Genomic DNA, 126995 nt, shown 5'->3' on the forward strand with positions numbered 1-126995 from the left:
TTTAACCACATGATATTCTGCACCCAGGCTGATTGTAGTTTATTCCTGTAGGTTTAATCTGTGGCGGTTGTAGATGGGATGTACCAGGGGAGCCAAGGTGAAACCAGTGTGTTTTTAATGGAGGCACAGAACAGAAGGATAGTATTAAACAAATAAAATAAAATAAACTAGAGCAATCATTTTGTATATTAAGTTTGCCACAAAGCCTGATTTAACAAATGCAAACTGTGACCTTATCTTAAAATGGTTGAAGCTTAAAGCTAAATGTAACTTCTAGAAAATGTTTAAAGTAAATGTGAAAGGCAATACATTAAATTGGTTTCAGTCTCTTCTGTCAGAAAATATCATTACAAGAAATTAACTTGTGTTCATAATGTGAAAGCTTACAAGTGGGCTACTTAGAATATTAAGTTCACTGTTCAGGACATATTTAGTCTCTGTATCTCCACAGTTGCTTCAGAGAACATTTGTTCCTTACAGACGTCTCATACAACTCTGTTTGGGAACGTCCCCAGTTCAATCCAATAAAGCCCTGGTCCTGTTCCGTGTAACCAGCTGTGGACGTGGACTCGTAAACACACTCCCTGAGAACAATAGGTCTGTAGACTCTGAAAACAGAGTCCTCCGGCTGTTTGCTCGTGACCAGGACAACCGGGTGCACCACGTGGGGCCCACCTGCGTCAGAAGCCTCCATATCCTGGCATGCCGCAACACCAACATCTTCATATAGAAGAATTTGTATTTGATTAATGGTTAATGTAACACTGGAGGAATACCAGACACACCTTAATATTTGAGCAGTAGGCTGTCATCTCAGAGAACCATGATTGCCTCTCAGTCAGGGCGTGCTTGGCCGTATGGAAGCAGGATTTTAGGAAGCCATCATTTCCCCCGTTTAACAGATTCCTTTGGCTTTTTGCCAGCGAGGGCCTGCAGCTTATTCCCATTTCCTTAAGTCCTACAGGCTTGTGTTCACAGTCTGCTCGCCTTGGAGACAGAAAACTTAACTGTGGTCTTCAGCAAAAGGGAGGAGGAATCTTCTTAGAAATTATTATGCTTTTCACCATGATGAGCTTTACTGGACAAGCTTGTTAGCTCTCTGGGGGAAAAAAGCAGAATGACCTGTTGGTAGAATAAAAGATGGTACAACAGTAAAAAGAAATCTTTATCTTATATATATAAAAAAATGCAATTGAGCCATAAAAGGGGTGTTTTTGATGTAAAATGCAGAGTGATAAATGATTGCTATATTCGAGTCATATTGTGTTGATAAGATACTAGTGGTCAACTATAGCAAAACAAAAACGAGCAAAAATGAGGTGATAATAAAAACTGCATGTTGAATCAAGGCTGAGTGCAGCATAACCATCGTTCTTGGGAAAAAGTATGTTTGCATTTCTGGTAGATGCATTATTTTCTCTATTATACAGAAAAAATGTCAATTCTAATCCAAAATCTAAGTGTATTTCATTTGTCAAGAACAACCACTTTTAGAGAATCACATGAAGGCCTCGTCACATACTGACTCACATGCTAGTTTTATTTTACCAAAATAGTTCCGTTTTATTAACAAGATCAGAGACTTATGGTGCTTTAACAAAAAGCCGCTGTTTATGTATTTATGCATCCACTGTCTGTAAGGTTGTTAGCCAGCTTTTATATTTTAACTACATTTTTCCTGTGTTTTTTTATTTTTCTAACTTGAGAATGTACTGTATGTTCTAAAGGGCTCAATTGGATTTAAGCATATCAGGTACAGTGGCAGGTTTTCAAAATGGTCTTCCCAGCCAAAGGTCAGCTGAAAGGCAGTCCACTACCCTGCAACTACCAGCAAAAACCCCTCCAACTTTCAGCCACTGGCCTTCTACTGGGCGTGCATATTTTTTCACTCTAACTCAACCATTTTTACTGATTTACAGGGTCTGACCAGGAAGTGATGCTTTTCTTTAGATATTAATGTCCAGAAATAAGGACAGAATATTTTAGTGCAAAGCTTGATGTTTAAGAAAGGAATTGTGGGGGACCAGCCAAGTACCAGACAAGTGGAGAAATTTTGAATGGCTACTACTGTAAGTCATATTTGTGTAACACTTCCAGATATTTTGGTCTATAGGCCCTGAGAGGCAAGATGGATCAGCATAACCAAACAATTTATTCAACTAAACTCAAAAAAACAACAACAGGACAGCAGTCTGAGTTTCCACTCTGTCCGAGTGATGTCTTTGGGCAAGACACTTTATGTCTGCTGGTGGTCAGATGGCCCTCTGATGGAGGTTGGTATTATTAAAGATCAGTAAGTTGGACCTTTTTCAGGTTAATACTGACTCAAAAATAGCTCCTAAAACTTATTAAAAGATTTTCAAGCAGAGCAAAGCCACTTCACATGCAATAAACTAGACCCAGTCATTCATAGACACTCTTTACCCAACTTGGCTGAAAAACTAGATATTGGTCCCAAACGACGATAACAGAGGGCCCACATGAAATACTGAAGTTTGAGGTTGTAACAAAGGAAATGTCCCTTGGCATTGGAGACTTTAATATCATCCCAAACTTTCCCAAAATCCAGGAAAAAACCTGATAAATCATCTCTTTATGTCAAACGCTGTGTTCTTGTTGGTTGTAACATCTGCTCTCATATGCCAAATTATTTGAAAATGCAACAACAACTGAACCTAAATGTAGAAACGATTTCATCCATCCCAATCTGAGGTTTGCAACATTTTCTGAAAAGTCATCAGAGCAGTTGAAGGGGCATACAAACAACAACTCTGTCCTCATTTTGAGGAGTTGAACATCCTTCTCTTTCCTCTGGTCCATTCATACGCTTATGATAATCTATGTCTGGAAGCAAAACATGATGCTGCATTGGTAATTATTGTCTCTGCTTGTCTCATTAACTGGATATCCTGTTGTCCCATTTGGATCCAGCTGGTTGAGAGAAGGACAGTGGTCAATTGCCAGTCTCTCCTTTTGCATCAAAATTTAATAAAACCCCTCATCAGTCTGGAGCATGTTCCCGTCTGCCTTTCATTTATATGAATTCCTTGCATACCAAAAGTAATTGAGGATGGAGTTGCTGAGTGCCAGCTGAGCATTGCAGAAGTCTTCTCCAAAAGAGATAGAGCGCCACCGTGTGTAAATGAGCTGTAATAGCTTCTATTGGCTGTACAGGTTAGGGTGTAGGGGAAAGGGTGTGTAAGGGTGTGATATGTGTGACTCATTCCCTCGCAGCTTAAAACAGCTGAACAGGCAAGAAAAGGCAAACTCTTCAAGAACTCACTGAAGAACATGGAGACAGACAAGAAGAACCCTGTTCTGAGAGAGGGGTTCCTGGTGAAGAGGGTAAGAAAGTTGCCATATTATTATTAGTATTATTATAAAAGTTTATTCTAAATGATTTACCTGAATCTGAAGTAACAAAGGTGTTTTAAAAATATTTCTTTATGTATACCTAGGGCCACATCGTTCACAACTGGAAGGCCCGCTGGTTTGTTCTGACCCCCGATAAGTTGCTGTACTACAGATATGAAGGAGGGAAACGGGATTCATGTCAGAGAGGGAAAGTCCTGCTGAAGGACTGTGTGATAACCTGTCCTTTCCTGGAGCATGAAAACCGGCCGGTGAGTTATTCAGGAATGAGAACGCCTTTACATTTTGATTATTTCAGACAGGAAAGTATTAAATAAATGAATAATTTAGTACAGCTCCAATGGGATTAACTTAAAAGGAGGTAGAAATAACAGGAAAAACAGAGTTTATGGTGTATGCTGCTGTTTCTTGTCTTTGTCTTTTAATTTCACTTTTATGTTTTGCATTCCTGGAATGGAACTTGAACCGTTAAAGAACTGATAGTGTAATATAGATAATTCTGTTAACCCAGCTCTATGATGATGCCCTTTAAGGACCTTCTTGCCCTCTGTGGTACCTTGCAGCCCTGAATGTTTTTTATTGATCAATTTATACTAAAATCGATCTGATCAAAAGAATAAGGGCAACAATCCTGTAATGTCTACTGGATAAAGTAAACGTGGACAAAAACATTTCTACTCCACGTTTAACACTGCCGTTGTGGAATAATAACAGTAAGCAGATATTTTTTTTTACCATAAAATTCCTGCGGTTTCGTCGAATGCCAGATAAAGTGGCTGAATGATTCTCTGTCTATAGCATCAAGTAACAAAAAAGATGTGTGCAACAATGCCATTCATCTGCCCTGTCAGCATAAATTTAGGATTAAGGTATATTTATATATTTAAAAAAAGTTTTATGAGAGTGAATTTTTGGCCCCACCTGCTGCACCTTTAACAATGATAACACCGATTGCTGCAGGGCTGCTGTTTTGTCCAAACCTGACCTTCACCATCTGCCAAAGCTTGAAGAACAGCTCTTAATCTGCCCTCACTATGCTTGTGGTTTCTTTCACCAGCTCGTGTTCAAACTCCAGACCAAACATGGTGTTGAACACTTTTTGGAGGCTTGTTCCAGAGAGGAGAGGGACGAGTGGGCCGCTGATATCACAGCTGCCATAGACAAGCTACAGGCGACTGATGGCGGGAAGCTAATGAAGCAGAAAGATCTGCCTGAATCTCGCTTACACAACATCAATCTGAGGTACAATTTTTTTATACATTTCATGTTGTTTGTTTGAGGTGTCTTCCACTGTCTTGTTCCCTGAAGCCCTTTTACATCAATGTCTTTTACAGTGAAGTGTTGGACTCCATGTATGACGTCCACAGTGGAATCAAGTTAAGCAATCATGTGGAGCAGGGAAGCACCTACAGCAACTGCTTCTCAGGTGATTGGTTGTTTTATTTCTGACATTTAAAGCTCTAACCTAGTCTGGGTTTATAAGTTAGGAGAAGAGAGCAGACAATTCAGTTTTTTTAAGGCTGATTCCCACAGCAATTATGGTTCATTCATTTTTTTATTCAAACTTTATTAAGGACTCTAGACATTCAATAACAAGTAGAGCGGAATGCATGTTTTCTCTACATCTGGAAGAATAATACAGGAAATTTTGAGTATAGTATCGTGGAAAAAGTTATCACTGATCAAGAAAATGGCAACAATGAAGTCAGAGGGTATTAACTAAATGCTTTAACCGCTCTTGAAAACAGATGAAAGCATGAGGATGAACTGAAGGCCTGCTTTGGAACCAAATAAAAAGATCCAGAAAGGACTGTGAAGTGCTAAACGTGACAGACCATTGCTACCAAGAAGAAAACAGCCAAACAATTTGTAATATTGACCAAAACATGCACTTTTGCATGTAGAGCATTATGAGCCTAAGCACCACAACAAAGTTTGTGTCTCAGACGTTTTTGCAGTTTTTTAGAATTGCCCTTCCTTCCTTCCTTCCTTCCTTCCTTCCTTCCTTCCTTCCTTCCTTCCTTCCTTCCTTCCTTCCTTCCTTCCTTCCTTCCTTCCTTCCTTCCTTCCTTCCTTCCTTCCTTCCTTCCTTCCTTCCTTCCTTCCTTCCTTCCACCAGGTTTCTGGGTCTCTCCCAAGTTGGGTGCCAACTGAAAAAACAGAAATGTCACAGAAAAGACAAAAATACAGCAGAGCCTTCTGTCCACAGGTGTTGTTAACAGGTGCTTGGGGTTAACACAGTGGGTCAACCAACCCTGGACTTTAAGGGCTTTGTTTGGGCTAAGTTTGGACAAGGTGAAAAGGTCACATTTTGAGCCGTTCTCTCTTTTTTTAGGCTAGCCACTGGATAGAGACAAGGACTGGCAAACCTTAAAATGCTTAAAAAAGAGAGAGGGACATCCAGCGTTTGTAAGGATCCCTTTCCAATCTGTAATGTCCTTGCAGGTTCAGCAGTGGTAGACTGGCTGGTGTTCATGCAGCTCGTGCTGACACGTGGGGAGGCTGTGACCCTGTCCTCAGCTTTGCTCGAAGAGGGCCTTCTGCGGACCGTAGGACTGAAGAGTGTAGAGGCCTTTCGCACTGCCGGCCTCAGTGAGCAGTTCATGGACGACTCCACTGCTCTCTATAGCTTTGTATGTTTCTCTGAGTTTTAGTTTTGCTAGCAATCAATTCATCTTTTCAGAGCTGGGCTTCATCTGTGCTACTTTCCAGTCTGACAGCTTAAAGAAGAGAGGAAGCGTTAAGGCAGAGAAGTCGCTGTCTGCTGTGGAGCTTAGTGGTAAAGTCATAAAAAGAGGATATCTGCTTAAACAGGTAAACATTTGTCATATTTAAAAAGTCCTGCATTCAAATGTAGTGATCATAAACCATAAATATTGGATATGACACATTTTTTACAGTTGTAGAATAGGATTAAATTGGCCTTCCTTAGTAGGCTTACAAATATGATTTTATTTTGCAATCAGTTTTTACTCAGTCACTCAAACTTTAGAATTTCAGGCTGCAAAACAATAGGAGAATAGGTAGAAGTTTATAGTAAATGCATGATAGAATCCAATATGGCTTCCATGCATGTTACTACAAATTATTTGCTGTTTTGAAAAAATATGTCAGAAGAACTAGTTTTTACAGCGAAAATAAAAGTTTTAAGTTTGGCTAATAGAATTTAGCTCAATAATTTACACACCCACTAAATGAATTACAATGATTTCAAGCAAACAACTAAATAAAACATATAAGTTTAGAATATATGTTGAATGTTAATGAAAATATGTTTAAAAACTAGTTAACAGCTGTTATTTTTCAATGTGTATTTTTACTTGACAAGCAGCCATAATTGGTACAAGTTCTAATGTAATTAATGTTGACTGTAAATAATCATATTCATACAGTTTTTTAAAACTGGGATTTGGAATTGTTGGGTTTGCTGCTATTCCAAGATATAGACATCATGCTTGTTTCCTGTTGTAAAAACATTGCTGATGGTGAATAAGATTTTCAATTCAGCTTGTAGTTAAGACACAATGCCCTTTGAATCTCAGAGGTCTTCAACAGGCTTGTGTTTGAACTTCTGGTTAATCTTTAACTGCAGGGACACAGAAGGAAGAACTGGAAGGTGCGACTGTTTGTGCTGCGTTCAGAGCCTGCTTTCCTACATTATTATGACCCCACCAAGGTGAGCGCTCACAGGAAGACAACAGAACCAGATCATGCTCAAAGTCTGAATATATGACAAGCTGATCGGAGTGGATGTAAATGAAATTAAACTATCTCTGTTTGCTTTTGTTATTTATTCATTCTCTTTAAGTTATGTGTTTGAAGCCGGTATTACTCATAGTGAGCATCATCATCCTCATCATCTTCTGCCCTTTATGTCTGACTCAGTCTCTTTCATTCTTTATCACTTGTCAGGATGACATCAGCCCTGCTGGCGGCTTCACCCTGCGAGGGTGTCTGATATCCTCTTTGGATGATAATGGAGTTCCCTCAGGTTGGTCATTTAATAAAGACTATAGTTTACCTTAACTTAGTTTAGCTGTACAGAAAACCTTGAATTAAAAAAAGGATATATAAAAAATGAAAACATAACTAAATATATTAAAAAAACAAACAAACAAATCTAAATTGTACCCATCATCTGTCCCTCCGTCCTCCGTCCGTCCCTCTTGTTCCACTTATCTGTCAGGGTCAAGGTGGGCCATCATAACAAACAAATGTTAGAAACGCATTTAACTAGACCTTACGCCCAAAAATTAAGATAAAAATTTGCACCTCTAACATAATAAATTGATGTTAAAAACAGACTGATGCTGACACAGATGGTTATTAATAATATAATTTAAAGTTTTTAGAAAAAGAAAAACTTCAGCTCTTCAGATAACTTCAGACTGTTTGGGAGGTGATTCCAAATACATCCATGAAGCTGAAGTGCAAATGAAACCTGAAGAGATTCTAATCAGCTTCACCTGGATCACCTGCGATGTGCCATGTTCAAAGTTCCCACCAATCAGCATCGGAACCGCATCCATTATGAAGTTAATCATCATCAAAGATCTCCTTCATAAGCTCATTGTCCAGCTCTTCTCCTGCATACCAGAGGAACTTCTACCCTCCTCCACCCCATTTCCTCCTTTATTATCAGGCTATTCTCAGTCTCATTCATTCTCTGGGTCGGGGGGACTACTCTACGTAATTCTTTTCCTGAACTATTCATCAGAGCTCATGTCAATTTGCAGTATCAAGTCTGCAGCCGGGTTTATAGCCCCTAAAAACTTATTTCATTCATGGCAATAGAAATCATTTTAATCGCAACTTTTCTTTAAGTGAGTCTCTCTGGGTTAAATTGGCTTTAAATGAAAAAGCTGTGAGTGCAAAGGCAGAGGATCTTTTCATGGTGGTGCAGGACGTTCCAGTTGTTTGTTCAGAAAAGAGATAACTGCATTTTCGAAAACAGTTGGAGTAATAATTTTATTAAAGATTCTTACATTTTTATATTATATTGAATTGTCCAAACTAAATATACTGTACTTACTGAGGACATAGCAGTGATGATAGTTAAGGTATTTTTTATTCTTTTTAGATATTTAAGCTACTGTACATTTTACCAAATATATACTTTGTTTTTCCTTCAAAGCTTGACTTTCTATAAAGAAAAAAAATGTTTATGATTAAACGTCCCGACGTTCATCTAGTTGCCCCATATTTCAGCTGGTAAATAACATTATCTGCCTAAGGAATGAGTGTTTTGCCCGTAAAATAAGATGATAGATGTTATGCACTTGAAATAAGATAATGGAGCTTGTTTAAATTTTCTAAACATAAATAAAAATTGTTGTTCTTACCTGTTCAAATAATGTAAATATCCTTATATTAAGCAATATTGACTTACTTATATTAACATTTTTGCAGTGCATGGGGAAAACCTGCAAATTCACACAGAAAAGCTGAGATTCAAACCCATAACTTCTTCACATGTTGCACACCCGTAAACGGCTGCTCCGCTATACAGCCCTGAATGCGTATTTGTGTTAAATAAAAATATTCCTATTCAACACAAAAACATTTATTAAATATTTGCATGTATAACCATTTTATGACATATTCTTGGGTCAAAATTACATTGTTGAGCAAAGCTACCAGTATGTTATGCTTCTTCTTTAGCAGAATGCTAATGGGAGAGAAACCTGTGTCTGATTGGAGAAAAAAAAAAGCATTAAAACAACCTACCACAATAAGGTCCAATTTAGACCTTCTGGGTGTTAATTTGAGCCTAATATTTATTTTTCTCAGGGTATATATTTTGTCATAAGGTTTTAGCTTACGGTATTTATCTTATCTATTTAGCTTATCTATTTTATTTTTGTGTGTTTTATTTTTTATATGTGAAATAACAGTGATGTACCAGTGATACAATCTGCTTTTCTTACACAGGTGTAAAAGGCAACATTCAGGGCAACTTGTTCAAAATCATCACTAAGTCAGACACTCATTACTTCATCCAGGCTCCGACTCACCAGCAGAAGATGGACTGGATAGACGCAATCAGAGAACAGTCGTAAAACTGTTCTTCTCAGAGCAGTTTCAATATTCAACACATCAGCAAGGAGGAACATCTTCATTGTTCTGTCAATGCACTTTCACTATTAGATCAGCACACACTTTAGAGGTGGTCACCTTTCTATTAGTTTGTGTTTAACATGTCATGATCTCATGATTTTGTATGAATCTTTAATCTTTTTTTTCAAATGAAGCTATTTATTCATTTCTCTTTTGCCTTTTTTTTATTTTGTATTAAAAAAATGCAATGATGTTTTGATAAAATAATTTTCATTTTCTGACTATATTTTTGCAGCTGTAGGTGTTTGTATATTTCTTTTTATGTTAAATGAATGAACAAATTATGTTATTTATTGAAAAAGCTCTGTGTTCTGTCATTCTTAATGAGTGTGTAACATTTGATTTAAAACAAATTTTTTAGTTAGTTTTTAGTAATTTTTTTTGCATCAGAAAAATAAAATAAAATAAGAAACAGAAATAGGTAGTTAAGCTAGAAAAACAAAATTATTTCTAGTAGGTATACACAACTTTAAATCAGACTATTAAGCTAGTTTGTTTCCCTCGTAAAATCATTCGATCAGCATTTTACCTGCTAAGGAGTTGCATGTTTATTTCAAAGACTGTGATTCAGCTGAGGTTAAAAATGATAATGAGTAAGGGGATTTAACTGATGGGGAAAGAGGCCTGGTTGTTGTTGTCAACAGGCTAGTCTGAGAACTGAAGTAACCTCTGATCTGCTTGGACTGTTGGTACAAAAGCAAATCTTGGGTTTATAAAGGCAAAGGAACAGAATGAAAGGATAGACTGGAGAAAGGTGGTAACAGTGATGTGGTTGAGGTGGTTTAAACAGTGTCTTTCAAAATTGACTCTGTATTGTCCAGTGGCCATCAGATCTCGGAGAAAAAGAGCACCTTTGGTAGAGAAACAAATAATTAAGGTGATTGTGATGTATAAAGGGGATCAAACCTGGTATTATGAATGTGTACCTACGGTGGCAGACATTCAAAACAACCCTTCCCAATCAAAAGCGAGCCGAATGGCGGCGTACTCCCCTGCAACTCCCAGCAAATTCCCCTCAAACTTCCAGCCACTGAAGAGACCCCCTCCATCTCCTGGGTCTGCATATATTTTTACTCTGACTCCACCCTTTCACTGAATTACAGGGTCTGACCAGGAGGCTTCTCTTTAGATCTTAATGTCCACAAATCATGACAGAATATTTTAGTACAAAGATGGATGTACTCGTACTCGTCGTCTCCCGCTTTATCCGGAACCGGGAAGATGGATGTTTAAAAATGAATTGTTGGGGACCAGCCAAGGGCCCATCAATGAAAGAATGGCTACTAATGTATAGACTTTGAAGACTATATTTAGTTATTTGACAATAAACCACTTTCTGTCTTTTTAGGGTTCTTCTCGTGTTTTAATTAGTTTAGTTTTAAGAAGTCATAACTTGTATTCTACTTACACAGTCATAAATATGTCTTTAAATTCACATTTAATCCTTTTTAGGATCTGATCTGATTTTCTGATTGAGCTCATTTGTATGGAATATGATTAAGGCCAATACAAAAAACAAAGAAACAAAATACTCAAAACACTTAATAAAACAAAAAAGGCTATTAATCTCTGACTGTAATCTCAGAATTTTTAGCATACTTTCATAATTTCAACTAATTCTGAGTTTAATCAGAAATTCTGACTTTGATCTCAGAATTTTGACAGAAATCCGAGATCAAAGACAAAAATTTAATTTAACCTTGACCTTAGGCATAAAGCTCTTTAATTCCTTCTGGGGATTGAAAACCAAACCTAAGTCATACCCATAAATTCAATTGTGTTGAATAAACTGGTTCATATCCAAACCTGTACTGTAGTTTACAGTAGAAGAAGCTCTGCTTGGTTCCTGAATTTCAATCATTGTTTTTAGATGAACAAAACTTATTTACCGTAATCAAATTCCTTTACATGTATATCTATACTTGTTTTACCGCAGTGGTTTGAGGGTTCAGGAAATAGAGGTTAAATATTTTTATATTTTATGCTGAGCAGTTCTTAAAAAGTCTGCTAGTTTGTCTTGGTGACAGTCCTTGCATTTGGTGTTTCATCTGTTGCTTCTAGCTTGAGCAAAGACTCTCTCAGCGAAGAGGAATTGCAGAAACAAGCATAGACTTGAAATGAAGCTGCAAGTATTTGTTGTTCTCGTCAAACTTACAGCTTCAGGGGCTTGGAAAAATCACAGACACAGACAGGCACTCCCACTGAGCCAGCTGAGATCTGCCCTTATCTGGGTGACTCAAACTGAGCTGGCCTTGATCCAGTCTGGCTCTGTTTCTATCAGAAGTGGCACAACACCTGAGTCATATCTTGGATTTAATACCAAGTCTTAAAAGCTGGCATTAGGGGCAGCAGAGGAAAAGATAACAAGTATGATTTTATTGCATGGGTATAATTCAGAAATTAGGAAACATCCAAGAAAACGTTGCCAGAAAAATTTTAACTGAGCAAATATGTGGATGAAAGCTGCTCAAAATAACAGCAATAAAATATATAAATGTGAAAATGTCTCCATAGAAAAATAAATCATTTACTTGAATTAAACAAAGTGATTATGCTAATAGTTTATAACTTATTCACTGATGGAAATGAATAAAAGTGGGGGGTTTATAAGGCAGTACGGAGGAGGATTAGGCCATTAACAAAAAAAGGCCACCCAGAAAACAAAAAAAGGCTATTGATTTTTTGCTTAATCTCATAATTCTGACCACTTGTGATATTCCTACTTTTTCAAAGTTATAATCCTTGGCTTTGCTGATAGAGTCCTAAGTAATTTGACTCTTAATTCTGAAATCAAAAGTCAGAATTTTCAGAATAAAGTCAGAATATGGAGATTAAAGTCAGAATTCTAAGAATGAAGTCAGAAATCTGATATTAGTTAGAACTCTGAGAATAAAGTCTGAAGTCTGAAATTAGTGAGATGTCTGAGATTAAAGTCAAAGTTATGGTAATGGAGTCAGAAGTCTGAGAATAAAGGCAGAAGCCTGAGGTTTAAGTCAGAATTCAGTTCATAAAGGGAATTCTGAGAATAAAATTGGAAGTCAGAGAATAAAGCTGGAATTCGGAGAATAAAGTCTGAATTCTGAGATTAAAGCCAGAATTATGAAATTAAAGTCAGAATTCTGAAAATTGTCAGAATTCTGACAGCAAAACATAATTTTGAGAATAAAGTCAGAATTCTGAGAATGAAGTAACTTCTGAGACCAAAATCTGAATTCTGAGAATAAAGTCAGAATTCTGAGAATGAAGTAACTTCTGAGATCAAAATCTGAATTCTGAGAATAAAGTCAGAATTACTAAATTAAAGTCAGGATTCTGAGAATAAAGTTGGATTTGAGTTTTAAGCGAGAATTCTAAGAAAAAAGTCAGAATTCAATAACCTTTTTTTGTGGCTGTTTTTTAATGGCCCTAACCCTCTTCTATAGTTCCTACATTCTGTTTAAAAACAGATCGTCTTTCAACAAGAATGGTACCAAAAAACCCACTGGCTTGATCTCTAAACCTTCATCCATTAACAACTGAAACATTTTTATGCAGCTGGATAACAAATTTGATAAATTTTGAATCTGGAATAGAAATCATGGCAGTTTCATTGCATGCATATACGGAACCAAAAGCTGTTGGGAGCATTTCAAGTTTTTTCTTCCTTTTTTTAAACACGTGGCATTTATTTTAAATGCCACTGTGTGTGAAATAATGAAACCTTTTGAAACAGAGTAATCAACATACAGTGCTGCTTCTTTGAGGACATGCGCTAATAAAGCCAATCTAAGTTATTTTCACACTATCACACCTGTTGCCGCATTTAACTGGGCACAAAATCACAAACTTTACAATGTTTTTTCACTTGATAAGAGCTTTCAAAGGTTCATTCCAGAAACGTCTTAGATAGGATTCTGAAACCCCCCCTTTTTTTTATGCAGCTATTTTTCTCATTCAAAGAGCAGACCCTAGATCTCGCTCCTAATGATTCAAAACAATTCAAAATAACATTCCTGTTTGTTTTTTTTTAAGACATGTGATTGCTGCCTCTTTCATTCAGCATCTTCAAATCCCCAGTCAGGTAATCTTAGCGAAGGCACTTTGTCTCAACGTAGGATTACGAGGCTGGTGCAACTTTGTTGGCGAAATAAAAACACCAAAACATTCCTGATGATGGCGACTCAAAAATAAGTTCTAATCTAATGGTGGTACCGTCCCCGGGTAGAGCAGGCCCTCAGTTCAGCTTCCTGTCAGTGAGAGCCTGGTGCTAGGCAACCTTGGTGAGCTGTAGGTCCCCAAAGACTCTTAAGGCGGTGAGGGAGGCGAGCTTGGAGACCCGGTGGGTGAAGCCACACAGAGGCTGGCCGTCCACCAGGATACGAAACTGCTGGTGTTCACAGACGATCTCCATCTGATGGGAAAATGATAGGAAAATGCTTCATATCCTGCTTATCCAGTAAAAGCTTTTAACCTCCACCTAAAACACTAAAATAACTTTTTTAATTGTGTGTTTTGGCTTATTAAAAAAGCATTAGACTGAAATCAGCTTAGTCAAACTTTTTATACCGTAGGTTTTAATTCATTGGTGCTAAGTAAAATTAGTCTAAAATTTTTTTATAGATTCATATGTTTTAGAAACAAGAACTGACGTAAAGAAAATTGTAAAAAGAACATCTGAAAAGTGTGCTATTCCTTTATATTAAGCTCTGACAAGTCAATATTTTGCAGAAACATCTTTGCAGTAGCTACAATTTAAGCTTCAAGTCTTTGGGGTTATGTCTCCCCCAGCCTGTCTCAGCTGAATAACATTTCTTTGTGCTTCCTCTCGGCAGAATTGCTTAAGACACCTCAGACTGGATCGAGAGAATTTGTGAACATTTTTAAATCTGGCAGCAGAATCTGATTTTCATTTTTTTCCCCCTCTGGGTTTATGTTTAGGGGCTGTTAACCTCCACTTTAATCTTAAGTCTTTTGCTGCTGTATTTAGCTTCACTCCTCTCTTTCTCCAAATTAGATACATCCTCACATTGATTACTGTGGAAAACTTTAAACTAGATCTCTTATGATTTTTGTCTTGCTATTCTGTAAAGGGCAGACAGATGAAGCTACTGATTAATAATGACTGATTCTCCCACCTGAGCTTTGTGTTGCTGCAGCTCCTCCAGGCCTGCCATGGGCCCCCTGCCTTATTCTCTTTTTTTTTTTATTTCATTTTAGCTCAACTATTTTCTTTCCAAGTCTACCAACCCAGTTTTGGTTGCTTTGCTGTTCAGTGATACTCTTATATTTTGGCAGAATGAACAGAGTTCTGTATTCTATTGTTAATCCTAATCTGCCTGCTCTATCCTATAAGCTTCATGATGCTTTTTCAACCTTCTGTAACAAGCGTCTTAGTCCTGCATTTATGTAGTAGACAAAATATATACCCTTAGTTACTTTGTGTCATTTTCATTCAGTATGAATACAATCTCTGCTAAATGGGTGACTTTCGGAGACTTAATGGATTTTTTTTTTAAGGGTATCAGAGTAAAAGGAACCGAATACAAATGCTCCATACCAAATTATTTATTATTAGTTGGTCACTCAGATAAAGTCCCAATAATATGTATTTAAAGTTTTCTTGTGTAATTAAATTTATACTTCTGTATAAATATATATATGTTTATCTATCCTAAAGGGGAAATTATGACACCTGTTGCCATGGTAGCAATATGCCCACTTGCACTTAATGAAGGTTTACATGCTGAATGTGCAAAATTAAAGCTGCCTCTAAGTCTCTCAGGACAAGAGCAATCAATAAATTGACTCTCATTCTTTCTTGTGTCATTTTAAGAAGTGATTTTAGCCGCCATGTTTTACAACAAATACCTTAAACGCTTCTCCAGGTGCAAAGGGAAAGAAGGAGAGGGTGTTTTCACATGGACCCCATTTTCCAGCCAAGCGGGCGTTACGTTGGACGGCCTTATCCATGAAGGTGACCTTTAGCTGTAGGCCCACGTCCGCTTCTGCGTCTTCCCCTTGAGGCTTGCAGGACAGAGTCACCTCAATGCTGTGTCAGCACACAGACACACACTCACATTAGGGAAGCATAAATACTGTATGGTGCAACATACACACCTAAAAAAAAAACAAAAAAACACTATAGATTCTTCAACCTTTGATTATGTTTTCCTAATAGGTTTCCAATGGAGCAATGACATCTGCTGGGCATTATTTGAAATGTAGTAATTAAGTATGTTATGGTTTAAGAAGTCATCTTCCTGAGTCTCATTGATTTTATCCCAAAATTATATATATATTTTCAGTAGAGAAAGATTTGTTGGTTGTTCTTAACAAAGAAATAGCAAAATATTTAATAATTAATGTAAATGAATTTAAATGTTTAATTATAATACTCCACATGAAGACATAACTGCTGTTTCTATTGGGTAAATATAATAATACAAAGTAACTTGTTTGACCTACAATACGATAGGATCTTGATTAACATTTGCTGAAATATTTATTAGAGAACTGAGTGCATTTATTACTGTATGTGCATTTTGCATATACATTTCAGAAAATCTGCATTTGATAAAGATACAGCAGTGTATGTAAGGTTTTCTTTAAATTAAATATTGCTTTATTTGTTTATTCTTAAATACAAAAATGTAAGTCCTGCGATGGACTGGCAACCTGACCAGGGTGTACAACGCTTCTCGCCTGTAGACAGCTGGAGATAAGCACCAACACCCCTCGCGACCCCAGCTGGGATGGGTGGACGGACCAAAATTCTGCGTAATCTAATCTGTTTGAATCTCTTGGTAAAATGAAAAAGTCAGATTTTGTGTACATAATTCGGTAATGTTAACACTATATTATACTCTGATTTATCCATATTTAACTGATTTCAATATTGTATAGGCAAGTAAATTTTCGAAATATTTAAGGAAAGTATAATTGTTACAAAAGTCTTTTGTTAACTTGGCAACATTCTCTAATAATGACGCTTCAAATGCACCCCACCACTGTTAAATATTGACGATATTAGCATTACTCAATCATGTCCTTTTGCTCATAGGATAAAGCTTGTCAAATCACCACATAGCTTTAGTAATTAAGTTGTTAAAAAATGTCAAGTTCATTCTTATAGAACCAGACAAGTAATAACTTGTCATCTTCCTATATGTAAAAAAAAAAATCTCAAGATCAATGTTCGCTTAGATATCATGGAGCAGAAGTATGGAATGAGAATGGAGATTGCTTGTACTTATCATAGATATCTAACAACAAAAAATTCTGAAATTTATTTTGCCTTTAACGTTTTAAGACTGAACTACATTTAGTATAGTATAATACAAATATTATGTTCGTTGAAGAAATACTGTATCTTTTTAGAACTGAAATTAAACTAAACTTAAACTGTTGCTAATTATAGGAACTACAAGTGTTTTTAATTTGTAATGTCATGCTCAATTGGAAATATAACATGGTCTTATGGCAAAAGCGATATATTTCTTTTAGGGGAAAGAAGATAGGTTTTGTCTCTTAATGTGAGCTATAAAAGAAAATTGGATTAATTTGTGTGTGGCTCTTTATATAAGCATGCTTAGATTTCTATCACACATTTTCACAATTTTGTTTGAATTGCGCATATATATATATAAACCCCCAAAGAGTCTGCAGCCCACCAGACAGATGTGAACAACTGAAGAATGTCCACAGTGATTAAGAGTTCATGGGATTTGCATCTCTCCCACGCACACTCACTTACCCTTATCAGGAAAATTGTTAGCATTACAAATAAATTGCCCAAAACATCTGGGTGACATCCAGCCATGCAATAAAAAAGGGGTTTCCTGCAGGGGCGTCTCTAGGTTTAAGAAACAAGGGTGGCTCAGCCCCTAGAAGATAATGCGCGCGCAATGCGCGCGCCAAATTTTTTCAGTGCACCTGCTAAGGCGTTGTCTAAGACAAGGGTGTAACTTTGTGTTGAAAGTTGGTGGGGACGGCTCATAAGGAAAGGGAGCTACCTGCGTGACGCCTTTTTTTTTTGTTGGAAAGGATAAAGCCAAAAAAATGCGAATAACATTTATCAATTTAATGCTTACAGTTGAAAACATAACTGTTACAATATTCACTTATATATTTTGTGCAAAAAATATCAAATAAATCTAAACACACAGTACAAATCAAAGAAATCAAATAAATATATCAATTTTGTAGAACATTTATTGACAGTCAATTTTGGGTCACTTTTTAAAATTAATTTACTTTTAAACCAGGACTTGGACAAGATCTTATGGGACCTTAAGCAGAATATGATTAAGCAACTCCGTCTTTCTGTCAAGAACATCCACCAGCAGGGTATCCAGGGGGGGATTTACCATTAGGCAATAATAGGCAGTTGCCTAGGGCCCCAAGTTCGGGGGCCCCATAAAACTCTGTTTCCATGTATGGTTAATACAACTAATCCTTATTTGTGCACATTAATTATGTTTTTGATAAAAATCCTTTGGCTAAAATGCCATCAGAACGCTGATAAATAGAGAGAAAAAAGGGACAAAACCTAGAACAAATAATGGATGTCTATTCTATTAACATTTCACTATCTGTAGAATGGGTCTGTTTTATGGGTTTTCTTCTCAGGGGGCCCCCTGCCTGTCTTTGCCTAGGGCCCCAAATTTCCTAAATCCGCCCCTGAGGGTATCAATACTGATTTGATAGAATCTGGGAGAGCGGACTATGTTCAACCATCCATTTTCTTTAACCTTATCCCTCAGTGGGATCAGGAGGTGATGGTGCATATCTCTAGCCACGTTCTGGGTGAGAGGTGGGATCACCCTGGACAGGTCACCAGTCTGTCGCAGTATGTTCAACCAGCTTAAAAGTAATCGGTAATCAGATTTATTATTTGCACTTTTACTAAGTGAACTTTCTAACTCCCTTAAATCTGAAATTCCAATGCCAAAATTGTTTAAATCTTTTATCTTTGGACCCCCTGCAGAGTGACGTCACACCTGCAGGATCCTATCCTTACCTTCCTGCTAGATTGCAAAAAGCAGCTTGCTCATGAGTTGTCAACATAACACGCTAAATCTTAAATGTACGTGTACATATAAAAGAAAAAGGGGCGCAGTGCTTGCTACTGAATGGCAACACTATCAAAGTCAGGAAAAAGTTTTAAGTAAAGCCGGGATTAAAATAGTAGCTACAAGAAGCTTCAAATAAAAGGTGTTCTCTATGTTCAACCTAAGCACCAACTCCGATAGACCATCAGTAGAGCAGGTGTTTAAATTAATCAATCACTGCTGCGAAAGCTTATAGCAGTGAAAGCTAATATACCACAGCCATCACTTAATAAACGCAAAATAAACAACCCTCTAAAAACGGAAAACTGTAATGGACTGAAAGTCCTGTTTTTTATGTGGGAAATTATTTGCGTGTGTTTTAGTATAATTCTGATATATTGGCGCTGTTGTCTGTTTCTATGGCAACGATACTGAATGTAGTGTAGCTTAGAGACCTGCATGGGTCGAGTTTTACCAACCCGCACCCGCCCGAACCCGTTAGAATGACTACCGAACCCGACCCGTCACCCGCGGATATCTTCAATTCAAATGTTATGGGGAGAGGTTGGAGGGGGGTGATGGGGAGAAAGCGAGAGGCAACAGATTCTTTTTTCTGAGTTTTTTGTCGGGGTTTGTGGACGGTGAGCAGCGGGGAGAACTTTTTTTATTTTCTTTCTGAGGAGCGGCATGAATGGGGTTTTAATCAGATATACAGCACCGAAAGCAAAATACGTGTACAAAATATTGTTGGGGACATGTCCACACCAGTCCTTAAGGAAGTTACGCCTATGATTGTTCAGATTAACTTGTCTTCTTTATGGCTTTTATTCGGTGCTTTACTGCATTTGTTTTGGGAAAATATGAGGAAAAAATAAATACAGAAAAAAAAAATATTTCTTTTAAAATCGCAAAATAATTATAGGGTGGCTAATGCCAAAGAAAGGGTGACTGAAGCCACCCTTAAATAGGTCTAACGACGCTTATGGTTTCCTGTATGCTTCTGCAGACCAGTCACGTCTTATATTAATTGTCATGAAATAGTTTGTATGAACAAACCTTTTGGGCTTTTTATCAACAATTCCCATGACGACCAGTTTCATTGAAGGCCGCATCCCACCTTTAATCTCTCCGATGTACTCCCCCTGGAAAAACAATAGATATAAATTGATAAGATTGTCTAGTTATTATTATGTCATTTAACAGCTGTCAGGGGGCTAAATGCAGGTTCGTAGGTAAACACCCAGCTGTGTTCATTTTCAACCACTTTCACTGTGCAGCACAGACAGGAACAATAGCTTCTTTGATCCAGATAAAAAAAAATATATAGAGTGACTCAACCGATCTGACTGTTTCAATCACTTAGATTAGTTGAATGACGCTATTAACGCTTAGAAGCCTGTTTCGCAAATTCAAGCAGAAATGATGTTACATACATTTTCTTTCTTGTCCTGGTCATCCATTCCACTCAGGGCGTGATGCGGTGTGGAAGCTGGCGGGGCGGTGATACCAACTGAGCTCCGACCGACTCTGCCTCCAGCTGGCAAATCCCGCCTGTTGCCATGGAGACTGCCTCCCCGATTGGTGGTGATGCTGGAAGGTAGAGGCTGACATGATGCGTTAGCAAGTCTTCCATTTTGCGAGTGGCAAGGATGCAAGATGGGTATTCTGTATTAAAAAGACTCAAGTTTAGGTTTAAAATGTTTTTTATAGTGTTTTTTTTTCTTTTCGCCATTATTAATATTATTAATGGTGATCAGTAAAAACAGTGCCCGAGGCAGTCATACAAAATGTGTACGACTGCCTTTAATTTGTCTTCATTAAAAGAAACAATAATAATGATATTAATAATAATAATAATACTATATTCAAAAATGTTTAATTTATAATTATAATTACAATAATAACAATGTTTAAACATATGTTTTTATATTTTTCCGATAACACTTGAATGCAACAACCTTCATCCAATCAGCGGCCGAGAATCAGCTGATGTTTGTCACATGACCTCCGTTATGCAGCTAGCGTAGCAGCTTGAGAGGAAGCTGTGCCTCGTACACAAAATACCTTGGTTTTCCTCAAAGAAATGAGTAAGTCGCTTTATTCTTGCTCTACTGGAAAACGTCTAAATGTGTTATGTGTGAGCAGAGACGCAGAACAACTCACTTTTACAGAAGAAAGGTCGCTAATCTAAGTTCAACCAGCAACATGAGGAGCTAATATTAGGTATGGCTGGGTGGGGGTCAGCTGTCAAATCAAATAACAAAAAAAAGTTCAGTCTTAATAATTTTAATTAAATACCTAAACCTTTGTTTTCTAAACAGACTGTCTCAATTTCCTGCCTTTGATGTTTTGGTTTGATTTCAATGATAAAGTATGAGGGTTTTAGTTTTTTGTATAAGTAGACCATTAGAATGATTGTTGATTTTTGTTAAATATTATAAAACGTAACATTTTTAGTCAGAGGACATGAAGGCTTCTAATAAAAAGTAAAAAAAAAAAAGTAATCTGACTGTAAAAATAAAGTACTTCTATATTAGAAGACAAATAAAAGTCAACACTAATTAAAAACGAACATTTTTAACAAATTAGAATTAAATAACTTTAGGGCCTTATAGAAGGATTCATACTATTTTTACTTTTAACATTTTGTTACTCCAACAAACTTCAGTCTATTTCATGAGGATTTTATCTTAAACAAACGTTGTTCAGTAAACAGTGTGTGGAAGACCATGCAACAGAGAATAGTTGGGAGGCTCCCAACAGGTTCACCATAGAGGTGTATTCACATTCTTTACTTAAGTAAAAGTATAAATGCATCTATTTAAAAAAAAAAAAGTAAAGTACTGATTGATATCTTTTACTTAAGTCAAAGTAAAATAGGTACAATTCTATACACCAAAATTGTTTTATTTGAATCTTTTTGTTCACTATTTTGGTAAAGAGACCATGAAAAAACTACTGACTGAAATTTCAGATAAAAGACTGAGCTAAACATCCTGCCTGATCAGCTGACTTTTAAAGCTCTGGTATCCACAGCATTAAACTTGCAAATAGCATTAACATTGAATTGGAATAATCAACATGTATGTTTAAAATCTAATAAAGGGGGAATGGATGGGGAATCTGTTTCTTCTCATAACCTGATCCATCATCTGCAATGTTTTCCAATCCCTTGTCTTCATCCATGTGTTTTTCTATTAATAAAGTGGGATGTAATTGGGTAGATTTTTTTGTGCTTTTGGCTTTCCCTGTTTTGTTGCAGTTGTTGTATCAATATTCATGAAATTAACAAGCTAGGTGTTAGAAAGTAAGGAGAAAAAAAGCTCACATATTTCTTCAAATGTAGGAAGTTAAAGTCCTCAAAAAAAAAACATAAGTAAAGTACATATACTGGAAACAACTAACAGAGTACAGATATGTATTTGATATCTCTGGAGGAGCTGCTGACATTCACAGCTCAGGTGGTTCAGAGGAGACCAAAACAGAGCCGGGTGATATGGACTTAAACTCCTACAACAATATTTTGTGATAATCAATTAATTAATTGTGATAATAATAAAAAGCAGAATAAAAACACTTTTTACTACTTCGTCAATGTCATTCTTAAGTCTCTGACTCCATGCCCCTCCTAACATAGCCCCACAATCAGGAATACTGCTCTCGAAAAAATATCTAAGTTTAAAACAGGCTTCTTCAGTTTACCTGTTGCATAAAGAATTATAATCTATTTAACTTTGAACTTTGTCTTTGAATTTGTCAACCCCTCATACGAAAAAAGGAAAGATGAAATTAAATGTCCTGACAATTCATCCAATTTCTGTTTGTTTTTAAATTGAATTTATTCCAATTCATCATTTGGACAATAAAAAAAAATCGAATAAAAATAAGATTCTTATCATGATTTATCAGGATAGTTATTAATCAATGTGATAAATGACCACCAACAATGAAACCTTTGTGGCTCATTATGTTTGCATATTCTTGTGCACTTCTGTAAACAAATTTCCTGCCTGCTTTCATACAATTAATTCAAATAGTTTCATTACTTGTTGAAATATTTCTGAATACAGATTTGAGAACCGTTTGATTTTATTCATTCAGTTTTAGTAACTATCTAATTGCACTGCTTTAATTTAGCTTAGACTGATAAAGTTGTGAAATACCTTTGTTTCTTTTTTAAACTCAGGTGTTAAAAGCTCCATAGTGCTGCTTGGTTTCTTTTCGGAGCCGTGACTGCAGAGTAGAGGCCTTTTTCAGCAGAGGCCACCATGCATCCCTTTGGCCGTGAAGCTGACGTTTCTCTTCAAGACCTCTTTGAGTATTTCAAGAGTTGCCTGCAGCACGGAGAATGGCAGCTGGCCAGCGCCTGTGTTTCACAGCTGGCCAACTCACCAGAAGGACTTTCTGGAAAAGTGCGAGAGATAATCAAAGCTATAATCTGCCATCCTTACAATTTAAAGTGAGTACTGATATTTAAACACACTACAAGATAAGACATCTTCTGTTTCCAATCAAAATGCATCAGCAGAATATTTTTTATTGTTTTTTTTTTTTTTTTGCTTAATGACATTATGAGAAAACCTACCTGTTAGTACAGGAGTGGGGGGCGTCATGCTGTGGGGTATTTCTCAGCTGAAGGGACCAGGAGACTTGTTAAAGCCAAAAATAGTCTTCCAAATTGACAATATCATGAAATTATTTCCAAAGTATCTTGAAGACAAGAGAGTCGACATTTCGATGCAGCTTTTTACTGAGTAAGAAAATCCAAAATGTTAAACTCTCCCTTTTTTAGGTAGTCTTAAATGGCCTAAAGTTTAGTTTACTCCAATTTAATGTTAGTTACTGAAGGTTATGTCTTTTATTCTATAGGTTATAAAACCATATCTGTTTCTGCTTCTATGCATGTCAGAAATACTGATATCCTTTTTTTTTGCTGAACTCTAAACAACGGTTTCGTAGATGGGCTTCTGTCGGCACTCCACACAAACTGGCTTGGTTTTGGCTGCAGGTCTTAGAGAAATGGACTCAGGATCAGGTGAATATGTGAAGCTCTTCCTGAAAAAGTACTCTGGGGAGCTTAGAAACATTTAATGGTTGCATTTTTTTGCCTTTTAAACACTAAAATGTTTGGGCTATACCTGGAAACTTGGACTGCTCCTCATCGATGTAATTTTATTCTTCAGGTTCCTTCTCACATCAAACATGAGCTGGAATTTCTACTCCTTCTTGAGGAACTGGGGTCAGAGGGCATCCCAGAGACTGTTCTCAAGGTTTGCTTATTTACTGCTGTTTGTGCAAGAAAAAAGGAAATAAAGAAATAATCAAACTATAAAAATACATACCTAATTATCTGTGCCTTGTTTTTTTGACAGGAATTGCACCAGGCTTTCTTGGCATTGCAGTCTGACCAAAGGCCGGCCCTTGCTGCTGTTGAGTCTTGCCTTCAAACCCTCCTGGAGAAGAAGAAACCAAGACTTGCTCACACTTTGGCACATTTCCTGCAGGTAGAGTCAGACCTCAGGGCTCTTGCTAGCAATAAAATGGTAGAGTAGCTAGATTAGCAGTCTGCATAGAATTTATAACACAGGATGTTTGATCATCAGTGATCTAAACCATGAAAGGAATGCAAGATTATTCTTTTTAGGACAATTGGGAATGGCAACCTAGCGGTTAGGGCATAGAGCTTGGAATCCTGAGGTTGTGAGTTTGAAACATACTCCCACAGACTGCCACTCTGACTCTCTGAGCAAGACCCTTAACCCCCGATTGCTCCCTGGGCGCCCCACGATGGCAGCCCACTGCTCCCCTAGGGGATGAGTTAGACACAGAGGCAAATTTCTCCAATGTGAGATCAGTAAATTTCAGTTATTATTTTTTATTATTTTTGAGGAGTAGAGTTTGCCTTTTAGTGCTAAAATAGTATAAAGAAGATATTAGGTGTTTGTTACAGTTTTCGCTCAAACGATCACCTGATGTTAAACGTGATTATTCTTAAATCTCAAATATTACATTGTAGGACAGGCGTCCTTTAAATGTTGGGTTACAGGATTCACGCCCTTCAGAGAATAGCCCCAAACTTCAGGGTAGTTAATACGATAGATTAACAGATAGCTGGATTTTCAGCCGCTCTTTGTTTTTGTTTTTTTCTGGATGCTCTTTCTGATGAAACAGGGATCCAAACCTGGATCTTCTGTGTCTCAGATGCATACTTAGCCTGTTACTTTGCAGAGGGAAGCTCATAAACCAACAGTAGTTCATGACTTTTGAGTGAAAGAAGAAAAGATGTGTTAGTCCACAACCATTCGCCAAATAAAACATGGACCATGTATTATTATTAAGCTTCCCTTTAATCTAAAATGGGTATTAGTACAATAGTTTAAATAAAGCAAACTGATAAGATATATGGGGGTTCATGTTTTCCTTTTAGTATGAGATGCTAAAAAAGAGAGGCTCTCATGGGTGAAAAAAAGGGACTAAAACTGAAAGCATTTCATTCTTATTTTAGAATAGTTCATAACTATTTAGTCTAGTCTTAGTCTCTTTTTAATAATGTTATTCTGTTCTTTTAGTCAAACCCTTTTCTCAAATCGGCCCAGTTTGTCATCTGTGAACTGTCACCCACAGTGAATTTCTCCACTGTGAGCTCAATGAAGTCCATCTTATCTTACAGGATCCATCGAGCACTGAAGGCCAAACACTGCAGCATAAATTTATAAAATACTTGATGGGGAAGCTTGGAAAACCAGAGAGGAGAGCAGAGAATGTGGAGCAGTGGGTGGAGGAGGTTTACTCCGTCCTGGCTCTCATACCATGCTCCAATAAAGGTGATCCACACCTGGAGGCGCTGTGCGAGGCGCTGTGGTCGGCCAGAGGAGGTCCGCTGAAAGAAGAGAGGATCCTCAGCTGCTTGCTTCGACCTCGCTGTGACACTCTGGTCTCAGTGTACTGCTCCACCGCCGTGAGGCTGCAGAGAGACCGCCTTCTGAGAAATGCACCGGACACACAGGGTAGGATTTCAGAACTTTAACATTTTTTATTAAGAAGCATTATTTAGCAAATAAAGGGTAATAAAGCCAAATAACTCTAAATTAATAGTCTGGCATCATGGTCTATAAACAGTTTAACTCAATAAATAATAAATTATCTACATTCCCATTCCCATAATCAGCCTTGTTTTTTTTTATTGAGCCTTTACTTCAGCTTATTGTTTCCTTTTCCTGCTAATTTTTTGCTAAGTAATGGCACAATCATGTTTAAAAGGACTTGATTAAATTAGACTCGCAGGATATTCTATAACTCAATCAGGAGCTCAAATTTTTATGATTACCATAGTTCACTCAAGTCCCATGATCTTTGGTCAGGCAATATAAATTTTTTCCTTGTTTGTAAAAAAGACATTTTAATTGAATTCCATTTGAAAATAAATTATATTGAAACACAGCTATGACTAAATCCAGTGGAGTCGTTCTAATAAAGTTTCTGGTGGGGAGCTGAGACTGGTCCACTTTCTATCCTTATTCCTCTGGATCTGAGTGCAGCCTTCAATACGATTCCCCTGTAACAGTAGGGGTGCCTCAGGGCTCTGTCCTGTGACCCATACTTTTTATCATCTATCTTCCTTCAATTGGCAGTATCTTTCCAAATTAAATATCAATTTTTGTAGTTCTTCTTAAAAGTCAAATTCCTTCCTAACCCCCTGCTTATCTGAATTAAAAATTATGCTTTGCCTCCAACTTTTTCAAGAGCCGTAGTAACAACACTGCAATCTATTTATCTCCCCATAGCGAAGGTAATAACTAAGGTGCAAAAGCTGTTGGATTCAGTTCACATGAAAATCAAATCTTTCCTAAATGTTTTTTTTAATGGACAAATTAAATTGAAAATGCTCTGTTTGATCATTAGAGGCATTCTGTATTTGTTTAAAGACATTACTGGGAAGATGAATAAAATAAATCTGTTATGCAATAAAAGGCTGTGGCAACACAGTTTGTAAAATACCTATGTTAGTTTAAAATGTCCAAAAAAGTCTGCAGAGTGGGCGGAAATAAACATTTTTGATATGTGCCTGTGTTGCTTCAAATAACTACACGTTACCTCGAATAAATGTTTCGAAAACTGCAACCATAACATTTTATAATGTGCTGATTCCTGATTAATAGTCGCACATATGAAGTTGACATTAAGTCTTCACGTATATACAACTTTTTCGTGTTCTTTCCCCATAAAACCATAAACATTTGTGTTTTTATTAGTATTTTATCCAATAGAACCAGAAAAAGTAGTGCTTACTTTTGAAATGGGAAGAAAAGGAGAGAAGTTTCCAAACTTTTTTTTACAAATAAAAATCATAGTCTTGTGTGGTCATGCATTCAGCCAACTTTACTCTGAGACCCACATTCAGACCCTGCTTTGAATTTTATTGTTCCATGACTTTGGCTGGTGCGATCAATGCCGATCCTTTCTCACTGTGTCGCATATATATATATATAAAGGAAAAACGCAAGTTTTGTTTTTACACGTTCAGTTCTGAATGTGTTGCCACACTTTGCATTGCAGACAGGGACTTGATTTACAAGCCACTTATTTTAGGTCTGGACTTAGAAAACAGCTGCATCATAGCTATTAGTCAGAATATGTGATTTAGTCATTCCTCCACTTGAGTTTTCAAGTCACTTATTTTGAGCAACCAGATTCAAGAAAACCCCACATAACTCTATAAATCAGTTCCCTTTCTGATGTTTTTGTGTGGTTAAGTAAGCTAAGGAAGACTTGATTGCATAAAAAGTAATAAAAAAACAACTATTTTTGCCAACGATGAACACAAAACCCTGATCACTTTGCAAATCATTCCACATTTTCCTGTTAAAGAAAAAAAAGTAGACGCAATTTGCAAAGTCAAATGTGTTGAAATGATGCTAATGATTTTGTACAAACAGAATAAAGAAAATAAATACAAATGGTATCTTGAAGCATGAGGATTTACACAAAGGTACAAAGGATAAGAAAAAATAAGAAACTTTACAGAATAAATTTATAAGTGCTGAACAGTTAAGAAAGAAAAAACCCAGACCATAGTAATTCCCCTTCTATGCATTATCAGCATAGTAGGGGAATTACAAAAATGAAATCTATACATGAATATTTGGTATACAAAAATTATAAACCCTAAATCGTAGCTAAAACACAAACACAAAAAAAGCACAGTGTTGATGAAGCCTGACTGTTTTTATGTTAATAAGATAAAAGATAATTATTGCTTTAAAATAGGTTGCCATTCATAGCGTTGGGGGAAGAAATGTTGACTTAATCTTTTTCCCCTTTTCTAATTACACTTCTGCTTCTTCAGCCTCACAGCTTTACCACATTTCGACTGCTGTCAGTAAAACTGATGGCTGCAGCTGTCTTTTGTTTCTTCTCTTTTCTAATTTGGTGGGGGGGTTGTCTGCTGCTTAACCACATATTTGAGCAGAATAAACAAAGTCAGACAGCACAATACAAACGGATTCAATAGCCTTAGATTTTTGTCTGTTATGCTTTCATTACAATTTTCAGTTGTTATTTAGCAAAAAGAAACAAACTTGTGATTCTTTTTTCAATCTAAATTGTTATTTTATTTTGAGGGAGTCGTGTTTGGCCCCATGGTTTATTGTGTTTGTGGCCTTAAACGCTCTCTTCTCCAGAATTCTCTGTGGCAGGACTTCAATGTGGTGTGGAAAAGTGCTTACCTCTAGCTCGCATGCGTGGATCTGCACGCCAGCTGCAACTCACTCTACTAGAGATGTCAAACTCAGTTTAAGAATATTACTGCTACTTAAAGGCCTGGGGTGTGAAAAAAATATTTTTAAATGTAACTTGAAGAAAAATATAGTTTCTCTGCAATTTCTTTTTACTTTTTTTTTTTGCTATTATATTACAAATGCAATCCATCCCTATAATAGATCAGCAAAAGATGGAATTTCCAGGTGAAAGAAAAACTAAACCAAATTTTTGTATATTCAGCTGCCCTGAGTGTCTTAAAGAAAGTAACTATTTGCATTTATAGAACTGATCCACTTCAAATTAGCTGTGATTAACCTTCCTTTTCCTGCTCAGTCAAAGCATCTTCACAGCATGAGACTGCCACCACCATGTCTCACAGCTAAGATTGCATTTTCAGGGATTTGTGCAGTGTTCCTTTACTGCAATTGTGTTTGTGATATAGTTGCCATCTGCTCTGAATGTCTTTGGATCATCTTAATATTTGATTTTTCAGTACTGTAATAATTTTGATCGTTTTTCAGAACCTGTCTATTGAGTCCCTGGTTCTTTAAGCTGTTTTTTGTTTTGTTTAGTAATGCATCTTAGAGACCCCCTGGAGTTAAGTACATATTAATTCAGTTTATTTGTTTTGAGCCAGTTCAAAACTAACAAGTCCAAGTATATACTCTCTTCAAAATAATCAAACAGAGAGATTCAAAGTTGTCTTAATTTTAATTTGATTCACTCAAGTGCATTAAAGATGGTTAGTGTTGATGGGAAGATATGTGCTGCAAAATAATCCAGATAGAAACCATATTAAAGGGACCAAAACACTTCTGGCTTTGGTAGAAGCTCATTTTCCTGCTAGATTGCTACCCTGAAAATACACCCAGAGAGTTTTTTTTAATCAAAAAAATTGGTTAAATGCTGTTGCTATGTACAGTTTAGTGATAAGACATACCTTTTCTCAATGGTGCTACTTTTAAATAGCAGTCAAGGATTTTGTTTGTGTTTTCATTTTTTTGTTTTTACCATATCTACCGGTCCTAATGGTAAAAGTGGGATCCATTTCGTGGAGACAGAGGAAGAGCATTAGATTTCCTCTCATGCGGCCAGCTCTTTGTTTCTGCAGAGAAATCATTTATTTGTTTGCATAAACATTACCTGAGTTCAGAGGCTCATGAAATGTGCAGATCGATACGACTGCTCTACGTATGCATGGAAGAAAACGCTTCCTGTTCTTGGGTGTCTCAAAGTTTACAGGACATCTACTGGAAAGCATTTTTATGTGGTGGAGCCATTTTAGATAGAAAATCTGCTGAATTTATTTGAAAGATAAACCTTATTTGCATCTGGGCTCAGAGAAAACAAAAGATGGGTTGATTTAAGTACCATAAAGTGAATGTGGGCCAGTGAAGTTTCTTCAGTGTAAAGTTTTGATCTTTATTCGATCAAATCAAAAATGTTTGCTTTGGTTCATATGTAAAAGTGTTATCATTACAGAAAATGAAACGTATGTAATCGCAATGGAAGCATGGCATGTTTTCTTTTTTTTTTTTTCTAAAAAGAAAAAAGATACATATAATTATTTTTATTTTTTTCTATCCCCCTTTTTTAGTGGACCTACCAGAAGCTGAGAAGCTTGCCCTCAGTCTGTGTTGCTATAACGACCGTCGTTCTGCTTGGAGGACCATCTTTTTTGAGTGCCTTAGTAGTGGGAAGCATTTTCTCGAGCAGGTTTTGGTGAGTTTACTCCTGAAAAAAGAAATCTACAGCCAGATTTGTTTTTTTTTACCAGCTTCATCATGATTAAGTTGAAAAATACAATCCGGTGTCATAATATCAGACCGTTGTGATCTGTAGGTCAGTGGACTGGACCTGATGAAACATGAAGATTTTAGTGGATTGAAAGTTTTACTGCAGCTGGAGTTTCGGCCGCTGTCTCGCCTGCTGCTGCTGCTGGGATGGACGCAGTGTCGCAGCCTCAACTCTGCTCAGACCTTTGTTAACATCCTCCACAAAGAGCAGGTTTGTTCACACTGCTACTAATACTGAATAAATACTAAATAAATTTCTATACTTTTTTTTTTTGTAATAGGGCAACCTTTACTTTTTTCTTATAACCTGGTCTCTTTTATGTATAAACACAGAATCAGATTTTATTCCTACTACTGCTACATGTTGCATTAGTAGGAATATTTTTTTACTTTGTTTCATAAAATAATAAAATCACAAATTATAGAAGTAAAAGTTATAGTAGCAGCAAATAAATAATAGCCTAATAAATGTAATTTCACATTCAGCTGTTTATAAAGATGAACCGGCTTAGTGTCATGTACCGTAAATACAATTATGTATAGAATTACCTATTAATTTATCCAATATGAGAATAATTATGAACACTGAGCTAAAACTTAGAGCAGAGAGGTTTTAAGCGGCTGCCCTATAAGAATAAAAAAGTTTAAAGTTTTTTTTTCTGAATTGGGGAAACATATCCTGTCTGTGCGGATCATAGAAAACCCGTCTGATCAAAGCAAAAAAGCAAAACGTCCCATTGAGCATCGAGCTACGTTGCCAACAGGTGCATCTTCACCTGTGTGCATGTCTCATGGCAGGGAGGTCCCAAACCTATAGCGTATGCTACCAAGACTCATACATGGGGTGAGTTTAAATTTATGGGCTGCGTCTTCCAAGAGTTTTGGCTGTGAATTCAAACAGGTCTAGCATTCTGTGTCTTTCTCTGCGGTACGCTCTGTCACTTAATATCCGTGAGAGTTGACACACAAAGCGGGAAAAGAATGAATACCGAACTTTTCAAAACTGTTTTCTTTTTAATTTTTCTTTTTTTTTATTGTAAAGTGAACAAAGACTACTACACTCATGTGAATACAGAGTGGAATAAAGGTGACAACCACTGGGAGAATGAACAAATAAAAGCAAATGTAATGATATTAACCTTAGTCAGTGAAATAACCTGCTCCTGTCATTTTGCACATCTCTGATGTTGCTATTTTCAAAAATCCATTACTGTAAAAATGTCCATAGCTGCATATTGGTTATTTTTTCTCCAGGTGCACAGTTTTTATATTGTTAAAAACTATTTTCAGTATAGTATTTTATTGTTTATCTTTTTAACTCTTCACTATTACTGTATGTTTTTCTTATACATTTTTCTAAGGTCCACATCTGTGGGGTGGAAAGATAACTGAATCTAAACAATGTATTTATAAAAAAATATATCTGCAAAATCTCTATTTTCAACAAGAAAAAATTCTTAGTTAAGCAAATTGTGCAAAATAGCAAAACATTTTAAAAACTTTAAAAATTAAAATATCTGATTTATAGGCCCCACACTACAGATCTATTAGAATCTGTCCTTAAATTACAGCCAATCCCATGTACACAGTAACAGATTACTGTAAATCAAATATTACCTGCCACATATCTGACACAATAACCATTAAAACACCTATTTTTATTAATTTCAGATGGAACTATTCACTTAACTATTCATACTTCTATCATATTAAACTGAACTTCCAATATTCACCACTGTTTGGCGGCAAGTACCTTTTTCCTTTGATCAAGGAGCAGCCGACTTGCTTGGTCTCGATGAATCCTGGAATAAACAAGGATAGAAAGGATACATCGGACCCATCCTTCAAATCGGCCAAAAAGCTGGAAGCATTTGTAGGCCGCATAACAAGGAATCTTGAAATCTTACCAGACCTCGGCGCAGAGCTATGACGTAATCGGCCTCTGAATCTGACCCTCAGAGGACACATCCCATAAATTCAAACGCAGACATGATTTGGGCCACAACATATTCTCCTTCATGTTTTATTAATTCTTTGTGCACCTTTAGTGGTCTTTAATGGGCTTTACAAGGACATTTTGAGCAACCATCATGAAAGGTCACTATTTGATTGAACAAAATCATCCAAATAAACTCAGCTTATAAATGAAGTAATTATTGGACTGATTTGATAGCATTTTCTTTTGGAGCATTTTGGATTAAAGAGCAGATTGTTTAGCAGAACAGCTTATTTTCTTTATTAAAATGCTGGCAACTTGCATGTGTCCAGTATTCAGCAGACTGATATATTCACTCCTAAAGAGGAGGTACTATAAGAGCCCAAAATTGAATAAATAAAAGGAATGTGTATGCACTTAATTTCTTCTCTTTTTTTATATTAAATATATTATGGCAACAAGCTAAATATAGGAACCAAATCAATGGATTGTATATGTTGATAACAGTGCAGAGGTGGCCTTGCTGTTTGCTTTTATACTGCTGGGCCAGCAGGGGGCAGGCGTATGCTGAAGGCAGCTGCATGATGACATGAGGCTGCACTTTTAGATGCACAAAAATAATCCCGAAATACAGAAATGCTGAAGCCAAAATCTAATTCTAGTGCCAAGGTGCAATCATAAACGGTGGGGAGTCTTTCAACATGTGTAGAACAAAATATTGATGACATTTTCAATTGTCATAATTTTTAGGATGAAAATTGGGGATTATCTTTAGATAGTCCTTAAAAGTGTTGACTGTTAGGTGGCGTTTTACAACATTACATCATAAGTGAGATGATTGGAGCTGCTTTAGCCAGCTGACCAGAAGTGCATAAAAACAAGTTGCTTAACTAGCTTCCAATACAAACTAGGTTCTAAGAACATTGATATTTTCATTTTGGCTGAATTGCTTTGAGAGTCTTTTGTTTATTCTTTAACTTCTAATTTCTTCAGGGTTCAGCCAATGACTCGGTTCTTCAGCATTTCTGTAATCTGTTGTCATCTCAACTTGGGGTTCTAGAGTGGTGCAAGATCAACAATCCGTAAGAACACTTTTCCTTTTCTTTTTTTTTTTGGTCAGTGTTTCAAAGACAATTTTTTTTTTTTTTTTTTTTACATTCTTAGTTTAAGTCTGGGTCTGTGTGTGCAGGGGGGTATCCATGGAAGCGCTGCAAGCACAACTACAGACTCTGGACAATCATTCAGCTCTTTATATTCTGCACTCCTTGACTCCTTTGGCTGAGTATGAAGAGCACAGGATACTAGATCTACTACAGCAACTGCCAAATTCACCCGAAACAGGTTAATAGTGTGCATTTTCCCAGTTAGTCCCTTGAAAATCTCATGGTGTGAAATATTAAAGCTTTCCTTTGGTTCCTTGTTTTGATTTCTTTCAGAAAACGCGGTCAGTCAAAGTTCTGGTGTGCAGAGGAACATTGTTTTGTTTCAGGGATTCTGTGCCATGAAGTATGCAATCTATGCTCTGTGTGTGAACTTCCATAAATACTCCAATTGTGCCGAGTGTGAGTCTAAGCAGCATCACCAAGGAGCTGAAACGGACACAAACAGAACTTCAGCTTCCTCAGAAGGTAGGAGCTGTAGATTGATCACAGTTTTGGAAATAGAAATTCTCGTTGCTGGTTTCAGATCCATTTGAAACACGATCATCTGTGATATCACTTAAAGATGTCGGTTTCTCTTTCCCAGGTTGCCATTATATGTTTCAGCACTATTTATCAGAGTGTCAGTTGTACCTGGAGACTGTGCCTGCCATGTTCCGCCTGGAGCTCCTGGAGAATATCTTCTCCCTTCTCTTTCTATCCACCTCTGACTTTGTCCAACACTTACAAAAAGACTCCAGCTCCAACCCAAACACGGGTCATGAGACTCAATCCGAAAGCTTGTCGAGACCAACAGAAACAAATGCGGAGGCGAGAAAATCCAGCTCAGATGAGGCTGAAAGCAGCAGCCAGGAAAGCCCTAAGCCTCGTCTTTGTTTAGCAGCAGCTCATGGTGGACACTTGGACCTAAGCCACTGCCTTCATGGCTGCAGAGGGTTTCTGGTAGATGTCACTGCCATGGAGGGTTTTTTAAAGCTGCTAAAAGAAGGATTGGAGGGCATGTGTGTGGTGGGTCAGCAGAAAGGACAGGAAGAGGGAAGAGCGCTGCCTCGGGAGGCTGAGGCAGTGGCGAGTCTGGGCTGTTCTGTAACGGCCGAGACGTTTGGAGCCCGCCTGCAGAGGTTATCTAAACGCACCGCAGAGGCCCAGTGGAGGCTGCAAATCATCACCAGCAACCAGACCACTACAGATGGTGAGAAATAATCAGCTGTATTTTCCATGGGAATCACAAAGTGGTTTATGTTCAACATCCAACTGTGTCCATGTGCCTAAGAGCTCACAGTTTAAACTAATTGTGGATTAATTAATGGTTGCTATTCTTGCAGGTTCAGAAAGTCCCATTCAGATGTCAACATATAGTTCTACTGCTGCTACTCTGGGATGCAGCAAAAGGTCAAGTGTGAGGAAGAGGAGGAAACCGGCGAGGCAACCTGCCGAGAGGCAAACTTCTGCAGAGAAACATAACGGAGAAGTTAGCACAAGTGCATCAGGTGACTGAGAACAAATATTTTAGATCCCAATGAATTACCAGAACCAAAGATTCAGGGAATTAAACTTTAAGTGACCAAAAATAGATTTCTTTAGTTAGCATTTAGAAATGCTCCATTAAAATCCAGTTTAAAACCCTTTTGAAGTGATGGGGAGATGGATTAAGCTGAGGAAATAACAGCTAAAGTGTTAGACCAGTTAACAATGGAGCAGATATAGAGGTCCTCGTTCCATTGATAGGACTGTTGGTGGTTGGGTTTGTAGTGGCAGTATGGGGCTGTTTTCTTTAGCAGGGACATGGAAGCTTGTTAGAGTGGAGAATAAAGTCCCAAAGGAAAAGCTGCAGATCACTTTAGCGTGATAGGAGTTCAGGACAGCAACCTAAAAAACAGAAAGGTTAAATTAAAGCATCCTCTCTTATGAGAATGGCCCAGTAAAATAAGCTTGACACCATAATTCAACCAAGAAGTTCTGCAAAGTTGTCTCAGAAACATGTCAGAAGTTAGGAAGGTGTAGTTACACTTGAAGCTGGTTCTAAAAAGTATTGATTCAAGGAGATGGGATTTCTGCGAATCAGAAAAACATTTTTTTTAATCCACTTCACACTGACGCACATCTGTGAATTGGTGTGACATAAAATCCAACTAAATATCTAAATACATTAAGAGAGTCTTAAACAGTTTATGAAGCACTTTACAAGTAAGTCCAGCTAAATTTGCTTGCAGCATGTCATTTTCTTTTTGTACAAGACCTAAAAATGTATTACATTTAAATGTTAATTGAATGTGCTATATTTCATTAATAAATCCTATTTTTCTGTGTTTTTGGAGGCTGCTTGTAAAAATGGGTAATAGCTTTTCATCTTTATGTACCAGATGGTGGTGGGGTGCCCCTGGCAGGGTGTGCGGAGCTGGAGCTTTGTCCGTGTGGAGGTTCTCACAGCTGGTTGGTTCCTGCCATGTTGTCTCCTCCAGAATCTCTGCTGATTTCCTGCATCCGTCGGGGAAACTTCATGCAGGCACATCAGGTCTCTAGTCATCTGTGAAACAATTAATTGCAGATCTATTTTGCTAAATAGTTTTGTCTCTGCTGCTATAGTAAGGGCCTGATGGCTAATTTCTGGTTTTGCAAATTAGAGCTTTCTTTGATTCTTTCCAGGTGTCTTTAGTTTTTGACCTGGAGGGGGCTACCTGTTGTGGAGAGCTGGCCTTCATGGAGCGCTATAAAGAAGTTCTGGTGGAGTTGGTCCAAGTGGAGCAGAAGATGGAAAGCCAGTCTATGTCTTCCTCATCGTCTTCCTCTGAGGGCTTGGGTTTAGCCGCGGCTCCAGGTGCAGGGAGAAGTCGGCTGGGCAGCAGTGGTCGCTCAACGTTGCAGGCTATCGGTAGTGCCGCCGCAGCAGGTTAGATGTTTATTTGCATTTTTATTTTTATTTTTTTTGCATTTGTCACATTAACTACATTTTAATGCTTTTCTTCTGTTTCCCTTCAGGAGTTGCTTTTTATTCCATCTCAGACATTGCAGACCGCCTCCTCAGCACCCCTGCTCATCCGCTGTCCTGCCTGGAGGAAGGATACTGGATGAGCTTCTGCTCCTCTGACACCTCCACCCTTCTGTACAAACTGCTTGAGGAGCTCAGCCCAGCAGCCATGGCTGCTTTCGACCTAGCTTGTTGCCACTGCCAGCTCTGGAAAACATCTCGGCAGCTTCTGGACACTGCGGAGCGCAGGCTCACCAGCAGCCTTGAAGCGCGGGGTATGAACTTTATTGAATTTGTTTAGTGTGTTATGTAACATAAGAGGTGCATTTATATATAGTTAAAATTGGTGTGTTTTTCTATTATTTAACAATTTTTCTGTGCTTCCCAAGGAGTAAGAACTGACTGTAAAGTGCCTCATTCAGAAGGGATCTGTGGATTTCCAATGGTGTTGCAGCAGATCAACAAGATTCTGAATCATTCAGCCACTCATAAGCCTTCCATCAAAACAGGTGAATAGAGAAACTTAACATTTAATACTGATGCAGTAAGACTCACTAAGTCCTATTTTACATCTGATACCAAAGCATACATCATTCAATATCCATCTAAGCCAGGCTACCACAAAGTCTTATTAGAGTTTCTCTATTAAATCAGTGGCCAGAGCTTTGTAACTTTGAGATGCTACATGTACGGCATGTTTGTACTAATGCTCCAGAATTCAGCTACTACACAAATGTTGCAGCAATGATCAAATTCTAAAATTACTTTTAGAATTTTTTTAAATTTTTATTGGTATGCTATGCAGGCTCTTTGTCTGCACCATTGAATATTTGATCTTCCAAGAGGCAGAATATTTGAATTGGTTCCTGCCTGACATCAATTCCTATGGATTCACCTAATAATTATTAGTGTATTTGGATGCAGTTGTAAAACATTATATTTCATATCTGCACAAGTACAGTTGATTCTTAAGAAATAAGAAACTAAGTAAAATTAAGATGACACATCAAAGGAACATTAAAAGGAAAGGATCCATTAAAAAAATTGAAAATATCAAGGTTCCTTTTTTTATATAATTAGATCCATTCAGCTGATTTCAGAACTCAAATAGAAATCTGTGTGAAAAGATCTTTATTAATAATGTGTTGGTTGGTCTGTTTTGCTTGCAGAGTCAGTCGGGGAGGACCAGGTGTTTTCCTTCCCATTTGGTTGCTGCATTCAGGAAGTGCTGCTCTCCTGCCACCCAACACTGAGTGAGGAGAGCATTGCGGCCCGACTTAGTCTAACCCAACGTCTGGAGAACCCGCTACAAATTCTGAGCGCTGCTGTCGATCCGACTGGTTTGTTTCCATCAATTGAACACATTGTTTTTATTAATGCCAGGTTAGATCGACCTATTCCTGTTCTGTGTCTGACTGTATGCGTTATTCAACAGAGGGCAGCGTGGACAGCAGTATTTTGACACTGCTGGTTGAACAGGCGAGTCTGAAGCAGTCGGAGCTGGATGCTAACCCTGTTCGTTCCAGCATGAAGCAGCTCCTTCGTTCTCTGGACCAGCTTTGCCCCTTTGAGCCAGAAGGAGCCCTTGAAAGGCCAGATTATGTTCGCAGTTTCCTCGACTACATCAACACACTGGCCTCTGTGTTGGTGCGAAGCCTCTCTTCAGAAGGTACCATTATCTGTCTCTTCCTTCTGCCAGCTGGATCAGTTGTTTGTTTTTTATTATCTCTGCTTATTGTCCTTCCTTAGACCAAAGAAGTCAAGTGAAGCTTGGGAACCCCCTCCTGGTTTTGCGCCAAACTCCGTTTCAACTTGTCTCCCACCTTCTGTTTGACAGACAGGTCTCTCCTGACAGGTACACATATTAAATCTTGTTCTGGTATTTTAGCTGAACTTAAATCCCACCAATCAGAGCAATCAGTAAGGCCTTTATTTAAAGGGAAAATATGGTTAGAAGTTTCTCTAATTGCTCTTGCAAAATATATAATCTTCAGTCAAACTGAATGGAGAGCATCTGTAATTGTTATACTGTATTTAGCAGCACTCTGCCTTTCTGTCCTTTCTAATTAGGTCTCCAGTAAGTCAGGGGTCTGCAACTTGTGCCTCTGTGGACCCTCTACCATACAAAAAATATTTTATTCATTGTTTTATTAAAGTAATTTTCTTTATTCAGAAAAACAGAACTTTTTTATTTAGGTCTGTAAAACTATCTTGTAAATTCTGAAAAATTTAAAAACATTTGGCATTTCTGGGTAATTTATTACAGATTTTCTGTTCACTACATATGTCTGGTTGTACAAATGAGGTTTTTCAGGAACAAACATATCACACCAATAATGTAGACAAAACTCAAACATAACGCATTTATTCTTATAGAGTTAAAAACTAGAAAATTTGAACTGACTGTTGTTTAATAAAATGGGAACATATGTCTCCTATATCAGATATTTAACTATAAGAAATAGTTGTGTTTTATTTTAAGGTTATGTTATAGTTGCAGCTCTAAACGACATTTATTTACAGTAGCTATGCTCAGGGTGAAATGGCTTTTTGCCGGAGCCTCCCTAACTCCTAATGAAGATCATCCCTTTAGCATAATGCTGTTACTGTGTGTTATGGTAACAGATCTTTTTTTGATACCCTTTTTCATAATTGTTTTTTTTAAGGTATCAGAATAAAGAGGTTAAAATACCAACACAGTAAACATTTTGTGTTAAAATGTGAAACTATTAGGAAGGATGATGTTTTTTAATACTCGCTGCTGTTTTACAGTTGTTTAATTTCATTGTTTCTGTTTCTATTTAATCTCCAGAGTTCTGTCGGTTCTGCAGCAGGAGGGGCTTCGGCTGAGCATCCAGCAGGTCATTGTTCAGAGATGCTGCGAGGCTCTGCCTTTGTGGAGCTCCTGTCCGGCTGCTGAAGGAGACTCTGATCAGGGGAAGAAAGCTGATGTAGCCTTCAGTGTTGACAGTTTATCTGTGCTGCTTCAAACACACGCTCAGGGTTATAGCAACGCGCTGGGAATGACCGAACCTCTGTCTGATGTCAGCTCTGAGTCCGAAGCCTCAGCGGACGACCCCTTCTCTTCCCCAATTAACCTTTCCACATCACCACCATCTCAGTCCTCCATCTCTTCATCCTCCTCAACCTCATCGTCCTCAAACACCTTTCTCCTCACCGCTTCAGCCCTGTCTTTCCTTAAATCTCGCTCTCCTATTCTTGCCGCTCTGGCATGTTTAAGCGCGTGTAAAGGAGAAATGACACGTACAAAATCATCTGGGTTATCTGGATATTTCCGCAGCGGCAAGAAGGAGGTTGTCCTCGACAGTGAGCAGATTTCTCGAGAGGCGGACGGCCTCCTGAGGGAATTTCCGATTCTGAGGGCTTACCTCCAGACTATGGTGGAACCTGTGCTGGGGATCGCATTAGGCGAGGAGGAGGAAGGGCCTGCTGGGCTGGGAGGTGCTATCTGTGGGAAACCGCTCATCGGTCTCCTGCTCTGTGGGCCTCAAGAAGAGGCGACTCAGGCACTGGCTGCCGAGGCCTTTAAAAATGCTCTGGTGTCTAAAAACGTGGAGCGAGCCCTCAGTCTGCTGGAGCTGTACGGGCAGGGAGGCAGCCAGCAGAAGGAGCTCACAGACCACCTACTTGTCTGCGCTGCTTTAGAAGGTGAGGAGTCAAAACATGTAAATAACATGGTTTTAAGGCTTAAAGTGATGGAGATGCTGCATAGTGACTGTGAGAGACCAGGATGATTCACTGTCTTGCTGACGGGGATTTTCAGATTTCCAGTTTGGATTAAAAGTGTTTTAAGTTCATTCTTCCAATTTAAATTTTTATGAATATAAAGCATAAAATGGTCGTAATTGAATCTGCTTCAAAGCTTATGTTTCTACCTTGTAACTCTATTCAAACTCAAAAAGTTAGTTACTTCTATTTCTGGATGTTTTTAATGAAATGCAATGGAGAGAAAAAAATCTTCATCCTGTTTTTGTTCCAGTTGTTTTAGTGATAATCTGTTTTAGTGATATCGCTATTGTTACTTAAAAGGCATCAAACCTGAAGTGGTGTAGTTCTGGTTGCTGTGCAGCATTATAGATTGATTTTATTGACTTGTTAGTAAGAAAGCCCTCAGATTCAAACTGATATATTCCCCAAATGAAATGTTGAAATGTAAATGAGCTCTTTATTTTTATAATTCTATTTGATAACAGAGTCCGAAGGTGTTGGTCAGCTGTTCCGGGTGCAAGACGCTGACCTGCGAGCTCGCGTTGTTCTCCAGGCTCTTGAGCGGTGGCCTCTGTCAGACTGTCTGGAGCTGATTGACTTTTGCCTTAATGACCTAAACACACAAAGCTCTCTGAGAACAGACCTTGAGCTAAGGAGGACAGAATTAGGCATCTACCAATGGGTAAGGCTACTCTGATATGCATTATTTTAAACAGTGATTAAAGCAAAGAACTGTTTCTGCTTTGTTGCCTTTTAAGTCTTATCTTTGTCTTATCCCATCGTAGATGATGACCTTGCGGCCCTCCTTACCTTGGAAAACTTGGCAGGAGCTGAGGACGGAATCCAAAACTAACCCTGAGTCAATGCTGTCGATGATCCTCGAGGCAAAAGTGGGTACAAGGTTTTAATTAGAGAAACAAACACTGCTTAAAACTATACAACTGTAAGGATTTGGCATTTTAAAAATACAGAAATTAACCAGTTTTTTTCTGTTTTTACAGGAATTTTCTCTTTGTAAGCAGTGGATTGAACTCTTTCCCGTCTCTGAGCAGCTGAAGCGGCAGATGCAGGCTGAGCATCTGCTATATCTGCTGGAAATGGAACAGATGGATGAAGCTCTTCAGGTTAGAACCATTACAGTAAACCTCCAACAATCAAACTGGAGTCTCTACATCGGATAAGTTACCAATGCTTGGTAGGATTTGCATATATTATACTTTCAATGTACTGGAAGCTTATTTGTAGGTGACAACTCATCTTGGAAAGAGCAACTGTCTTTAAAAAATCTGCTCCATGGTTAACGTTAACTAAACTAGGCAAAATGACAAAAACTAGTATAAAAAAATGTTTATTAACTAAAATCAAAATGAACAGTAAACCTAGCAAAAAAAACAAACAAAAGCTAACCGAAACTGTTGTAAGAAGAAAGCGATTTGTAATTAACTGAATTTTAAGAGACAACATTCTTAGTTTACGTTTTATCATAATGCATTAAAGGTGCAGTTGGAGATGTTGGAAAAAAGGTTCCAGCAAGTTATATTTTTGAACATACACAACCATGCCTCTCCCTTCAGACCACCCCTCGAAGCCACGTCTTCAAAACACATGAACGTGCATGCTGTCTGCATCGCGTCACTGATCTCAGAACTGGCAGGGAGACAGGCAGCACTGATGATGCAGAGCACTATGATAACTCCTCTGAAACGGTTTATTAACGCCTAAATTTACTTAAACTGGCGGCAAAACATGTTCACTTTTATTATTCTGGTGCCTGTAGTTTGGATTACATACGTGAAAAAAACGCCTTCCAGCCGCAGCGGCAAACCGCAAGGAGGCGTCCGGGCCAGAGGATGCTGTTGAATTGGATTCCTAGTGACAGCGCACCACCTGTGTACATGGGTCTGACAGAAATATTTGAGGGCAGGATGGTAGTCTGGATAAACTGACTGCACTGACGATGTTTTCAGGTGGACTTACTCACTTCAAAATAGATTCAAACTACTTTTTACCCACTGATCACAACAATTATAGCTGCCATTGTTACAGGCAAAGAAAGGATGGGATAGCTCCACCCAACACGCATCAGACCCACTTTTCCACCGCGTAGCTAGGGGCAGCAAAGATGCGTCAGCCGTGAGTCAGAATTAAACTTGTACAAGCATAAAAAAATGAAGCAGCATGCATGTTTTTGCTGCTCTTGCTGCTTTTAATTGTGGATAGGGTGACCAGACGTCCTCTTTTTCCTGGACATGTCCTACTTTTCATACCTCAAAAATGTCCTGGGGGAATTTCAAAATCATCCGGGATTTTAGTCGACTACAGTGCAACAGAACCGAGCCGTAAGCTCCGTGGCTGGTCGGGGTAGGGGACGGAGCGACCAAACCTGACCTGGTAACAGTAGCCCGGACACCAGCGGCCCCGTGCTTCCCTCCTCCTGCCTTGCTGGGGTCTAATTTGTGGTTTCTGTTCTAGTCTTTTTGTTGTTGTACCACATTATATTAGCATTTGGCAGCTACAGCAGTAAGGTCATTTGTGTTGCTGAAGAGGTCGGTCCTTATCTGAGATAAGTTTAAATATTGTTTTCATATTACATAAAAAAAGAGTAAAAAACTAACCTGAAACTAAGCTTTGTCAAAGAAGAAAACTAAACTATCTGGCAAATGCTATAAACAAATCAAACCAGCAGTCAAAACTGAATAACAGTAAAAACCAATGAAAATTTCAAAACAATTTAAACATTGATCGTCTTCACTTTGTTTAGAAAGTAGAATCCTTGGGTTATACATACAAACTTTCCCAAAGGACTGACCTAATGAGACAATTTCATACAGCATTGGTGGTTTCTAAAAATGAGTTTAGAATATTCTTTCTCCAGGAAATAGATTTTTTTTACCAACTGAACTGATTTGGACTTTCTAAAGAAGGCCTACACAAAGTCCTGATCTGAACCCTGCTTTAACTAAACCAAAGGTTTCTTAGAAGTTCCAAAATTGAGCCTGCATGTATAAATTTTACCCCATGTGGATTAAAGGTCTATTCCCGATAAATTCCACCCTGGAAAAAAAAAAAAAGAACAAATGATTACTATGTCTCTAATTTGTCCCTTTAGCTACTTGAAGGCATCCCAGATGTTGCGGTGGGCCTCGATGTTTGTGAGCACGCCCTGGATCGGCGTCCTGGATTGGCCGCTTGCCACTTCCTGGCTGACTACCTTACTCTTCATTTCCAGAGACAGGTGTCTCCAGCGCGTCGTCGGCATATCCATGCCCTTCACCTGGGCTCTAAGGTTGGTCGGTTTCTTGACCTTTCAGAAATGATCCATTCAATAAAAAACATATCTGGTAAACATGTAAAAGATGACATGAAAGTTAAATTTAACGCTAAAAGTTAAGAAAAAATCAGAATTAGGTTTGGTTTTATTTAACCAGTGTAACATTTATTTTCAGAACAGATATTAGCTGTTTTTAACTAAATCATTGGCGGCCATTTTGGTGAGATTTAGCCATGGCTTTTGGAGCCACTAATCTGCTTAGTTTTAAATCGCCTGGTGATTCAAACAGATCCTGAATTCATGCACATCTCACATCTCATGCCTTTAGGAGAGAATCAGGCCCACAGCATCACACATCCTCTGTTCTTAACACTCGACATGAGGGTTTGTAACTGAAAACTGGACACAGTTCCAGTTAAGGTCCGAATAGAGTTCGGTGAGGTCAATGGCAAATGTTGGCTTGTTGAGGAAATGTAAGGGTTGCCATGGAGGTGTTTTTTTATTTTTTATTTTTTTGTTGACATCCTCTACATTCTGCTCACTGTGCGTGAGTTACAGGATAAAATCTCCGTCCAGCTTATTTAGCGAGTGGTTAAATAAAACAGATCTATGCGTCATACTTCAAACCAAGTTATTAAAACAAAATGAAGTTTAGTTATTTTAAAGCTTTTGTACATCACCAGTGTGCAGTTCATTTTCCCAGGCCTGTGCATGCATGCCTGTTTGCATATAACACAGGAAACCTAACTGGTTCCTATAATGCACGCGCTCCTGTGAGGTAATTTTCTTTGAAAAACAACACACCCAGTTTACCATGACGAAGGGAGTCATAGCTTTAAGATTACATGTTCCTGAACTCATCTGTTTTTAAAGTTTCACAATTTCAAAGGAAACAAACTGTCCCTATCATGTGTTATCTGCAAGTTTGAAATGTTTGGTTTTCATAGTCTGAATTCTTCTCGATGGCTTATTTCCTGTTCAGCCCTGTTGTTTTCTGTTACGTTTACAATGCATGGATATGTTTCTTCCTCCAGGTACTCCTGACTCTCCCCCCAGCCTCCAGGCAGGAGTATTTCTCCCTGCTTTCAGAACCGCTGCTGATGCTGGAGCAGCTGTTGATGAATCTGAAGGTAGAGTGGGCAGAGGTGGCGGTGAAAACCCTAAAGAGTCTGCTGGTTGGTCAGGAGGCTGGCTTCACCGCAGAAGACATAGATAAGCTTCTAGCAGAATATGCCTCCAAAGCTCTCGACTTCTCATGTGCCCCCAAAGAGAGGTCTCGTTCAGGTTGGGGCTGCAGTTTTTTGTTTTGTTTTTCTAATTAGGGTTAAATCCCAGTCTACACTGCATTTAAGCAACAAAAAACACGTCTTTTTAATTTCCAGACTCTGTGATCAGCCTTCAGGATGCGCTGCTGCAGTGCCCTGCTCAAGAGCTCAGTTCTCAGTCGTTCACCCGAATTGACTCTCCATCTTCTTCCTCAAGTAAGAAAAGCGATCAACTGGTTTCTTTTTGGTCCATGTTCTCTTCAGCTTTACTTCCCTTCTTTTCTATTGCAGACAGCAACCCTACGCACACCCTGTCTGCTAGCGGCTCGGAAAGGGAAAAGGATCGAGGATCATCGGAGCGGCGCCAGCGTTCATCTGCCAAGTTCCAGCCTCCGGACCAGCCCCCGGCCCAGAAGGACTGGGTCCCAGACACCAAGCACGGCACGTGCATGGTCTGCCGGCGGGAGCGGTTCACCATGGTCAGTGGTCAGAACAACAGAACCCAAGAGGAGGAAAATTAATGGATCCAGATTAGCTGCAGATTTTATTTTGGCTGAGAAATAGGAAGTTATCAGTGTTGTCAAATGAATTAAATCCTTTATTTTATTTGGATTAACCAAATAAAAACAAAGGACTTATATCTGATAGAAATATTGGTGTAAATATTCCATATCTTTCTGGCAACTAGAGGAATTCACCTGAATATTTCTGCTGTCTCTGTATCTTTCTGTCTGCAGTTCAACAGACGGCATCACTGCCGGCGATGTGGCCGCCTGGTTTGCAGCACATGCTCAGAGCATAAGATGCTGGTGGATGGATGTCCAGGAGAGGAAGTCAGAGTCTGTGACCAGTGTTACGTCTACTTTCACCCAGCGTGAGTTCCTCTTTATAGATGGCTATTTGAGCTATAATATAGGCAACTAATGAATCAAAAATCTATTTTTTTATCAACTTTATATGCAAAGTGCTTGTCGAGTTCAAGCAATCAGCATATATGCAACATAAACTCACTGATAGGGTTAATAATAATAACCCCGTATTGTCCTAGAAATGAAAACCAAACAAAGCAATTAGCTTTCCTGCAGGAAAGGAGAGATGCCAGACCCACTGAGGAGTCTGTGGTCAACTCTACCAGAACCTCTCTTTCCTGCTGCTTTTATTATCAGACTTCAAAAAGAATAACAGGAGTGGTCAGAAGTTATCAGGAAGAGTCAGAAGTTATCAGTCACCTACGGCAGAATAGCTGGATAATAAAAGGCCCTGAGAGATATATTTGCTCTCCCCATTTAGAACACTTAACCCATTTAGGCCTAAAACGCCTGGAAAAAACACCTTAAAAACCTATGGCCGATTTTAAAAAATACCCCTAAAACCTGAAGTTTTTCTGTAAATTCAGCAACTGTGTCAACGCCTTAATTATTGATATCTCAGCTTCTGTAGCAGATAGAACTCAAAATATATTTTATCTTTGAAATTCTTCCAAAAAAAAAAATGTGAAAAGCAGTAATCAAAAAAAAAAAAAAATTCAACCTTTTATTTTTTCCATATGTGATCATGTCTTCATTGAGAATGTGCAATATAAAACGTTTTCAAAATAAAGAACAAACATTACATAAATAACTATCTGATGATTACTTATTAACAGTATTATTATGCATAATAATGCATATGTCTGTGTTATAAATTGCATACAACCTACCTCCAGATGGCCACAAATCTGTCCCGGGACATATTTTGGGGGAACTGCGTCCTGAAGAGAGGTTTACATACACAGCCCAATAAATGTCTTCATCTCCGTCACAGTCACGGGTGACCACTTTGCCATCTTTGCTCTTGTTGGAGTTTGGTTTGTTTGGTCACTGTACCTATTCGTCTCGGTAACTAGATGCATCCAAAGTTCTTCATTAAAAATATGCTCAAATGCCTGCAGCGGTGTGGCGTCTGCAGGCAAATCAACTTTCACTCCAGGTGTGCGGTTGAAAACACTCCGTGCATTGCGCTGGTAGTTCGATTGGTTCAGCGCGTTCAAAGTCATCATTTCATCTATACCGTCATCAAAGCCGACACACTCCTCAAAATCACTGCCTTCCGACAACTCTTCTCTGTCAAACTCCTCCATGTTTGCTTGAAAAAAACTTCTTTCTTCTTGCTTGACTTATATGCTCTCCCGGCGTCAATGGTAGAATGACGCAACAGCACCCCCGGCTTGAATGGTAGAAATGCGGTAATGCTTTCCCGGCCTAAATGGGTTAAACATTCCCGGCGGGCCAGAGGTCTGTAACTTAAAAAATAAAAATGATAACAGATACATTTTTCTAAGACTCATTAAGATCTCTGACCTCTGATCAGGGCTTCTGTGAGGAACAGGTTTGATCACTTGTAAATCAACATTCTTACTTTTTTTTTTTTTTTGCAGTTCTGAGGATGAATCCGATTCTGCTGAAAGTAAGTTGACCCTCTCTACCTTATATGTTTATTTGATAACCGTTGGTGCTTTTTTGTTGTGTTGGTTTTTCCTCAGGGTAAGTTTTTGAAATGAAAGCGTTCTGTGAAAGCTCACTTACAGAGTTCTGTCTGACTTTTGTGTTTCGATGCAGTTATCGGAAGCCCAGTCGTCTCTCAGGAAGCTCTGGATGGGATGCTGCATCTACCTGAAGTGGTCCACCGACAGTTCAGTCTGAGCACAGACCCCGCTGAGAACCAGCTGCTGCGGACTGGCTTCTACTATGAGCAGGTTCAAATTTGCACAGCTGAGTTTTCCTTGTTCGTCGACATGACTTGAAGAAGTATTCACACCCATTGGGTTCCAAAAACAATCTTTAAAGTTCTTTATCGAGCTTTTAATTGCGTCAGTATTTCCAACCTTTCAAAACAGGCAGATGTTTTCCCCTCCCAAGTCGGTGATTCGTAGAAGCACCTTTCACTGCGATTATTGCTGCAAGTCTTAACATAGGCAGGAATGTTTGCCCTCTCTGCTTTCCACAGCAGCACAGGCTCAGTCAAACTAGTTGAGATGTTTTTTAAAACTGTAAAAAAAAAAAAAATCTCCCAATTATGAAATCCTGATTTGATGTCATAATCAGGCTTGTTTTCCAGGTACCAACAAAATGTTTCCTAACTACCAAAACTGAGAGCTCCAAATGGAAGTACAACTATGTGCATAAAAGTGATTTTTCCATCATTGGTCCCTTTTTGATGATGTGTTTGTCATCTTTAAAGCGTTTAAAGTGTCAGATACTTTGTCAGTTTTTTTAACTCAACGTCTGTTCTGCTTACATCTCCAGGCTCCCAGCGCACACCTCTGTGTGGCCATTTTGTCTCTGCACAGCGACCAAGCTGCCTGCGGCCACCAGCTCATCAACCACTGCCGCTCTCTGTCCCGTAAACTAACCAACCCAGAGGTGGACGCCTGCCTGCTCACTGACATCATGCGGCGGCTACTTTTCAGCGCCAAGTTGATGTTCGTTAAAGTCGGTCAGAGCCACAACCTGGCTTTATGCGACAGGTAGGACCTGATCTTCGCTCACTATTTGAGCCAGTCTACATTTGTTTGGTTGTTTTGTTTCACTCCGATATGAGAGGGAGAATAAAGTTTTAGAAAGTTGTGATGTTATAAGGCAACGCATCAATGTTGGATGCAGAATAAAAGCATTATTATGGAGTTTATGCATTTTTAACATTTGATTTTTATGAGCTGTTGGGTAAGAGGGGAAGAAGAATGTGACTAAAGGTCTGATATGAAGAACTTTCTGAGAAATAACCCAACATCCGATGATTTCCAAAGCTGTTACTCATCGTATGAGCTGGGGGAGTGGCTGCCTAGTGGTTAGGACATAGGGCACTCCTGAGGTTTTGAGTTCAAAACCCACTCCCTCAGACTGCCACTCTGGGTCCCCGAGCAAATGCCCTTAACCCTACACTGCTCCCTGTATGCCGCACAATGGCAGCCCACTGCTCCCCAAGGATATGGGTTAAATGCAGAGAGTAAATTTTGTTGTGCTTTACCTTTGACAGTGTAATGCAAATAAAAACGCTGGAGGAAAAAATGCATACGGGAAGACAACACTTAAAGCTACAGTGTGTAATAATTACAGGGATATACAGTCAGAAATGTAATATATTATACATAACTATGTTATTTATCATCATCTACGAGCTCAGCCTCTTAACCTTAATATTTGCGTTGCCTTAGAATTCGTTATTTATAATTACATAGGAGCGGGTCTCGCAGCCATGGAGGCAGACATCTTTGCGCTACGGCAGCGCAGAGCCAACAAACTGGCGATTGCGAGATCGCCCATTACGCTCGAAAGTAACTACGGCAAGTTGAGAGAGATGAACTGAGACGGTACTGAAATCTATACCCTACACAGACTAATGAAATACTATCTGTAAAATTATCTATGTAAACAAACCTCATCACTTGAGAAGGTAGGTGATGCGGACGTCGTGGAAGACATTTCCTCCCGTAACGCTCGCCGTACTGTTGGGGGGGAGAAGCGGTGGGGGGGAGATGTTCATGTTGCTGCGGTCTGCAGTCTGTACGTTAGATGTCGCTGAAAATTACACACTGTAGCTTTAATGACAGGATGTGATTCGTAAAGTTTTTACTTAATCTTTAGCACTGCCTACTTCACAGCAACCCTAAAGGAAGTGCAGAGCCAGTCAGAGATTTCACACTCCTCTTCATATCAGTTTATGGATTCCTCTAACTCCTTCAGACAGGAATTAAGTGTACATGTTTTTAGTTTAGATTTTATTAAATACAAAATTGTACTTTAATATTTAAGTGCACTTCTGCTTATCTTTCATGTCTTCTACAGAGGAACCACATGTTTTTTTTATAGCCATAAAGATCTATCTAGCTTTTTTTTAATGGATATTTGGACATAAAATCCTCCAAAAGGAAACGAAAGGTCCACAAACTGACCAGACATTTAACTAAAATCATACAGATACACACGGCTGGATTACAGAATCCAAACAACCTGAATGCTTCCTCCTAAATTTCTGAGTTGTTAGATTCATGCTTTCCTGTTTCTTTAATCCTTATATATATATATTGTAGCAGTCACTGATAGGCTCATTGTTGATCCTAAGAGTGATTAGGATCAGTTTATCAAGCTATGTTGATCAGCCATGACAGGATGGACAGCTGGATCATTTTGATCAAATACATTTTTATGTCACTAGAGTTCTATCATCATTCCTGCCTAAAACCAGAAGAGATTATTTCCTAATTATGTGAAATCCTCACCATCACTGTTTGTCTCTTGGTTCTCTGTTTTAATGTTTAGCTTCCTCTTCATTCTTCATGTTTACAGTTACATCAGTAAAGTAGATGTGCTCAAGATTTTGGTGACGGCCAATTACAAATATATTCCCTCTCTGGACGACATCCTGGAGACGGCTGCCGTCACACGTCTGCGCAATCAGCTGCTGGAGGCAGAGCACTACCAGCTAGCCGTGGAGGTCAGGCTTTTTAGGTTATTCACTTTTAGGATAAGTTTTGTGAAAAGGGAAGAGCCTATGTGGTTCTGATGCCTCTGGTTGTTTGGTTACATTGCTAGGTGTCGACGAAGAGCGGCCTGGATCCTGGTGGTGTATGGCAGGCGTGGGCTCTGGCATCTCTGAAGGCTGGGAACCTTTCAGGAGCGAGGGAGAAGTTTGGCCGCTGCCTCAAGGCTCCGGTGGACCAAAACCAGCTCAAACTGGAGCCCCCGTTGCTGCAGGAGGTCGTCCATCACCTTGAGACAACTGGACGGCCCGCCAACGCCAAGGTGAACAGAGAAACCTTTGTATTTTCACCCATCCTCCATTCGTTTGACATGTTTAGACTTCAGGATTTTCCCTATTCTTATTGCTCATTTTAGGTTGATCAATAAAACAGGTTGAACTAGAATCATTGATTGCTTAAAAGAAACACAGTTTACTACTGATATGTGATAAAATACTACTCAGTTCTCAATCAGCTCTGAGCATTTTTCCGCATTGTTGTAGAAATCCGTTTCTGTCTCAATTCAAAACAATCATGAAAAACATAACTTCTGGAAAAGGTTGTCCGACTGTTTTATAAACTCAAAGTTTTGGTTTGAATTTGGTAAACTTGATATTTCAGCTCTTCTTTCTTAAACTGATTTCGATCAAAGTGGAAACCTTTTGTCTCCTTCCTCAGTCTTATGGTGAAGACATTATGGCGTCGCTTCGAGAGCTGGAGGACGCTCTAAACGAGGTAGTTCCTGCAGAGCGACAAGAGGTACCCATTCAGAACAGCTACCTCTTCCAAGAGTGCCTTTATTATTTGAAGACATATGGCCCTCACCTCGCCGTCATCAGCTTCTACATGCGCCATAACTGTGAAACTGAGGCCCTGAATTATCTTCTAGGGAAGGTAAGACTCTTTGTTTATGGATTGTTTTCCATTTCTTCAGTGTTCTATTGTTAAACTATTTGTTTTTACCCTCAGGAGTGTCCTGACGAGGTGTTTCTAGAGGGGGTGCTGCAACCCTGTTTGGAAAGAGGAAACTTCAGCATGCTGCAAGGTATTATGGTAAAACTGGACCCCAGCCTAGACTCGTGCAGCCGCTATCTAATTGCTGCATGCCAGTTCCTGCAGCGGAAAGGATACTATCACTGCTTATACCAGCTGCAGAAGTTCATGACGGTAGGATCTGCTTTGATATATTTTTTTCTTTTTTTTATTGCAGTTATCTATTTTATTTTTTTTTTTTATCATTTACAGAAACATTTGCATACAAATTTAGCCTAAAGTGCTTAAATATATGAAAGCATAACCCCAGAATTAACAAAATCACTTTGGTTGTTGATGCTGTTTAGAGTTTTATATCCCCTGTGGTCAGCTAATTTCATAGAGATGTTTGTATACTAATAGTTTGGGTCATGAATCGACTCTGGTAGCTTTTTTGAGTCATTTTTGGAAGCCCAGTGTTAATGTATTCACGTGTAACAATAGCTTTTTTTTTGATTACGCTAAAAATGCCATTTTAGCTCAGTTAAAAAACTCTAATATTAGCTGAGCAGCACACCTATATCTATGCTTCTTTACGTTTCCTCCTCTCCAACTTATAACTAACTTATCCAGCATCTGCTGCACCAAGTACTAGATTGTCTTGTAGAAACATAATTTCCACCAAAAGCATTGATATTTAGTTATGTTGGACAATTCTTATTTTGAAAAGTCTTCTTAGTAATCTTAGTTTGCAAAAATGAATAACATTCAGTATTTGGATTTGCAAAACTGGTTATTCCACTTCTCAGTAATACTGTACTGTGTCATTGCCATTAGAGAAAATCCTCTTTAAGTGGTATGAAGGCCTTATATAAGGCCTTTACAGCTATTAATAATTGTTGTTTTTTATGAATAAAAGAGATACTTTTTAGTAAATTATCTTTTCATAATTTACAAATAGTTTGACCTGGGAAAAAGCTAAAAAAAAAGAAGCTAAATGTAGTTTTCACAACATTGCGTCTTGGATGGACGGATAGAGTTTGCTAATTAATTTGTTCATTACATTTTCGATAACAGAATTGTATTTAGGTGACGGTAAAATAACACCCCTTTAGCTGTGAATAGACCATATTGAAAGATATTTTTTTTTCTGTGAATGGCACATTTTAGAGTTTGTATAATTCAGTTAGCGTATCAATTTCCCAAATCAGTTTACTGTTTATGTAATAGTTGATTAATAGCTTTTAGCCCTAATTCAAATGTCTACTAAAACCTTCATCCTGTTTTATTAAGTATAATTCATTCAGATAAGACATTCTTTGTTATCCTTTGTCACATAGAGGCAGATTCCTGTTTTTTAACTACTGTCTAAGAAAGACATCTAGATTCTACAATCACTGTTAACTTTGAAGTTAAAATCTGTTTCTTTCTGTACAGGACCACGTCCGCGCTGCCATGACCTGCATTCGCTTCTTCACTGTTGGAGCAAGCTCGTACATACAGCTGGGAGAGCAGCAGGTACTTCCAGATTCTTTTATTTTCTGCTGACAGATTTGTTCAAGTTAAACTCGTGGCTGACTTTTTACCTGAACTCTTGCTCAGCGCTGGTTGGCTAGAGCTAAAGAGCACCTGAAGACATACCTGCAGGAGCAGCAAAGCCGAGGTGCAGGAAGGAGAAAACCATCCGTCACCTCCTTTAGAAAGACCATGTCATCCAGTGATGTGTCCAGGTATCTGCTGTCAGTCCTCAGACGTTTTAAATCCCTTTGTTTTGAAACATAAAAATATCTGTTTAAATTTGTTTTTGTTTAGGCACATGAATACAATCGAGCTCCAGCTGGAGGTGACCCGTTTCCTGCATCGCTGTGAGACGGCGTCGTCCTCCGGTGCCCCGGCGGCCATCAAACCGCACTCTAAGTCTTCCAATTCACCACCAACACTGTTTGGTGGAAGCCCTATGAAGATTGAGGTCGCCTGCAAGGTAAAGCCAGATGTGATTCACGCATCTAAGGTGAAAAAAATATGTTTATTAAATCATTGCTTGTTTTGTACTTGTTGTTTTGCAGGTGATGCTTGGAGGAAAAAACATTGAAGAAGGGTTTGGCATTGCTTACAGAGTCATACAGGTATGGTTTTATAAGAGCTGAGGACGTAGCTTAATTTTTACTTGATGTTTTTTTTAATCTTTGTTCAGTTTCACCCTTTCTTTTTCTCTTATGTTCTCTTAGGACTTTCAGCTGGAGGCCCAGGCCGTCTACACCCGAGCAGGTCACAGACTTGTCCGACAGAGGCAGTATGGAGCTGTGAAGCAGCTCCTGAAATGCGTCTGCGAGTCAGGCACGGCCACCAGGCATGACTGCGACGCCCTCATCCTCAGCTGTGTCTCTATTGCAGATAAGGGACCTGCAGATGTAAGTATCAGGAAATAAAGGAAGCAAAATTTGAAATGTAAGAAAAGAAAACAATTTTCCTTTTGGAATAGGATGATTTATGTTTAAAATACAAAACAAATAATTATTATTTTAGTATAAGTCCATAATATCTACTGATATCCCATCTCATTCCATTGACATGTTTTACATTTCAGGACAAACTGACATGTTCGGATTGCTTTTTATGTTTTGGTTTAGGCCAAGGAACTGGAAACCCTCATCTTGGAGATAAAGAGCACAGAAACAAAGGTAGACTGATACTGACTCTGCCATGATTTATCCTTCACATTCAGTCATATTAAATTCAAAAACTCAACAGAAAAGCTGTTCAATTGTGATGGAACCATTCAGGACTCTTTTTTTTTTTTTTTTTTTTTTTTTTTTTTTTTGTGTGCAGATCAAAGCCTACCTGCTGTGCAGTAAACTGAGGCCAGCGTACCTGCTGGCTGTAAAGCTTGACCCTGGCCGGGCGGGCCCATTGGTCCAGGACGTCCTGCAAGCAGCTGAAGGAGCACAGGACTCTGTGATGCAGAACATCTGTCGCCAGTGGCTCTCCGAACACAGCAAGTCCCCTCAGCAACGTCAGAGCCGGCCCACTGCAAGGTAAGGGGCATAGCTGGAGTAGCAACAGAAAACTGGACTTGAAGAGAAAGGAGCCTCTGAAGAAGTTCAGGTGAATTAACACAGTATTGGACAATAAAGGATTTGCACACTTTGCGTTTGAAACACAGCAACAGTATCCCCCTACCTGCTTATTTCTATCTCCAAAAAGTGGAAAACTGCTGCAGTTATGCCTTAAAACCAATTCTCCACCACCACCAACCACAGCTGTGAAGAATCCACCCAAAGATACTGGTACACTGTGATCAGAGAACCTGATACTGTCCTAATCTGCAAGTTTTCCCCGGAGCTAAATATGAAAATTGCACAAAGTGCAAAGACTCTATTTAAAACCCTGACGCTGCATCAGCTGAACTCATTGCCACTTGATGACTTGGGCTTCCACAGACAACATGGTGTAGATTTGTGTTAAACAGGAAGAACTTTCATTTAATATAACCTGAGTTTCCCAGCAACCCAAAGAGAACCCGTCTGTGCATCAGGTTGACATTATGCAGTCCTTTTCCTTTCTAACACCAACATAACTGACACAGATTTCTGACTTTGTCTCTTTTGTTTAATTTACTGACAATTCACACATAATCGTAGCAACTTTTTTTTAGATAACTAAAACAACCCAGTTTTATTTCACAAAAGCGTCTGCTAGTGAGTTAGCAAAAACATCACACTGACTCAAAGTTTAAGAGGTCATTAGTATAGACCCTGCTTTCACTGAAGTCCATCCTTCGCAAAAGCTGTGAATCACCACTGTGCTTTATGGCAGTTTTGGAAAGACGTCACCACTTTACAGCATAAAAAAGGAAAAAATAAAAAGCACTATGAGGGTACCGAACTGAAACACACACTAATTTATGTTGATGTGTTTGTCTTCTACCTCAGCCTAAAGGGAAAAGACTCCTCTGATAAATGTTACCTGTTTATTGCCCTTATTGTCTCTGCTTTGTTTTTTTTTTATTATAATGTTTTTGGTAAAAGTGTTACAAACCCAACAACCAACTTTGCTTTTTTGACGTTTCTATCCCAGTGTTTACCTGTACAGAACATGTTTAAACCAATTTTCAGTACATTTATAAAGGAAAATGCAGGTATTTGATGAAGCTATTAGGTTATAAGGAGTTAATATACCTGTAGCAGATCCCACTCCCCATTTAGATTGATGTGGAGGCGAAGGTTAACCTGGGGGCAAATTATACCATTTTAAAACATCTTCATCTCCAAAACCTTGTAGTAAAACAATGTTTTATAAACCTTTAAACTCTTTCCAGGTTTGTATTTAAACTTTTGTTTACATAGGCAGGAAGTGGTGCATCATCCATGATCTTCCTCTTGGAAACATACACTAAAACAGAGAATGTAGTTTTTTTTTTTCCCCATTCAAAATAACCAACTAATGTAGAAGTAAACATATGTAAAAAGTAAAAAGTAAAAAATATAAACAGTATTTTTTTTTTTGTTTTTTTTTTTTTATGTTGACTTTGAATATAAATGCTTTGATTTTTACTCACTGTTTCGAACAGGAAGATAAATTGTGATGCACCGCCTCGAACAACTCTCAACATCTCTGTTTTTCACCACAAAATGTAAACATTAGTAGAGGTAAATGTTTCTAAAACAACATTAAAGGGATAGCTCAACTTTCTTAGTTGAGGCTTCATAAAATTACCTGTAATGTAGTAGAAGGAGGTCACACTGCAATATTACCAGAGTTTAAAAGTTGGCATCTTCACATTAGACCTTTTTTTGTTGACTCCTTTCATTTGCGTCTGATGAAGCTGTCAGGTTTATAAATCTGTACAAATTAAATCAATATTGCAGTAGTAATGGAAGTTTTTTGGTCAAGAGAGGACATAACAACTCAACAGTATCTTGTAAAAATGTAGATTTTACAGCTCCTCACTTTGAAGAATCAGAACCATCTCGGTCCAGGTCCCCCCCCCCCCAGGTTAGCCATTAGCTCCTGCTTCTGGTACCGACACATCTGGAGATGTAGGGTACTAACTGCTTATAACCTCTTACCAGGACCCCACTTAAAAAATAAATCTCTAATTCTAACATTTCAGGGCATTTAAGGTTTTATTAATTGAACGTATAAATTTCAGGTGGGATGCAAAAAGGGATCCACTTTTTTATGAGATCAGAAATGTTCTTGCTCATTTTAAGTCATTGTGTTTTCTTTGTCCTCACTGGAAACACTGTCAGAGTCTGTCTGTAAAATCTGTTAATGATGTGATGTAAAAATTCTAAAACAAAGTCATTAATCTGAATTTAAACCTATATCTCTGCTGCTACCTTTCCAGCTATGACTTCCAAGCACTCGGCTAGATGGGGACATTTTAGTTGCCTCTTTGCCTTGTGTCTCTGCTGCACTAAGCAGATCTGATGACAGATCTTCCTGTGATTATTATTGAACTAATTAAAGCATTTTTAGAAGTGAAATCCACCATAACCTTGAATTACTTTAACTGTTGTGTCCCATCACTGCCGCACTTTATATCTTTAAAATTATTCGGGAAAATTGTAATGCATATAATCCAGCAACTGCTAAAAAAAATGCAGGGATAAATGATTTTGAAATGTTTGTCAATTGTAAAAATAAAAGTAAAATGATCAATACCAAGATATTACTGGTGTTTGTGTTTTTTAATTCATAGGAGAATTTAAAGATGCCACACACTCAAGACTAAATAAAATATTTTAACTCCAATTTATTTCCAAATTTGCCATTGGGTTATATTTCCAAGGATTCAATTTCAGATTGTTACCAGGGGCTGCTGTAGCTTTCTGGGTGCTCAGAGTTGTGAGCATCTCACCATTCAACAACTTTTCACAAATAATCCAAATGGCTAAGGTGTCATACTAACACAAGTATGGAAGATTTTTCCTGCTGTCGTTCTATAAGCAGCAAAGGTTGCTAGGCGACAATCGACGAAGAAGAAGGAAGTTAACTAGAGGAGAAATATCTGTGCAGAAAGCATTTGATCTGAGAGGAGAAACGGATTTGATGGAGAAGGGAATATATCTGAGAGAAAGCAGAATTATTTAATGTGAGCATTACAAGTTTTGAATGCAAGTAGAGGAAATCCTGCTCACTAAAAGAAAAGGTGTGCTCTTGGTTTTTGGTAGGAAAAAATCCTCCGTGCACAGGTTCCTATTCCAGCAGCGTGATCCTGGATGAATGAAGGCAATGGACTATATGCCCAACTCCACCTCTTCCTGAACCTCAGCCAGCTTATTTGTTTCCTGTCTTTCATTACTGGACAAACTTATTAATCCAGGTATTTCTGGCTAATGTTGTCATGGTTACTGAGGTCAGACACACCTGGATTAATCAGTTTGTCCAGTAATGAAAGAAAGGAAACGAAGAGGCTGGCTGAAGTTCAAGAACTAGTGGAGTTTGGCATTGCGGAATCAGGGTTTTATGTTTTTGCAATGTGAAAGTGACTTGTCGCATGTATGGAACCAACTTTTCTGTATGAGATGCCACAAAAGCAAAGACAGAAAAACCTTTGTTGTAATGTTTCAGTTTATTTACATAAAATGTAAACATTCAACTCTTACTATGAATGTTGTTTTAGTAAAAGGCATGTCCGACTTGTATAAAACACAGAATGTAAACTCTAGGCAGCTATGCATGGGAATGCTGAGAAAGAAAAGGAGAGATCTTTGAATAGCTGTGCTTCCAGCCGGTAAACTACAAAAGGAAACCTCTGGAGACACACAGACAGAACATTAATGTCATTCAGCTCTCAAATATGGCTCACACTTGCTCTGATAAATGGTAGAATATAATCCCTGCTTCAAAGTTTTTAAATTTTTAAGAAAGTTGGCACAAGAGTTAAATAGTTTAACTGCAAATTCTGAAGAAATTAACAATATAAAATGTTAAATAAAAGGATGCTGGTCTTTTACCCTGCATTGACACCTAGTTGTATGTCACGGCATTAGAAAAAGATCAAGTTTAAGTTTTTGCGTTACTCTGTATTCACATTATGTTATGAAAATAGTCTGAAAATATGAACTGTTGATAAAGTTGACTGGTTCAAATTTAAGGAGCTGCAGCAGAGCACCGAAATAACAAACTTATTGCGTCTTAATGCACACAAAAAAAATCACATTGTTTTACACAATAAAGAAAAGGCTAAAAACCGAAAGGAAACAAATTAAATGAGTGAGAACAGAAGTGCGATGGACTCCAAGGAAGCCTGAGAAATGTGAGCAGTACAGAGGGGACTCAATCCCAGTCGATGCCAAGAAGCTCACAGCTGACGTCCCAAAGTTTGCTGGCCGTCTCCTTGCTCCTTCCCTGGGGAGCAACGAAGGCGGGGGTGCAGTCACTGAAACCAGAGGAGGAGAAAAGGACCGGTTATTATGTAAGAGCTAACAACTAGCTTCTGTTACCTTGTTGATTGTCTTTGTAAACCACTTAAATATAGGTAAAGAACGTCCTAAAGATCACTGATCTGAGCAGAATGGTGCAAACAGGACTTTTTATTCTGACATAAAAATCTAAACTGTTTATGTTCATCCTAAAACTCTGATTACCACATTAGTTTAACAAATAATCCATCTGATAAAACTAATTTTAGATTTCTTGTTTTATTATCTTTGGTACTATATACACTCTTTTTATATTGTCTGTTGTATTTTTATCTTTAATGGCCCCGTGCTTTAACTCTGCCCTTTGTACTCTATATAAGCTACTGGAACCAGAATTTCCCTGAAGGAGTAATACCAAGGGATAAATAAAGTTGAGTCTAAGTCCAAGTCTAATTCTTTATGATGATGTGTGTCATTTAATTTGGATTCAACCTAATGAGGAGAATATAGTTTGAAATGTTACAGTTTTGTAAAAGAACATGAGAGCTCTGAATAAACTTTTTTATATGTGAGATGGCAATTTTTTTTGTTAAACTGTAATTAGCTCCATATCATCTAACTTTGATGGCTTTCTGTTTGATTTTCCAACTGGCACTGGAACTTTTAGCCACTAGGGGCGCTAGACCAATAATGTCCTGATTTGGAGCCTCTAAAGAGCAGCTGTATGGAAGCAAATCGTTACCATATTTCAAATGAAAAATCATTTCCAGAAATACTTTTTTCATTTTAAGAATGTGGCTGCATTGTTTGACTAATAAATTAAATAAGTAATCAATAATCCTGTTTGCATTTTCTTCTTTAACACTGCTCATTCTTTTACTTAATTAAAATGAAAAAAAAAAAGACATTTGAGATTTACTTTTCAAAATGTACCCCAACAAAAAAGTCTGCACAGCGCATTAAATACACACCAAGTTCTGTTTACTGATAGAAAAAATAATTTAGAGCAGCAATAAGTAACATTGCTGCCTTAACATATCTTCTTCTAAGCCCCTGTGATGGTAATCTAAGGGTTGATGAGACAATTGAGGGTTCTGTCATCTCCCCCTTCCATCTCTGGTTGGAAAACCAAACTTTCTGTCTAATGACCCTAATGGTGGTCTGATGATTGATTTTATTCCTCTTACAGTGGATACATTTACTTGTTACATCAGCTCAACTAGTCAAAGAAGGAGAATGTGCCAAAGGAAGAAAAAGGTGCATGGGATATATACAGTATATACACTGTGTCCTCATATGAGCTTTTTTCATACATAATTATATATATATATATATATATATATATTTTTTTTTTTTTTTAGGTTGATGACATGGAGGAGCCAGCAAAAGAAGGGTTGTAGCTGTGACTACTATTTTCAAAATGCCCTATATGGGGAGCACAACTAAAAAATACTTGGTGCTACTTTAACATATTTCAAACTAAGCTCATAATTGGATCAATAATTGCCCAGTGTTGCTTGAAACAGAAAATATGTTGTTTTTAACATTTTTACCACAGCTCATCCTTAACCTTCAAGCTAGCTACCTGAAAAGACAGCCCGACTAATTAACCCAACAAGTAGAGGGTTTTATACCAATCCAAACAATTAAAAGTATTTATTTCCCATCTATATTATTAAACAGTAAATTATGTTGTCAGATGATCCACAGTTGAATGTCTTCCTCAGTGGTACCAAACATCAAAAGTCCAAATAGGTGGTTTATTTCTGCAATATGCTTAAAGATATCTGTTTACTGTCACTTCCTGGTATAAGTCAGGACTAATATGGTCCCGGATGGAGAGAGCAGACTCATTAATGAAAAAAACAAACAAATCTTAATTATATTACATTTTTAAAATGACTCGGTCAGGCTTATTAACTAAATTAAAAACTGTTTAGATGTTTTAAATTAGTTTTTTTAATTTTATTGTTTAAATAGTTAAACCTTACTATTAGAAGGATTTTATGCATTGATTCCTTTTTAGTGACTGCTGCTGTATGGAAATGATTCACCCCCCTGAACACAATTCCTTAGACATGCCTGATGCGATGAGTCAAGGGCTTCATCAGTTGCATCAGGTGGGCTTAAAATTAAAACATCTACAGAGATTTCTGGAGCCCATTATAACTTAAATCACAGCTTTTTAATGACTCAATGCCAAGTTTTAAAATTCCATATTAATATCAAGAAAAGCTCTTAAATGTAAAATAAACTGGACTTTAGCTTAGCTGCGGTTCTGATGCACAGAGAATTTTCTCTATCTTTAGTTTCTCATCAGACCCTGATTAAGAAGCTGCATTCTTTAATAATAAAGGAGATGTGAACATTTTACTAAAAGGCTTTTATGGTATTATGTGGACATTTCTGTGCATCTGCTTCACTTTATAAATGATTTATTAAGAACGCAGCAGAATACGATCCCACTGGTATTTTCTTTTTAAATTTTGATTTAGTCGACTTTGTTTCTTAGCCTTTTCTTTTTTACCTGAAGTGTTTCCCAGATACTGAGTGCAGCTCCTCTGCTACAGCACAGTAAATGCTGGTCTGAGCTCCTTCCTGAGGCGTTTTCAGGAACATGGAGAAGACTGTGAACAGAATCATCATGAGGGTCGAGTGTCTGGTCAGGTCTGAGTTCACCGTGCCGGGATGGACCGAGTTCACAGTCACACCGGTCCCTAAGAAAGCAAAATGACCACAGCAGAGATCTTTATATTAGTTATAGTCAAAGACCCGAGCATGCTCTGTTTATATTACCTTAATGAGAATTGAAAATATATAAATAGGCACTAAAATTACACAATTTCAATAACTTATATTAATTATATGTTGACCTTTACAAATATTTTCCCCATAGAAAGAAAAGCCATAAATGTTCAAAGTGGCTGACTTCTACCCGTTACATTTAGCTTTTTAATATCTTCTTATGTTTTAATAAAATTCACGTTAAGTTTGATAAGCTTTGGATCTGGTAGTTGTGCTAAAAGATAATCAAGTTGCATTACTTTTTCCAACTGATCCACACTAAATGAAAACAATTGACTTTTTTTTTTTTTTTTTTTTACTGTGACTTTTAAATAACAGAGAAATGACTCTGAATTATCTCCCTATCTGACACAACTGTAAACATCAGGACCTAACCCCCCATACAGGAGAAGTAGGCAATCACCTGTAGCCCCCCCAGGCTTTTTGTTAAAACAGATTTTTTTTTAATTACTATTCAAATGTTTATACTTTTAAGTGTTTTTGCTGCATTTATTGCCACATTCTTTTTTTTCTGTTCCTAACAGCAGATCATCTGTCCACTCTCCCATGTGTTGTTTGGTTTTTTGTTAACTGTGGTGTGTACCTTTTAGCCTGTGGGCCAGTTCTCTGGCAAAAAGCACATTGGCCAGTTTGCTCTGACAGTATGCTAATCCACTGTTGTAGCTGCCCTGACTGTGAAGGTCATGGAAACGGATCCAGCCAAAGTTGTGAGCCAGAGATGAGACCACCACAATGCGGGCCGGTGCGCTGCGCCTCAGCAGTCCGATCAGGAGGTACGTCAGCAGGAAGTGACCTGGCAAAACACGAGACCCATACCAACAACAGGTGTTGATTCCTAACAGTTCACATCTCCATCGTTGGTTTGAATGTTGAAGCACTGCTTTGTTGCTAAATTATGATGAGGGAAAGGATAAGGCAGAACTAGGAAAATAGAGTGGAAAAGAAAAACTAGGTTTACAATAATTTAATCAAAATTGACTAAGAACCTCCAGCAGGGCTTCATCAGATGGATACGGCCCATTTCAGACCAGCCACTGAGCCAACTGCACTTGTACAGGTGGAATTAGATTAACCCAAGCTATAGTTCCTATAAAACCTGAATGCTAATATTCTATAAGGTAAAGCCAACTACCTATTCACCATTCAAGGCTAGAGGTTGTGGTTTACTTTAATAAAAATCAACAGGGTCAGAATAAGTAGCAGAGCTTCTTTTAACTTGAAACCCCAGCACTTAAAGAAAAAAAGAGGGGAAAGTTCCTTTTTTGAGCCTTTAGCAGTGTTGGCATCATGATGTGAAAATAACCAGATCCTTTGTTCAGTAAAAAAAAAAAAATCAAAGCAGTTATTCTTTAAGTGCTAAAATACATTAAAATGTAATTTAAATCATCACAATGCTGCAGTCAATCCACTTATACTGACAAAAAAAATCACAAAAAAAAGTGGTGCTGAATAAACCAGGAGTGCATAACATATCTACTGGTGCTAGTAAGACCTAGTCAGGGCAAAAGTAGGCTTCACTCTTCTCTTCCATATCTTCTTTGCTGATTCTGAGCATACAGCTCTGGATGGTTTAAATGTGATAAAAAAAATAAAAACAAATCCAGTTACAGCAACTTTAATGGACAAATTTACCTTTAATTTGTTCACTAATATAGATTTTAGAAAGAGTTGAACTGAAAGTAAAGCATACATACCATTTTATGTTTACAATGACTTAAATACTACACATGAACCTGTAAAGGTTTTTAATAGCGACGCCGATTTTAGTATCAGTGTAACTGATCTCTGATATGCTTTTCTCTTCTTCCACTTACACATAAAAAATGAAACAATAATTACAAAAGCCACACAAGTCCAAATTTAAAAAAGTAATAAAAACATGTCTTCAATAAAACAAAACATTAAAAATAGACGGCAAATGGAGGGAGTGACAACGGATGCATTTCGTGTTATCATGGCAGTTAAATGCAATAATGAATTAAATTAATGCATGTATCGTCCATTGACAATGCAAGAAAAAAATATTTTATATGTCTTAGGCCTCACAAGTCAACATCTTTTCCTGCACAGGAATTGGGCTAACATGCTCAGCTGGGAACAACAGACCGTGTTGTAAAATGTTTTATTCATCATTTTGTGCAGGATTAATAAAAATAACTTCTTCATAACAGGAACAAACGGCTTGAAAGAGGACATGAACGAGTTTTTGATGAAAAGATGTGTTTGGAAAGCTCTCATGAATAGAATAAAAGCATTTAGGATCTTACTATTCGACTTGAATAGACAAAAAAAAAGCATTCTATTCGTTTTTTTTCTTTTTCCGAGTTTAAAAGTAACTTTGGTCAGAATGAAAAGAAATTCAGATTAAGGTTTTTGTAAATATCCAAAAATACTTTGATCTCTTCATTCTTCACTTTGACTACTTTTAGAAATATTAAATCCAAACATAATTACTATAAACCTTTTTAATTAATAAAAATATATTTATTATTACAAAACAAATCCTATGAACACTTTATCCAGATCAAAAATATAGGCGTAGTCTGCATAATTTCTTCAAAGAAGGGAGACAGAGGGATTTATTTAACCCCTTAGCTCCCATCCCTCCTGGGAGGAGCTGAAAGCCACACCTCCTGTGCCTGTTGACTGACACTACTTTTCAAAATAATATGCTAATTTGTTACTGCAATGGGCTCATGTCTGATTCTTTAGCTGTGGAGGTCAGAGGAAGGACTACACTAAGATAATGCACTACTGTCTGGATCACAGTATTACAGTGTGAAATCTGTAGCAGCCCATTAGAAAGACTCACACTCAGGGACAACTGGAACTTAAAACATAGACAGAAATAAACAATTATTATGGAAGACTTTCAGGCAAGTAAAAAGTTAATATTAGGGATGCAGGTTACCAATTAATAAATTAATCGTAAGTTGAATGATGTTAATACTAATTAATTGATAAGAAGCCATCTATTTTTAGGAACATTACCTTTCCATATCATGACGGGGTAAATATTATTTTTACAATATGCTAAATAAAATTACATTATTTATTATATTTTAACTATTTATATACTTAAAAAAGTTTCCTTGCACAATAACAAAACAGGAATCTATTAGGTTGGGAAAAAAAGATCAATAAAATAAATGAAACGCAATTCCCAAGGTGCAAAGATGTAAAACTATATTACAGGGTTTGTCGCTCTGATCTACTGTCAGACTATAGCCCCTTTTACACTACCCTTTTGAAACCATAGCGAAATCGGTCTGAGCATGATAACCCAGATAACTTTTGTGTGTAAATGGCACGCAAAACTTAACCGGACCGTGCAAGACACAACCGAACTGCGCTAAACTGGTACTAGTTCATGGGTAGGGCTCGGCGCGGTTCAGTTCTGGCTCAGTTCTCAGACACCAAAGAGCGCAGGAGCAGGCCGCGTCATTTCCTTAGTCAGCCTCCGTAATCATGAAATTTCAGACAGTCATAAAAATCTAGCTTCCCTACTGTGCCACACAATTACAAGTGATGATTCTGCTTAGCAGTGTGATGAACCTCAACTCCTGTCTTTGTTTCCTGCGTCTGTGAACCCCGTATCCACTTCCCAAAAGCCGACTGTCAAGTAAATTCACCAAAGGCTGCCTTCCTTGCCTGACTCACCACAAACAACGAAATACTGCATCATAATGATAACAAAACATAACTTCCTGAATGATACGGGCACTGCCATGTTGGTTTGCTTGTTTACCTCTAGAGAGCAGTAGTACCGTAGATCGCCACTAGGAGGCGAGGAGCCATGCTAGTGGGGTGTATAAGCGATCATAAGAAACCAAGCTCAGCACGGTTAACTTATCTAATGAAGTGGATGCTAACAGTGATATAGCTCTGTGATTAGCATTATCCCATATTTAGTGCTGGGAGAGAGTTTGTGCTATTAGCAGTACTTTTAAATGGGTTGTTCAGAGGAATGGTAAAACTTGCCGCTATGAAGAGCATTCGCTCACAAAACCCTTTTTCAAACTTACATGCTTTTTGCTAGCATATCTTTTTCATGTGAAAAAACATTTGTAACGCCCTCCATCTTTTTATCATCAAATCCCAAATTTTCTAGCACAACAGAAAAGTTACGCTGCTCTGCCACACAGCATGGCTAAATACAGAGACGGGAAGTAACGAAGTACAAATACTTCATTACTGTACTCAAGTAGATTTTTCTGATATTTTTACTTTACTTTACTACTTATTTTTATGGCGACTTTTTACTTCTACTCCTTACATTTTTACACAAATATCTGTACTTTCTACTCCTTACATTTTAAAAATTGGCTCGTTACTTTAGTTTTGAATCATTTCAATGGAGTTACCATTATTATTTTTCACGTCATCAATACCAAATTCTGTCTAATTGGATGGGAATCTACGTTGCATTTGACGCACCACTACAAGATGAATTGATTCGGCGGTATTCATTGGCGGCAAATCATTGCAGCTTGGTGGCGGTGGCGTTAGCATAGTAGCATGGACGACGAGATGATTGAAAATGAACACAACGGAGATCTAGTCCTATTGGCAGACATCCATTTAAAATGTAGGCAACGGCATGAACAAAGTGGTTTCTACTTTTACTTTTATACTTTAAGTAAATTTACAAGCCTGTACTTTGTTACTTTTACTTGAGTAAAGAAGTTTAATCAGTACTTCCACTTTTACCAGAGTATTTTTTAACACAAGTATCTGTACTTTTACTCAAGTACGGAAAGTGAGTACTTTTGCCATCTCTGGCTAAATATGAGCTATTTAGGTAATAATTTCAGGAGTTTATCAACTTTTCATATTTACAAACAGAGACGACTAAAGTTAATTTTACATCTTTGTAAACCATTAAACAGGATAAAGAATCCCGAACTAGACTGGATTGATTCACGTTTCTGCTCAAGCGTTAATATGCTACAGTTTTTCTTCTGTTGCAATGCCAGTAAGCCTATAGTAAAGAATGAACAGCAGCGCCCTCTAGTGAATGGCAGTACCACTACAACACTTAAAGAAATTCCTTTCAAGCTGATGTTATCATTAAAACAGATGGAACACATTTTAATCTAATAAACCATTAATCAACAACTATTTTTTAAGTTTATTATTCTTTTAAATCCCTAGTTAATGTCTTAATTCAATGAAAATAACTAGAAATGCATCGATCAGAGTTACTGGCCTATTTCTAAACTCCATTTTGGCCAATTTGGATTTCTTGATAATCAGTAAAAAAATAAGACATCATACAATCATTTAAATACTATCACTGCTTGTGTGTTTTTTTTCATGTTTTAAAGATACTTGGCTTGCTTAGAAAAGGCTGCTTTTGTTTGAAAACATCAAAAAAAGAAAAATTCAACAGCTCTCTGCTGAAAATCGAACAAACTCTCCTTAAAAAGATGTTGAGATGCAAACAAAAACATTTTTACAAATCTTTTTTTAGGGCAGAAGGACCTACCTAAATGGTTAACTCCAATATGCATCTCAAAGCCATCCATGGTTTTGGTGTACGGGCACATCATCACTCCAGCATTGTTGATCAGTATATGGAGATGGTTGACCTCTGTTTGAAACAAAGCATGTGTAAATGACAGTAAATTCAAACTGGTTGTGAACTCTGAGACCCACTGATTCACTCGCCTCTCAGGAGTTTCTGTGCAAATGCTCGTATGGAGCAGGTGTCTGCCAAATCGAGCTCTCGTACTTCCACCTTGGCTTCAGGATATGCCACTCGTATGCTGGCAGCCGCCTCTTCGCCCTTTTCAACGTCTCGGCACGCCATAATCACACGAGCGCCTGAGATGTTAACAAAAGAATTAGAACTAAATTTAAAAAAAAAAGGAATCAGATTTAATAACCAGCCTTAAAAGGGGAGGGGATTAGGGAAATGTCAAACTTAAACTGAAATCATATATATTTGGTAGCCTAGTCAGTGACCACCAAACCCCCCTAAAGCTGAACATGACAAGCTGTTCAAAATCTAATCCGGGGCATAAAGCTAATTGGTATAAACCAGCTGCCTGGCTTGAATACATGCTGTTACATAAGAAACACAGCTGGTTTCCAATATGCCGACATAATAGGAAAGAAACGTGAAATTAGCAAACATAACTGGTCTACGTCCGTGTATCTAAAGTGACATACCAGGCAGAGAAAGCATGAATTTAGAAAGAGCTACAGGGATCCACAGCCCAGGCCAGAGAATCCGTTAATACAGGAGCTATTATTCAATGGCAAGAAAACTATCGTTGAAAGGAAGCTATAGGAAATACTTTTCACAAATGTAGCGGACAGTAGGAGATGAGTGAAGAAAAAAAAAAAAAGACAGCCGTGGAGGAAAAGGTGTAGCTGCTTTTAGATCATCAATATATATCCATCCCCATTTCTGACTTGTGATAAACTAAAAGGGCTCAACAGAGAAAGGTATAGTGGAGGATGTTCTTTTTCCGGGTGGATCATCAAAATAAGTGGTCCTTGTAATTGTCAATCATTCTGGTGATCCGTTTATCTAAGGCCGCCCTACGTGCTCGTCCCCATTTTCACTTATCGGTGGTGAGTCTGACATATTGGAAAATGTGCAAATCTTCTTTTGGAAAGTAAGCTTGTATGAGTGATGCAACATTTTTTATGTGCATTTTGTTTTTTAAGTGGAGAGGGCTAGTCTTCAAAAATGTGTGAAAACCCTTCACTATAGATTTAAGTAGTTCTACAGATATTACACCCCTGATCCACCTTACGAGTTAGTTATAACCACTGTTAACTGTTTTTTAAGATCTCAGAATATGGAGTGATTTTTCTGCCAAAACTTTGTGTACAAAAATCAAGTCAAGTTGCGTTTCCCCGTCAGATACTGGTTTCCCCTGCATCTCTGCTATGGCAAGCCAAGAATGCCACTATTCGCATCTAATTCACCGCGCAAGCGACAGGAAACGTGCATGCTCGCTAAAGGTAACAGCCGCCCTGTGCTCGCGCCACTGGGGAACTACGGAGAGCATGAACGATCAAATGTTAGCCTATATGGAGAAAGGAGGAAATCAGGAAGCATGGATGGAAAGATAGATAGCAGCTTGACGTAACACCGGCACATTTCAGTTGTTTTGTATGGCGCCTCCTGCTGTCAGTTATTCAGAATGACAATTCTCCATGTATCACGTGACTTTTGGCAGAAACTTACCGCAGAGTGTGAATAACTGTCTCGTACGCGAGGAGAGGCTGTTTGTATGTGAGCATATTTTCAGTGCGATGTTAGTGTGCGGTTTGTAAAACAAATTTTTGTGTGTGTGCAACATTTAAGGACAGTTTTTAAAAAAAAAAGTTTTATTTGTGTATGACATTAGAGGAGAGTTTCTAACACAAGTTTTATTTGGGAACAATATGATTTATTTGAGTGCAACATGTTTATTTGGGAGTGATAAGATTTGTTTGTGTGAAACATGCTTTATGCATTTGCAACATGCATTTTTGTACACAACGTTTTGGCAGAAAAATCGCTCCATTTCAGAAGGAGCCAGCAGCAGAAGCTAAGACGTGTGAGAAAAGACAGCCCTTGTCGCTTACGTGTCTTCATTAAACAAAGCCTAACCCTATCATCTAAAAGTACAAACTGATCAGAAATGCATAGTAGTGTATATTATCCAAAGTTATGGACTATAAAGGGCTTTGAAGCATGCACATGGTTTAAAATGACCCAGTCTATTTACTATGACTAATGTGCAAGGAGATTCAATTATAATAGTTCAGAAGATAAAATAGTGGTTCTTATGTGACAAAATATTGCATTTCTACTTTTCCCAATGATGGCAATGCCAACCTCGCATTGCCAGGTCCAGGGCAGTCTCCTTCCCAATTCCTGAGTTGGCCCCAGTGATGAGCACCGTCTTCCCATCCAGACGAGCCGTGGATCTGCAAACAGCTCCTGCTGCATATCTTCTGTGTAGACGGAGACAGTTGGGTAAGATAATGCAGACAGAGCAATTTAATTTAAAGCACTAATTAAGTCCATGTTCCTCCATCCTAACCTCATTAGGATTGAACATTTAAGCTCGCAGGGTTAATTATTTATAGGAAAACATGGCATAAGCGTGACCCACGCCACCGTGCAGGACCGCCTCATAACCAATAGTGTGATGAAGTTATGCATGCAAATATAGCCCCTCCCACGCTCTACCTCCTGATTGGCCGAGCCGCTCAGACGGAAGACCGCCGGATCATTTACGTGCAAATACTCAAAGTCTCCATCAATTTGTTTTATTGATTTCCACATTCCTTCGTTATGTACTAAACTTAGAAACGCATCCATAAAAAAATGCGACTGGAATACAACTCTGCCATAGAAATAAGCTAAAAGGTTGATATTATCTTTGCAAATGGGCAATGTGGTACCAATTAAAGCAATATCTGATGATCCAAAGCATAATCGGCCCGAGATGTGGATTCATACCAGAATATAACTACTTACCGTATATGTGGAGCGAATAAAATCACCAACAGCGTCACCACCCCGAGCCCCAGGATTATTAATAAGACGAACATATCTACCAGGATGTCTCTTCCAGAAAGATGCGGATGAGGTGTGTAGGCAGCAGAACAGCTGATGTCAAAGCAGAACGGGGCGCAAGGCACATAAGGGTGGGAGGGGGGGCAGACTTGCAGTTCGAATGGAATCATGGGATTGTAGTTTTTAAGGTCAACCCCAAAAATACATCATGGCCCTATGTATTTATCATAACAGGAGATAATAAAACGGGGTGGAGGTAAAAGGCATAACATGAAGAAAAATTATATAGAAATACAGGGGAAAAATGACTTATTGACTAAATAAAATCAATTCAAAGGGAAAAAAACTTTGCACCTATGTTAATATTAAAATAAAAGCCTGTCAATTTTTAATAATATTTATTGTAAGAAACATAAAACGTTATTCGTTTTTTAAATAATTTTTTTGGAATTTAGAGGATGTCTGTACCAAGACAAAGGGTTAAATTAAAAAAATAACTACGGCCTTTTATGTTTTATTAGTGGCGATCACATTAATAAATTGTTATTATAATATGGATTAAAAATGGAGGTTTCGGGGTTTCATCTTTAGATCATTTCAAAATGTAATTATCCTATTTATTTTAAATAAGTAATGTTAAGATGTAGGCTAAATTCCTTTAAGCGCACATATTTTTTTTTTTTAACTACATTTCCTGGAGAATTCCAATAAGCTGTCCACGATAATGCCTGTTTAAAACTATGGCATCAGCGCTTTCTTAGTGGTATTCAGAAATATTTGATAATGAATATATGCATGAATTTACCTTTAAGATAAGAATCTAAATTCATTCAAATTCCATATACATCTAAAGAACATTTAAATTTTTTAATAGAAGTTTAAGGCGCTAAAAGACACGAGGACCTTCATGCGGAAGTCTCGGGGTTCTTATTATTACCAAAGCAGAACTAGCATATTTTCCTAAACTTCTAAACCTAATTGTTATTTTTCTCTTTGAAAAAAGAAAAAAGTTTATTGATTCTGACAGCCTACTGATTAGTTGAATATGTCGTCGGAGGAATTTGAGAAGTTGCACGAGATGTACAGGTCGCTGTATGATGAGCTGAAGCTAATACCAGACAGAGCCCTGAAAAGCCACGGAGGTAAACAGTGTGAACACCCTACATATGAGCAATAAAGGCAGTCTGTGCTGTGAATAATGGATCTGTGCTGTCTCAAATACAGAGGAGAGGAAGAGGCTTGTGAGGACATTTGATGAGAGGCAGGGGGAGGCCGAGGAAGTGGTGAGTTACTCAGTTTGTTTACTTTTTAAATCTTCAACTCGGAACAAAAAAATAATAATTTAACAGTTAGGAAACTCGTCTTTATTATTATTATATATATATTTTTTTTTTGGAAAATTTATTTTATGACAATCGATCAGGTTACAATCTATAACTTTAACGTATTTCATGAGATTTAAATTGATAGAAAAACTCAAAGTAAAGTAGAGAGACTGGAAGCATTGTTTTCGAAATATTTCAACCTATCCATTCTCCTTATAAATTTGGCTCAAGCCCAGCCAGACTGGACCCTGCTTCCCAGAATGTTTTAACTGGATTATAGTCAGAAATATGTCTAGGCCATATTTATATACAAGTAGAGCTTGATCAAAGTCATAGTTTCATGAGGAACCTCCCAAGTCTTAAGTCATTTATGTCCACCAAGAGTTTTTCTCCCAGGATGGCGCTGTGTTGGAGCCAATTTCATCCACTGCAAACAACTATGTTGGAGCTCTGTATTCTTTATTTCTTCATCCATTTGAATTGTGTTAATTTCTAAATATATATTTTTTGCGTTATTTACAGAGTTTATTTGCAGGTTAATAATTGTTTTTATTTATCTTTGGTTTATTGTTTTTCTTATTTTATTTTTGTAATGGTTGAGGTAGGACGGGAAGTGATGTGGATCAGTCCACTTTCTATAAGTGTAGGGGCCAGGGAAAGGACCAGCAGGCAGTTTGGGTTCTATGGTTTTTACCAGTGCAAGACAGGTTAGAAAAAAGAAAAGTTTTTACTCTTTAATTGTTGGTAAAAATAGAAAATAAACCATCCAGAACCATCATCAAGACTGGACATTGAAACTTCTTTTGCCTGCGTATAGAAACTTGACCCCAGTGCCTTATTAGTGGCTTAATTGGAACTTTAATTGGATGTTTGGCCTGGCACACAATCACAACTACATATTTGCATGTAATATTTTTGAGAAAATGATGTTTCCTGTTCCAAACATAAAGGTTTGTTTGTATTTCACCATTCTTTTGTTCCCGTTTTTTCCACAAACCTGTAACATATAAATGTTAACAAACAATATCCTAAAGTCTCCTGAGAGGGATGGGACTAATATAAGGATTAATTAAGGAAAAGTAAGTGGTTTGGAAAATATGCGTTCAGTGCAACAATTTCACATTATTCTCACGTTTTAGACTAAATTTGGATTAATCCTTATTTCTTCCACCATTGTTGCATTTATATTGAGTTGGCTGGGTGGATATAAAAAAAAATTTGTTTTCAGGTTTTAAGTATAGAATGTATAGAAATGTATAGAAAACCTTGCTTCCTGTCTGTCCACCTAACAGTCATGCAGTACTTGGTGTTGATCTATCATATTAACCCTATTAAAATGCAATGCTGTATACACACTTTACATGGGAATTTTAGTTCTTTAGTTTTAGTTCTTCTTCTTCGCTTCACTCTTTCTGGGAATCACTGTGTTTTCTATTCTTTCGATTCTATCTGCAGTTACAAGGAATGGAAGAGGAGCTGCGTGGTGCCCCTTCTTCATACAGAAATGCAATGGGTGCCAAGCTGCGCCTTTACCGCAGAGATCTCGGCAAGTTGCAGAGGGACATGAAAAACTCTACACCTGGGTTCAGCACCTCCTCTCAAACAGTACAGGGAAGCCATCAGAGCGTTTATTCATCACAAAATCAACAAAGTGTGAGTAATAGGTAGAATACGTCCCATATTACTTTTGAAATCCTTTGATTCTGTCATTACTTTCAGTGTTGTTGTTTTTTTAAGACTTTTCCCCAAAATTAAAGCATGTATTTGATTATGTTACTTTTATCTACCTCTGCAGACACACTTGCAGTCCCAGAGAACTCTTCTACTCCAGGGAACAGAGTACCTGAACAATGCCAGCCAGAGTATTGAGCGCAGTCAGCGCATCGCTGCAGAGACGGATCAGATCGGCACAGATATCACTGAGGAGCTGGGGGAGCAGAGGGAGCAGCTGGACCGAACCAGATACAGAGTGAGTTGAAACCATGCCCTTTGTGGGTGGCATTGAGCTGGTCTGTGGGGAAAATATTATGTGCCCTCATTCACATTATAGCGGATAAGTGGAACTTCTTGTGTCTTCTTTAAGTCTAGATTTATGCATGTTATATAAAATATTTTTTGTTTTGTTCTTTGTATAGCTGGAAAATACAGGAGAGAACCTGAGCAAAAGCAGAAAAGTTCTTCGTGCCATGTCACGACGGTGAGTATCACAAAATTAACATATAACAACACAACTGATTATAAACAATAAAATTCTTAATATAGATTTTTTTATTTTATTTAGTTCCCTCCTTTTTTATACTGAAGAATGTTTCCTGGAAATTTGAACAACTTGTCTGTGATGTCTTTTTTTCCCCCTTGGTATTAATAATTTGTGAAACAAGGGCCCATTTTTCTTTTTCGCTCTTCAAAGTGGGAAAGAGAAATGTACCTGCCATTCAGAAAGAGATGTGTTTTGATTTTTCTAAGTCAGAAAATGGCTGAAAAATATCGACTTGTTTAATCCTGCACATACCGACAGTCAGAGCATTAAAAAGAATAAAAAATGAACTTGAAACAAAACTCTTGCTATTAACAAACACAGGAGGCATGTTTTTAGGTGTAATATAAAGAATATTTATTAAGTAGGGTAGAGAGTCAGTGATTCTTTTGGTATATTTCTTTTTTTAAAGGTCCTTTTAGAGGCTGTGGCATTATGGTAGACTCAAAAAAATCAAAGTAAGGTTTTCATTGGGACTATTAAAAAGACAATTAGCAAAAATATATGTCCAGACCTGCTTAGACATGGTTCTTCAGAAAAAGAGAGCTCTGTTCTATGGCCATCAGTCGCCAGACCCACTTCTAGACAAAATTACTTACTTTGATAACTGCTAACTGTTGACATACATCTACCATGAATTCTAATACAGGTAGAGAGCTTTATGAAAGGGGAAAAAAAACAAACTAAAAATATATTTTTGAACTAATATCAATGCCCATTTTGATGATGATAATACAGTTTATAACGTAAAGGTGCTTCTTCATTATTACTGTAAAAGCTCTGTACTGAAACTTTACTGTGTCACCACCTGGATTTATCCCAGCAAATGGGTACACGCCTCACATTGTATTATTACTTATGGGCCATTATGTTTCAGCTGGAAAAAACTTTTACAACTAGGGCTGGGTAAAAAAATCGATTTAATCGATTTTCTAATCGATTCCTTTACATTTTTGCAGAACCGATGTCTAGGGAATGAGATCGATTAGTTTTATAGTGACGCACGTGACGTCCACAATCAAATAAGCAGGAAAGATTCACTCAAGCAGGAAAGATGCACTCCTTCAAGTCAGACAGCTGCAAGTATAGCCAAGAGGTTGACTGAAGACATTAATAAATGGGGACTGACCAGCAAACACCCTGTAGTTGTTACAGACAACTCCGCAAATATGGTTTGTGTCACATCTGTTTGCTGGAGGCTTCACTTTTTCACTTTTCACAAACAAGTTTGTGATGTTCACATCTCAAGCTTAAACTGTCTGATTTACAAGTTTGCACTTTGTGTTTAATGTGACAGGAAAAAATAAAATACATGAGTATTTTGAAACACAGTTTAGCCACTTTTATTATTGTAAAAACAGATCAAAATTAATCGATTTAGAACTGTATGAATCAAAATCGAATCGATTCAGGACTTTGGCGAAAATACCCCGTCCTATTTACAACCCTGGCTCATGCAGTGAGTTGCTTCTCATTTCTTAAACAACCGTGTTGAACGACACATCCCATGGAAAAGATGTCAGTTTGTTTCAGAGGGATGAAACCATTGGAAATCATAGGTTAGGAACTGTCCAACACATTATTAGAAACCGTAAGGATGGTGGGGACCCATTGTCTTTGAATGAAAAAAAAAAGTGGCTGAAAAAATTTTTTCTGAATAATTGTGGTCGGGGATCACATTGAGATTTAGTGAAATCAAGTTGAAGAAAAACGAAATCTGGGCTATGTTCCATAATGAAAGTAAGATGATTTACATACGCTTGATGTAAGGAGAAATCAGCAGATTGGGACTGAACAGCTGTGTAGTCTTAAGAAAACCACAGACCAGTGATGCTAACTGGTTTGCGCTGTGGAGCAATGGAAGGAGGTCAGCGGTCTGATGAGTCCAGATTGACTCTGTTCCAGAACGATGGGGACATCAGGGTTAGGAGAGGCAGGTGAAGCAAAGTACCCGCATGCCTAGTGCCAACTGTATAAGGCTGTGGGGTCATTGATATGATGTAGGGTTGCTGCAGTTGGTCAGGTCTATGTTCAGCAATTGTATGTGCTCAAAGAACCAGGCATAATTTTCACGCCTGGATTGACTATTCAAACTTTAACCCCATTGAGAATCTTTGGGATGTGTCATTGCAAGAGCCTAGTGAAGAATGAATGCAACACTGGGAAGAAAGTTTGCCGAAACAATTCAACAGCGAATACGTGTCGTAATCAAAGCTAAATGTTTTCCAACAAATTATAGAAGTGTTTGGCTTTTTTTTTTTTTGGTCTGGCAGTATAAATTATAATACTGTTTTGTGTGGAATGACTCTAACTAAATAAGTTTAAACTAATGACAAAACTAGTATTTTTCCTTTCTCAGTCACTTTAATTTGTAATTGATTATTATATCAGTCTTACAATCAGTAATTTTCCAAATTTACTTTAATCCAAATGATGATAAAAAGTTAACTGTGATGCAATAAAAGAAAAATATAGTTATGGAGACTCAGGTTTTCTACGTCTATATTTAACCGGTTAACTCGTTATGCAGCTGGAAAAATATTCTGAGTGAAGCTAATTGTTTGGTTGTTTATTCTTTCCAAAGCACCAAACAATTTGAACATGGCAATGTTGTCCTCTCTTGGATCTGTTTTGGATGTGGTTGAATACTTTTGTAGATGTTCATTAATGTTGCAGCCAGAGTTTTTTTATATTTCTTTTCTGTCTTATAGGTTGATGACAAACAAGCTGTTGTTGGGTGTCATCATTTTAATGGAACTAGCCATTCTGGGCGCTGTGATTTACCTGAAGTTCTTCCGAAAAAAATGAAGAAGACATCATCTCCATACAGGGCGAGCTCTGAATCAAGAGCAAAGCCTTGGGGACTTTCTACCACTTTCCTTTTCAGCTATCCAGTGGCAATAATCCTCTGTTGTTCCTGTCACTGCATTGATGCAGTGACCTTTTTCTAGTATAGGGTTTATGTTCATGAGTTAGTGGGACAAGGATGGCAAATAACTAACGCTGTTAATGGACCAGAACCACAGAAATGCTCTAAACTTGCATTTGAAATCTTTAAGCTGCTTGTTGATGCCTGTGATGTCCTGCACGATGATGAAGAAAAGGAGGAGGATGATCTGGATATGTAAGCCACAAATGATGAAAATGAATATTAACATAGAAACCATGAACTGACACCAGCTGAATCTGTTTTGTAGCATTGACCTGAATGTGAACTCTGGAAAGAAATCCTGCTTTATTCTTTGATCAAATACACATCTAATCACTGTACTCTCAGGAGCCCTTATTTAAAAGTATTAATGTTAATAAAACAGTTTGAGCTCAGATTGTGTTGCTTCAAATGTTTCCACTGGAAAGGTTTTTAAAAAAACACCCATTCTCTGTTGATTCACACTCTTGGACATCTCTGGGAGACGCAGCATTTGTTGCTATGGAATTTCTTCTCAAATACGCCTTGATAAGGCTATTTCTGGTGTTCCCTTAGTGAAGTGGCACATCTGTCAGACTGTTTTTATTCAGCCTTTCCGTCAAGTCTTCCTTCCTAGAAACACGCTAAAAAACAAAAAAAAAAAGCTTGTTTTTTTTCTTTGAGAACATTTCAACTGAAAAAAATGCGTTTTTTTTTTTTTGTTTTTTTTTTTTTTTTCATTTATTTGCTGCACTAAATTTAATACATTTCCCTCAAGAATCACTCTTAAAATTAGTTTAAATCTTTAAAGTTCTGATGGGAACTTTTTCAATTTAACAATTGTTAGAAATAAATTCAAGGTATTGATGTATGTAGAGCGACGACTGACACAATGCAATAAATATATTCCTCGTGAAGCAGAAATGTTGAGGATACAGTAAAGGAAAACCAGATGGAAGTTGTCCTATTTTGCTTAGTGGGAAACAGCTGATAAAACGTCAGGATTTCTATGGAGACAAATCTAGTCCCGCCTCTTTGATGGATATTTGACAGTTTAAATTAATTGATGCTGTTTTAGGGACAGATTTATTTATAATTTCACATACATAAATAGATTCTGTATTTTTTCCAGTTTTAATAAATTAATGACACATTTAATAATGTATTCTATTGTGGCATCCTTCACCCTCCATATTTATGTTGCACCATTGCATAATTCTTTCACTCCATATTTTGCTAATCATAGTTCTTAAAAATAATCTTTCTAGAGAATGGGGGGGAAACAATTTGAGGTATGAGGGAGTTTATCGTTTTAAAATGTCAATCTTATGATCTGCTTAGAAAGAAGAAAGGCAACCATAAAACTTCCAAATGCAGATGGATCTTTGCTCCACAACCTTTTTCAGCTTGAGATCCTCTCTGGATTCCAGACAGCATGTCGCTCAGTCTCCTCCATCGTATTGTGATACACAACAAAAGAAACCTAATAACACCTGAAGACATGATGGTCGTGTTTTAAAACCTCACACCTGACTGTTAGTGCTGCAGGCTTTCCAATGTGATCCAACAAAAGCTGCTGTTTCATTCCCAAGCTAGACGCAGCATGCTAGAAGTCCTAGCGACGTAGCCTCAGGGGATAAGATCTCTCACTCAGAAACTTTTTAGATTAAAAAGCAGATTCATGAAAGTAAAATCATCATAATCTTGGAGGAAAGTTCATAAAAAATATCAATATAGCTGAAGAGCTAAAAACAAGGCAATCAGTGGCTCAACAACCGGTTGGGTTCTTTGCCAGGCTTAAACATTGCTATCATAGTATGATCCTACTCAGAATAGCTTGTTTGGCAAGAGAGACATCGCTGGAAGCAAGAGTCCAGAATTTTATCAGTTTTCCAGGTTTGGATTTCCAAAAAAGTGTTCCCTGGTTCAATGCCAAAATTATAAATATCAGAGTTATTAGTGAATGGATTGTTCTAACTTGCCATCCTCTCTTGCTTTCATCTGTTATAATACATTTGAAACCTAGGAACAAAAAACTGACTGAAAACTTTGGGAATCTGAGACCAGAAGGATATAAAACACATTTTAAAAATACAAGAATATCATGTGTTTTAGCTGAAGCTATTGCTAATATAATATCTCTTCTTGATTTAAAGGAGTGATTTCATCAGAACTCAATTAGTGTTGCACCAATACCGATACCAGTATCAGGCGGGGCCCCGATCCAGCACTAAAATGATGGTATCAGTATAGAGTCCCAACAAATAGGGCATCAATCCCATTTTGAGAGCCAAAAGTTTATTCAACTATTGTCACCAATTCCAGGTAGGCCATGAAAAGTTCTGCTGGATTCACTTTCTTTTAGTCTTTTTCCTGCTTCACAAAGGTAGGCAGCAGCTTGAAAAATCCATGATGGCAATTATTTTACATCCAAGTAGTATGCAGTTCTTCATATATACACACACGCATCAATTTCAAACAGATGGCATCAGTATTGGGGCAAAAAAAATACATTTTCATCGCAACACTACTAACAGTAAATCACCTGTAATGAAATGAACTCATTAATTTATGATAAGTAGAGTTAATTGTTTTTATGAATTAATATGCTTTTCAAATTGTTGAGCATGGTAGAGTCATCCTAGCCTCTGATGCTAGTTAAAGAGGAAGTCCAGCCATGATTCCAGAAATTAAGCAAAGGAGAAAATAGGACACACATACAAACAAACATTTATTCACATTCATGGAAGACCAAAATAAGATCTCTTTGTAGCAATGAAAATAGTCATTCAATTTGAAACTCGAGGACAGAGCAGTAAACCAGTACAGGTCTGATGAAAATACAGTAAATATTATTTTTTTTTAGCATTCCTACAAAAAGTTTTGATAAGGGATGTGTTATATATTTAAAGTGCTTGTACTGGTAATTGTAAAGTTTAAAATAAATGTAAACTCAGAAAACAGTAACCACAGCTGGTCCAAAAGTGAAGAGTGGCTTAACTACAGTAGCTGTAGACTATATGGTCTGACCAGAAAGCAATAAAGGTCCACATTAGACCGCAAACTTCAAAGTCTTACTTTTTCTTGCCTCTAAGGCAGGTACGTCCCTTTTTTTTTTCTCTTTTTCAAACACACATCATAAAAATCAAATAAATTAGTATTGCTTTTACTATGAGCAGTAGTTTACTCATAAAGTCTGTCCATTATGCTGCAGGCTTTCCCCAGCGTGACCAAAGTAAACATTTTTAAAGCCCTTTCATTTTATGCTTTCCTTTATGGATCCAGAAATCTCTTTACTTTTCCCAGATTAAAAACAATAAAAATAAACAGCAGAAAATGAAGTGGTGGAATGGTCAGGCATGGTGTAAAGTTCAAAAAGAGACAGAGCTTTGGAGCTCTCAGAGGCAGAGCTGCTCTGTGTCGCTTTTCTCTGCCGGCATAGCGTCGATGGACCCATGAGAGCCCTCTCTCGTCTGCCCCAGAGACGATGCGACGACGTCCACCGCTAAGGAGGCGGTGGCCTCCACTGCTTCCTGATTTGCTCCCAGGATGGGGTTTACCTCCACCAGGTCCATGACTGAAAGCAGACCTGAACACCAATGCAGAAACATGTTACACTCCAAACCCAGAGGGTCTAGAACGGATGGAGGCATGCAGGAAGTGAGGTAAACTACCTGTGTTATGAATCTCCTCTGTCAGATAGATCCCTTCTCTGTAAGTCAAACCACCGTTCACCGGGGTTCCTGTGGCAGGAGCCAGAGACGGGTCGAATGCGTCGATGTCAAAACTCAGGTGGATCGGTCGCTGTTTTCTGCAGGAGAAGATTAAAGGTGAATTCAGATTGGCCCTTAAATCCAATCAGCCGGTTCATCAGGATCAGGAAGTATTATCTACCGTGCCAGAAGATGATCAAAAGTTACTTCCATGACTCTTTGGATGCCTAGTCTGTCTATATCCCTCATGGTGAAGTACTGGATTCCCAGGTTCTTTAGGATCTGGCTGCAGCAAAGTGCACAAAAAACAGGTTTTTAAAAAGTTTACATGAAGTAACAGTGTACATCAACCACATGGTAGAGATAGCTTAGGTAAAAGCAGCAACTCACTGCTCTCCGGGGTCAACATCCCGCAGCCCAATGTAAACCAGATCACGTGACGAGAGGAAAGGTTTGGCCCATGAGAATCCAGGAATTTCTGGCATCTGGATGCAAACAACATTCTGATAAATATGTGACCATCAAAGCAAGAAAACTGTGTAACACAACAACCTTTGCTACATTGCTTTATTTTGGCGGAAGAAAAACATACAGAGCCTTACACAATCTTTAAGTGGAGGAATAAAATATACAGGATTTGAAGGTTTTTTCTCGTCAGAATCAAAAGGAAAACAATGTATTGCGCAATCTCATTTGCCGTATTAATCTTACTCGAAAAGCCGAAAAATATCTAAAAGCACCAAACGTTAAATAAGATAAAAAGCTTTTACTGTTCAAATCTCTTGGTTAATCACTCAACTGAAGGGCAATAAGATCAGAATAGTGCTGAAAATATTATCAGTCCTTGATTCTGGGTATTATGCTGTGTCTCTTTAGCAAACTTCAAGGTTCCAGACGTCCTGTGTTCCTAACCTTTCTGTTGTGTCTGGCCCTCACCTTGTCTTGCAGCTCTTTGAGCATGAATGCCACAGGCTGGCCGTGAAGGTTTCCCGACGGCGAGGTCATGGGGGTGTTTATATCGGCATGGGCGTCGACCCAAATCACACACAGATCAGGGCACTGCTGGGCATGTCCGCTCACCGACCCGATAGCCAGGCTGTTGAAAGGAGAGAAGCCATGTTGAATTTCGCTATTTGAGTCCCTTCAGATGCACAAGATGAGCGCGCAGTCGCAGTCTGCGCTGCCTTTGTTGCAGCGTTGTTCGATAGAAATACCTGTGATCTCCCCCCAGCATTACCAGAGTGTGTCCGGCGCCGACGGCTCTGCTCACGGCACTGGATAACTTTTTGTTGGCGGCTCCCACACTCCTCGGGGACTTCACGCCCATGTAGGGTTCGTCCTGCTCCAGGTGCTGAAAGCTGAGGTCGCCGAAGTCATGAACAGAGTAGTCTGATGAAACATACATTTTTTAATTTTAATTAATTTTTTATGGATGCACAATCATAGCTTTTAAAAACAACCTGGGCAGCATCATAATTCAAACAACAGGTGTCAGTCGATCAGCTCAAGCAACTTGCAGCTCCTGCATGCCATTTAACATGGATTTGGCCGACCTTGCACCCTTAAGAGGTTGATGCTTTGGCTGCCAATGGAACATTAGCCACTTTCCACTTGTCCCTGTTCCCATGGGGCTCAGGTTTCAGTGACAGCAACGTGCAAGGTGGCGGCAGACTAAAATACTGAAAAATATGAATTAATTTCAGGACGGACGATGGACCATGAGATATTCCTCTTATCTCTTATCTAGAGGTAATCAGGGTTGAGAATCTGATCCTTATTAGTCGTGTGGGATTACTCCACTGGCTCATTACTATGCAAAGGCAGGACAGGAATAGCTTCGACTTGATGCAACCCCGAGCATCTCTTGCAGGACGAACTGAAGAGAGCGTTGGTGATCTTTCTGTAGGTTCTTCACTGTCTAGTTTGAGCTGTACTATGTGTAAAGTCTGTTGTTTGCTGCTCAGATAGCTTTGTGAGGATTGCTTCAGCACGAATGTCTTTTAAACTCGGTGTGAACTAAAGACTTGTCAGTCTTGTCGGGTTGGTGTTTGGTTGCAGATTCAGGACTCCTTACTGATTCTGCAGCCGGATCTTTTTCACCACTGGGAAATCGACAGACTCGTTTGCATGCATATCGCCTTAAACTTTATAGCAGCACTTGAGGGTAGAGCACATGGAAATTAAACCCAGCACTACTTTATATTTTTTACACAAAATAAAATAAAGAAGCACCCATCCAAGACATGACTCAAGAGTAAAAAAAAGAAACTATTTGGAAAAACGGCTACTCATTTATCAAGGAAACTCATGATCATAATAACTGATTTGATATTTAAAAATGTATGTAAACCTACACAAAATATAGTTATATTAAAATTCATTGTTTAATGAATGAAGAAGCCATAGAAAAAACACTTCCAAAACTTAAAAATGGACTATATTAGAATGGGGTAAATTACACTTGGCTGATTATTGTATTTTCAGATGACCTCTGAATGAGACTCAGCAGATGGAAAATAACAATAAACCAAAAAGCCTTGAGTACAAAATAGAATCATGCGGTGCATCACACAATGTACAATGTTCTAAAACTACTTCTAAAAGAATATTTCTTTTTAAAGAGTTACTTATGTAAATGTAACTCAGCCTGTTATTTGTTTAATTATTTTAATTCCCCTTTAGGGCATCAGTGGAACTGATAATAAACGCAAACTATAAAGAATTACTCAGCTTTTTCCACTCTCTTCCTTGGATATAATTACTTGGCAGTTGTCAGTTACCGAGAAGCCAACGTGAAAGTAAATACTGCTGTGAAGGCCATGAAGCTGCCGGCCTCACAGACGTTTACCTCATTTCATTCTTATTAATAGGACAGTCAGAGGTACCCCATAAGTGACACAGCAGGGGGTGGAGGGGGAAGCTAGGTTTTCCATGTATCAGCGAACACACCTGCATTTTTCGGATTACCAGTGGATGAAGCATCTGAGGATGGTTATATATATCCCTGGCTTGTACAAAAAATTAAACTTCAAAATACCTCCTAACATATAATGATAGTTTAACAACATATTGTCTGACTCATTTTTGTACATACACATTTCTACTGTATTTTGTTTCAAAAATGCTTATTTAAAGGGGAATCAGCCCTACAGCACCATCCCGCACTTGTGGCTGACTTGCATTTTATAAATCTTATTGCTCAATAGAAAATTATTATTATTTTTTTTTTCGAGGTGGTATTTTGCACAGACATGAACTCAGTAAAAGTGTAGAACAGTGATAATAAATGTGGTTCAGGCAGTTCCTGTGTTAAATAAGGAATTTTGCAGATTTTTGGATCAGGCTTCAGGTACTTAAGAGATATATGTATTGATTTTGTGTGGGGAAAAAAAAAAGTTTACAAACCACCTGTTGATAAGAAACCTAAAATCGTTATCACCACTTCATTCGTTTTGCCCCAGCAGAGGTGCCTATGTCTGGAGAACATCTATGATCAATTTCCAAGTCCTTTGGCACAGATTTAGGATTTAGGCCCCGGTCTTTGACTAGGCCACACGAATAAACCTTTATAAATCCAGTTGTATGTTTCAGGTAACTGAACCAGGATCATCCTGCATTTAGTTCCACGGCAAACAATCCTAACTCAATATTTTCTCTGCTGAAGAATGTGCTCAAAAAATTTGTATTGTTAAAATTTAATGCTTTGTAATTTGAGGCCTTTTTATCAAATTAGTGTTCAGTTTGGTGATTGCAAAAGAAGAAGAAAAAAGTTGTTAACTATACTTTATGTTAATATAACAGATAAAATTTTTATTTCATTAATCAAACTAGTTCCTGTTGCAGGATTCTTACTGTCCAACATCACATCTTCCTTTTTCAGATCTATCCGTCTGGATCAGACAGACTTCAAGCAGCCCTTGAGATGATACTTAAGCCTTCCTCTAAGGCACGTTGTCTCTGTCATGTCTGAGTCACTGCTCTCCATCATGACGCACAGACTCATTCCTTCAGCTTTACAGTAAAGGAGGCGCATTCTTTCCTACCCCAGGTTTCTATTTCAAAGCCGCGCTGCTGTGAAAGGCGGCTCTGCTTCAGCAACCAGAGCATGAATAAAGCCGGCGGCCACGCGCTCATCGCGCCACTTTGCTTTGTTTTATTATATTTTTTCTGGAACCATTACACCTCAGTTAACCTCGCGGTGATGTAACAGGCTGGAGGAGGCAGAAATAAAAACAATCCTTTGTGTAATAGCAACACATCCTCCGTTACGTAACTCCTTTATAAAGATCTGACCTTCCTGCTTTTCACCTACCGAGCCCGGAGAGCCTTTCGATGAGACCCGCATCTCTGATCACTTTGGGGCCATGCTCCACTCCTCCTCTTTTCTGCCGGCAAAAATACAAAAAAAAAAAAAAAAAAAAAACACACACAAAAAAACCAAACAAGGTCAGCGATGTTAAACGGGGATGCAACAAACTCTTAATGAATGGTATTACCTGTCCTTTTGAAAACGGGGCCCCCAGCACCGCCACAGACTGAGCTCTGTTTTGTTGGCTCTGTCTGATCTGAGTTCGCAGAAGACGGAGAAACGGTCCTCTTAATGCCATTTTCCTTCACTTATAATAACCCGAGAGTTTCTGATGAAACCTGCTGAGTCGTTGCGCTACTGGATGCTGTTGGTGCAAAGAGGAGGAGGCGGCTCTCTTATTACCCCCAAATCCGTTTAATATTCATGAGCTGCTGTAATGAGAGGCAGGGATGGGCGGAACAGGACGAACACGCCCTAATGTAGCCGCACAAACAACCACATATTTATATACGTGAGGGTTATCTGTGGTTAAAACTGTTAACGTGATGTAACTCTTGTTTATCAAACGGAGCGCCTTCGGATTTTATTTATATCCTCCGACGTCACGAGTGACACGCCTTCGGGTGGACCAATGGCAGCTTGCTTTGTGGGCGTGGCTTTTTTTGCTAAGAAATGTAGGCCATGAGCTGTTTTGGAGAAGCTCCCCCTGTCAGCGAAGTGGAAATTTCCAGACTGCTACTGTATTCAGCGGGACAGGATGTGAGCATAATACCCAAATATTCAAACGCAAAACACGGCTTCTCTGGTGTCATGCAAACATGGAAGCACGTCTACATGTTGAGTCATTTTTTTAAATATACTTAGCCGACAGTCAGAAAAAGTAAAAAGAAAACTAATCTGGTTTAGCACTGGATTATCAAGTGGGAATGCCCACTTATTGTTGTTCACTTTAAATTTTTCTGACTCTAACTAGTCCCGCAGTTTTCCACCGATTTCAACAATTTTGGTATCAAAACGTTCAGATTGTTCAGGAGAATTGTGCTATGTCTTTTGGTAAAGATATTTTTTGTAGTTTTCGCGATATTCAACTTTTTCTGCGATTTTTTTGTCCCATTGAAATGCATGTAGAATTCTTAGATTTCAGCAAAATTCAGCTAAGACTTCATCATCTTTGACCTTTAACTACTTCAGCATACTTTCAGCTAGAAACACCATTCAACTTTTAAAATGTTTCCGTATCTTTTTGCTATTACTGTTTAACTCGGCTTTCAGCTAACTTTTACAGTTTTACTTCAGTGAAGCTTCAAACTTTTAAACAATTTTTACAGATTTTCAAATTTATAATGGAAGTCTATGGACGGAATGTTCAGCTGCTAGAGTGTGCCACTCTAGCGTTTTCATACATTTCACTCATACCGAACAGCTTCAACTCACTCGCTCATTTTTTACTCTATCTAGATACATTTTACATCAAAACGTAGGGATTTTTGTCAGGATTCAGGAAATGTAACCCTCATTTGTGTGGGATTTACAGTTTTCCGACAGTTTGGCCCAGACCACGAAGAAGTCCACACTTCCCCCATAGAAATCCAATGAGAGCTCTCTGAAAATCCGAACTGAAAATTAAAAAAAACAGACTTTTTCGTATCGCTCCCATTCGGGAACCATTTGACCTAGCAACATGAGCCTGGTGGAAGTTGTTCCTCAGACCTTCCTAGCACTCACATTGAAGGAAGTGTGTCGATATCTTTTATCGTTTAGCTAGGAAAAAGGTTTGTTCAGGGGTAACAAATCTGTCCGAACCCCAAAATCAAGATTTTGACAATTATACACTTTTTTACATCGTCACCACGCCTAGACCAAATATTGTAGAAATATGAAAGTTACACCAGTTGTAGTCCAAAGATTGCCAACGCTCACGGTGAAAGAATTTTTTGAATACCTTTTACGGTTTTGGCTCACCGCTCGTTTGTTCGCAGGGAAAGTTTTGCTTTTGAGAGTTCTGCTCTACCATTGAGCTGCATGTTATTTAATGAGACCAGCAGGATTTACAAACCTTTATATTTCTCCTTCCCATTAAGGCTGTGAATGAGCTACAGCCATGAAAGTTACCCCAATTGGAGACAAAGGATAGCTGTCGCTTAGACTGAAAGAATTTTTTAGATACCATTTACGGTTTGTCTTCAGCACTCGTTTGTTCGGAGCTGATATTCCCATTCAAAAAAGCCTGAGAGGAAAGGAACGAAAGTGAAGCGCATGTCTCTCTGTCACTGACAGGCTTGTTAAGCGTTGTCAAGGTAACCGTGCTTCAAAGAGATTTTACCTCCACCACTTTAAACAGCACATTTTAATCTAATGGAGGGAGACAACACTGATTTAACATTAGGAAGTGGATACAATATGACTACTGGCCATGACCCTTCCCTTCACACGCAACCCTGATAGACTTTCAAAATAAGACTCCGGGGACCCTTCAAACTAAAAGCCCCTACATTAAACTCATATTTTTTTCCCAGCATATGGCTAAACATTATGACCCAAACTCAACCACTTTTTTTAAAAATGAGACTCTAGGGGGTTTTCAAAACACACCCCAGAGAAAATTTCAAAATAAAAGCCTCCCATTGCCACTTCATCTACTGCCCTAATAACAAGGGAAAAGAGTGTTTAACGATTGGAAAGTCATCAAGTATCACTGCTGGGTCTGACCCTTTTCTCTACACACAACCCTGCTAGACTTTCAAAATAAGACTCCACTGACTCTTCAAAATAAAAGCCTCCATATTGTACTCGTGTATTAATTGATGCAAATGGCCCAGCATTATGACACAAACTCTACCAGCTTGTTTCTATTAGACTCTAGGGACCTTTTCAAAACATACCCCAGAGCAAATTTCACAATAAAAGTCTCCCATTTACGCTCTAATACAGCATCTATTCACCCAATAACATGGAAAACCAGTGATTTCATATTTAGAAATGGATTCTATATCACTGCTGGGCATGACCCTTCCCTTGACACAAATCCGTGATAGACTTTTGAAATAAGACTAAAGGGACTCTACAAAATAAAAGCCTCTTCCTTACACACACTCATTCATTGTGCCGTATGGCTCGTAGCTATGACCCAAACTCAACCAATTTCTTCAAATTACACTACCAAGGCCTGTTGACCACACACCTCAGTGCATATTTCTTAACCAGGTTCTAAGATTTACACTGTAATAAAGCATCTGCTAACCTCGTAACATGCAGCCTAAGCCTGCCAACGGTGCTGTCATCAACACAGCGGCTCGTAACATGCAGGTTAAATTTTTTGATAAATTCAGCTCCTTAAGTGGTATTAGCTCTCTTTCTATAAGCTTCTCTCTCTGTCCTTTCTCTGTTTCTAATGGTCAGTCTTGCATATAGGTTTGTAGATTTTCAATCCTCAAATTATGACACTGTTTACTTTATGCTGATCAACCGACACATTTTAAATATTTTCAAATTGTTTTGCCAAGTCTTGACATTTCCACAATTTCAAAGTTTTGATACTTATTCAATACCATCTTCCTCAACATTTTACCTCCCATCCTTGAGCTACTCATTTTTTCTTCAACCAGATAAGATTAAAGTTTTTCTTTGTAATTTCTTTTCTGATTCAGCTAATTTAATATTTTTCAGCCTATGCTGAGAACTTTGGCTTAATTTTGCTCTTTTTCTGGACAGGAATTAAGCTTTTCTGTTTGCTGCTAATTCATAACATGCCTGACATGTTTCTGGGCAGTAGGTGGCCCCCCTTGAAAATTTCTTTAGAAATGTTTCTAGAAACTTGGGAGACATTATATTAAGACTCTTCTAGTGCACACATTAAAGACATTTTTTGATATTATGTATAGTTTGGCTGTGCAGCTTTTAAGATGAGTTTGTTTCTGCCATTTTACTGCCATTCTACTGCCAAATGATTCTACCCTACAAAATCTTCAGATGATTAAATTGTTTTCTGCAGTTTTAAGTTTCTGATGACTTCCTTTCACATTTTCATATGTTCTTCAGGTAATTTCAGCTTGTTTCATTCAGCAAAAGCATTCCCACTTGCTGTTTCTCCGAAACAGCTTTTTCTAGTTAGAAATGTATTGAGATGCCTTATGCCATACAGAAAAGTGAACATGTATGTTATATCAAAATGGAGCATGAGATTTGAATTTAATTATTCAATTCAGTTTATTGATATAGCGCCAATTCACAACACATGTCATCTCAAGGCTTTTTACAGTTCATCAGATCATACAGTCAAATTGATTCAAAGTTTTCTATCTAAGGAAAACCATCGACTCATTGACTTGAATGCAATCCCTCACACTATTCATGCTTGTAGCGACAGTGGAGAGGAAAAACATCCTTTTAACAAGAAGAAACCTCCAGCAGAACCAGGCTCAGTGTGAGCAGATATCTGCTCACAGAAGCAGAGATTCAAAAAGCAGCTGTAAAAGGCGCCCCGTCCAGGAAACACACAGCCAGGCAGACAAGCTCCGAGCCAGCTCCCATGTCAGAGGATGAAGAGAGCGCATCCAGCCAGTTTAGTCAATTGATATTTTTATTTCAAACGTTTAATCTCATTGTGACTTTATTAATTTGCTCCAATCACAGCCAAACTACAATGTTCATGGAAAAAGAAAAAATACACAAAAGAAAAAAAAAACAAACAGAATAATTTTAGCTTGATTGTCTTGCTTTAAGTTGTTTTTTGTTTGGAAATGTAGATATGTCAAATTAGTTAAAAATGCCTCTATGGAGATTAAATTATAGGGTCCAAGTTTTTAGCGTGTATTTTCAAGGGATAATAATGCATATTAAATATAGATGGCATTAATATAAAATCCATGCAAAAAAAATCTGTCAATTAAAATGAAATTGATCACCAAAAGGACATTTTATATATTTTAAATAATAAAACACAAAAATCCAGGGGGTTTGCGGAACATAAAGGTACCCAATGGTACAATATCAGGATAAATCAAGCTATTCTGATTCTATTCTGTTCCTATAGATAATCCCTCGACCCAATTTTAGAATAATTTGGGTCACTGCAATCATATAGTGTAATCTTTTATTCATCCTTGGGTGCTTAAGAATGGTTTGGTCAAAAGGAGTCAGCATATTTTTTTGCAGGCGGGGCTGCAAGGTGATGCAGTGGGTATGACTGTGGCCTTATATATAAATATAAAAAATATAACTGCGGATGTCTGGGGGACAGTGATTCGCCTACATGTTATGAATGCTGGCGTACCATAAAGAATAAATTATGAACAGTTTAGTTTGTGCCTTCAACTCGTTACTTGGATATAACCTAGCCGAATATCTTCAGAACAGCTCCAAATGACACAAGACTCATATGGGTGAGTAAAACATGATGTCATAACATAAAATCAAGGAAATGAAAAAAAAAGAAAAAAAAGAAAAAAAAAAGTGGCGTTCCCCTTTAAGTGTGCCATAAATCCAAGGTTTCAGACTGAACAGATGAAAACTCTGATCCTACTCCAATAAGCCTGAAGCTTAATTTCTGGCTCTAATTGCTTCTTCAAATAAATTTTAAAGGTGGAATATTCGTTAAGTCCAAGGGACAGTGATCTAAAAAAACGTTACAGTTTCTTAAAATTAGTGCAAAAATCATAAATAAGTTTATCTGGCGTATTTTTAACCTTGAAATAAGAGAATCACATATTATCCATGTCAAATAAGATTATAGAGGTTTCCTAATTATAGAGGTATTGCTCTTTTTTCAAATTTAAATCATCTTATTTCAGGGGAAATTATCTCACAGTAAGAAAAAAAAATTACTTATATTTAATATTTGTAGGGTATGCTTTCAGTACAGAGGCCCTAATAGGGGCCAGGGGCAGTTCTACAGGAGCTGGCACCTGTTGGCCCCTGTCTAGAACCGCCCATGTAGCAAGGAGTCCACCACAACATGAACTTGACCTTGTAGTTGTGGGTGTTTTACTTTGTGTTACATTTTTAGAAACGACTTTGGCGCCACCAAATGTTAAAACACAGGTAATGTTTCCTACCAAATAATGGGGTCTTTGCCCCGAGTTTATTATGTCAGGTAACCAGGACGATTTGTAGTCTGGTTAGACAACTTGTACTATCTACTCCAATAGTTACCCCAATGGATTTAAGTGTGATGTTATGAGCCTGATACATGTTGAGGTCGAGTCGTCTTTTATTGTGGCAGCCAGGAATCTCCTGTTCTGAATTACAGAGGAATGGAAACTCTAGGACAGAGATTACTGCACTATGTTTAGTGTCGAATAAAAACTTTGCATTTCCCTGCAGCCCTAAATTATTTTTTAAATCAGAATCGTACAATTTTAAATAGTTAATTTATTCTTTATTTATTATCCGTCCAGACTTGCGTTCAGCCTGCAAGTCAACGCTGTGGGCTTAAAAACCTGGCGGCGCTATCCCATGATTCCTTTCCCAGTTTTTCCTCAACCAGAAGGGTTTCCTTTAGCCCACCGGTGTCTTATACAACCTTTTACTCCTTTCTTCTCTGTCTTTTTTTTCGTTTTGGGGCCTTTTGTATGCGAAACCATAAAACTGGAGTCCGTTTTCTTGATTTAGCATTATATTGTAGGTGAGTATATCAGTTAATGAGCGCCGCAGCTGCTAAACTAAACTAGCAAAAAGGGAGCTACACAGCTATCCGTTTTGAGCTAATTAGGCTACTTAACGTCGCGTAATGCTAAAACTAGCGCGTGCATAACATGTTTAGTATTAAGTTGTATGTTTTAATTGAAATAATACTGTTGTTTATGCGTTTTTTTGTTCGCTATATGTGGAGGAAACGGAAAGCTTTGTCTTCTTTGTCAGTAATAAATAATGTTTTGCACCCCTGCAGGTTTTCTTAGGATGTCTTACTCTCCTCCGATCAACCGCCCACCGATCGGCCTCCCACAGCTGCCCCCCGGGATACCCCCTCCTCAGTATGCAGGCTTTGCTCCTCCAGGTATAAATAAAGTACCTGTCAGCTGTTTGAAATACAGAGACACGTCTTTATAGATATGAATAGCAACACTATAGCAAGTGTTACTACCAAAACCAGTTTAACCAAGGTTGTAAAGCTAAGATTTTAATCATATGCATTTGGATTTTAGAATCAAATCGACACAAAGTAGGACAATTGTTTCAGAGAAAAAGGGATGTAATCCTATACATTTAAGCACATATTATTTTGATGAAAGAGAATCTTGGTGAAAATTCATACAGGTTCTGCATGGGGGTAATATTATGCCTTCAAAGTCATTTCTAGTAAAGCCCACTTGGTGAATAGCAAATTACAAAAGAAAAAATAGTGTCCTAGAAGTTGCATTACTCATCATGCGGTAGCTATTTTTAAGCAAAAACATAAAAAAGTGTTAGGGATAGTAGGCCTGGGCTATATCACTATGATATATGGCTATATATCTAATCTTCTAATTTTCTTCCCTTCCAAATTTCAGTAATCATTTTTTTTTTTTTTAGTTTTTATATATGTATTTATATTTTTCATTCCAACTTCATTATAAAAAATACAAATGACATATATATCTCTAATTTCAATCATCCCCTCTGGGAGGTAATAATTTTAAAGCAGGGGTCTTCAACGTTTTCCAGGCCAGGGACGCCCAAACTGATGGCGAGATGGAGCGGGGACCCCCTAATTATATATATATATATATATATATATATATATATATATATATATATATTGTATGAAATTAATTATAAGTTATATCAAACTGTTCCTATAGTCAATCTATTACAGATGGAGTCATTTAAAAAGAGTAATTTCGCCCTGGGATTATTTAAGTATTTCTGATTCTCATTCCTTGTTGATGGGACAGGTGTTGTGAATGAAACGGTGCCCAGCTTGAAAGAGGTCCTGTGTGTCGCTGAATTTGTGCATTCCTATGGGCAAATGACTTGAGGGCACAAACTAAACTGTTCATAATTTATCATTTATGGTACGCCAGCATTCATAACATGTAGGCGAATCACTGTCCCCAAGACATACACGGTTATATTTTTATAAATATATAAGTGGAGTGTGTATGACGTCATACACGCGCCGGCTACTGTTCATTCATAACCTGACAACAGCCAGATGCATGTCTCGCTCCGCCCAGCTCCACTCACATACATCTGGGAACCCGCTCATTGAAAGTGATTTCCCCAACCGAATTTATGGTCTGTCCAATCAGGACGCAGGGTGGGTGTGTCCTGGAGTGGAGAAGCGACCGTGAGATTCCAACAACAATGGCGGCTCGCATTGAGGAAGCAAGCGTTAGCATTGATGCTGCTATTTCTTCTGTGTTGTCCAATCTATCTGATATTGTTTCATTAAAAGAACATCAGAGAACGGCTTTGAAGGCTTTTGTTGGTGGAAACGATGTTTTCGCCCTTCTCCCGACCGGATTTGGCAAGAGCTTGATCTACCAAATGGCTCCTCCTCTCACAGCGTCACGGGTTAGCTTCGGTGTGAGTGGTTGAAATAGCACGTCAATAAAGATGACAGACAAGTGGCTTATCCAATCATATGCAAGGAGTTTTGATAAGGCCCAGCCTTCAGTAAAGGCAATTCCTATGGCGGGTTCCCAGATGTATGTGAGTGGAGCTAGGCGGAGCGAGACATGCATCTGGCTGTTGTCAGGTTAGTTCATTCATCCTGTCCGCTGAACTGCTGCTAGTTTTACTCACATGCCTGGAAGATGTCTAGTGCTACTACCACAGATGATCTCACTCTCGAAAAGGAATTGAACTATTCAGATTAGCTATCAGAATGAATATAAGGGGTAGAGCGTAGCCGCCTGTGGCCCGGGCTGCCTGTCGCAACTCCAGTCCGGATGACGTCATACACGCGACGCTTTGTTTTTAAAACTATAAATATAAAAAATATAACCACGGATGTCTGGGGGACAGTGATTCGCCTACATGTTATGAATGCTGGCGTACCATAAATGATAAATCATGAACAGTTTAGTTTGTGCCCTCAACTCGTTGCCCACAGGAAGACGTTCCTTAGATATAACCTAACCAAATATCTTCAGAATGGCTCCAAATGACACAGAACTCATATGGGTGAGTAAAACAAGATGTAATAACTTAAAACCAAGGGCCCAATGTAAAAAAAAAAAAAACGGCGTCCCCCTTTAATGTTTGCAGGTAGTGCTAGAGAAAAAACTGATGAACTGATGTCACTCTGAGCTATGGAAGCTCAAAAATTCGATTTATATATATATTTTTTTTACCAAGAATTAAATTTTCATAAACAGAAGATTCTATTAATGATAAATTGATTAATCGCCAAGCCTTTGTTATTAGTTACATTTTATTAGCTATCTCTGAATAATATTTAAAGGGGATGTCCTTGCAGAAGTTATGCAGTGAATTTCTGTTCTATTGGGAATGTAGCTCCTACAGGGTTCTCACCAGTGTATTTCAGGGTAGCGAACCAACAGGCATCTGGGCCTCCTTTATCATTTCAGCACAGACATTAGTTAAGCTGAACCTTTTAGAATTGCAATGGAATTATGTGGATAGCCTGACTTTTAAAGAGAGAAATGCATTGGAAACTGTCTTCTTAAACTCCTCTGCCTCCTAATTTGCATGTATACATGAAGGAAGTGCTGTGAAGACCTGCAGATTTTCAAATGCATAGAAAAAAAACCCAACTATATTGAAGCATTTTAAAAGAATAAAATTTAGAGCTATGCAAACTAAACCTAGCCTGTATAATTACAACATAATTATAATATGTCTTCTATTAGATAGGGTTTGGGTACAAACAAATGTAAACGTGATGTGCTTCAAACTTTGTTGGTTTATGGTGTTGAATGTCCAGACTTAGCAACATATTGTTTGTTATGATGGGAATCAGCATCTGAAAGGAACTCTATTTCCGTTCCCATTTTCAGGGACTCCCATGATCCCTGTCCACATGGGTGTAATGGCTCCTGCACCCACGGTGAGTTAGAAACTGCTCATCATATATGTCTGTATTAACTATATTTGATGGTTTTCAACATAACATTGTCATCTAAGACCTAAAATGTGCTCTGATTGTGCAGGTTCTGGTTCCGACTACAGTTACTGTTTCACAGAAGCCCGTAATGACAAAGAAAGACCCTGTCCTCATCAGAAACAAGGGTGCAGAAGAGAGTGGGGGCCCAACCACCACCGTATTTGTGGGAAATATCTCTGAAAAAGCTTCTGACATGTTGGTCAGGCAGCTTCTTGCAGTAAGTGTTCAGTACATCACTGAGTTATTAACATCAAACTAACATTTCTTTTAAACTATTCCAAACAAAGAGCATTTTAATGCCTTTTCATAAATTTTCCGGTGATTAACCAAATTTAAAGGTTTTGGTCATAAACGACCAAAAGTTTGTTTCCTGAACCATGAATGACTGTGGAGACTTCAGCAGACTTCCTATTCACTCTTCCTCCAGACTCGGAGAGCTTTGAATTCCAAATAAAAAACAGAATTTGATTTTATCTGAAACAGGAGCAACCTTCATTAGCCCTGATAGAAGAGCTCTAACGCTGTCTTTGTTCCAGCAGTGGCCTCCATGAAGACCTCAGATTTAGAGATCATTTATAGCTGGGACACATTTACACCGGGTAAAATAAGTATTAAACACTTAGTCTTAGCCTTGGACAACTTTTATTGTCATTTTGTATACACAGATCGCATACAAAAGGAAATTTCAATTTAAATATATTTCTAGAGGTGCTTTTTACATGGCATTTTCACCAGATGTCTGTAACAATCGATGCAATCCACACATACAAAGAAATCAAACCACAGATGTCCAGAAATTAAGTTACGTATAATAATGTAAAATGGTACTAGGAAAAGCATTTAACACACTTTGTACAAAAGCCTTTGTTTGCAATGAAAGCTTCAAGATCCCTCATCTATGGAGAAATTAGTTACATGCATTGCTCAGGTGGGACTATGGCCCATTGTTCTACACAGTTTTCAAATCTTTAAGGTTTGTGGGCCTCTTCTATGAATTCTGATCTTTTGTTCTTTCCATAGATTTTCTATTGGATTCGAGTCAGGATTGGCTGGGCCATTCTAGCAGCTTTATTTTCTTTCTCTGAAACCAATTGAGTTTCCTTGTCTGTGTGTTTGGGGTCATTGTCTTGCACAAATGTCCATCCACTTTTCATCTCCATCATGGTAGATTGAAACAGTTTGTTTTTATCAAGAATGTCCTTGTAACTTTTTCGATTCATCCTTCCTTCAATTATTTAAAGTTTACCAGTACCACATGCTGAAATACAGCCGTACGCCATGATGTTTCCACCTCCAAACTTCACTGTTGTTAGGTTGTTTTTATGGTGACGTGCAGTGCCCTTTGACCTCTAAACACTATGTGTATTATGGAATACAAAGAGTTAAATTTTGGTCACATCTAACAAGATTATATTCTCCCAGCATTTCACAGGCTTGTCTAAATGTTGTGGAGCAAACTTTAAACGAGCTACAACATGCTTTTCCTTCAGCAATGCAGTCTTGCTTGGGGAGCATGCATACAGGACATGGCGGTTGAGTGCTTTACTTATTGTGTTCTTTAAACAATTGTACCTGCTAATTCCAGGTTTTTCTGAAGCTTTCCACAAGTGGTCTTTGGCCCTTGGACAACTCTTCTGATAATTCTTTTTACTTCTCTGTCAGAAATCTTGCGAGGAGCACCTGGTCGTGGTGTCTTTATGGTGAAAAGATGTTCTTTTGACTTCAGGATTATGGCCCCAACATTGCTCACTGGAACACTCCAGAAATGTAGAAATCATTCTGTAACCAATGCCTTCATTAAGGTTGCAAAGGTTTTGAGAAAGCTCTTTACTTTTACCCATCATGAGATGTTTCTTCTTCTTGTGAGGTTTTATGGTGGTTGGCAAACTAGTTAAAAGTGCATTATCGCCACTAACTGATAAGGAGTTAGGCAAGGAAACAGGAATGACTACCCCCAGAAAAAAGAAAGAAAAACTGTTTAACTGAACCCAACATAATAAATATTTAGTCATATTTGCCCTCATCATTTCTAATTTATCTTTAGTTTATTGTAACTCTGCCAGTTTCTGATGGTCCTACTGCATGAGATGTTTCATACCAGAGAGACCTTTTTATAGGCCATCATTTGGGAATTAACCAGCTGATATTAATTTTCACTGACAAGGGGCAGGATTGCTTTCTAATTACTAAGAGATTTCGGTTGGTGTCTTGGCTTTCCATGCCTTTATATACCTGTCTTTCTTTACGTGTTTAATACTTGTTCCTTATGCCATTCCAGATTATTACACATAACTTTATTGTTGGACATCTGTGGTTTGATTTATTTGTATGTGTGGATTGCATGGATTGTTACCGACATCTGGTGAAAATGTCATGTCAATATGACCTTTAAAAACATATTTATTGAAAAAAATTGTGCCGTGTTCAAAACTTATTTTACCTGTTGTATATCGGGCCACTTTAGCATTATCAGTTCTTTAAGAGATTCTATAACTTGTGTTATAACTTAACTCCCCTTTTTATTACGAAGTTTTAGCCACGTTGTAGCTTTTTAAAGAACAAATGCCTCTAATTAGACACACATGACTTAGAAATGCATCTGTTTATTAGACCGTAAAACCATGAGTTTAATAATTCTCTCACAATATTCATATTATGAAATTAATGTTGTGTTTTTATTACCTATAAGACATAATCACTAAAATTAAAAGCCATTTTTAAACTTAAAACTTAAAAAAAAAAACAAAAAAAAAAAATGTCTCTCCTTCTATAGTAGATCTGCATGAGGTGGCAAAACAATGTAACATTTTCTGCTGCATAGAGGTGGTTATACAGGCGATACATGGTCCTTTAGGCTTTGATTTGGGTCAAAAACGTCCAGGTACATGTTAGGGCGATAAATTTGATATTTAATCTTTATATGTCCAATCTTGTTCTGAAAAACACCCAGACTGTCATAGATTTAAAAAAAAAATTCACTCTTTAAAAGGTATTTATATGTAATCCTTTGGGATTAGAGGAATCCTTAAAATTTATTTCCTTTTGCACCAAATTCATGTTTTTAAGATTTATTGAGTTTGATATATTATCATCAACATACCAGAATCGTATAACATTGATCTCTGCATGAAGTCTTAATATGATCATTGATGTCTTGATATGATCAAAAAGTTGTTGTTAAATCAGTTTTTTTAACTTCAACCAAGAATTAAAAGTGTTTTTGTTTATTTTGTTCAAAATAGAAATGTGGTATTGTCCTGAGCTGGAAGAGGGTCCAAGGTGCCTCTGGGAAACTTCAAGGTAAAAAAAAAAAAAAACCCTTCTATGTAGATTTTTATCTTATGCCGCCTATAGGTTTTAGTTATATTCTGTTTGCTGATTTTAATTTTTTTTTTCCTAAATTTGACAATTGTTGCACTTTTATGTGATCCATTGTGTTTATTTTTTGTATATATTTTGTGATATAATTAATTCCATCTGTCTTTGATATGTGGAAGCTTTTGGATTCTGTGAGTATAAGGAGCCTGAGTCCACGCTTCGAGCTCTCCGACTTCTCCATGAGCTGCTCCTAGGTGACAAGAAGCTGCTGGTCAAGGTAGACGCTAAGACCAAGGCTCAGCTGGACGAGTGGAAGGCCAAGAGGAGGAGTGCCAATGGGGTACTGTGTTCACCTTTTGATTAAAAGATGTGAAACAAGCTTTTATTTAACTAAAATGTTTCAATAAGTGTTTTAAAGTTTTAAAATCATCACTTGGATTTGACACGTAGGGAACCACAGATGTGTCTAAAAATGTAGAAGAAGAAGAGGCGGAGGTTCTCGATGAAGAAACGCTGCATCGAGATCAGGTTGTGAAGGGGGCGATAGAGGTCCTTATCCGAGAGTACTCCAGTGAGCTTAACGCTCCCTCACAAGACTCCGAGGGCCAGCCTCGCAACAAAAAACGCAAAGAGAAGAAAGAGGAGGTAGTATTTAGCTGTGGCCTATTATAGGCTGAAGTATTATGTGATATTCTATTAAACTTTGAAGTAAATTTACCATGATTACGTTCTATAAGGATATCAATGCCATGGAGTTGGAGGATGACAAGAGAGACCTTATATCCAGAGAGATCAGCAAATTCAGAGACACACACAAGGTAATGTATAAACTTGCTGTTGTTACCTTGAAATAGGAGGAAATGAATCCTGTATGGTTGCAGTGATTTTAAAGTGGTCCAGAGTAATAATACTTCATTATGTTGATTTGAGCCTGAAGACTTTAACTTAAGCTAGACACATCACACAGTGCATGAATGCCATGTTAGATATATTATGTAAAAAAATGCAGTGAGGAAAGTAATTATATTTTGCAAGTTCTCATATTTAGAAACTAGGAGGGGTCTCAAATTATCATTGTAGGTGCATCCACTGTGAGAGACATAATCTAAATAAAATAAAAAATCCAGAAGTCAAAATGTATGATTCTTTAACTATTTATTTGTATGATACAGCTGCAAATACGTATTTGAACACCTGTCTATCAGCTGGAATTCTGACCCTCAAAGACCTGTTAGTCTGCCTTCAAAATGTCCACCTGCACTCCATTTATTGTCCTAAATTAGATGTACCTGTTTGAGGTCGTTAGCTACATAAAGACACCTGTCCACCACAATCACTAAGGCTACGTTAACACTGCAGGCCTTGATGCTCTACTCCGATTTTTTTGTCAAATCCAATTTTTTTGTGTTGCCGTTCATATTTCCAAATATATGCGACTTGTATGTGATCTCCTGTGTGAAATGCAGTCATACAACGCAAGTGTCCCTGATGCGCAGTAGAGGACGCAATGATGTCACAGACCAGCGTGCTTTTTTTCTGGAAGTAAACGGGGATGGTAGTGCCGGAGCAGAATGTTCACATTTTGGACAGAGAAGATCGGTGGTTTAAGAGGGACGTGAAGTAAGCCATCTATGTTGAGAGAAAAAACAACCTTAAACCGAGGGGGGTTGACTCAGATTTCAGCTTTATATAAACCTACAATGCAGCACTTGAGTTGATTCTTTCCCGCTATCATCGCAACCCCTCAAAACCCTTACAGGTGAACAGAACACCTCGCCTGTTTAGCCAGACCAACAATGCCCTTTAACGACCCCCCCCCCCTTTAGAGACATTGACAGGTGATGGGCATTGCTGGCTAACAAAGAAGCCAAACGACCCCCATTCAAAAGGGGCCGACCCATTCATCCAGTTCAATTTGCATGTTTTGTAAGCCAAAACAAGGCTTTGTCATTGGTCCACTATATAAAGCCTAGAACTCAACGCTATTTCGGGGGACAGTGGCGTTGGATGTAGGAGTTTGCCCTGAAATCGAAGGATTGACGGTTCAAGCCTAGGTTAAAATAAATCAAATCCGACTTTCAGTGTCGTTGGGCAAGACACTTCACCTGCATTGTCTACTGATGGTGGTCAGAGGGCCCAGTGGCGCCAGTGTACGGCAGCCTCGCTTCTGTCAGTGAGCCCCAGGGCAGCTGTGGCTACAATGTAGCTTGCCACCATCAGTGTGTGTGAATGGGTGAATGACTGAATGTAGTGTAAAGCGCTTTGGTAAGTACACGCCATTTACCATTTATTTCTGACATTCTGAACTGAAAAAGCTTCCTGGATAGGAAGCGAAATGTCTTTAAACTTGAAAACAAAGCCCAGTGGATTGTTTTTTAACTTTTTTTGGAGTGAATATGACCTGGATGACTGGTCTTCACAGCATATTCTCTTGCCTAAATTATTTTGTGCCATCCCATAAGCTGGATGTTGAGATTTGGTTCTTGGATCCTTTGATGTTTCAGTGAAAATCATTGTCATTTTTTTTGTAAGAGTTCTTACAGAGAAGTTCTAATCATAGCCTTTCATAATTTCAAACTTCGGATTGGTGCGTTTCTAGAAATATTGGTTCCGAATGCACTATAAGGTCATGGTATCTTTAGAAAAACAAACACATCCACCCTGATGGTCCATATAATGGATCAAATCCGTTTCAGACATCCTGATTGATTTTTAAATGACTGATTTTACACATTAGATCTGATATTTAGAGTTGACCTTAATGTAGTTCACATGGGGATAACCAGTCTGTCCTCATGCATGCAGGCTAACTTCTCCCCTGGATCATTTGCATCAAATTACAACATAAAAATTAATTCCTGCAGCGCCATGTAACATTTAATTATGTGATAAATTGTCAAGATGAAATTGAGCTTTGCTTGTATTCTGTGACATTATAAATGAGGCTTAGCTGTAGCAAAAATATTGCCTAGTAATGTATTGATAGCATATAAACTAATGATAATAGTATCATAGCTTATTTGCTTTTTATTAGCTGTCAGATCCATGCTTGAAACAGTAGTTAAAGCCTGGATTTGATTAGAAGACTATCATGAACTTAAATAAAATCAGCTGAAGCGTTTGAACTCTGGGTCTGCCGAGTCTTTATAAATGGATCCAAGAGAACTGAGAGACGAAGGAATACAACCTTCAGGTAAGAAAGCTTCACCGCTTTTGTTGTGGCGAACCTCTAACCTTTCAACAATTAATTTAAAGCAGTTTTTATTATAGAACTTGTTTAAAATAAACTGTTTCAAATCTATTTTAACCTGTTACAACTGACCTGTTTTCCTCCCATACGTAGCTAATAGGGTATAGTGGCAGAGAGATGCTGAATCCATAGTTCATCTCCTGTAAGCTGCACAAATGTAGCTTCAGAAAAAAATGTCTGCTATTTGCAAACAATAAATCTAAATCCCCACTCAGTTGGAAGTTTAGATTTAAAAATATTTATCAATTTAAATATTTATTGATTATGTGAGTTAAAAAAAAAGAAACAACTCTTATAATATATTTTTGTTTTCATAAACTGTTGCCAGACATCTCCTAGAAATGCTTCTGTTGCCTCACAAAAAATTAATTTAAACTGATTATGTAATTCATCTAACAGGGCCATGTGCCACGTAAAGCTGTGATTTACAGGTGCTGGTCATAAAATTAGAATATCATGAAAAAGTAGATTGATTTCAGTAATTCCATTTAAAAAGTGAAACTTGTATATTATATTCATACATTACATACAAACTCATATATTTCAGATGTTTATTTTGTTTAATTTTGATGATTACAAATGACAACAAATGAAAATCTCAAATTCATCATATCAGAAAATTAGAATATTGTGAAAAGGTTCAAAATTGATGGCCCCTGGTGCCACACTCTAATCAGCTAATTAACTCAAACCACCTGCAAAAGCCTTTAAATGGTCTTTCAGTCTAGTTCTATAGGCTACACAATCATGGGGAAGACTGCTGACTTGACAGTTGTCCAAAAGACGACCATCGACACCTTGCACAAGGAGGGCAAGACACAAAAGGTCATCGCTAAAGAGGCTGGCTGTTCACAGAGCTCAGTGTCCAAGCACATTAATAGAGAGGCGAAGGGAAGGAAAAGATGTGGTCGAAAAAAGTGTACAAGCAAGAGAGATAACCGCACCCTTGAGAGGATTGTGAAACAAAACCCCTTCAAAAATGTGGGGGAGATTCACAAAGAGTGGACTGCAGCTGGAGTGAGTGCTTCAAGAACCACCACACACAGACGTATGAAAGACATGGGTTTCTGCTGTCGCATTCCTTGTGTCAAGCCACTCTTGAACCACAGACAGCGTCAGAAGCGTCTTGCCTGGGCTAAAGAGAAACAGGACTGGACTGCTGGTGAGTGGTCCAAAGTCATGTTCTCTGATGAAAGTAAATTTTGCATTTCCTTTGGAAATCAAGGTCCCAGAGTCTGGAGGAAAAGAAGAGAGGCACTTCATCCACGTTGCTTGAAGTCCAGTGTAAAGTTTCCACAGTCAGTGATGGTTTGGGGTGCCATGTCATCTGCTGGTGTTGGTCCATTGTGTTTTCTGAGGTCCAGGGTCAACGCAGCCACATACCAGGAAGTTTTAGAGCACTTCATGCTTCCTGCAGCTGACCAACTTTTTGGAGATGCAGATTTCATTTTCCAACAGGACTTGGCACCTGCACACAGTGCCAAAGCTACCAGTACCTGGTTGAAGGACCATGGTATCCCTGTTCTTAATTGGCCAGCAAACTCTCCTGACCTTAACCCCATAGAAAATCTATGGGGTATTGTGAAGAAGAAGATGCAATACACCAGACCCAACAATTCAGAAGAGCTAAAAGCCACTATTAGAGCAACCTGGGCTATCATAAGACCTGAGCAGTGCCACAGACTGATCGACTCCATGCCACGCCGCATTGCTGCAGTAATACAGGCCAAAGGAGGCCCAACTAAATACTGAGTGCTGTACATGCTCATACTTTTCATGTTCATACTTTTCAGTTGGCCAACATTTCTATAAATCCTTTGTTTTTATTGGTCTTCAGTAATATTCTAATTTTCTGATATGATGAATTTGAGATTTTCATTTGTTGTCATTTGTAATCATCAAAATTAAACAAAATAAACATCTGAAATATATGAGTTTGTATGTAATGTATGAATATAATATACAAGTTTCACTTTTTAAATGGAATTACTGAAATCAATCTACTTTTTCATGATATTCTAATTTTATGACCAGCACCTGTATTTTAATGCCACACTGAGGTGACGTCAGACCAAGCCATTATGTTGCAGTGATTTTAAGTATGTGATTATTGGTTTAAAGCTGACTTTGCAGATTTTGATTCTAAAAGCTTTATGGAAAAGAACCCAGTTATAATAACATCTCTTAGTTTAGAGACACAAAGCAGTGTCCTAAACACCGATGTATATAGGCATCTGTGTGAGGAGTTATCGCATTTTTTTTTCTAGATTTTGTTTTCTTAAGCCAGCAGTTTGTGACTGCGTATTGATCGCAGTGATGAATGTGCGGATAGTTTACCAATGTGCTTTTTTTGCCCACAGCTTAGTTGTTGTGGAAATATTCTCTTGTTACATCAGAGTATAATCGCAGATAGTCTCTGCTAACTGCACTGTTACGTACCCTGCCTATGGTGAAAATATTCACACCATCTCATTCTGGGTTTTATTGGGATTTTATGTACATACATAAAAGTGCATAACAGGACAGTGGAAGAGTATCGGTACATGTGTTTTTTTGTTTAAGTTATGCAACTGTAGTCGGACCAAAATCATCTAGGGTGCGTTCTCAACTTATTTTCAATTGTTTAAGTGTTGCTCCAGTTTCTTTGGATTAAGGTCGAGGTTATGGATCGTTCTATCAGGAAATTTTGTAATGTGGCTGTATTTTTATTGTCCTGCTGCAAGGCCATCAGCTCTGACCAGCTTCTCTATTCCTGCTGAAAAGGATGATCCTCATAGGAGAAAGATTTTTTTTAGCTTCAACAGATTTGACATCTTCACAGCTTCTCTTATTTAAAAAAGCAGAATGCTGTTTCTACAACCTAACTCTGTTTTAAAGGCCTCCATATCACCATGCCTGACTTTTCTGCTCTGTTCCTTTGTCTTCATGATGCTGTTTGTTCACGAACATTCTCAAACAAACCTTTGAAGCATGAATCTTTAGGTTAAATCTGTCCAGTCTTAGAGATCCAGATACATTTAAATTTGACCCTAGTTAAAATATAATGCAGTAAAATTCAGTTTATAATACTAGTTGGTGAGATGGTATCTATTGCTTAAAATCACAACAGAACAGAAAACAAGCATATGGTGACCGTGGGCACAGCTATGCTGAGATTAACATACTCTACACAGTAGGACAGTAGGTTGACTCTAATTAGTAATGTGTTTCTGAAATCGGTTAAGAAATATTTGATTTCAATGGATACAATAATTTCAGTGTTTCATGAAGTGAAAAACATTATTTAAATTATACTTAGGTTGGTTTATCTTGCCAAGATGTGTAATTTTTTTTTTGTTCTACCTTCTATTATTACGAGGTTGGAATGTGAGCTTAAAAATGTGAGATTTGGCTTCACAAAGAATCTTGATGAACTTTGAGTTAAATGCAGCAGCTTTTTGATTGATACAGGATCTGTAAAAGGTATTTAGTTATAATTCTTTCATAGTAGTCCAGCACATTTATTTGTGGCACTCTTATTGTACGTTTTATTTAGACTGTAACCATTTTAGCCTGTGAATTGACAGGCGGTCACGAGGTAACCATTTTTGTTCAAGTACATGTGTTGCTTATATGTTCTTTGCCTGTAGTTTTACAATCAACAATCAAAAACAATTGGTGTACTTGTATAGTGCTTTTTAAAATCAGAGGATAAATAGAAGTAAGTGTCCCAAGTTTTTATTTAGGGATGTCAGAGTCAGAGAAACTAACCAAAAGCAAAACCTAAACCTTTTTATCTGTTGGAAAAAAATTACTAATAAAGCCATACATGTATTTCTTTCACTTCACATACAATTCCTATAATGTTCGTGAGAAACTGCAAGGAGGTATTTATATTTTAGTAAGGCCCCATGGGCAGGGTAATAAAACAAATGTTTGAAGAACTTTTTCAGACTTTTCCTTTAACTTGGTTGTCTCCTGCAGAAACTGGAAGAGGAAAAAGGAAAGAAAGACAAGGAACGACTGGAGCTCGAGAGGGAGAGGAAGGAACGGGATAAGGAGCGAGAGCGCGAGAGGGAGCGGCGCGACCGAGAGAAAGAGAAGGAGAGGGAGAGGGAACGAGAAAGGGACAAGGAGCGGGAACGAGAGAGGGAGCGAGAACGGGAGAGGACGAAAGAGCGTGAGAGGAGTCGAGATATCAGCGAAGCTCGCAGCAGGTCGAGGTCAGTGAACAACAATGGTTCCTAACTATTAAAAATTTAGCTCTGGCACAAAAAAGGTCCTCACTGAGGAACTGAACCCATTCAGCCTTGTAGCTAACCCTGTAAATGACACCAGCTTTATCCAATGTTTGCTGCAGTGGTCAAAATGACCTTTGGTTCTATTAAAGTTCAGCAATGTTTTCTAAAACCATACCTTCTGTATTCATGGCAAACTAACCACAATCACATAATTCTTCTACATTATCTTTGTCCCCTCAACAAGAAAATCCCATCAACTGACAAAAATGCAGCATATGTGAAACACTAAAAACCCTTCGTTGACTTGTAGGATATAATCTAATATATACCCTGTTCTTAAAGTTTCAACCATCTGGCTGTTGGTTTAAGGTGAAACTTTAAGAACTTGGAACCCAGCAGGATCTTCCTACAGGAAAATAATCCCAAGCATGTCAGAAATGGATTTTAACGGACAAAACCCACTTCTAGAATTGCATGTTGCATATGGAACTAAACTGGGGCCATAAAGTAAAAATAAAATAAAAATTTAAACCTGAAAAAAAGGTTATGTGAAAAATGAGTGTACCTTGAAAACACATTTTTTTTTTTTATATATTTTATTTATGCATTTTCAGAGTTAAACAGACAAGACAAAAAATAAAAAATAAAATAAAATAAAATATAACAAAACAGTAAACAAGTACAACAAAACAAAAAACAAGACAAAACAGTGTCAGAAAACTGATAAGAGAATAATATATTATTATATTAATAGTGCATATTAAAGCATGAGGCAGAGTCAAAAAGGACAAAAAAAAAAATAATTCTGCAGACATTGTATCAAGCGGATCAACATAAAACATGGGATATCAATAAAAAAAATACAATAAAAGATGACAGTATTGAGATAATAATGAAAAAAAAAAAAAAGAGGTCCAGAAAAGAGTCATTTTAACCCATTATTTTGAATATGTCTATTAAAAGGACCCCACACATCTAGAAACTTATCGTGGTTGTCTGTCAAAGAGTATCGAATTTCTTCGAGATAGAGACAGGACACCATATCATTGAGCCATTTTTTAAAACATGGAGGTGTAGAGGATTTCCATTCCCTCAGGATAACCCGTTTTGCAACCACCAGACCAAACATTAGAGCCTGCTGCAGAGACATGGGAAGAGTAACGGAGAATTTAGAGCAACCCAGAATTATAAAATGATTATCTGGATATAGAGCTTTACCATAAGCGTTACCATAAAATTTGAATATTCTGTACCAAAATTCCATAAGCATAGGGCAAGAGCAAAACATATGACTTAAAGTCCCATTGTCAGATTTACATTTGTCACATATGGGAGAGACACTAGGAAACAGCTTATTAAGTTTGGTTTTAGAAAAGTGCAAACGATGGATAACCTTGAATTGTATAAGTTGCAATCTGGAGTTAATGGAACATGTTTTGATCCTTGACAGACTCAAATTCCACATCTCATCTGAAATTTCGACTAGTGTATCAGAAGCCCAGGCCTCTTTTATATGATTGGTAGAAGGAGATGAACTGAAAAGATTAACAAAGTGAGAGATTAGCTTTCTAGAAGTAGGGGGCTTTTTTATAAGCTCGAAGAAACTATGTTGCACTGATATGGTTTCAAAGTGAGGTATATTTTGTCTAACAAAATTGCGAACTTGCAGGTACCGGAAAAAGTGGCTAGAAGGAAGACCAAATTTGGATTGGAGTTGCGTAAAGGAAGCAAAGCTGTTATCGATGTATAAATCCTTGACAACAGCTATGCCTCTATCAAACCAATGCTTGAAAACTATATCCAAATTCCCTGGCTTAAACGCTGCATTCTGAAAAATGGGGGCATAAATGGAGAAATACGAGAGATTCAGAACAGTCTTTATCTGCTTCAGAATCCTAAATGAATTTTTTAAGATGAAATTATCCTTTAGCTGAAAACACATTTTTTGCTGGGAAAAAAGTTTATTAAAAACCACTTTTTAGGTTCAAGTTTCTTTTTTCTTCTAATTTGTAGATTTTTTTTTTTCCTGCTTAAAAAAAAGATAAAAAAAAAAAAAATCACGAATCTTAAAAGTACTTTTGCTTTTGAAAGAACTTTTGCCTTTCAGTTTTAATATTTTTTAAACCAAACAGGTAAAATCTTTTTTCTTTTTAACAAACCGTCAGCCTCTGGTTGGAAAAAATATTTCCTATCTCATGCCTTCTAATGTTAATTATCAGTGTGAATTTTATGTACTTAAAGCTACAGTGTGTAATAATTACAGGGATATACAGTCAGAAATGTAATATATTATAACTATTAACTATTAATTAACTATGTTATTTATCATCATCTACGAGCTCAGCCTCTTAACCTTAATATTTGCGTTGCCTTAGAATTCGTTATTTATAATTACATAGGAGCGGGTCTCGCAGCCATGGAGGCAGACATCTTTGCGCTACGGCAGCGCAGAACCAACAAACTAGCGATTGCGAGATCGCCAAAACGTCACAACGATGTAGAAAAAATAACGGGTATATTTATTATCTTAAGTCTACATGAAATCTATACTAGGGCTGCAACAACGAATCGATAAAATTGATAAAAATCGACTTTTAAAAGCGTTGGCAACGAATTTAATCATCGATTAGTTGTGTCGCGCGATTAATGCGTCATCCGCCGCCGCCGTCATCCGGGGGAAGAAAAAAAAATATGGCGGAGCGAGTCAGCGCAGCAGTTGCAGTGTTGCCAACTCAGCGACTTTTCAGACCCCTCCAGCGACTATTTTTCAAAAAAGCGACTAGCGACAAATCTGGCGACTTTTTACGGTGTCACTGGCGGCTTTTGCCTGCCGTGGGGCGCCTCCCCCATCCAAACCCCTTTCTCCCTCTCCCACAGGAATCCCTCTTAGCTCAGCAGTCTGGACGCTGAGTTTACCCTCAGCGTCCAGACTGCAAATGAAGCGCGCATGCGCCAGGATTGACGGCGCAAATTGATCACAATAATTAAAATAGCCTGCGCTTTGTAAAGTGAAAAAAGTCGTAACATGCAACTTTTGTAAAAACAAATGAACATGGCACGGAAGCACCACTGTTATGACGCAGCACCTGAAAAGAAAACACGTTGGAGCCTTCAATGGCAGTGAAGATAGCTGATCAGCAGGATGAGTAACCATGTTTGTTTGGCTTTAAAGTGGGGAAACGTAACGTTAGTTTCTCAGGTAGCTCATCTGATGCTTTCCTTACCTTGTTAGTAGGTTACAGACAGTGATAAGGTTGGCTTCTTATTTTACTTTTAATTTCATTTGAATTAGCTTAAGCAGCGTTTATATTTTCTTTATAAATAAATTAACTTGTAAATTATGAGGGCAAGGCTTTTAAAGTTTAAATCTTCTGGCAAAGATAAAGTAAAGATCCTGCAATTTATGGAAGTAAAGCAGAATAAAATCCAGCAAGATCAGTAATATGTCAAATAATTATCTGCCACATTCCCATGTAAATATCTGTCTTTGGAGGATGTGTGTTTTACCACCCCTAGTTCTCTCATTTTTATTCCAAATACAATTTATAATTTGAATCACAGGGCTATTTTTATCTCTATGGTTCAGTATTTTCTCAAGTAGCAACTTTAACTGCTATACTTTCCTGTCTTAAAAGGCACAATTCTTCTAGTCTAAAAAAAAACTCATTTGTTGAAATGGGGGGGCCTATTGTTTGAACCCCTTAGGGGCTTTAAAAAACAAAAATGTCTTTTTTTGCACTTTATGAAACAAAGTACCCTATATTTTGTGGATGTACAGCTACATTTCTCATGTAAGTTTGCGTAGTTTTAACACAAACATTTATTTTTCATATTGCACCAGTACAGTTAATGAGCAACCTGTACTTGTGTGCTTGTTTGTTCTGTCTAAAATGTTTATTTTGGAATAAAGAGGTTAATATAAAAAATATTTTTCGTCCGATTCATCGATTAATCGAAAAAATAATCGGCCGATTCATCGATTTTTAAAATAATCGTTAGTTGCAGCCCTAATCTATACCCTACACAGACTATTGAAACACTATCTGTAAAATTATCTATGTAAACAAACCTCATCACTTGAGAAGGTAGGTGATGCGGACGTCGTGGAAGACATTTTGTCCCGTAATGCTCGCCGTACTGTTGGGGGGAGAAGCGGTGGGGGGGAGATGTTCATGTTGCTGCAGTCTGCAGTCTGGCCGCTAGGTGTCGCTAAAAGTTACACACTGTAGCTTTAAAGTTTTCCCTCAAGCAAAGCACCTGCAGGATAAGCCTGAATGTGTCGCTTATCTTACTGAAGCCTCGGAAGCTGGTTTTCCAGTTTTAGATGTTGTGGTAAGAGGCTAGATTCCTCACCCTTTTCTTCTTAACTAGTTAGTTAAATCCTGTGTGACCATAACAGGCAGGGCCTTTGGCGAGACAGTATCTGTTCTTCCTGGCAAGGATTAATAAATGCGGCTTGTATGAAAAGCACCAATTTTAATTTCTTGTTAAGGGCGTTATGTCTTTAGACTTTTTCCCCAAAGACGGTCCCAATCTGGCTCCATGGTTTTAGCAAAAAATTTAATCAACTCCACCAGTTCTGGGAAAAGAAGGTAAAAAGTAAGGATGTCCAATATTATCCTTTAAAACATTAATTTTACCAATATAACTTACATGTATTTGAAGTACCGTTTTTGTTCCAAAATAATTGAGGATTATGCCTGCGGTGGGACTGGGTCACATACATCCAACTGATGCATGCATCTGCCATAGGAGAGATGTTAAAGTAGATATGTCAGTGGTGTTGATGTTCTGGTTGTTTTTTTTTCTCCCAAGATTTAGAAGCAAATAGCTGAAATGCTTTTTGCAGTGACTGAACAGTGTCGCTGCAAACTTAATAATCACAAGACATACCATCTAAACCGTTGCAATGAATGCAGGGCAGCCATGAAGCTGTCACTGGTAATGACACACAATATTGAATGAATGAAGAATCACCTGCTGAAAATAGATGAACCAATCTAAAGGAAATAGAGCTGATACTAGAATAGAAAAAGACTAAAGATGCATTTAAACCAAAAGTAACAGGGATGCATGGACAGCTTTATAATAACCTTAATGGCAGCCTAAATAGCAGAAATAAGTCCTACCCTAATTAGTGTTTTATCAGTGGTTCATTGTTAATAATGTGTTTTGAACACACATACTGAAGGAGGAGAAGTATCTTTATTTTTTGCTCTAAATTTGATGGCTGTTTCTAAATATTCAGTTTTTCAAATCACTTTGTGTTTGCAGGGAGAGAACCAGAGATGAGAAGAAACGAGACCGAGAGGAAGATGAGGAAGATGTGTACGAGCGGCGGAGACTTGAGAGGAGGCTGAGAGATAAAGAAGCTGCCTACCAAGACGTACTACTGCAATTTTTATTTTTTCTGTTTGTTTATATATAAGCAATTGTTAATGTTAAGATCTTTTAATCATTGCTGTGCTTCTGAGTCATGGATTAATGGTTTTTGGGTTGTTTTTCTTGTAAAGCGGCTCAAAAACTGGGAGATCCGAGAGAGGAAGAAGGCTCGTGAATACAACAAGGAAAATGAGAGGGAGGACGAGAGGCGGCGTGAAATGGTACACATGATGAACACGCTGTGAATAAATGATTCTGGACAATTTATTGGTGTTTTCATGATTACTCTCATTTTGAACATAAGATAAAAGAAGCCAAAAGACTGAAAGAGTTCCTTGAAGATTATGACGACGACAGAGATGATCCGAAGTATTACAGGTGATTATCTTCACTCATGTTTAGAGATTTCTGTGGTTCTGTTATCATCCTTAATCTGTTTTTCTCATTCTCAGAGGCAGCGCTTTGCAGAAGCGGCTCCGCGACCGAGAAAAGGAAATAGAAATGGATGAGAGAGATCGCAAGAGGGAAAAGGAGGAGCTGGAGGAGATCCGGCAAAGACTTCTTGCTGAGGGTCACCCTGATCCAGATGCGGAGCTACAGAGAGTAAGTCCTCCTACAGGTTTCTTTAACAGAGAATTTTATAGTGTCAGACACAGAAGCTAACCACCAGAGTATATTATGCTCCACAGGTGCATTGGGCTCACCTATTTTGATCAGCTTGAGTTTATATCAATCAATCAATTTCTTTATTGTCAACTGCAGTTGTAATCAAGATTTCAGTTTCTGTACAGGGGGAACAATTTACTGAGGCCATGCGTGCCGCAGAACGCTGCCTTTGGCACGTTGTTATGGCTGCCAAGGGCCCCGCCGTGAGGCAGTTCCCTATAGCTCTGCCTTTTCTTTACAGATTACCCCATGACTTGGTGTCATGTCTGTCAGCATGTTGGTCCAACTTTGTTTCAGTCTTTTGACTTGATCTGGGAAAAAATCTGCTTCTGAATGTCTCTGGTTTGTATTTGTGCAGTTGGAGGAGGAAGCGTTGCGCAGCCAACAGCCACCTCTCAATCTCGAACCCGAAGAGGATGCAGTCCAGGAAAAAAGTCACCGTGATCGGGAAGTAGAGCGGGTTCGTGAACGGGACCGGCATCACGAGCGGGAACGGCATCACGAGCGGGAACGGCATTCTGACCGGAACCACCATAGTGAGCGGGAACGAGAGCGGGACAAGAGAGGTTCTGAGAGGCCCACGGAGCCAAAGTCTAAAGCCCCCCAGCATCATTCAGATGATGATGATGATGATGATAATGGTGCTGCTGACGTTAATGAAAGGCATGAGGAGGACTATCATGAAGGGGAAGACTCCCAGGAAGCTAAGCCTCAGCTTAAACCTGTAATGAGACCCATCACCATTGCCCCATCAGTGTCTTCTGCTAGTGGGAATGCGACGCCAAACACACCCGGGAATGATTCCCCCTGCGGCATAATCATTCCAGGTGAGAGCACTCCTGACGTCCAGCCTTTAGAAGAAAACCGGCCCAAGATCGGTCTCAGTCTCAAACTGGGTGAGTGCAAAAGCAAGCTTTACACACAAGTTAGTGTAGCACTCTTCTTTAGTCAAAACAGATGTTTGGACCTCATCATCCTCTTCTGCAGGTGCCACCAACAGCCCCAGTCAGCTCAATCCTGGGAAGCGAAAGAAACTTGCGGCGGCAGACAGCGTCTTCAACAAATTTGATGACGAGGAAACGGATGAGCAGCCTCGCAAGAGAAAACTAGTTCCCCTGGACTATGGTGATGACGATAAGAGTTTGGGACTCGATGGGGCAGAGATGTCAGCAGCCAAAGGCGGCAGCATCAACACTGAGGAGAAACGGAAGCATATAAAGAGCCTTATTGAGAAGATTCCCACCGCCAGGCCGGAGCTTTTCTCCTACCCTTTGGACTGGACCATGGTTGATTCGGTAAAAATACTGCTGGATCAGAAATGGATTGGAATAATTTATACCTAAATAGTATAGTTAAAGTTCTTGGGATCTTCTTATTCTATCTTTTCTAGACACTGATGGATCGACGGATTAAACCGTGGATTAATAAGAAGATTATTGAATACATTGGGGAGGAGGAACCCACTCTGGTTGATTTTGTCTGTTCTAAGGTTTGTATCTATTTAATGAAGAAAAGGACAACATTATTCCAGCTGTATCATCACATTTTTGGATTCTTTATAATTCTTATGTTTATAACTTTATTTTAATTGTTTGTTTTTCATCCAGATAATGGCACATAGCACTCCCCAGGGGATTCTGGATGATGTCGCTATGGTATGTTAGAGCATTATCCTGAGTCTGCAATGTAGACCTTTAAAGCTGAAGACTGCAAGTCATTAAAAATCACTTTTTTGTCATATTGGCTAAAACTGTCCCTATGCCCAGACAGCAGTACATGTGATATGTAACCTGTGAAAAAAACTGCTTCAATTGGTACCGCCTACTGCCTGTATTTCAATCTGGAAAGAATAATTCGGGACGAGTCAAAACAACCAATCACAGCCAGAGGAGCATCTGATGGAGTGTCAATCACAGCTCACACACGCTGAATCCCGCCCCCCCCACCCCACCCCCCCACCCCCTCTGGTCGCATGCGGTAGCCGCGCAGATGCTGTGAGAGGGGTGGAGCTTGGAGGTGGGGCATGAGTGAAGCAGAGAGGGTGGGGGAGTGGAGTGAAACCTGTTTTTCTTCAAATTTTCAGTCGAAGTGTGCTCTCTCCTCAATGTTACAGACTGCAGCTTTAAAGGTCAAATCTAGAGCAGTTATATCATGTGTGATGGTAGATTATCCTTTCTTTTCTCTATGTGGCTGGTCTAAATCGTACAACGGAGTATTAGGGCCAGGCTAGAGATTTAAAAAAAAATTATATTTCTAGAATAAAGTCATAAAATTGCGAGAATAAAATCACAACGAGAATATTCATAAAATTACGAGAATAAAGTCGTAACATTATGAGAATAAGGTGATAAAATTACGACAATAAATTCTTAAAATTACGAGAATAAGTCGTAACATCATGAGAATAAGGTATTAAAATTACGACAATGAATGCGGAAAATTACGAGAATAAAGTCTTAATATGAGAATAAAGTTGTATTTTATGACAACTCTTAAAAGAAGCACTTTCTTCACTAAAATGAGGAATGTTGAGCATTTTGTGAAGTTAGACTTTGGCTCTGGTTTGACAAATAAGAGAATCTTTTAACGCACCTGCATCAAATTAGACAGAATTTCAAAGTTGACTCAGGTTGCTGATTGGTGGTGCTGCTCGGTCGTCATCTGCTGGTCTTAGCTTGAAGGTTTCTTTCTGAAATGTGTTGTTGTATGACAACCTCATTCTCGTAATATTCCAACTTTATTCTTGTAATTTTATGACTTTATTCTCATAATGTTACGACTTTATTATCATAATTTTATGACTATTCTCGTTCCGGCTTTATTCTCGTGATGTTACGATTTTATTCTCGAGCCATAACATTCTTAATACTTCTCGATCACAAATATAATCAGTTGATGTGTGCTGGACATTTAACAACTTCTATATTTTGTATCTCTATAGTTTTTGCTATTGGAGCCCTCTGCTGTGAGACATTGTTTACTGATCATGCATCATTTTATCAAGCCAGGCGGATGTTTGTAGCTGTTTTGAGAGCTGATAAATGAAAGAATCCTTTATTATCTATTATTATCTTCATTATATATTCAATATTATTTACTATAAGTATATGATATATAATAAAGGAGATTGGTGGTCCTTTATTAAACCCAAATGGTATAAAAACGTGTTGAAATCTGTATATGGTATTTTGAAATGTGTTTGAACTGTTAATGTGTCCCTCTGCATTGCCTGATAGTGGGCTGTAAACCGTGCAAGTTAAATTCTTCCTGATCTCTTTATCTATTTTTATTTTTTGTTTATATAGGTTCTTGATGAGGAAGCAGAAGTCTTCATAGTGAAAATGTGGAGGTTACTGATATATGAAACAGAGGCTAAGAAGATCGGACTGGTAAAGTAGAGACTTAAAAAACCTCGAAGCTTTCAGTTGGGCTAGCTACACTTTTTCTGGTCCACCAGATGGTAAATATGTGCCCATTCACCCCTCCATTCCATCTGCAAGGAGCTGCTACCTTGTATGTATGTGTGTGTGTGTGTATGTGTGTGTGTGTGTGTGCGCCTGCGAGAGAGTATGGGTGTTGATATCTGTATGATGAGGTTTGTGAACAGAATAGGATTGCACAAACCTTTAGCATGGTAAAACATTGGTGGTTTTGTTTTTTCTTGCGTCAATGACATTGTTAAAGAAAAAGACGGTTGCATTTCACTGTCTGTTTTCCAGGTTGTTGAACATCGTACATACTGCTTTGATTTACTGGTGTCCTGTGAAAGCTCTGCCGTAACGGGTGAATTAATAAACATGCTTTTTAAAATAAAAACGTTTAAATGTATGCCGTTGGAGTCTGTTTTTTATTTTGTACCTAAAAAGAATAACTAGAAGAATATTAGCTCGTTTCTCCACTTTGAGAAGAGGTCATTTTGCCTGCATCTCAGACCTTGTACATTTATAAGCTGGATAAGCTGTCAGAACAAAGATATCGACTTTCATCGGAATTTAAAAATGTGTCTAATATTCAAATTCAGCTAATTTGATTACTGTAGACACATTTAAAAATACAAATACAAACTCAAACCCATTCATACAATCTGATACCTGGTTAAATGTTCTTAAAATAAAAAGATGTCATATTAAAAATCCCAATAAAAGGAAGAAAACCTAGGGGAAGTAACATGACAATTTTAAATTAAACAAATATTAAGAAGCATTAGGGTGGTAGGATCACACATACTCCACTGCCATTAGTGTTCTTTTCACGAAGTGGGCTGAATAATCCAAAAGAACCATCTCCAGAGTTCTTTGACTTTTTTTTCTTTTTTCTTTCTTGATCTCAACAGTCTGTTTCAATTGCACAATGATCCCAACATATAAGGGAGTGGGGTTGAATAAAATATCACATTTCTGGAAATTTAACCACTACCTGTATTAACATTTTATAGACTGTTATTTAAAGCTATTTAATGGCATACAATAAACTGTACTTTTGAAATTGTTTAAGATACTTGGTGAATTATCCAATTAGAATAATGCTAAAATCTTTTCATGACATAAAAATGGAGGCTATGATGTGTTTATTTTTAACAAAAAAAATAGTTTATCCAAATATTACAGAATGTATTTTAGCTGGTTGGATTCTAGAAAATTCTGAATAGTTCAACGTGCCTATTTATAAATCTGTTAATATAAAGTCTCTCTCTCTCTCTCTATATATATATATATATATATATCTATAAAGATATATATCATTTATTTTTTTCATCAATTTTTTTTATATTTCATAAATATTTTATATTTTTCATAAATATTTCTTTAAAAAACTAAAGCCTGCAAAAATATTAAATAAAATAACTGTACAAAAAAGACGTCGCTTTAAATGTATGTCATTCAACGAGTCTCGCAGTGACGTGGCAACCTCGGTGATTGGTTGGTGACCCGGAAGTATTTGACAGGCACTCTAACAACAGGATGTTCTCCTAACAATTTGCTGTTAATCACCTCGGGCAGTTGCAATATATTTTGTTTGATTGGAAATCCTAGCAAAAAAAGACAGAGCACACTAAACAATGGAGGAATAACGTGAGAGCGTTTCTTTATTATCAAGTCTCCCAGAGACGGATAATTACTAAAGCTAGTTAGCATTAGCGTTGCTACCGAGGCCAGAGGCTGCAGCAGTTCTGATAGTTATCGCGAATGTTTTGACGCCCGACCGAACCGGTATCATCATATTCTTGTTAAATTATCAGAACTTGGTTAGCTGTAGCAGCTTTCAGGTCATGGTGTTGAACCGGGAAAGATCTGGGTTCTGTTATCAAAGTGTTTTTGGAGTTTTGGTTTGATGGTTTAGCTTTAGATTCGCATTAGGCTAGCTGAAGAAAAAAAAAGTGCAATCATGGACGATTTTAGCTCGATCAGTTTGCTCTCTCTTGCGATGTTGGTGGGATGTTACGTGGCCGGAACAATACCCCTTGCAGTCAACTTCTCGGAGGTAAGTTTTGAGCAAACCCAGAACTGTGCAACAGCTGACAGAAAAATTAACTTTAGCTTAGAATCCCATTGCTCACACCAGAAACGCTTATCACCAGGGAGTAAACAGTGCTTGTTCTGTCCTGAAACGGTTGTGTTTATCCAGGAGAAACTGAAGCTGATCACTGTTCTGGGAGCAGGGCTGCTTTGTGGAACAGCACTTGCTGTTATCATTCCTGAGGGAGTCCACGCACTTTATGAGGAGATCCTTGAAGGTAAAGTTTGAAATTAGTGGTCATAGCCTTTTGGTTTTGAATCAGCTTTTGATTTAAGTGTGAAGCAAGTTTAAGTTTGCCATTTTCTACTCAAGGGTGTTTATGTCAAAACATGTAATTTTAACTTTTGCACGTTCTGACATGTCACAGTTTGAACCTTGAGTTGATGCAATTACATTTTATATTAGACCAACACAAAGAAGAGCAGAATTGCTTAGTCAGCCAAAAATAAATACCTTTAAACTCCTTAGTAGCTTTAGATTTTCTTGGATTTTGCTATTTCTCTTTCTAGTAGCTTTCTCTTTCTCGTGTCCCTTCGAAAAAGTCCAGATTTGTGCATTTCTTGTGATTTTGTGTTACATGTCATGTCAAACCACTATACAGAGTCTGTTAATTTAAATTAGACAGGTAATGCTAAAGATTTTCTATCCAATGAAACCCAGCTGATGATGAACCAGACAGAATGTTAAAAGCTGTATGGAAAACTTACCGTGAAATATTTATATATTTTTAAATTTAAAGGATAAGAAATAACTTGTGTTGTCTAAGAAATGTGTTGCTTAAAACAATTTCTTGTTTCGCCCTAGTAGAAAAACCACATGACCATGATTAAAGATGATTGTCCAAACAAAAGAGGTAGATTCCAATGAGACGGTTTTTCTTTCATATCTCTCAAATTCTCTGTGGGGTGATCTTTTCACTAGTCTTACACACACTTGAATTTATTTGTGATCATAACTTCCTCTTTTTGTTTTTCTAAGTCATCTCAGGTCTTATCCTTTAGAGATTACAAATCTAAGCTTCACGTCAGAAACTTTTTTTCCCCTTTGTTTTAGATTACACAGTCATCCTAAAATGGCTTTCAGTTTAATCTCTACACTTGAGCGATTTACACACGTTTGTTTTTGATATAACCAAAAAATGGTATCAAATGGGATTGGATTTTATAACATCGACCCTGAGAAAGTAGCACAAAGTTGAATAATTCACAGCAATGTATTTTTGAATTCAACATATTAATAAACTGATAAAGGGATCAGAGTTGAAGTTTTGGAAAGGTTTAATCAATAACTATTACTACTATTATTGTTAAAGACAAAGATAGTCCATCTTCCTTTAAAGAGGAGCAGCAAGTTTTTGAAATGAGATACTCTGAACAAAAGAACCGTCCACTTGAGCACATCGTCCCTGTGGTGAAGCATGGTAGTAGCAGTATCTTGTTCTGGGGAGGCTTTCAAAGGAAGCCGGCCAGAGTAAGATATTGGAAGAGAACCTATTAGATGCTGTTAACAATAAGGCACAGGATGGTTCATCTTCTAGAGCAAGGGTCTGCAACCTTTACAACCTGAAAGACATGACTTCTATCCAGCTAATAAAACTTGTTTATAGCTGCAAACATCATATAACCCTTAAAAAAAAAAGAAGATATATATTTGATCAGTATAAACCAAAGTGGACTATTGTCCCTTTTAAATAACCACTGTGTCATTACAAACTTTAGGTTTTAAAATGAAGGAAAACACTTGGAAAAAGTGAATTGTTTGAAAGTTTCTGTTGAGTTGTTGATGTACTTGGGAAGTTAAGTTGTAAAATCCAAACAATTTCCCCCTTAAAAAGGAAAATAGTTTTAACTAGAGTCAATTAGTTTGGGTAATTAGAATTTTTAATTGGGAACAAAATCTCACTTAAAAAAGGGCAGTAGACCCCTGTTATAGAGGGAAAAAGAAAAATCAAAATCAGTGGTGGAATTCAATTCAAAATACATTATTAAACCCAAAGGGAAAATAGATATTACATTATCTCAGTTTTTTTTCTTTTACCTGTTTGTGTTGGTAGCTGTAGGCAGGAAGGATCTTCTATAGCGGCTCTTTTAAAACGTAACCATGTCTTGAGAATGGGATAGCTAAAGACTAGATCTAAATTCAATCAAGAATAGGAGGAAATATTTGGAAAATCACTTTTCACAGGCTTTCTGTTCCTATTCTGTCCTTATGCAGAGAAGATGTGAAAAATATGTGGTTCTACAAATGATTCACTCTGGGCGCTGAATACAAATGCATGCCACACTTTTCAGACTCTTTTTTTTTTTTTTTTTGCAACCCGCTAAGCTTTCTGGTTATTGTGTAAAAAAAATTAATTACATAAAATTATCTAAGTCAAGGGTGTGAATACTTTTACAGTGCTTTTTTTAAATGAGCTTTAGCCTGTGAAGGTTATGATTGTTTGTATGTTATTTAAACAGAGTAAAGTTCAGCTAGCTATGCATTACAAAATATTGACCTCTACCTTTTATTTTTAGAGATTTTCTCTTGTTTGCTGTTGGTGTAAGTTGCAGTCCTTTTTGTTTGTATCTCCACGATCATTCCTCCATGTTGGCATTTACCAGTCCGTGTTTCTCCAGGTGTGCACCACAGCCACAGTCAGCCTGGGGCTGCGCAAGCCTCTGAGACGAAGGAAGCAGAAGCAGCCCTGGACGCCACTGGTGCTCATGAACACAGCCACGAGCAGCTCCACGCCTGCATCGGTGTCTCTCTGGTGCTGGGCTTCGTCTTCATGCTGCTGGTGGACCAAATAGGCAGTTCTCATGTTCACAACTCTGAAGGTCAGAATCACAAAGAATGAGCACAAGATGAGCTTGCTTGGTAGAAAATGGAACGGTTATGAATTTATGACCCAAATAGATAATTTAAAAAAGATATATATATATGTGCATTTTAGATCCAGAATCGGCAAGAGTAACCAGCTCTAAAATCACCACTACTCTTGGTCTTGTAGTCCATGCAGCAGGTAAGTCATTTTCCTTATTTTTAATTTGCGTTTGTAACAAAAAATCCTCAAGTACTAATGTTCTTTAACATAGGACTTCATCTTATGACTGTAATTATGTTGATCAAAGTTATTTATATTTTTATTTTGTGTATTTAATGGTAAATATGTGAATATTCTTCTCATTGTTTCCAGCCGACGGAGTGGCGTTAGGAGCTGCTGCCTCAACATCTCAGACCAGCGTCCAACTCATTGTTTTTGTAGCTATTATGCTACATAAGGTAAAAATCCAACAGATCTTATAGGATGTAGTCAGTTTTTAAAATCTGATTAGTGTTGTGGCTTTGTTGCGATATAGTCATAATGCTAGTATTACTCCTTTTTTCTATTTCGTTTTATTGAAATGTTTTTATCTGTAGTTTATCAAACTGCATAAATAAATGAAAAGGAAATCCTGTCTTCTGATCATTGAACGCATCCTTCTCTCTGTGGGATCTTTAGGCCCCAGCAGCGTTCGGTTTGGTGTCGTTCCTGATGCACGCTGGTCTTGAGAGAAACCGCATTCGCAAACACCTGCTGGTGTTTGCCTTGGCAGCTCCTGTTCTCGCCATGATCACCTTTTTAGGACTCAGTCAGGTACTATGTTTGATAATAATAAAATAAGTAAATATTTCATTTATGTCTTGACACCTGATTATAGAGGTATTGATGAAAAGTAAAGAAGTATTCATGCTCCTTTATCCTTGTCACATTTTGCCCAATTTAGATCCCAAATGTAAAATATTTTGGCTTTTTTTAATTTCCTTTTTTTGTTTTTTTTTTTTATAGATATTTAAAAATGGTAAGATGTGAATCTCAACATATACTTATTTTTGTAAAGTAAAAATCTAACAGGATTACGTTTTTTAAATTTTTTTATACCGCCATATTTACTTTGATTCACCTAAATAAAGTTCAACGCTACCATCTACATTAGATGTCAGATACTTTGCATCAATCATTAATCAGCGCAGAAAAAAAAAGTCTTCCAAAGTAAAACCTTTCAGTCCTTTCCATCTCTAAATGATATCAGTCTCAGTTCGATTCGCTTGTGTTGCGTTCGGTTCATGCACAGCTCCTTTTTCTCATGGGCGAAGCGTGTACACTCCAGAGCAGAAGGTGGCGGTACTGCGACCAAAGCCAACCACCAGTAGTAAACAAGAAGAAGCAAAGCAGCTTAGCCGGGTGTAGCAGGAAAAAATCAGCTGTTGTGGAGAATTGTGTGGGTATGATGAGTGGGAAAGAACAGGAGTTGGAAGACGCGCCAGCAGCACTTTATAGGTCTGCTGTATGGGACCACTCTGCATTTAGAGTGACCTACGATGACGGCGGAAAGAAAGTTGTGGATAAAAGTGCAACAGTGTGCAAGCATTGTGCAACACGTGTTTTTTATGCTAACAGCAACATGACCAACATGTCAGCTTAGAGATTTTGCTAACAATTAAAATATACCGAAACCGTGAACCGAACCGTGGATTTTGTGAACTGTTCCACCCCTAGTCGCTATTGAGAAAGTTGTTCTTACATTTACGTCAGTTAGTAATGGCGATGCTGCTTCCAGTATTTTCTACGTGCACAACTGCAACGTTTGGACGCAGACAACAGAAAAACAGCTGATCATTCTTATGAGTAAAAGTTATCTACGTCAGAGCTGATTCGGAAAAAGTGTTTGTATCTGTTTACTACATAAACCTTTTTTTTTTTTTTTTTTGCAAAAGCCAAAAACCACTTCAACCAGGGTTAAAAACCTTTTTGCAAATACAAGGGAGTTTTTTCAAATTTTCCTGTTTCCATCAAGCTTTTAAATGATCCTCTGATTTAAAGACAGGGTTTCTGTGGACCATTAAAAGTCATTAAATTGTTATTTTTTTAAATTAAGGCCTTAATTGGCACTAAAATTCATTAAATTAGATGATAGCTGCAGATATATCAGATATAAGTATATATATACACTCACCGGCCACTTTATTAGGTACACCTGTCCAACTGCTCGTTAACACTTAATTTCTAAGCAGCCAATCACATGGCGGCAACTCAGTGCATTTAGGCACGTAGACATGGTCAAGACAATCTCCTTCAGTTCAAACCGAGCATCAGTATGGGGAAGAGAGGTGATTTGAGTGACTTTGAACGTGGCAATACGTGGTATTTCAAAAACTGCTGATCTACTGGGATTTTCACGCACAACCATCTCTAGGGTTTACAGACAATGGTCCGAAAAAGAGACAACATCCAGTGAGCGGCAGTTCTGTGGGCGGAAATGCCTTGTTGATGCCAGAGGTCAGAGGAGAATGGCCAGACTGGTTCGAGCTGATAGAAGGGCAACAGTGACTCAAATAACCACCCGTTACAACCAAGGTGGGCAGAAGAGCATCTCTGAACGCACAGTACGTCAAACTTTGAGCCAGATGGGCTACAGCAGCTGAAGACCACACCGGGTGCCACTCCTTTCAGCTAAGAACAGGAAACTGAGGCTACAATTGTCACAAGCTCATCGAAATTGGACAATAGAAGATTGGAAAAGCGTTGCCTGGTCTGATGAGTCTCGATTTCTGCTGCGACATTCGGATGGTAGGGTCAGAATTTGGCGTCTACAACATGAAAGCATGGATCCATCCTGCCTTGTATCAACGGTTCAGGCTGGTGGTGGTGGTGTCATGGTGTGGGGAATATTTTCTTGGCACTCTTTGGGCCCCTTGGTACCAATTGAGCATCGTTGCAACACCACAGCCTACCTGAGTATTGTTGCTGACCATGTCCATCCCTTTATGACCACAATGTACCCAACTTCTGATGGCTACTTTCAGCAGGATAATGCGCCATGTTATAAAGCTGGAATCATCTCAGACTGGTTTCTTGAACATGACAATGAGTTCACTGTACTCCAATGGCCTCCACAGTCACCAGATCTCAATCCAATAGAGCATCTTTGGGATGTGGTGGAACGGGAGATTCGCATCATGGATGTGCAGCCGACAAATCTGCGGCAACTGTGTGATGCCATCACGTCAATATGGACCAAACTCCCTGAGGAATGCTTCCAGCACCTTGTTGAATCTATGCCACGAAGAATTGAGGCAGTTCTTAAGGCAAAAGGGGGTCCAACCCGTTACTAGCATGGGGTACCTAATAAAGTGGCCGGTGAGTGTATATATATTAGGGGTGGAACGGTTCACAGGTCCACGGTTCGGTTCGATTCACGGTTTCTGGTCATGGTTTTTGGTTCGATTCGATACATGTTGATTGTTACACCGAAATTCCATAAAAAATTATGAAATTAATGAAAAAATCCCCCCAAAAATAATGGATTGTAATTATTTTAAATGATCCACGGAAACCCTGGATCATTTCCGTATGTTTTGCTGCTTTGAATTTAATCATCTGGCGCATACTCTCTAACCTGACAACAGCCAGGTGCATGTGACATGCATCTGGCTGTTGTCAGGTTACATGCTCTCTACCATCTCCAAGGAACTCAGAGGGGAGCAGTCGAAGCCACAGTGGGGGCTGTAGGCTTTGCTTTGAGCAGCCGGTCTGGAGCGCAGCGGGGGTTGCTGACGGAGTATGAGGGATTTCGGGGTTAGCATGACATGTTGCTGTTAGCATAAACAAAACGTGTTGCACAATGCTTGCACACTGTTGCACTTTTATCCACAACTTTCTTTCCGCTGTCATCGTAGGTCACTCTAAATGCAAAGCGCTCCCATACAGCAGACCTATAAAGTGCTGCTGGCGCGTCTTCCAACTCCAGTTCTTTCCCACTCGCCAGTCCGACACAATTCTCCACAACAACTGATTTTTTTCCCTGCTACACCCGGCTAAGCTGCTTCGCTGCTTCTTCTTCTTGTTTACTACTGGCGGTTGGCTTTGGTTGCAGTACCGCCACCTTCTGCTTTGGAGTGCACGCTGCTTTGTGTCACAAGCATGTCCGGCCGTGGGATACTGCGACGAGTCATATGAAATAAAACATGTTAGAGACTATGAAATTTGGACCAGATGCTTGGATGCATTTTGGCTTTAAAAACAAATAAGGGAAAAACGAAATTGAAATGACGCACGTAATTTGCAAAAGGGGAAAGATACATTTGAATGTTTTCATTTTATTGGTTTAAAGGACCACTGAGGCCATGTAAACAGCACTGATTATCCTTATTTTGTTATTTTAAGTTCTTAAGATGAATCTTAAGATCTTTTTGTCAGTGTGTCCATGCCAGTAATAGTAATATTTCTGTCCAGTATTTGTTTTCATGGCAACACCTCCAAAAGTCATTTAAATAAATACAGCTATGTATGAATTCAGTTGCTTTCAGTTATGTATCAATTGAAGACACTATCCAGATCATACCCAGCTAGTCAGCCACTGGTAAGGGCTGTATCTTTTTCTTACAGTGTTCAGTGAAAATATTGCAACGCATCGCGATGCATCGCAATATTTCAAGTATCATGATGCATCGTGATATAATCGCGAATCATGGTGTGTGAATCATGATTCGAATCGATTAATGACTTCTTTGCCAATACCCACCCTTAATAAATATATATATATATATATATATATATATGAGCGTCACGGCATTAAAAGTATTTCTAAGAGCATTAGAAAGCATTAAATTAGAGTTAATAATTACTGTATAAACCTTGGATGAGGAAAATCTGTTTCAAAGCACAACATGCAGCTTTACACTCTACGACTATTCTTTATGGAAAGAGGAACACCATGTTAATTTCAGTTTGGTTCACCTAAAACCATATGAGGCACACAGCTAGCATGTGAAAGCAGACACTGAACCTTCTACGAAGATTCATATTTCTGTTTGTGGCTCTTTACCTCTCCTTGAATGCACCATCCCCAGCAGGATGTGGCAGCATTATGCTGCAGGGATCTCCCCCCAGCTGTTTTTTGTTTTTCACAGTTTCTTTCTCCCTTTCAGAGCAGCAAAGAAGCTCTGTCGGACATCAACGCCACCGGGGTCGCCATGCTCTTTTCAGCCGGCACCTTCCTCTACGTGGCCACCGTGCACGTCCTCCCTGAGGTGGGCGGTGGTGGCCACAGCCACGCTCCTGCAGGAGGGAACGGAGGGAAGGGACTGAGCAAAGTAGAGGTGGGAGCTCTGGTCCTTGGCTGCCTCATTCCTCTGGTGCTGTCCGTGGGTCACCACCATTAGACCCACAGAGGGAGAACTTATGAGGGCTGTACAGGGGAAAATAAGGGGGACTGAAGACATTTACAGATTCAAAAGTCTTATTGACCGCCATTGCTGGACTCAGTGGACCAGATGGATCGCCTCACAGGGGCGTCAGATGACTTATTTGAGCCAGAATGTAGTAGTGCCGGTGGAATCAGAGCTGAGACAACAAAGGATGTTTTATCTGCGGACTCTGACACAATACTACTACTGTATGTATACATTTATTCCCCCAGAAATCTTACTTTGAGAGAAAGTGGAACTTTTTTTTTTTCCTTTTGTATTTAGTATCAAGCAGAGTTTCAGTGTTTCGTTATCATGCTTGTTTAAATTCCCTGAAACACCCTGGTTTTATCATCTTTTACTGGATGGCTGTTGCACAGTGAGATTTGATGTTGGTTGAGTTTGTGAAATTCATTTTTTTTATATCTATAAAACTGTACAGAGTGTAAATGACTCTAACTGAATTTCAAGTGCCATAACAGGAAGTGTGAACCCAGTAGCAGGAGAGGACGGCAGCACCGCCAGAACCTTACTATTAGAGGATCCTATTCTCCCAGATAAACCTGATGAACCAGGTCAACCAGCTGGAATCCTGTGGGTTATAAGCAACACTTTGTCAATCAGGCGAAGGTTTCCTAGAGGTGGATAACTCTTGGTAGGTTGATGCATGGATTCCTGGAACGTCACATGCAAAGACCCGCTGCTGTGCCACTTAAAAATTCCCACTTTTTTATTTCACTTGTTGTATGGTTTGCTTTCTAGCTCCAATGATTTCTTTTTCTTACAATCTTACTGTAAATGGAAGTGCTCTGTATATAATTGTCTTACGTGATTGTAGATTTCAGCTGGGGGTCGGATCTGGTGTTGCTAAATGAATGACAGAGCTGTCCTTTAGAAAGAAGCCTTTAGGGACCATCAGCTCAGGAAAACTATTGTACGTGTGAAACTTTTTAAAATCTTGGTCAATTGTCTCATTCATCAGGACGAGCAATAATACAAAAACGAATGGCGAAATTTTTGCGAACTGCTTTTGTTCCCCCTGCAGTGAAGTCTGTAGAGTGTGTACAGTGTAACACTTGTAATGTAATTCCTAAGCAGAGATCTGTGAGCTCTGCCTCTGTTTCCATCCCAATAAAACTAAGTTCTTTTAAATCTGCAGGTTGGACATTTGTCTGGATGTTGTTCATGTATCACCTCTACTGCTCACAGCAGAGCTCATGTCTGCACCACCTGTAGGTTTGTACGCTGTTTGCAGCTTAATGATTTATGTCAGGAAAACATTTTTTTTCTCTTAATGGAATTTCTTGTTTCTTTCAACCAAGATACCTCTGATAAAAAAAAAAAAAATGACACCAAAGTATCTAAGAAAAAAAATATGGATCAATTACTTTTAGAATTATTAGCCCTTGTTTCAATTATTTCAAAAATGAGTTCTGAAAATGTTTCGGAAAAGGGGTCCTTAAACAAATCCAACATTGGACCAACCCTGTTTATACCTATAGAATATCCATGCTTTGTTTTTCTCTGCTACCCTATAAATGTCTGACTTGCAGACTCGAAACAAACAGAAAAACTCATGGAAAACTTCCTCAATGGGAGTTAAAAGATTTCAACCGTAAAACCCAAACTATTAAAACCCAATGGAAAGCCAAAGGAATTTAATGACTTGAAAACCAAAGGTTTTACCACAATTTCTTATTTTTAACTAAATATATTTGAAATTAATTTAACGGCCCCAATTGACTTCAAATGACATACGGCATTATCCTGATAGACTGAATTTTTTTGGGGGGAAAAAGATTTGATCAACCATTAATAGAAGCTTTTATACATTCCCTTTTTCTTAAATCTAATAATCATCTATATATGAACTCTTGGTTTGTCTTTGTCTAAAGATTTAAACATAAGAATTTGTCAAATTTACCACTCACTAAAACATATTCTACAATTTCTCCAAATATATAGAATAATTACTATATGTGGAAATGGAGCTGATAAAATTTTTTCTTTCTTAAATAAACCAAAATTACACCCAATACCACACGTTATGCACATCCTCTTGTAGATTTTTGGCATATAAAGAGAATATACGATTCTTTATTTCTGTATTGCAGTTTATGTGCAAACTTAAATTAGTGAACTGAAATAAAATATTTTGTTGGGTTTCAGTTTCTAACTGAAATCTGTGGCGTTTATATATTTTCAGCCCCCCTGAGCCAATCGCTGTTCACTGCAATTAGGGAAAATGAATGCATTTTATTTGGAATAGCAGAAAAAGCATTCCCAAAGGATGATGCT

General features: G+C 38.1%; 8 protein-coding genes and 1 long non-coding RNA gene across 12 annotated transcripts; 6 read left to right on the forward strand and 3 right to left on the reverse strand.

Moving 5' to 3' along the window:
- The first annotated feature begins 3189 nt into the window (after positions 1–3189).
- Positions 3190–9638, forward strand: plek2 (pleckstrin 2). Its single transcript, XM_038302702.1, has 9 exons — positions 3190–3345; positions 3459–3623; positions 4430–4614; positions 4707–4798; positions 5818–6005; positions 6085–6186; positions 6965–7048; positions 7285–7363; positions 9304–9638. The coding sequence occupies exons 1-9, from the start codon at positions 3292–3294 to the stop codon at positions 9429–9431; spliced, it is 1077 nt and encodes a 358-aa protein (XP_038158630.1). The 5' UTR covers positions 3190–3291; the 3' UTR covers positions 9432–9638.
- A 3164-nt stretch (positions 9639–12802) lies between these two features.
- si:ch211-10a23.2 (uncharacterized protein LOC567812 homolog) lies at positions 12803–20079 on the reverse strand. The gene is given in 5 exon segments (XM_038302700.1): positions 12803–13879; positions 15337–15517; positions 19575–19660; positions 19952–20055; positions 20058–20079. Coding segments are annotated over 5 exon segments (537 nt in total). The 3' UTR covers positions 12803–13735.
- Positions 20080–20516: 437 nt separating this feature from the next.
- On the forward strand, positions 20517–55347 carry zfyve26 (zinc finger, FYVE domain containing 26). Of its 2 annotated transcripts, none has more exons than XM_038302742.1 (43): positions 20517–20605; positions 22705–22977; positions 23478–23553; positions 23702–23788; positions 23891–24022; positions 25189–25525; positions 29875–29999; positions 30120–30284; positions 33003–33091; positions 33199–33350; positions 33446–33637; positions 33756–34361; positions 34495–34659; positions 35533–35684; positions 35816–36059; positions 36149–36412; positions 36527–36646; positions 37307–37477; positions 37573–37806; positions 37887–37992; positions 38950–39806; positions 40352–40548; positions 40652–40756; positions 40868–40990; positions 42976–43152; positions 44172–44421; positions 44520–44618; positions 44694–44881; positions 45140–45276; positions 46819–46847; positions 47000–47136; positions 47687–47907; positions 49727–49874; positions 49973–50190; positions 50577–50793; positions 50869–51066; positions 52309–52389; positions 52474–52601; positions 52684–52852; positions 52938–52997; positions 53100–53282; positions 53502–53552; positions 53701–55347. In XM_038302742.1, exons 2-43 carry the CDS (start codon positions 22787–22789, stop codon positions 53908–53910), a joined length of 7791 nt encoding a protein of 2596 aa, XP_038158670.1. In that variant the 5' UTR covers positions 20517–20605; positions 22705–22786; the 3' UTR covers positions 53911–55347. The 2 variants fall into 2 exon arrangements, with proteins under 2 accessions (XP_038158670.1, XP_038158672.1); XM_038302744.1 differs by having other exon boundaries at positions 49973–50182; positions 50578–50793; positions 53701–53910.
- A 5-nt stretch (positions 55348–55352) lies between these two features.
- Positions 55353–56543, forward strand: LOC119794958. Its single transcript, XR_005282277.1, has 2 exons — positions 55353–55566; positions 55867–56543. It is a non-coding gene; the product is annotated as an uncharacterized LOC119794958 (long non-coding RNA).
- Positions 56544–57432: 889 nt separating this feature from the next.
- rdh12 (retinol dehydrogenase 12) lies at positions 57433–69758 on the reverse strand. Of its 2 annotated transcripts, none has more exons than XM_038302746.1 (7): positions 69535–69758; positions 68887–69002; positions 66717–66872; positions 66535–66639; positions 61630–61839; positions 60769–60958; positions 57433–58258 (listed from the first exon to the last, which is right to left on the reverse strand). In XM_038302746.1, exons 1-7 carry the CDS (start codon positions 69741–69743, stop codon positions 58156–58158), a joined length of 1089 nt encoding a protein of 362 aa, XP_038158674.1. In that variant the 5' UTR covers positions 69744–69758; the 3' UTR covers positions 57433–58155. The 2 variants fall into 2 exon arrangements, with proteins under 2 accessions (XP_038158674.1, XP_038158673.1); XM_038302745.1 differs by having other exon boundaries at positions 68887–69005.
- A 714-nt stretch (positions 69759–70472) lies between these two features.
- On the forward strand, positions 70473–76479 carry vti1b (vesicle transport through interaction with t-SNAREs 1B). The gene is made up of 6 exons (XM_038302747.1): positions 70473–70715; positions 70798–70856; positions 72354–72551; positions 72694–72867; positions 73034–73095; positions 75867–76479. Exons 1-6 carry the CDS (start codon positions 70619–70621, stop codon positions 75961–75963), a joined length of 687 nt encoding a protein of 228 aa, XP_038158675.1. The 5' UTR covers positions 70473–70618; the 3' UTR covers positions 75964–76479.
- A 1865-nt stretch (positions 76480–78344) lies between these two features.
- arg2 (arginase 2) lies at positions 78345–84617 on the reverse strand. Its single transcript, XM_038302760.1, has 8 exons — positions 84273–84617; positions 84089–84161; positions 80991–81165; positions 80713–80872; positions 80167–80261; positions 79958–80062; positions 79738–79874; positions 78345–79652 (listed from the first exon to the last, which is right to left on the reverse strand). The coding sequence occupies exons 1-8, from the start codon at positions 84381–84383 to the stop codon at positions 79462–79464; spliced, it is 1047 nt and encodes a 348-aa protein (XP_038158688.1). The 5' UTR covers positions 84384–84617; the 3' UTR covers positions 78345–79461.
- Positions 84618–90535: 5918 nt separating this feature from the next.
- rbm25a (RNA binding motif protein 25a) lies at positions 90536–114797 on the forward strand. 2 transcript variants are annotated; one of them, XM_038302731.1, is made up of 18 exons: positions 90536–90707; positions 90972–91079; positions 94027–94076; positions 94180–94350; positions 97376–97433; positions 97631–97791; positions 97902–98096; positions 98189–98269; positions 104665–104903; positions 110196–110307; positions 110435–110524; positions 110608–110681; positions 110756–110906; positions 111328–111865; positions 111957–112264; positions 112360–112458; positions 112577–112624; positions 114275–114797. In XM_038302731.1, exons 2-18 carry the CDS (start codon positions 90983–90985, stop codon positions 114365–114367), a joined length of 2565 nt encoding a protein of 854 aa, XP_038158659.1. In that variant the 5' UTR covers positions 90536–90707; positions 90972–90982; the 3' UTR covers positions 114368–114797. The 2 variants fall into 2 exon arrangements, with proteins under 2 accessions (XP_038158659.1, XP_038158660.1); XM_038302732.1 differs by lacking the exon at positions 114275–114797 and adding an exon at positions 113090–113204 and having other exon boundaries at positions 112577–112661.
- A 1086-nt stretch (positions 114798–115883) lies between these two features.
- slc39a9 (solute carrier family 39 member 9) lies at positions 115884–125853 on the forward strand. Its single transcript, XM_038302730.1, has 7 exons — positions 115884–116450; positions 116595–116703; positions 119105–119305; positions 119422–119490; positions 119665–119750; positions 119971–120105; positions 124440–125853. Exons 1-7 carry the CDS (start codon positions 116355–116357, stop codon positions 124671–124673), a joined length of 930 nt encoding a protein of 309 aa, XP_038158658.1. The 5' UTR covers positions 115884–116354; the 3' UTR covers positions 124674–125853.
- Positions 125854–126995: the final 1142 nt, after the last annotated feature.

The sequence above is a fragment of the Cyprinodon tularosa genome, unplaced genomic scaffold (genome assembly GCF_016077235.1).
Source record: "Cyprinodon tularosa strain WSP-4 unplaced genomic scaffold, ASM1607723v1 ctg499, whole genome shotgun sequence".
NCBI classification, from domain to species: domain Eukaryota; kingdom Metazoa; phylum Chordata; class Actinopteri; order Cyprinodontiformes; family Cyprinodontidae; genus Cyprinodon; species Cyprinodon tularosa.

Bases quoted from the DNA above. Each gene is read 5' to 3' on its own strand.
- vti1b (XM_038302747.1), top strand. From the start codon at position 70,619: ATGTCGTCGGAGGAATTTGAGAAGTTGCACGAGATGTACAGGTCGCTG. The intron at 70,716-70,797 runs GTAAACAGTGTG...TCTCAAATACAG, and splicing joins AGCCCTGAAAAGCCACGGAG to AGGAGAGGAAGAGGCTTGTG. The intron at 72,868-73,033 runs GTGAGTTGAAAC...TTCTTTGTATAG, and splicing joins TGGACCGAACCAGATACAGA to CTGGAAAATACAGGAGAGAA.
- zfyve26 (XM_038302742.1), top strand. From the start codon at position 22,787: ATGCATCCCTTTGGCCGTGAAGCTGACGTTTCTCTTCAAGACCTCTTT. The intron at 43,153-44,171 runs GTTGGTCGGTTT...TTCTTCCTCCAG, and splicing joins CCCTTCACCTGGGCTCTAAG to GTACTCCTGACTCTCCCCCC. The intron at 50,191-50,576 runs AGAAACCTTTGT...TCTCCTTCCTCA, and splicing joins GCCAACGCCAAGGTGAACAG to GTCTTATGGTGAAGACATTA.
- rdh12 (XM_038302745.1), bottom strand. From the start codon at position 69,743: ATGATTCCATTCGAACTGCAAGTCTGCCCCCCCTCCCACCCTTATGTG. The intron at 66,873-68,886 runs GTTGGCATTGCC...TTAACATCTCAG, and splicing joins CCTGGACCTGGCAATGCGAG to GCGCTCGTGTGATTATGGCG. The intron at 66,640-66,716 runs GCGAGTGAATCA...TGTTTCAAACAG, and splicing joins TGCACAGAAACTCCTGAGAG to AGGTCAACCATCTCCATATA.
- slc39a9 (XM_038302730.1), top strand. From the start codon at position 116,355: ATGGACGATTTTAGCTCGATCAGTTTGCTCTCTCTTGCGATGTTGGTG. The intron at 116,704-119,104 runs GTAAAGTTTGAA...GTGTTTCTCCAG, and splicing joins TTATGAGGAGATCCTTGAAG to GTGTGCACCACAGCCACAGT. The intron at 120,106-124,439 runs GTACTATGTTTG...TCTCCCTTTCAG, and splicing joins CCTTTTTAGGACTCAGTCAG to AGCAGCAAAGAAGCTCTGTC.
- plek2 (XM_038302702.1), top strand. From the start codon at position 3,292: ATGGAGACAGACAAGAAGAACCCTGTTCTGAGAGAGGGGTTCCTGGTG. The intron at 3,346-3,458 runs GTAAGAAAGTTG...ATGTATACCTAG, and splicing joins AGGGGTTCCTGGTGAAGAGG to GGCCACATCGTTCACAACTG. The intron at 7,049-7,284 runs GTGAGCGCTCAC...ATCACTTGTCAG, and splicing joins ATTATTATGACCCCACCAAG to GATGACATCAGCCCTGCTGG.
- arg2 (XM_038302760.1), bottom strand. From the start codon at position 84,383: ATGGCATTAAGAGGACCGTTTCTCCGTCTTCTGCGAACTCAGATCAGA. The intron at 80,063-80,166 runs GTGAGTTGCTGC...ACTTTGCTGCAG, and splicing joins GATGTTGACCCCGGAGAGCA to CCAGATCCTAAAGAACCTGG. The intron at 79,875-79,957 runs GTAGATAATACT...CTTCTCCTGCAG, and splicing joins TTTGATCATCTTCTGGCACG to AAAACAGCGACCGATCCACC.
- rbm25a (XM_038302731.1), top strand. From the start codon at position 90,983: ATGTCTTACTCTCCTCCGATCAACCGCCCACCGATCGGCCTCCCACAG. The intron at 97,434-97,630 runs GTAAAAAAAAAA...GATATGTGGAAG, and splicing joins TGCCTCTGGGAAACTTCAAG to CTTTTGGATTCTGTGAGTAT. The intron at 110,682-110,755 runs GTGATTATCTTC...TCTCATTCTCAG, and splicing joins GATGATCCGAAGTATTACAG to AGGCAGCGCTTTGCAGAAGC.